At 42.6% G+C, this 144,179-nt stretch overlaps 5 protein-coding genes across 6 annotated transcripts; 2 read left to right on the top strand and 3 right to left on the bottom strand.

The window, feature by feature from the left end:
* Window positions 1–8,629: 8,629 nt before the first annotated feature.
* On the bottom strand, window positions 8,630–14,233 carry sub1b (SUB1 regulator of transcription b). Of its 2 annotated transcripts, none has more exons than XM_085367748.1 (5): window positions 14,137–14,233; window positions 12,028–12,100; window positions 10,373–10,492; window positions 10,010–10,118; window positions 8,630–9,862 (listed from the first exon to the last, which is right to left on the bottom strand). In XM_085367748.1, exons 2-5 carry the CDS (start codon window positions 12,094–12,096, stop codon window positions 9,783–9,785), a joined length of 378 nt encoding a protein of 125 aa, XP_085223874.1. In that variant the 5' UTR covers window positions 12,097–12,100; window positions 14,137–14,233; the 3' UTR covers window positions 8,630–9,782. The 2 variants fall into 2 exon arrangements, with proteins under 2 accessions (XP_085223874.1, XP_085223875.1); XM_085367749.1 differs by having other exon boundaries at window positions 12,028–12,097.
* A 771-nt stretch (window positions 14,234–15,004) lies between these two features.
* uqcc3 (ubiquinol-cytochrome c reductase complex assembly factor 3) lies at window positions 15,005–16,680 on the bottom strand. Its single transcript, XM_085367747.1, has 2 exons — window positions 16,464–16,680; window positions 15,005–15,320 (listed from the first exon to the last, which is right to left on the bottom strand). The coding sequence occupies exons 1-2, from the start codon at window positions 16,578–16,580 to the stop codon at window positions 15,192–15,194; spliced, it is 246 nt and encodes an 81-aa protein (XP_085223873.1). The 5' UTR covers window positions 16,581–16,680; the 3' UTR covers window positions 15,005–15,191.
* Window positions 16,681–35,011: 18,331 nt separating this feature from the next.
* zfr (zinc finger RNA binding protein) lies at window positions 35,012–78,235 on the top strand. Its single transcript, XM_085367009.1, has 20 exons — window positions 35,012–35,098; window positions 35,247–35,328; window positions 38,592–38,874; window positions 41,352–41,490; window positions 48,678–48,896; window positions 49,296–49,531; window positions 52,943–53,146; window positions 53,443–53,755; window positions 59,730–59,920; window positions 60,003–60,122; window positions 60,704–60,849; window positions 61,411–61,576; window positions 62,163–62,365; window positions 63,068–63,218; window positions 63,783–63,924; window positions 65,858–65,955; window positions 66,785–66,880; window positions 70,908–71,019; window positions 72,420–72,517; window positions 77,152–78,235. The coding sequence occupies exons 1-20, from the start codon at window positions 35,062–35,064 to the stop codon at window positions 77,332–77,334; spliced, it is 3,219 nt and encodes a 1,072-aa protein (XP_085223135.1). The 5' UTR covers window positions 35,012–35,061; the 3' UTR covers window positions 77,335–78,235.
* Window positions 78,236–81,397: 3,162 nt separating this feature from the next.
* Window positions 81,398–113,942, top strand: fam151b (family with sequence similarity 151 member B). Its single transcript, XM_085367008.1, has 6 exons — window positions 81,398–81,502; window positions 81,604–81,729; window positions 90,737–90,896; window positions 90,973–91,190; window positions 112,870–113,005; window positions 113,564–113,942. Exons 1-6 carry the CDS (start codon window positions 81,406–81,408, stop codon window positions 113,703–113,705), a joined length of 879 nt encoding a protein of 292 aa, XP_085223134.1. The 5' UTR covers window positions 81,398–81,405; the 3' UTR covers window positions 113,706–113,942.
* A 24,060-nt stretch (window positions 113,943–138,002) lies between these two features.
* Window positions 138,003–139,785, bottom strand: ankrd34bb (ankyrin repeat domain 34Bb). The gene is made up of 2 exons (XM_085367746.1): window positions 139,583–139,785; window positions 138,003–139,485 (listed from the first exon to the last, which is right to left on the bottom strand). The coding sequence occupies exons 1-2, from the start codon at window positions 139,783–139,785 to the stop codon at window positions 138,003–138,005; spliced, it is 1,686 nt and encodes a 561-aa protein (XP_085223872.1).
* Between the last annotated feature and the right edge of the window lie 4,394 nt (window positions 139,786–144,179).

Below are 144,179 nucleotides of genomic sequence, written 5' to 3'. Positions count from 1 at the left end.
ACGAGAGCAGATGAGCAGCAGGTGTGACCTAAAGGAGAGGGCAGGGGCAGAGAGAGACAAGGGGAGGGGCCAGAACGAAGGAGGAGGAGAGAGAGAAGACAACACCACGCCCACACACTCCCACAGCCTCCCAGGATGTAACAGTCTCTCACAGGGATCGTCTGGTTATTGATTTTCTCACACCAGTACTGTAGGACCTTCATCTTACAATGCTGGTGTGGAGGAAGATAATGTGCCTCGTGAGTATTGCTAAATAAAACTGAAGAATCAGTGACATTGATTACAAAACAACAGACTCTAATCTCTAACCATACCACGATCTTAAATATTCATGGTAAAGACCGTTCTTGTCTGATTAGCTTACTAACCCTACTCTTGATAACCCTAACTGGGTTAACTGTGGCAGGGGAGAGATTCTCTACAGAATCATGCAGGTATCACCAAAGTGGAGCTCTGTGAGAGACGTTGCCACTTTCAGGGATTGAAATAAAGCTGTCAGGGCAGAATATTTTTCAGTTTTCAGTTGTTGATTTTCCAGATGGTGGAGGAGTCTCCATAAGTCCTTGCAGGTGGTTTAGAGGACCGGTGGAAGATTCTTGATTCTGGCCACCAGGGAGAGTCAGTATCAGTAAGGCTGTAAAGGATGGAGTTACTCCAGATGCAAACTGGCCACAGTACAGAGTTCACATCTTGGGGAAAGCATGTTAAGAAGCCTTATTGCTGCTACCAAATATTCTACCATTAAAGGCAGAACAAGAAGTTTTGCTGTAATTCCCCTAACAACAATTTGTTCAGGTGTGTATGTCAAACATTTGGAGAAAACTATGAAAGAACCAGCGTGAAACTCCCGAGGTCTGAAGAACCTCTGATCTGCAGACTGAGTCTGTAAGCAGTTTGGGAAAAAGGAAACGGAAAAGGAGGTAATTATGTTTCTTGAAAACACCTTAAAAGCAACAGTTTATTATGGAGATTATAATTAAGAAAAACAAACTATCTCAGACAAACCATTGTTGCTCACCAAGGTCAGATACAATCTTAAAATAGCAACTTTTACTTTTTGAGTTAAAACACCGGTGTCGGCACATAAGGCGCTGTCAGAGCCTGTCAACCACGTTGATTAGCTGCGTATATATGAATGTGAATTGCGTGATTGGCTGGACAAGGATAAGGTGGCATCGTTCTAATCCCATACGGGAGCAGCCAGTCACTCACTGACTAACACTGCAGAACAGAATTGTTAAAGTTTTAATGTTAATTTCAATTCAGGTTAGATATTTTTGGTGCGCAACACAGATTTTTTGTGCACAGAGACCGGGCCAGCAGTGCGCAGCTTAGAGGGAGCATTGGTCCTCTGTCCTCTTCCTTTGTGTAGAGCTCTGGTCAAACAAGTCAAAAAGAAAACAAAAAAACGTTTCAAACTGTCTTTATGAAGCATGTAGACAGCTCCAAATTCACAGCTTTTTGCTACATAATTCCATCAATATATGATTATCATTGGAAATAACTGGGTCAGTTACACCTGGCTTTTAATGTTTTGATATCTTTTAATTTGAGTCAGGCTGATCAGCACATTCAAGTGGAATATGATATCCAACCTACCACCAATATACACAGATTCTGTCAAAGTTAACACACTAAATGTCCAGTTGTGAAATATGATGACAGACTTTACTTATCAGCTTTCTTTGAACGAGTTCATCAGTTGAACTGGATAACCTAAACTTAAACAAAGGAGAACAATTAGCAGTTGAACACTTTTATGAGCCTAGTCAGCCCTTCTATGCCGCTCTTGATTTTGTACAGCTCCATGAACCTCTCCATAATGGTCAAGCACAGGAAAGAGGGACCCTTTCAGGTCAACAGATGTAAGACGGGAAAATTCAGCTTCAACCTGAGCAATAGAAGAAGAGGGGTGGGGAGTACAGGCCGAATTTTTTTTAAATGCTTTGAGACATAAATTTAAGCAAACTGTAATCTGAGGCCCATTAGAGAAAACACACACACACAAAAGCAAACCAACAAAAAGACACACTTTACCTGCCGTTCAGTGAACAAGGAAGTTCAGAGAGCAATAAGCTCTGTCTTGAAAGCTTTTAAAGTAGAATGAGTGTGAAAACGACTCTTATGTGATGTAAAACTGGAGTAAATGTGGGATGTAAAAGAACACTGACTAAAAGGACAAGTAACAACTGCCTTATTCCTCAGATGTTTACCTTGATGAGCAACACATTGCTTTAGTCCAACTGCCTCATTAAAGTTACACAACAGGCTTTTTACATTAAAGCCAGCAAGTCCATTACATATTCCTTCTGTGACCACATGATCTCTTAAATTAACCTGTGAGGCTTTTTTAGATCTGAAATACTGTGCACATTCTGTGTATGTGCAGGGTAGTGGACAGCAATTTCCACAAAGAAAGTGCAAAGTTTGCAAGTCTACCTCATTTAAATGACAAAAACAGATGTGATCATCTAGACCTGTGAAAACAAATTAATGACAAACCTTCAGTTATGGATGTTATTACAACCACAAGACTTAAACAGTCGGCTCCACTGCTTTTGTTAATGAATCATTCGTTGGTAGCACGTCTGAATATTTAGTTTATGCCACCTGCATGCGATCATCAATAGTGCAATATTACTTCTTAAGAAATACCCTGACACTACAATCTTTATATCATTTCTTCTACAGAACTATTAAGTTAGAATATAATCTGTGGTGTTTCCAGTATGAAAAAATACACAAAAGGTAACTTACCATTTGACTCCACTGACAAAAATAAATGCCCAACATCAAGTTTGGCTTCACAGACCTAAAATAAAATAAAATAGAAATATGTGTTATAATTATATTGTTGTTACCATATACACATATAAACAATGTTATTTTTGTTACAACACAGGGAATGCAGTTAAATTAAAAGCTAAATCATGCAACAAAATAAAAATAAAAATAAATCAGAAACAACCCAAGGGACTTCTGCAGTATATCATGCCAAAAATCAGTGTCTCTGATGCCAATTATTTTATCACTACAGTGTCCATACTACAGTAGTATGGACACAATCTGGTCATACTGATCACAAGAGTTCAAAAATAAGTCCAAATGGAGCTGTTGTTAAGCATAAAGCATTTCAGGGAAAGAAATAACTGCAAAATATCATTACTGCAAGAAATAAACACACTGGAGGATATCTGACAAAAACTAATATAATGCTGGTTTGTGGACCATATTTTGTCTCAATCCTCAGTGCACTCTCACAGCTTAGTATGCAGCAGTTAATAACAACTTCAGTGATTACATAGGGGTAAACAGATGACAACAAGCATAGGAGTCCTGCCAAAAAGATCTTTTTGAACCCAGTCAGTTATTGGAAATATTGCCAAAATGAACTTCCACCAAAATACAACAGCCTGTGAACTTCAAAGGAATGCTGAGTTAGCTTGCTAATACCGCAACAGTGGTTGAATGTGCAAATTAGAAAATGTCCAACTAAAGCGAGCATGTCGTTAACCGCCAATTCCCCATGATGCACCTCGACAGCAGTCACGTGAATCAGTTTTGAACCCTGCTGAGCTCAACTTCCCCACATTGTCAAGTTGCTGATTTAGCTGGACATGAGTTTGCAAGTTAGCTTTTTTTTGGTGTAATTGGGACGTTTTAAACTTGTATGTGCTATAACAACAACTTCAGTAATCTATTGTCAAACTGATATAAAATAATATGTTACAATAACAAAAATCTAGAATTACATTTTACTAACATGACCTGTTAAGAGGTGTGCCGTGCCATTCCCAAATCATAAGAACTTACCTGTGCTGGATTAATCTTTTAGCTCTTTGCATTTGTATCAGACAGTGTTTGACTGTGACACTTTCTCTGTCAAATAGCATCAATATTATTGAGCCTAATTACTGTGGAGCTGTATTCTTTTCGCTGTGACTGACGGTCCTACGGTCGGTAAATATACGTCCTTGTGTGTCGTAGGTTGCTGATGTGGCAGAGACCAGAGGCAGCGCTGTTGATGAAGCCACCTGAAGAATGATGGTCTTCATGGAGTCAATGGATTGGTCAATGAGCTGTGGTTTGATGCATTACTTTTTCTTTTAAATTGTATCACATTGACTTGTTAATTTTCACTATTTGTTGTGTACTGTGGACATTTTTGTTAACATGGAAACAAAAAAATGTGTCATATTACAAAGAAGCACAGCGTTTCAAAATTGTGTATGAATCAGTCTCAATACAAAGATAAACTGACTTTGTTGTACAGGTGAGTTCAATTCTAGCTTACTTGTATCACTTTAGGCTGTTTTAAATCTTGGAGAATGGGTACCTCTGATAAAACTGAAATGCAAGATTTGGTGTTTGTAGTCTAAACCAAGTTGAACTCATGAGGAAGCTCATGAAATTCTATACTGATGGTGTGAAAAACTTGGGGTTTTTCTTGGGGGGGGGGGGGGGGTTCTTTTGGGGTCCTCAGTCTCCATGGGTCCCCATGGAGACTGAGGACAAAAATGGCTGCGTCCCAGGTGGGTAACCCAAGTAGACCATAAATATGAGCTCTGCTACTCCCCATTCGGGCCCCACATGTGCGTGTTGGCTGGGCTAGCTTTGCATGTGACAATGTTATTTATTAAATAAATGTGTGCGCCAGTTTTTAGCAAGCAAGCATTTTATTTATGTAGCACTTTCAGAACAACTCCCAGCTGAACAGAGTGCTGTACACTTGGCATGCCAGAAATGACACATTGAATAAGTTAAAAAATAAAAATAAAATAAAGATAAAAAAGTAAATAAAATAAGATGATAATTAAAATGACATTTAAAATAATCTAATTAGCACAAATAGCAAAAAGATAAAATAGTATAAAATGATAAGTAGAATTACATTTAAAACAATAAATTTTTACCAAAAGAAGGTAAAAACAAGGAAAACTGTGACTCTTATCGCCCAATCTCTATCTTAAATGTGGATTATAAATTATTTACATCCATAATCACAAGACGCTTAGAGCTGTTTCTCCCAGATGGTGGATGAAGACCAGACAGGGTTCATTAAGGGGTGACAGACACAAGATAATATACGACGCACATTGCATATAATTAACGAAGTTAATAAAGAGAAAATCCCAACAGCCTTAGTGAGCTTAGATGCTGAAAAGGCCTTTGATAGAGTCTCTTGGATATTTCTTTTTGCTGTTTTGAAAAGAATGGGCTTTAACAGTATCTTCATCGAGTGTATACAATCCTTGTACCACAGGCCATTGGCTAGAGTGAAAATAAATGGGGACCTGACAGACAGTTTTGAGCTCTTCAGAGGAACCAGGCAGGGTTGCTGCCTGAGTCCAGCCCTTTTTGCTCTGTATATCGAGCCTTTGGCTCAGTATATATGGAAAAGTGCAGACTTAAAAGGGGTTTTAGTTTCTAAAATTGAACAATGAATAGGTCTCTTTGCTGATGGTATAATTATATACCTACAGGATCCTGACATGACCTTTCCTCGGTTGATTAAAGCATTAAAATATTTTGGCAAAAATTCAGGGTATAAACTAAATATCGTAAAGACTCAAGTACTTTGTCTGAATTATTTCCCCAAAGATTCAATTCAAAACGAAAATAAATTAAAATGGGACTCAAATAAGATCAAATATTTAGGTGTCTATCTATCTAACTAGTGAAATAAGTTCACTATACGAGGCAAATTATGTAAAGATTAGTAATACAATCCAAAAAGATTTGATTAAATTGGCTCCACTTGTCATGGACCTCAGCTCAAGAATAGAGGTAATAAAAATGAATGTGCTTCCTCGACTACTGTATCTGTTCACTTCATTGCCAGTCCATATACCAGATGCACAATTTGGTAGATGGGATAAATTAGTTAGTAGATTTATTTGGAAAGGGACAAAGCTAAGAATAAGATTTAAAATACTCCAATTAAGAAAAGAAAAAGGAGGACTTGCCCTCCCGAGTTTCAAGGAATATTTCTATGCAGCCCAGCTGAGATATATTGTTTACTGGTGTTCACCGGATTACACCTCAAAATGGAAGCATATCGAGATAAATTATTGCTCGGAATATACGAACGCAAATCTCATTACTGAATTCACTATTAAACTCTGGTGGATTATAGTGAAGACATATAGAATTATAGAAGACTGTAAATTGCTGATTTGGCCTGCATATTCTCGAAAATTCCAAAGTGGACAATGGGATAGTTCATGTTTAAAATGGGTCAATAAAGGAATTACAGCAATGTGCACATTAATAGACGGGACAACATTCAAATCCTTTGAGAATCTACAGAGACAGTTCAGACTGGATAAATCTGATTTATTTAGGTATTTTCAATTAAGACATTTTTACAATACAGAAATTAGGAAGAAGTTCTTGAGAGAAGGAAGCCATATAATAGAAATAATAACAGGTGCGTATAAAAATCCTCCATCAAGAATTTTATCGAAATTATATAACGGCCTGCAAAATTTGAATAGGAATGAAACATTATATATCAAACAAAAGTGGGAATCGGAATTACATCTTGAGTTGTCAGAGGGTGACTGGCGATGTCTCCCACAGCATAATCCCACCAGCTCTAGACGATGGAGAGAATATGGCTGGAAAAATGTGATTAGGTTCTTTATTACTCCTTATATCAAAAGCAACCAGCTGAAAACACCCCAGCGATGCTGGAGATTATGTGGAGACTGGGACGCCAATCATTCTCGTGCTTTGGAAGTGTAAAAATATCAAACCTTACTGGGAAAGCATTGCAGTAACAATGAAGAAAGTGCTGGGGTATGACGTGCCGTGTGAGGCACAAATAATGTATTTTGGAATATGGGAAAATGTAACAAAGCAGGACCATTACTTGTTTAAAATTATGTTGTTGTCAAGCAAAAAGGTAATAACAAAAAACTGGCTGAAAAGTGACCCCTTAAAATTGGAAGAATGGACTGATGTAATCGAGGACATGTATTTAATGGAGAAAATGACCCACACTTTGAGACTGAAATCTGACAAACACCGAAAACAGTGGACAAAATGGATAGCCTGTAAGACTCACCCAGCCCCATAAGGCAGGGACCTCTCCTCGTTGTTGTTTTTCTCTTCCACAGATTAGGTGTCCTTTATTCCTTTTAGTTTGTTTCTTTTGTGTTCCTTTTTCATATTTTTGTTTGCATGTACTATAAAATTGGAAAAAGTACAAAATAAAAAGGAAAAAAAAAAAAAAACCCAATAAAATCAGGGTCAGACTGTGTCTTACGCCAAGGAGTAAAAGTGGGTTTTAAGACGCGTTTTAAAAGTGGACAGTGACGGGGCCTCTCTAATGTGCTGAGGCAGGTTGATACATTTACATTTTATTGATAGGCCACTAAAACCAGAGTTATGATGAAAAATATATTCGATGCTTTTTTCTGAATACTATCGTCACGTTTAGTGTGGGAAGACGTAAAATCATCATATTCAAAGGACAGCGCAAAACAGGAAAAAACAAAACAAAAAAACACCATTCTATCCTATTGGTGGAAAAATGTACCACGTCGACCAATCAAAAGATGATATGGCAACATGTGGGGTTGGGTTGTTTAGGTAGAGTGGAAGGTTTTGGGAGTGATGGCAGCGAGCGAGAGAGAGAGCCGACAGTGCGTTTTAAGACGTGAGAGATTTGTGACGTTTAGTGTGTTAGTGGGACGTGTTGTGTAGTCTACGTGAACATGTTTGTGATTTTTACAGTAAGAAAATGTCACTTTGTCCTACTCTGAAGCTCCTTAGACTAAGTTGACCTGGATGACTGAGAACCCTCACAGACATATTTGTCCTACTCCGTTTTTTGTGTGATTTCAGATCAATTGTGTTAATGCAGAATGTCAATGAAAAACATCACTGTAAGGTGAGACATGTGAGATTGTGCTGAAAAGACTGAAAGAAAAAGGCGAGGCAAATAGTTTTCATAGGTGAAAATCTTACCTGGACCCCACAGGCTCAACCCAATAAATCACGAAAAATGAAGTTTACAATTTTGTGTTCACAGTGCAGCATTCTGGGATTTTGTTTTAATGTAAGCATGTGACACTTTATTATTATATAATTATTGCTTCTTTTTTTTAAAGTGTGAAATATACACTTGTGTTTGTAAGTGAACCATCCTGTGTAGCTTCCTTGAACTTATACTTACTGGGCTACATACTTATTATACCAGCTATACAGAACATAAATCAAAGTTCACATATTTTATGTAACATAAATGTTTAATTATTTGGACTAAAGTAAATAATTAAGTTATAGACTACATTTATATGAAACATGTGCTTACTTATCTCCCTGGTGGGCTGCTCCGTTATGTTCTCTGTCGACATAATCACTGCTTCAGTGATGTGGACATCAGGCTGTGGAGCGGACCAATCAGTGACACTGCTCTTCCTTAGCTTAGTTTCACTGTGTTGGCATGTGTTTGACATCACTGCTGAAAAATGAAGCCGTTGCCAATCAAGCATCATTGCATTGGCAGTTAATCTGATGATACTTCTACATTCATTATTTCATTAATGATCACATCTCCAACAGCAGACTGAAATGCAGCCTGTTTTTGTTTTACAGATGGTTGTAGACAGTTGAACCTCCTTCCTCACCTCTTCTGTACAAACCAACATGTCAAACCTGGATTCATAACTCCAGACAACCCATACCTCACCCTTTCCATCGGTGTCCCTTCCTCAGCAGCCAGCCTTGCACCCTTGATGAGGCTTCAGTTTAATGTCAGGAGCCTTCTGCCTGTGAAGCTTCTCAGTCAACCAGGAGCTTGGAAAGAAAAGTGTCTGGACTTCTTTTGAAGAGTTTCCCCTCTCATCTGAGAAGTTTCTTCAGTTCCCTGCTGGACATCTTTCAGTTTCTTAAAGACGTGACTTTCAAATACTGATTTATCTGCTGACAGTTTTTAAACCTACCACTTCGTCTTTTATAATATGGCAAGTTTTCCGATCATCGCCTTGTTGGTGCAAAAACACTATTTCATACCACTCAAACCAGTATGGCATTTTTCACTGATTCAGCTAAAGTAATGGTACAGATGTGTTTTTGTGAATGCCTGTTAGTAACCTAAAGATACCATCTCAAACTGGTTCTTTGCTGAGTTGTTACGTGTAGACACAACAGTGGTCGATCTCAAGGTTGGTGGTTTTTATAGGTCGGTGTTACGCTGCTTAACATAAACAAGATCTTCTGAAAATGGACAGATACAAGGACTGAAGTGAAAATGCAGTAAGTGTCCAAAGAAAAAGATGGCACCCTCAGAAAGCCTGCAGAACTCAAGACCAATTTAAACAATTACAACAAAGTGTGAAACAGGACTGAGACTTGGCTCAAGACTTTTGCACAGCACTGTGAAACACAACAAGCCAGGCTGGGTTTCAGAGATGAGACCTACCAGCTGCACATGAAAAAGAAACACATGAAGAGTTCGATCCACGTGATCAGTTCTGAACACGATCTTACACATTGACTGAAACATTAAGCTAGTCTTTGTTTTTATTCTACAATACAAAAACATGACTGTATTGGTGTACCCTACCCATAACCACATACTCTCCGCCCACACCGTTACTACCATAGCTGAAAAACAGGTTTCACACACACAAACCCAGAATATGCAGACAACTACATATATATAAACTACAAATTAAACAAACCCGTTAGAAAACAATCCCAGGCTTTTTTCTTCTTTTTACAAAAGCCAACATATTCAGTTAGTTCAACAGATTCAACACTGGAAGGAATGCTTATATTCTCTTAATGGCATCATCAATTTCCGAGATTTGGTCCTTCAGTTGGTTCCACTGTTCGGGATTCAAGGAGATACCTAAAGAAAATGAAAACCGCGTTTAAAGCAAAAGACAGTAAAAACATCAATAAGCCAGTCGTAGCGTACTTCTTCAGATAAGCGTGTCCTTCATCTTTACCACTGACCCTAATCATGAAAACACCGCTGCTTCACTCTGGTAACTACCTTTTTTCCCCGGTTTCATCTCTCCATCTTGGTTCATCCAGTACTCTCTGATGTCGATGAGGACTTTACCCTTGAAGTCTCTGACACTGACATACCTCATCTTTCCAATCTGCAAGAAGTAAAGTGACTGTCATGTTTTCATCTTCCTGGGTTTGTTTATCCAAAATATCCTAAAATTATTTTTACTATTCAAAGTTAATTTTCCCAAGGTTTAGAAACATATACATAAGATGCTCATATTTGGGGCTTACATCTAAAAGAAGTCAATAATAAAAGGGGGAATAAAAATAATAAAGACAATAATAATAATAAAATATATTTTTTCAACCTCAAAAATACAAAGCTAGTACACGTGGCACCCACCTGGAACATGTTGTCATCACCGTTACTGCTGCCCTTGGACGAGCCCCCGGGCTTGGAGCTCTCTCCACTCTTTGCTTTCTTGGCTGGTTTCTCCGGGGCACTTGGCTTCTTTCTCTTTGCCTTCAAAACAAATACTTTGAGCAACTTATCACAACTTAGCAGCTCTATTACTGAAAGGCACATTTGATTTATGGTCCAGAAAAGGACAGGAAAACCAGTCAGCCAATGTGATGATTTCACTGGGAAGGTTTCAAACGAGGTGATGCCGCACAGACTAAAGTGTGAGCACTCATGAACAGGTCCACCCAGGGCTGTGTGTTTGTTAGCTTATAGCACTGATGCTACAAAGGTTGTTAGTTTTATAGCACAGACCAAAACGCTGTAGCACGGGCATGAAATGTGGTGTTTGTTTTTTTTACCTGTTAAACCCTGAGAGTCATTTCTGGGGCTCCTGCTCCAAAATGAATCGAGTGTTTCTGTACAATTACAAACTCTGTGTAAACGATCTTGGTATTAAACAAAGTAAACAGTTGTGAGAGTTCATCAGACATGAACATTACAGCAGGTGCTGCAGTGTAAAAGTCACTGAGGATGGAACAGAAAGATAAGATTTTTTTATTTGCCTAAAAATGCCTAACAAAGACAATACACTGCAGAAAATCATGAACCAACATATGGACGTTATCTATGCTGCAGAGGTGAAACAGGTCAAAGTTACAGAGGTTTTAGGTTTTTAAGTGATGACCAGACGTTCTACAATTTGGCACATCTTAGACTCTGTGAGAGTTGGAATTTCTTAGGTATTGAACACAGAAATGATTTAACTTTATTTACATGCCTAAAACAGTTTGTGCTTTCATTGTTTTTGAAGAGTTACCTGCACACATACATAATGTTTTTGCACAGTGAAATCAGTCTCTGCCACCTTAAATTCTCTGGAGCAGTAACTTTGCTTCCCATTTGTTTACATGCTCTTTTATTTGTTTGTTTTAGCCGTTTGGTGGTTGCAGAAATGTTTGTATGAGCTTTTAGCAGAGATCCCAGCGTTTCTGTGGAAACCACACGTGCACGTTTACGTAACAGACCTGGCGTTGCGGTCCATGAAACCGCTGGTAACGGGGGCGTTGGAGTTCAAGACGTTTTCATTATCTGTCTTAAATATCTTGCTTCCCATGACATAACGATGGTCTGATTCACTCAGATTTGCTGCTTCTCCGTAGTACTGACTTGCTCCAATCCGCCTGCACATACATGCTGCCAGGGGACTGGCAGCAAACGCAAAGGAACTGCGGGAGTTGCCGTAGAATTGAAGGCTAATTACAAGCTACCATGTCTTAGCAGAAAAACAAAGCGGCTTGCAAAGGTGTTGCATGAGTGCTATGTACGTAAAACACTTTATTGCACAGACAGCTGCTTTTCATCGCAGGTGTGACAGCCCTGGGTTTACCCATTCCTAGCTGAGGTTGTCACTTAAGCATCAAGATTTTTACCTTTTTGTCATAAAGGTCGAGAAGTTTACCAATCTAATCTTTTGTATTCATTTAACCACATGTGCTTTGTGCCTTTGACGACAGTAAAAGTCACATACATTTACTAATGTATGTGACTGCTAATTTCAAGACATAAGACACAACAATCAGAGTTACAGTACAAACCTTTGTCTCCACTTCACTGTCGGAGTCACTTCCAGATGTGGAGGACAGCACTTCCTTTGATTTGGGCATTCTTCTGAAACAGGGATTTAAAATATCCAGTATTAATATTTAACTTAACACCCTGAGGCAACATGGAACGTGTTTTAAAGTGATCTTAAACTATAACAATAACTCACACAGTGAGCACTAGTGCTGTTCGATATAACGATATATATCAGATGACGATATAAAAACATCTATCGTTTCATTTTACGCTATCATTTGTTTCGTGGTGTCGCAAAATAAACTGTTTACAGTAATATTTTTTTCATGGTTCTGATGGTCACTGTAGTTATTATTAATTTCTTAAAGTTCTCTCTTTGTCTTATATTTAATATAACCACACTACGGACGGACAAGCACCTGTTTTTATGCGTTGTCGTTAGCAACAACGACAGTAACACCATGGCCTGTCCGCATGTTTATGTTCCACATAAACCTTTCACAATAAAGCTCGAGATCCTGTTGAGACTTTTCAAAATAAACTGAATCACGTGAAAGAGCAGATTATTTACGGATGAGAAGCAAAAAAAGACGCCAGGTGCTAAAAAATAAACCTTAGACTCAAACGTTAGAACAGGCTTTTCCCCGCAGCACGCCGTGTAATAAATACGCACAAAGAAACGGCGCCGTTACAACTTATGTCTAAAAATGTGTAGTTTCATGCATCGGTTAAAACACTCGACTCCAGCTACACGACGCCCAGCTGGAAACACTTCACACAAGTCGAGCTGCCTGAGATTCACAGAATTTACAGAAAATGTTAAATTTTTGTGATTTATATCGTTATCGGGACAATAGATGTCTTGTATCAGGATATGAGATTTTGGTCATATCGCACAGCCCTAGTGAGCACACTGAAAACGTTAAAACAAGCTCTGCCTCGCCTTTACAGCCAGTATGGAAATGAAGGACACATGTGACCCAGAATCAATGAAAACGTGCCAGGCTTCAATATACCTGGGCACGCACCACAGTAGTTTAGCCATAAGAGGAGGCTCTTTAGCACACTACAATGTTCTTTGGAAACAAAGTCTAACATCCTGTGGGAAAGGAAAACCAATCTAAAAATCCAATCTTCAATTTAAATTGTTCTTTGTAAAAAACAAAGAACAGGATCTATGTTTTACATATTTTAAATACGTTTTTTCCCCTGCAGTTGCAATAAGTTGTTGTTTATACTGTGGGTGTGGAAGCTGCCACAGATGAACAGTCATTCCTAATATACTTCATGCGTAAAGTGCAGCGTAGCATGTGTGCGGTCACAAAAATACAAATCATGCAGATTTCAGCTGAGAATGTTGTTTTCACCCTTTGATCACAACACAACGTGGAGAGCAGAAGACTTGCACTGCACAACTACATGTGAAACCTTTAAGCTGCCAGTGCCTGCTCCTTACTGTAGGGCTGAAGCTTACAAGGCTAACACAAGGCTGCCATCTCCGAGTCTGAACAAAAGCCTCTGCTGGTGTGTTCTCAAAAAGCATGAAGCCAAACGCCGATGTGTTACAGGGACACACGCATGTGTACTGCTGTTGTCCAAATTTCAACCCGAGGCTAGTGTAAATGCTTTCTGTGGCCCTTGAATGCAACCGAAGCATGCACTGAAAACAGCAGCCAGGATATATTTTAAAGACCGTAATAAGAACCAGAGGACGGTGCCCTCTCACTGTGACGAATATCTGGGTCCAGTTCTTATACTGCGGCTTCATTTGGCCTTCGCACGTAACCTGCAGAGTAACATGAAAGGTTACAGCGGCGCTTGTAGAGCCACAAACGGCATCGACGCACATTTTTGCGTTTGCCTTCAGACACTCCGGAAAATCTAGATCAGAATCCAGCCTGCTTATGAAACTGGCCTACGGCCGAGCAGCCGGACCCGCTAGCTAACAAGCTAAACGTTATCTGAAGCGCGTGGCTGCAGTTAGCCGAGCAGGCTCACGCGCTGTGTCGCATGCTTCAGCTGCGTCGTGCAGCAGTGTCTATATCGCACCAAACGGCTCCTCTGTACAAACAACAGTCGACAAACACGCGTTTTCAACATTTTCTATTCTAACGGCTCATGCTTACATTATCTGACGGAGCGCCTGGATCTCTTGACAGGAAGCGGAAAGCTAACCGATTTTTCCAACGCGAGAATGTTTTCGAGGGCGCGCATCGTCCTCTTCTTCACTCGGGGTCCTCACTGCAAACTCCTGTAGGGTGAGCGCACAGCGCCGCCTGCTGTACAAAAGGCGCCCGTCGTGTATTTTAACCCACGAAAAGCACAAAAGCAGCACCTTCACAGGGACTTCAGTGCACATGCGACCTATTTCCAGTTTCAGCTTCTTGGTTTTGGTAAAGAAACCGGACTTTAAACATGACCTTAAAACAAACTGTTCATCAGGATGTTTGGCTGACACAGATAACAGTTTGTTTTAAGATATATTGCTCCACTGATGATCCATTTCTTTTATTTGGCTGTTAGTTTAAATTGAACAAAGACTGTTTGGACCAGCACCCTTTCTGCCCCCCCTAAAGGTGATCATGAATGGAATTTTTAAAAAGGATACACAAAGTTTCACATTAATCTTGTCATTAAAAAACAAAACAACACAAATTTAATAAATAATCTGGAGAATTTAGGGGCTGAGTCCTGAGGTCACGCTGTCCCGTGTCACCCTCTGCAGTAAGGTTCACTGCTGTCTTTCATTAATGCAGCTCTGTGGCACAGAGGAATCACATACTGCAGGTTTCTTTCTGTGGGTGTGTATCTGAGCTGTCATGGGCAACCATCCACATTCAGCTGACCCGTGGAAGGGAAGACATGCAAACCCCACACAGAAAGGCCCAGGGCTGGACTGATCACTGTGAGGTGGCAGTGCTAACCACACATGTCAACGTGTACCTGCTTATCACAGCAATCATAAAGCTTGAATAAGACAGATGAGTTGGACGTTGTTTGGAGAGTTTAATAAACAATTTTAACATTTACCTCAATTGTTTTCATGTGCAATGACAACAGAGTATCACACAACGGCTCCTCTGTACCACAAAGGATTGTCTGTCTTTATCTGCACAGGTTGCAGCCTGCATGTATGCAGGGTAAAGGCTTTGCAAGCAGGTCTCAGAACCACACAGTCCGTCTACTTTGAAGGTCCCAGTCCTCTCGCAAGATTCTCGCTGGTTTCAGCAGCATCCTTTAGAGCTTGCATCACCAGAGCGTTCCTCTGCCTCGTCTCTTCCATTCTCAACGGGTTTGACTCGGGCAGATTCTGATGGGCAGGAGGAAACACCTGTCACAAATTACTCCATTTAAATACATTCATGTCTCAGGTAAATTCGATTTGTATAACAAACCTCACCTTGTAAACAGAGCAGGAGGATTTGATATTCCAAGATTTTTCTCTGACTCCTTGTATTGATGCTTTGATTATTACTCCTTATATTATCATTTTTCTCTCATAGATACATTTGAAAACTCTGCTGAGAAAGTAGCCAGAAATGCACAGGAGCACAGTTATGCCTGATTCAACATCATAACCAGAAACCCCTTTAAAGCATACAGTGTAACCTGATGTGCACCTCCTGAAATGTAACTGCACCTTGCGAGTACTGGGATTGGCTAGTTCAGTATACTGTCCTGTGCATGTCAGGCTACTTTCTCACTGTTTTTTTGTTGTTGTTGTTGTTTTTGTTTGGGGGGGGGGGGGGGGGGGGGTTGAATTTATCAGTGAGAGACTAACAATCATCACCTCAGTATAAAGAATTATAATTACAGTGCAAATCTAAGATCTCACAAATGGATTTAAATTCCTGGCAGGAGAGCGCTGAAATAAATGTGAGGGAATCTACACAGGTGAGGAAACAGCAGGGGAAAGGTCCAGCGTTTTTTCCCCAGGCGTATAAAACCGAGGTAAAGTGAGCTGTCAGTATGAGGAAATTCAGATCCTGGACCCTTGACACACAACATTTCCCGTGGATTGCTCTTCTGGGACACCTGCACTACATCTGCACTGAGTACCAATGACTGCAGGTGTGTAATCAGCAGAAGGAGAAGAGGAAATACGACCGTAAAACTCAGTGTAGGAGCGCAAGAACATGTAAGCGGCTGATACGGGGCGGCGGTGGTTCACAGATGACGGCGGTCACATACAGTTCGCTTACCTACTACACAACAAGGAAGTTAAAGATCTGGTCCCGCTACGTCAGTATTACAATCTTCCAGAAATACACGTGACTGCAATCGTTCACTTTAATGATGCTGACGGTAAATAAAATGTTTTTATTTTAACCAGACACATCATTGTTATTTATGACCTACAGTTTCTCTGTCTTTGATAAAGTTTGGAAAGACTACATGTTAACATCGACATGTGTGAAAAAGCGACCTAAGCGCAATGAAACTTGTGAATCACCTTGATCATCTCTCTCCGCCTCTCCTCTCCGGGAGATATCACAGACCACATCCCATAGCCGACCCCCAGCGCCCCGACCATGATCGCAGAGGTCAGCATGGTCCGCATGCCACTCATGCTGAAGGGCGCCTGTCACCGTATCTGTCTGATATCGCGATCAGATTGTCCGCTGAAGCTCACCTTCTACATTCGGCTTGGTGTGTTGGATAACGTCGAGGAGCAGCAGTGCAGGATGGGAAAGCTTCTTCTTCTTCTTCTTTCGTTTTAACGGCAGCCTGCATCCAGCAAAGTTGCACTACTGCCATCTCCCGGGCTTTACTGCGACATCGTCTCCTAAATCCTCTTGATGAATCCGGTATTTCTGAAAAACGAAACATCTTTCCCTTCATCATGACTTAACTGATCAGCCACACTTTCAAACATGTACGGCGCATTTCTGCCCTCACCATCTGCTTTGTTTGACATACTTCGTGCAGCTGGTAACACATGTTCAGTCGTTTCCATGGCATTACACCAATTACATAAACCAGTGAGATGTTTCTCCATCCCAAAGGGTCCCATTCAGAAAACAACCACCTGTTCTTGTTCTCTTTATCATCATCGCCTCCCTCCTACTCATTCCTCTGTTTCTGCTTTAACTGTACTTTGTTGTCTCTACCAATGTCTCCCTTTTACTTCATTATCCCACGCCATTTTCTGTAGATTTACACATCTGCATATCAATATCTACTTTTTTAATAGTTTCCTTAGCCAACCTATCTGTTCTTTCATTACTCAAAATAACTACATGAGCAGGAGTCCACATTGTTACTATACTTCTGTTTTGTACACATAATCTATGACAAGCAGAAAGAACTTCATACAGAATCTTCTGGTGATTACTTGTACTTTATTTTCAGTGCGTACCATTGGTGACAATGAATCAATACATATTATTCATTTTGAAATTCTACTATTTTCCACCCATTCTGAAGCCAGTAATATGGCACATAACAGAAAATAACGCTGGGCTTACTACACGTCCTTGAGGAGTTCCATTTTCTATTTTACGTGGCTCTGAAACACGTGATCCTATTTTAACTATTTCTTGACTCTAAATATCTTACTAACCTCTCATTCATCATCCATCAGTTTACACATATTGGAAGTCAAAGCAATGGGTCTATAATTTCCAGGATCACTATGGTCTTTCCAAGGTTTCTTTATTGGGATAATTATTGCTTCTTTTCATCTATGTGGGAGACACCCTACTTTCCATATCATAACATTAACAATTTATTTAACTCTACATCACATAAATGTTTTAACATAACATAACGTCTTTCCCTGGAGCACTATCCCAGAGTGCTTTTCATTTCTCCAGAAGGGACAGTTCATTATATAGTCAGTACTCCCTTTCCTTCTCAAAGCTTCAAGATTTCTTCCTTTAGTTCTCTCTCGTTTATCCTCATCTGATATTTCTCCCACTATCTATTTTAACAAAGGTACTTGCTAATAAAACCAGCTTTTTACTTATCAGTTACAGCTACTTGATTATTTTTATTAAGTATTGGATAACTCCATTCTCTTCTGTCTCCCCCATTTTCCTGATCATCCCCCAAACTTTTGTATTCCAGAAATCTCTCCAATATGTTCTCTCTGTTCTTCTTATTGTACTCAACACTCAAATGATTTTGAACCTGTAAAAGCTTTGTTTCACACAAACTATTACACTTCCTGTCTTCATGCGTGCTCAATCATCCAGGTAAGTAAATCTCCAAAAGTTGATACTGTTCATTATGCATATTCTCATGACCATTGATCAACAACCACTGATCAATGGTCATGAGAATTTGCATAATTATGATGAAGGACCTGCCCTCCCAGCCCATTGTTCCTTCACTGGCCTGGTTTCAGTCATTATGCAAATGTCCTGTTTATAAGATTGAAACCTGCAGTCAGCTGAGACTGAAGACGTCACCTGATGATGACGAAACGTTTCTCCCACAAAACACTACGTCCAGATGAACAGAATCAACCTTTGGAGTACTACATTTCCCCCAATTCACCTTCCCAAACACCCACTTTCCTTCTAATGTTTCAGGAATTTGACCCATCCTTACTTTACTGACTACAGTACAATGATCTCTATCAAATCACTTATTTCTTACTTGCCACTCACATAATGGAGCCAAAAAGCGAGATACAAATGTTAGATCTAATACCGAGTCCTTACCTGAACTAATATCAATTCTTGTTTTTTTCCCATCATTCAGACATACACGATTTTTATCATCCAGAAATTCCTCTAACACTTAACCATTATAGTCTGTTTGCTCACTCCCTCATAACAAATGATGTGCAGTCAAATCTCCACACCATATAATATTGCCTTTCATTTCCTCCAGCTCACTTAACTCGAGCTTTTTACAAGGATTGTTAAATTAATAACCATAATTACCATCCCTCCTATCCAAACCTCAGTTCCTACATACTCCAAATCCCCTTCCTTTTCAGTCAGTCTATATGGAATACCTTCCTTAATCAATTCAACCACATTTCCTGTATATAAATTATGTCAGCTTTTTCTGTCTGATCGTATATAAACTGTTTAAAATCCTGACCGTTTGACAAGAGACTCCTTGGTCCTACTGTAGGATTAACATGGTTATAAAAATAAAACCACCCCATTATCCTACACCTGACTGGCTTAGTTCACCTCTTATATCCTCCCACCTAATATTCTTCATATCCAAACTATGACATGTTGCCTTCACAATAATCTGAATCCTCTCTGTCTTGGACTTCACATCTGATGGTGATTTATTACATTTATTACTCCTACAATAAATGTCACCATCTTCTTCTTCTCTTCCTCTATTTTTCTTCCAACCATGTCCATAACCTTTTTGATTACTTGTTTCTCTCCTATCATGGCTTTTCCGATCTGTCTCTGTTGCTCAACCATTTGACACGCCTCTGCACGGGTCACTTTCTGCAGTACCCTCGTTTGCTGCCTCATCATTTCACATCCCCAAAAAGTAACACTTTGTTCTCCTCCACAGCTACGACGTTTTGGTTTTACTCCCACTCCACACTCTCCATACTCATGCTCTCAAGCTCTCTTTGTGATTTATCTTGCTGACCTCACTTTCTTGTCCTAAAGTTCCTGGACTCATCTTGTCTCAGACCTCCGGCCTTACGCTCCTCTCTCAGATTCAGGAAACCAAACCACCATCTCCTGCCACCATACTCCATCAGGAACCTGTGGATTTCAGGCCAGCCTTTCCACACCGCTCAGTTACATAATATACTCACCAACTTCAGAGCTCCACTACTTCCCGTACTCCTGAGTGTGTCTGTTAACCACCCTGTTCAGTCTGCATCTCAGGCCCCATTTCCCCTCTCTAAACCTACACGTTACAAAGGCCACGTCAAGTTCTACATTTCATTGTTTTTTGTTCTTGAAAAGCTTTCAAGTCTAACCAATAAATATATTGTAAAACCACCTGCTGTCTCTGCTCTGGGTTTCTGCAGCTGAGTCCAGTTTTGGTACTGATCTCTCGGTCCCGTGACACAACTAACAAAACCTGAACTGGGAAGGAAACTAAAGAACATGAGCAAACCAGGAAAATGTTACAAAAATGTTACAACCGGGAACGAGGAGCTAGAGTGACGAAACATCCAGGAGCAGACACAGAAGAACACAGAGGTAACTGTCACGGGCCCTGGGTCACCCAGATCCAGTGCTACTGTCTCCTGTTTCTATGTTTGTGTAACTAGGTGGGTGTGTGTGGGTGTGTCTGCCTGGAGCCTGGCCACACCTGCAGAGGAGAATTACACACACCTGCAGCTGATCAGGCTCATCGGGGGAGCTAAATAGGAGTGTAACTGAGAGCTCCTCAATGCTGGAACTGCCTCACAGGCAGGTTGGAGTTGGGAGAAGCGGGTTGGATCAGCTGGGAGAGACGAGTGGGAGAGTTTCGGTTTAAGTCAATTGCTTTTGACTTTGAACTACGAATTTGGATCACGGACTTTGGCGGTTGGCATAAACTGGTATGTGACTGGCTGGAATGGCGTCTCAGGTGGGTGAGGATGATGATATGGACTTTGGTGAATGGACCCCGGTTTCTAGTGGGGGCAGATCAGGAAGAGGGAGAAGCAGGAAAGAGGAAGCTTGGTTGTTGGGGGCACAGTCCAGTAAACGGAGTCCTGAAGAGTGCAGTTCGGATGAAGGGTCTAGGGTGGTGCGAAGAAAGACGGTGACAGAGGAATTTAAAGTAATCTTGAAAGATCGGAAGATGAGGATGTGCGATTGAGCCCACTGGCAGTGTCCAGAGAGTTGAAAAAGAAGTTTGGAGAAGTCCAGATGGCCAAAATTCTCCGGGATGGCAACTTATTGATAGTGGTTAAGACAGAAGAACAGAAAAATAAGGTGTTGGGCGCTGAAAGCATTTGAAAGAAGTCTGTAGCAGAGAGAAGGATATTGGGAGGAAATAAAGTGACACGAGGGGTGATTACAGGTATTCCGGGGGATGAGGACCTGGACAAACTTAAGCAGTGTATTAATGGTGGTGAGGTCAGTAACGTAAAAAGACTGTTGAAAACAATTAATGGGGAGAGGGTTAGTAGCTTGTCAGTTTTATTGGAATTTCAGGAAGCTGTTCTGTCGGATAGGGTTAAAATAGAGTGCATGAGTTTTCCTGTTAGAGCATACGTGCCGTCACCCCTCCGGTGCTATAAATGCCAAAGATACGGTCACATTGCTGCAGTTTGTAAGGGGAGACAGAGGTGCCCCAAGTGTGGGGGTGAGCACAGATTTGAGGAATGTGGGGACAACGTACAGGAGAAATGCAGTAACTGTGGGGGGTAGCACAGTGTAAGTTATGGGGGGTGTGAGGTAAGGAAGAAGGCCATGGAGGTCGAGCAAGTTAAAGTAGCTCATACCATAAGTTATGCAGAGGCTGTCAGAAGAGTTCAGAAAGTGAAGGACGTAACAGGAAGAGTCCAGTCATCGGAACAGGTGCCACCGCATGGAGCTCACCCTGGACTGACAGTTGAGAAGATGATTTTGTTCATTGCCTATGTTATAAATTGCACCGATCAAGTCAAACACAAAACAGAGAAAATTAAGATAATAGTTAAAGGAGCGGAGAGGTTTTTTGGTATTAAAGGTATTTCTTGGGAACATATCAATAAAAGACTTGGAGGGGAGGGGAAAGCGGAAAGTTCAGGGGAAAGGATGACATGATTATTTTGCAGTGGTGCGCCAGAAGTTTGATAGCTAATGGTCAAGAGTTTAAGGGATTCATCAGAAACTGTATAAAGAAACCAGAAATAATCTGTGTACAGGAGTCATGGCTTAAACTGACTTTGGATTTTGTGATTAATGGTTATGATAGTGTCCGGAGGGATAGGAAGGAGGGTAATGGAGGAGGATGTGTAACGTTTGTGAAACAAGGGATCCAATATAGGGTTGTAGCTACAGGAAGGCAGTTGGAATTTGTCATTATTGAAATATGGGGAGGAACTGGCAGCATTAGAGTGGTTAATTTTTATAATCCAGCTAACAAACTATTAGCAATGGAGGAACTTGATGCATATTTAAGGGGGAGAGTAATCTGGTGTGGGGACTTTAATGCACACAGCACATTGTGGGGTAAGAGTAATGATCGGAATGGGGCGGTGATTGAGGAATTGATGGAGGTAAAGAATTATGTATGTTTGAATGATGGAGGTGGGACTAGGGTCAGTCTTAGGACGGGGGTCGAATCAACAATTGATCTTACACTAGTGTCGGACACATTGGCAGGCATTTGTTCATGGGAGATATTAAAAGGGACTACTGTAATGAGTGACCATTATCCTATTATGATTAAGGTAGAGCTGAGTGTTGAGAAACAGGAGATGAGAGGTGTCAAGAAGTGGTGTTTCAGTGGTGCTGATTGGGATACATTTAGATTACTTAGTGATCAGGAAGTGCAAAGGATCGATGTGAATGTAGAGGTGGATGATTTAAATGATTCTATTTGTAAGGCAGTATTGGAGGCGGCAGGTAGGGCAACAAAGAAGAAGGAAGGTATAAGGGAAAAGAGGATTGTACCTTGGTGGACAAAGGAGTGTGAGGACGTGATTAGACGTCGAAATAAGGCTTATAAAATTCACAATCACAATTTTCAGAATCTTGTTGGATACAGAAAGTTACAAGCTAAAGTAAGGCAAACCGTTAAAAAAAGCAAAGAGGGATTTCTGGAGAGGTTTTTGTAACTCAGTTGGGAGGGAGACCAAAATACACAGTGTGTGGTCGATGATTAGAAGGATGAATGGCATAAAAAGAGAGTATGGGTATCCAATTCTGAGGGATGGAGAAGTAACAGCGGTTAAAGATGAGGACAAAGTTAACATGTTGGCAAAGGCGTTTGTCAAAACCCATAGTTCAGGCAAAGTTGGTGAAGAAGGGCGAAGAGGCAGAGAATTGACAGTCACAGAAAATAGAGATTTATTGGGTATGGTAGAAGATACAGATGATCTATTGAATATTCCTTTTACGAAGTCAGAACTGCATCGAGTACTCCAGAAATCAAAATTATCAGGACCAGGAGAGGATCAGGTTATATCATGTTAAACCATCTTAGTGAGTCAGGTAAAGAGCTTTTGTTAGAGTTGTATAATAGGGTTTGGGAGGGTGGGAAGCTGCCGAAAAGCTGGAAGGAAGCTGTGGTGGTACCCATACGGAAACCAGGAAAGGATGACACCAATCCAGAAAATTTTAGACCCATAGCTTTGACCTCGCATCTTTGTAAAGTAATGGAGCGTATGATAACTGAAAGATTGACATACTCTTTAGAAACTAGAGGCTTTATCTCTAAACATCAAAGTGGGTTTAGGAGAGGGAGGACTACCATGGATCCAGTGTTGTGTTTGGAACATGAAGTTAGAAAAGCCCAAATAAACAAAGAAAGTGTAGTTGCTGTGTTTTTTGATATTGAAAAGGCCTATGATATGATGTGGAGGTATTAGGGGGAGGATGTACAGGTGGATAATGGATTTTTTAAAGGGAAGACATATTCAAGTGAGGATTGGGAAGGTTTATTCTGAAAGGTTTTTGGTAGAAAACGGTACACCTCAAGGGAGCATAGTGAGCCCTTTGTTATTTTCTTTAATGATGAATGATGTGTTTGATGCCATAGATGGTGGAATGGGGTGTTTGCTTTTTGCTGATGATGGGGCAATGTGGAAGAGAGGGAAAAATGTTGACTTTATTGTGAAGAAACTGCAGGGAGCAATTGGGAAAGTTGAAGAGTGGTCGTATAAGTGGGGTTTTAAATTATCAGTGGATAAGACCAAGACAATGTTCTTTACAAGGAAAAGGGTTAGTGAGGAAGTTAAGCTAAAGTTGTATGGTTTACAGTTAGAAAGAGTTAGGCAATTTAAGTTTCTGGGAATGTGGTTGGATGAAAGGCTGACATGGGGGGTTCATATTCAGAAAATGGTGGATAAATGCAAAAAAGTATTGAATGTATTGAGGTGTTTGGTTGTGAGGGAGTGGGGAGCAGACAGGAAGTCCTTGAGAGCCATATATGTGGGGTTGGTCAGATCTGTGTTAGACTATGGGTGTGTAGCATACTGTTCAGCTGCAGACACGACTCTGGTTAAGTTAGACATTATTCAACATCAGGCGCTAAGACTCTGTACTGGTGCTTTTAAAACAACTCCTACTGCAGCTTTGCAGATAGGGGAGATGCTTCTAGGACTGAGAAGAACACAACTTGTACTTAATTATTGGCCAAATCTTCAAGACCATGGACAGGATCACCCAACACAAGCAGTTCTCAACCCTTGCTGGGAGAAAGAAAGGCGGAAATCAAAGAGCTTTGGGTGGATTGTGGGTGGAAGAGCAAGTGAATTTAAACTGGATCAGTTGGACGTTTGTCAAAGAGTATCGTTGCCAACAATATCTCCCTGGATACTTCCTGAAGCCATAGTTGATTTCACTCTACTGGATAAGAAGACTAAGGATGGGGCATTTATTTTAAACTCCTATACTGTGCAGGCTTACATTGACCAGTTTTATGGTTATGTTCAATTATATCTAAGGATTCAGCCAGTCAAATTGGTGTAGCAGTTGTGGTCCCAGAGTTCATGGTTAAAATAGCAAAAAGGATCACTGATAGATTCAAGGTTCAAGGTTCTTTATTATTTGTCACATGCATAGTTATACAAGTATAACACACAGTGAAATGTAGCCTGACACGCTCCTCGACATGTGCAAAAATTGGGGGGGGGGGGGGTGTAGAGGAAGAACTATATATATATATATATATATATACACATATAGTATATACACATATAGTATATACACTGGGTGAATGTGCAGTAGTAGCAGCAAGCAGGTGAATTCTGTACATTAATATGAATAGATATCTGACTATTTTACAGGATAGACAATATAAACATATTTAAAATTAAAGGAATTGAAATGTACATTGTGCCTTGGTTTAGTGTCTGGAAGAGTCCTGTCTCAGTCAATTATAGATGATGTGAGAGGGCGGGTGTGTGTGTTTAGGGCACGGATGGCTTGGGGATAGAAGCTCCTCTTGAGTCTCTCTGTCCTTGCCCGGAAGATGCGGAACCTTCAACCAGATTGCAGAAGTTGGATAAGTTTGTTGCCAGGATGGGACGGGTCCTTCAGTATCTGCGCTGCTCTAGTCCGGCATCTCCTGGTGTAGGTGTCCTGAAGCGGGGGGAGAGCAATCCTGCAGCAGCGTTCTGCTGTACGGATCACTCTCTGGAGAGCTTTTTGGTCCTTCACACGGCTGTTCCCAAACCACGATGTCATGTTCTGTGTGAGGATGCTCTCCACAGCGCCTGTATAGAAAATCCTGAGGATCTTTGGAGAGACCCTGAACTTCTTCAGTTGTCGTAGGTGATACAGGCGCTGCCTAGCCTTTTTGGTCTGGACCTGAATGTGGGCAGCCCATGTCAGGTCTGAGGAGATGTGGACACCAAGATACTTGAAGGACTGCACCCTCTCCACTGGAGCTCCATTGATGATAATGGGCTTGTAGTCTCTGTGCTGACCCCTTCTGAAGTCCACCACCAGCTCCTTGGTCTTGCTGACGTTCAGCTGGAGGTGGTTGTCCTGGCACCACGATGCCAGATTCTTCACTTCATCCATGTAGGCCGCCTCATCGTTGTTGGAGATGGCACCCAACACCACTGTGTCGTCAGCAAACTTCACAATCGTCTGGCCCCGCCGCTTTCCTTGTGTTCACTCTCCTCAGTGCCGCTCGGACGTCATGCTCCGCGATGCTGGTCACCGGTCTCTCGCTGATGACGTCACTGTCCTCGGTAGTCAGGCGGTAGATAGCATTAGCCGCCTGGCTAACCTCGAAATGGGCGTAGAACCGATTCAGCTCGTTGGTGAATGCAGAGTCGGCGTTGATCGGCGCAGTGTCCCTGGCTTTGTAGTCCGTAATGGTGCGTAGTCCGTGCCACATACTCCGTGTGTCGCCCTGGTGGAAGCGGGACTCCACACGTTCCCGGTACCTGCGTTTGGCATCTCTCACCGCGGAGCCGCACGCCGTATGAGGCCGCTTTGTAGGCGCTCATATCGCCAGTGGCGAGACCCGCGTTGTAGGAGGCGGTCCTGGCGTTTACTGCAGTGCGGGTCGATCTGTCCATCCACGGTTTCTGGTTTGGGAATGTGGTGACTCTCGCAGTGGGGATAATCTCCTCCGCTAGCATATTGACGAAGCATACTGCTACTTCCGTAAACTCATTGATGTCGACTGCGCATGCTCTGAACATGTCCCAGTCTACGTCGTTGAGTGCGTCCTGTAGCGTAGCTTCTGATTGGGCAGTCCACCATTTTACTTCCTTCGTGGTCACGTCTTCCCTCCGTATGCTTTGTTTATACTGGGGAATGAGGAAGATGGCGTTGTGGTCAGACTTCCCAAAAGCCGGGTGTGAGACAGCTTTGTAGCCCTGCTTGTATGGCGTGTAGCAGTGATCCAAAATCCGATCCCCTCTCGTTGGACACGAGACATGCTGGTAAAAGTTTGGCATGACTTGTCTGAGGTTCGCTTTGTTAAAGTCTCCTGCTACAATGAGGGCTGCGCCCGGGTCCTTGTTTTGAAGCGAGCTCAGCACATCATGTAATTCGGACAAAGCCATACCTGTGTCCGCTTGGGGTGGGATGTAGACCGCCGTGGCGATGACTGAGGTGAACTCACGGGGCAGATAGAAAGGGCGGCACTTAATGCTCAGGAACTCCAGATGTGGCGAGCAGCCGCTGGAGAGAGTAGAAATGCTCCTGGCATCACACCACTTTCTGTTTACCATGAAACACACTCCTCCACCTTTGGTTTTGTTCGACTCTGCCGTTCTGTCCGCGCGGAGCACAAAGAATGAATCCGACGGAGTTACGGCCTGGTCCGGCACGGTGGGGGACAGCCATGTCTCCGTGAAGCACAGAATGTTGCAGTCCCTCATGTCACGTTGGAAGGTGACCCTTGCTCTTAGGTCATCGAGCTTGTTCTCCATGGATTGTACATTGGCCAGTAGGATACTGGGCAGTGGTGCGCAATGCGCCTGCTGTCTCAGTCTGTTCCTAATACCAGCGCGTTTTCCCCGGCGCTTCTTTGTTCTGCACCTCGGATGAGCGGCCCGTCCTTTGTTGTTCTCCGCGCCGCGTAGAATCTCTGGCGGCCAGGAAGGGTCAGGTTTAAAAGTGTCCAAGATTAGATGTGCAACCTTGGCACCGATGTTTACAAGTGATCCGCTGTCGTATACTATAAGACTAGAGGATTTTGGGATGTAAACCAGAGCAAAAAATAAGTAAAAAACAAGAAAAGTGGATAGTCGGAGCGGAGCGGTCAGGAAGGCGTCTGGACGTGGCCGCGCCATCATTTTCAGGTTTAGACTGTCAGTATTCACTGGAGAACTGCTTGCAATTCTGTTGGCGGTTCAGTGGATCGAAGATATGAGGCCATTAAAAGCTATTGTTTGTTCAGACTCAAGAGCATCATTGCTTAGTTTACAGGGTAGTCACTCAGATGCGAGAGCAGATATTCTAGCAGAAATTCAGCAAACACTGTTCAGGATAAACATGATGGGTCTTACAGTTGTGTTTCTATGGATTCCAGCCCATTATGGAATAATGGGGAATGAAATGGCAGAGCGGCGAAGCAAGCCACAACACATGGGACAGTTGACCTGGCTGTTAATTTTGGTCAAGCTGAAGTGAAGAGTATCATATGGCAAGAAATGAGGGGTAGATGGCAAAAACAGTGGGAGGAGGAAAGGAGAGGACGGTGGTTGTATACAATACAAAGGGGGGTAGGAGAAATGAGGACCACTGGAAGGAGCAGGAGAGAGGAGATGGTCATATCGAGATTGAGATTTGGACATACTGGGTTAAATGCTTCATTATTCTTGATTGGGAAACATAATACGGGGAAATGTGCCTTCTGTGGAGACACAGAAACTATAGAGCATGTGATATTGCACTGTCCGAAATATCAGGTGGAGAGGAGACAATTATCCCAAAATCTTATTAATATGAAAATGAAATTGGATCTGGTTGACCTATTGCAAACGGATTCTGGAAGTAAGAGTTACCAGGCTTTATTTCAGTTTTTTAAAGCGGGAAGAGTGTTTGAAAGGCTTTGAGGGTTTTTTGTTGTTGTTGTTATTGTTGTTGTTGTTTTTCTTTTTTCTTTTGGGGGGGGCGTCATTCCAGTCCACACTCCATACTAGTGGTGGCGGTAATGCACCAATCAGTTGTTTGCCAACCGCCAATAACATTTAAGAAGAAAAAGAAGAAGAAGAAGAAGCTCCTCAATGCTGGATCGTATGCGTGACTATCCATCTGTTTCCCAGCTATAGCTCCTCACCCTATCGAGGAGGGTGAGCGGGCTCATGTCTGCCACTTGTATTCATGATCTAATTTTTTTGCTTTTAAAAGAACTATCAATAATAGTATTAAGAAAAAGAGCAGGTCGAGATTACCGGATTTATGGCGTTTCTCCCCAACGACGTGCCATCTGTTGGCAGATGGCTCCATAACATTAGGATGCAACAATTTTTTCAGCATTGGGTTTCAATTAAAATGTTAAAAAAAATTAGTTTAAATGACGAGTAGGTCTGGTACTAAGTAGTGACAACAGCAGTCATTAGTTGAGTAGTCGACTAGTCACACACATCCCCAGTTTGGAGGAAGGGATGACTGAAGGTAACCCAGAAGGATCAACTGGAGGGAAAGACTCTAAATAAATAAGTACTTGTACACATGACAGATCTGTGAGATGGTTAGGACTTTCTTCTAACTGTTAACATTTTCTTTGGGAAGAAATTCATGAAGTCATTAAAGGGATACTCGGTTCAGCAGAGCCCCGAGTCTCTGTCAGCCTAGCTACAATGCTAAAGACAAACCAGTATTGTAAAATTAAATGTTAGTAAGAAACGATCAGACAAAAGTTTTCAGGAACAATATTAAAGTTTCTATCAAAGAGTTCCTGTGCCATAACAAGATCCAGTCTGATTAAAGTGTTGAGTGGACTCTTGACATTTTGAGAGAAGCTAGCTTAGTCTAATAATAAAATAGGTACAATGTTGAGGCTGTCATTTTCAGCATCTATTCTGATGTTACCCACAATAGTTACTTTACTTGGACTGAGTAGCAAATCAGATAGAGGTAGGAGACATGAGAGAGAAATGGCCAAGTGGACAATAGAGCAAAAAACCCCAGAATATTTGTTTCAATTTTCCACTTAGTTTGGACAAAGCTAAGAGTTTATTACAGTTTAACATTTGATAGATTTTCTTTGAGATTGGGTTGGCTCAGAATTATTCCAGCCTGCTTGCCAAATATCACTGGGCAGGAGACTAATCCCATGGTGCATATTGCTCCTTTTCACACATATGTGCACCGACTGAGCGCTGTGTCTTTTGCGCCATGTTTTCTATGCCACATTCACCTTTCTTTGAGGCCTCAGGCAGCACTGCATTAAAAGCAGAATATAACATAGGATGTAGACGAGGTAGAGAGGCAGAGTTTCACCACTCTACAAAATACTGCAACTACAAATTGTGGACTACTTGAATGGACTGATAACATCCGAAGTGGGTGGCAGAATAACGGTTGTCAAAATGGTACATCTTATCATCAGAAGATTCAGCAGAGAGGTCTGTGAGAAGCCATATGTAAACATGATCCTGAAACACTGCTGTCTATGTTAAAGCTTGTTTAAAAAGAACTGAGGCAGCATGGAAAAATTTGAAATTATTTTAGGAAAATATGGACGTCCCATCCTCCAAACTAAAGAGAAGTAGGAATATGCCTGTAAAATGTAGTTCTAGATGTTTGTTATTTTCACCCGTTATTCCATGTCAGTATGACAGTAGATTACTGAAGTTGTTGTTATAGCATGAAATGATATTTGTTTAAAATGTCTCAACTACAGAAAAGATGCTAACTTGAAAGTTAATTTCCAGCTAAATCAGCAACTTAAATCAACTTGACAATAAAGGTTGTTTGCACACAGCAGTGCTCTAAACTACCTGCATCATCATGTTCCCATGACTGATTTCGAGGTGCATCATAGAGAACTGCGGTAAAGACATGCTTGAGTTTCACAAACATTTTACAATTGTCTTCATTCGAGTTTGCTCAAGGTAAGTAAAATCAGTTATAAGTGTAAGGACAGAGAGCTACGAGAGCTGGAATTGTGACTGATGGCCAGTGTTGGGAAGGTACTTTGAAAAAGTAATTAATTATAGTTACTAGTTACTTCTTCAAAAAAGTAATTGAGTTAGTAACTGAGTTACAAGATTCTAAAAGTAATTAATTACTTGAAAAGTAACTATTGTGTTACTTTAAAAAAATGTTTAACCCTCTGGGGTCCAGGGTATAATTGGCCATTTTTAACCACTTTTGATTTTTCCTCCATATTTCACCCTTAAAAAATATTTACTTTGCCTTGTTTGGTATCATTCTTTTCAGCACAGCCTCACGTGTCTGAATTTACAGTTATGTTTTCATTTTGACATACTGTATTAACACAATTGATCTAAAATCAGACAAAAAACATAAAATCTGAGTAGAAAGTTTTATTTTTTTACTGTAACAACCACAAACATGATGATGAGATGATGAGATGAGATAGCCTTTATTTGTCAGTTGCAGGTCTTTTGCCCACAACCGAGATGACAGACCTTGCCGACCGTACATACAATACACAAACATCACATTGGGGAGACAGGTCAGGCTAGGTAGCGAGGAAAAAAGCATCGAAATGTGTAACACAGAAGGATAATACAGGAATGCACAGATATCAACACATCACAGCACAATAAACACAGACAGCAACATGGGAAAGAGTTCCAGTGTGTACATCTGATCTGGGACCGCTGCAATCTTCGACTGCGCCTCCAGCTGACCCGATGTCCACATCAGAGGGGAGGTAAGCGTTGGAGGTGGCGTTGGATCCGGGGTAGGGAGGGTGATGTGTCAGTGAGTGCTTATCAGTATCAGTATATGTATGTGTGTGCGTGTCCATAGTTCAGCTGAGACAGTGTCCTTTGCCCTGCCAGGCTAAGTAAACAGTCTTCCAGCCAACCCAGGTGGCCTTGTAGGGAATGGGAAGAACAGACTAAACACAGTCGTTATCAGGGTGTTGTTGTTCAGCTCCGGCCTTGCAGCTGGCGCCAAAGGGGTAGCCGCATAAGTGATGGTGATTTTTCTTTTGCGACAACTCATGAGAATTTCAAAGCTGTTCTTTAACACTCCGACACTGGTCTCTCAATCTCCCGTTGGAGAACCGCAAGCTTCCCGATGATGGTATCAAACTTGCTGGTGTTTTCATTCTTTTGCCCAAACAGCCGATTCTGAGAACTCACAACTGCAGTGAGCTGTTCTGCGCTGCAATCCAACTTTCGCTCAAGGGTGTTATTTTGAGGAGGCCTCTTCTTGATGTATCCCAATATATGTTCAGAGGTGTTATTCTGAGTATTTACGGCAGCCGTATGCATCTCCAAGGTCTTAACCATGCTGCACTCAGTGAGCCCGTTCTGGGAAGTAGCGCCTCGTCCCATCGTTCCAATCCCAGCGGGCAGCCTTGGGGGGGGGTTTGAACAGCCAGTTCCGCTGTCTTAATTCTCCGATAAGCCAGGGCCAAGCCAGCTCCGATCAGCAAGAACCCTGTTATCATGGTTCCGAATAGGTAGATATCTTCAGCGTCCTCGATCGACAGTCCCGCCAGGCACACGATCCTCCATTTCTGCCACCCGTCCATCGTGTATCTGGCAGGGAAAGTCCTTCCAGGGCACCCGGGTTCTCCCGAGCCCAGACTTCTCGTTAAAGGGTGTCAATAGCATTCAGAGACCAGTTGATCAAATCCATAATTCTCTTTAGGTTTTGGAAACAGACTGTGAGAGAGTGTTCCAGCGAAAGTAATACAAAAAAACCACGAGACTAGACAAGGACATAAGCAGGTGTTATGACCCAGGTCATTGTTGCCGTGTGGTGCTGTTACTCGCCACACCATGCGGGGGCATTGTTTGTACTCTGTGATGTCTGTTATGTAAGTTTCCAGGTGGAGGCTGACCATTGGTGGAAGAGGGAATGAGGCCAGATACAAATTGGGACCTGACTGGGCTGGCAGCCTCTCCTACTACTTCCTGTTTCCAGTGAGCTGCGCGTTTGGGGTTGGGGCACGCTTAGAGAATTCTAACATCCTGGAGGATCTTGAGGCTCATTTGTTTTACTTGGATGAGCCCCTCAAGCAAGACATATACAGTGGGGCAAAAAAGTATTTAGTCAGCCACCGATTGTGCAAGTTCCCCCACTTAAAATGATGACAGAGGTCAGTAATTTGCACCAGAGGTACACTTCAACTGTGAGAGACAGAATGTGAAAAAAAAATCCATGAATCCACATGGTAGGATTTGTAAAGAATTTATCCGTAAATTAGGGTGGAAAATAAGTATTTGGTCACCTCAAACAAGGAAAATCTCTGGCTCTCACAGACCTGTAACGTCTTCTGTAAGAAGCTTTTCTGTCCCCCACTCGTTACCTGTATGAATGGCACCTGTTTGAACTCATCATCTGTATAAAAGACACCTGTCCACAGCCTCAAACAGTCAGACTCCAAACTCCGCCATGGCCAAGACCAAAGAGCTTTCGAAGGACACCAGGAAAAGTATTGTAGACCTGCACCAGACTGGGAAGAGTGAATCTACAATAGGCAAGCAGCTTGGTGTGAAAAAATCAACTGTGGGAGCAATCATCAGAAAATGGAAGACATACAAGACCACTGATAATCTCCCTCGATCTGGGGCTCCACGCAAGATCTCATCCCGTGGGGTCAAAATGATCATGAGAACGGTGAGCAAAGATCCCAGAACCACACGGGGGGACCTGGTGAATGACCTGCAGAGAGCTGGGACCAAAGTAACAAAGGTCACCATCAGTAATGTTGCAGACGTGTGCCACCCAGGAAACACAAGAGCCTTAAGGCCATTTTCAGAACTTTTTTTTTATTTTTATTTTCAAAACTTACATTTAACTACTGATTTTATCTACTGTTCTGATTTTATCTGTTTTGATTTTATATACTGTTTTGTTTGTTTGTTTGTTAATTAGTTAGTTAGTTTATTTGCTTGTTTTAATCAATTTTAAATCATGGTTTTTATTTGTTCTTGTTTCTAATGTCTCTGTAAAGCACTTTGAATCACCTTGTTGTTGAATTGTGCTATACAAATAAACTTGCCTTGCCTTGCCTTGCCTTTATTGTAATTCTAAGAATCATTTGGCACATGGTATTTTGGAAATGTAATTAATGATCAAATGGTAACTACAACCACGTTTGTTGTCACGTCACAGTCTTATAACTGTATTTTCCTGCTCCTTCACTGCTGTAACCCTGCAAATGCAGCTCGTCTGTGAAGCACTTTGATGTACCTGAGTCTTTTAAATGTGCTATAGAAAGAAAATTGAAACTGAAACAACAACAGCAATAATAATAATAATGGTACTAAGACTGATTATAGTTACTATTGATGATTACTATTAGTATTAAGAGTTTCACTTTCTTCACTTCACCTTGAGGTAAACTTGTTTATTTGCAAAGAGAAGTAGAGGCATGGCAGTATCTGGATGATTCAGATTCACTAACAAACACACAGTGGTAAGAACTACATTTGTACAGGTTTTCTGTATTTTTGTGTGTGCACTTGTTTTTTTTTTTTTTGCACTAGATAAGAATGTTTCTATACACATACTGAGTGCGGCCCAATGTTTTTCATAGGAAAATTGTATCTACTTAGTCCTTCCTGTATGTTCCTTACATTGCTACACTGATATCAATGCACAATTTTAAAGGTTTAACCAGCCAAAAGGAAACGGTCAGGGCTGCAGGGAAATCAGATGTCAAGAGGGAATGTTAACTTCACCTTGGAAGATGAGGGACAATTCAAACTTTTTATATTTTGTGTTTACTGGTTCTTGGAACATTCAGAGAATACTCTGACCATGACAAATACCAGAGTTTGAGGTCTTTTATACTTTATATTCACACACTGATGTCCATGCTGTGAATTTTAATGCAGCAGTTTTAGCTCATCCTGTTGAAAGACTAAGCTCCTGCCATGGTAAAGGTTCTGTTGTCCAGATGTCCACAGTTCACAAAAAATCACTACTTCACCTAGAGTATCAGTCACATTTTAATCAAACTTGCACAAACTGATCACCTAATGACTCTTCACCCAAACCACGCTCAAAGCCAAGTTCACGTTTATTTATTTACAAGCAGTATTATGTGAACTGTGATGGATTGTGATGTTTCTCACATGAGTAAGATGGACCATGTTCATGTCTAACTGTCATGTCCATGTAACAAACTTTATGCATGAAATGAATACTTAAATCTGTTTTATTTTAATTTTTTAAAATAAAACCTGAAGCATAAATGACTGAAAATAAATTTAAATTAATGTACAAATTTAAATGTAAGATCTGAGATCAATCTTACAGGAGTGCTGACATAGATGTTGGAAGGCTTAAAGAATTACTTAAGATAAACAAAATGTCCCCAGAACCCATTTGTTGACTTTACGTAAAATTCTAAGTCAGTCCTCTACATCAGGTTTGTATGTTGAAACGAGTAATATTTGACAGTGCGTGCTTTATGGATGTGTGGTGTGAATATGAGTGATCAGTAAGATTAGAAAAGTACGATTATAAATGCCAGTCCAGACGTTCATCGACTGAAAACATCTGCCGCTCAGTGAAATGTAAAAAAGCGCGAGTGGGGTCTGCTGAGCAGCTACAGTCTCATATGAGACCAGAATGGGAGCAGCTGCTGTCCTCAGTATGCACACATTTACGGACTGTTGTTAAAAGACACCGCACAGCGGGACTCACGGCCCTGTCCCAACGCTATTCAGACATGTTACTGCAGACTGAATGTATGTGTGTGTTTCTGCTCACTGTAGGACCGCACCCAACGCTAACGTTTTACCGTTCTGCGCATGCGTCATGACGCCATTTCCGGGTGCGACATGTAATATATATAGGTTGGTGTAGCGCTGCAGAGAGTGGGTAGAATATACAAAACCAATGATTCCCATATGTCCAGTAGTATCCTTCACCTATGGTAAGTATCGACCAAATGTGAATTTATATTAAGGACAACTTTAAAAATGTTGATGTGTCTGCAGGCGTAAGAAAGGCAATAAAACCGTGAATAAATAGTTGTTGGACCGCTGCTAACGGTTAGCTTATCCTGTGTGTGTCCTCCGCAGTGCCTGGCCGGCTTGGTGAAGATGCCAAAATGGCTACCGGCAATTACTTTGGATTTACCCACGGCGCTGCCGCTCAGTACAGGTAGGGGGATGCGGGATACGTGGCTGGTTGGGTTCCTGTGTGCTGCATAATGCTTCTGTGGTCGAACGATGGCTTGTTTATATGCTGTACGTACATATTAATATTAAGGCTTGCTACTGCCCACTGATCCCGTTGTTCGCATTGGGGGAGGGGGCTGTTGTTCCCGGTGCTACGGTTGGACCTTCTCCACAGTTCCGACGGAAAACTACGGAAATAAACGTGAAGCACTGCCGATCCACTCCAGACCGAGGCCGAACACATGGGAGCCTCCATGGGGGTCGGGCATCCAAATACGGGACAGCCCCCTTATGTGTGACATTATTAGACTTTATTATAAGGACCAACTGAAATAGTTATTTGGTAGGAAAATATAACCTGCCTTTCACTGCACGGCTGAACACTCGTTATCCCAAAACATGCATCTCATGGGAGAGTGCAGGATTATTATAATAATTATTACTATGATGATGTTGTTGCTGAGCAGCACCTGCTCTCACAGGTGAGTGTGTGTGCTGGGATGCGGTCGGTGTCAGAGCAAAGGGAACAGGGCTCGGTCCAAATTCAGCTGCAGTCAAAAACCTTTTTAAAAAAGCTTTACGGCCTAAATGTGCCGTTTCAGTGCTCACCCCGAGCATAATGGTATGCATTCAATCACTAAGTCAGGCCTCTGAAGCACGAGCAAGCCACCTGCTAGTTTTGTATGAATTTAATCTGTTATTTTAACAAAAGGGGGGGGGGGGGGGGGTTGCATACCAACAGCCTCGGCCCTGTTCTAGCCAAGTGTTCATGCACTTTTCTTTTACTTTTCTTCAAACATAAACCAAAGGAGCACCGCTTACTCTCCAAATGTCCCCGTGAAATTTCAGCACTTTGGAAAAGTTGAAAGTTTCCAAACTGCTAAAATGTCCCTGTGACTGTAAATGGTTTCTTTGATTTTACATTGTATTGTAGGCTTCGGGCATAATTATTCTACCTTTGACATTTTAATTTTGTACACAAGATTTATGGTGAAATGGTGGTAGAGCAGCTGCTGTGGTGGAAGCCATGGTCAGCAACATGACGTCAGCTGTTTGTCTAATTTATTTTTTTATTTCTGAACAAAAAAAGGTGGGAGCTTTGGATCCAAACTAACCCGTTAAAGTGTGCGAAGTAGTGAGACTGTTGTAATATGGGGTAAACAGATATTCAGGCCCCGAAATGAACTATATCACTGATGTTTTACATTGTCCTCAGATTGGATTGTGTTGCTCTCCTTGAGTATGACAAAGATTGTGTTGGTGTCACCGTATAAACACTTAAATCACTTAGGCATTTGAAGCACCAGTGGAAAGAAGGTTAGAGACCACCTTTCACCTTGAACCAACACCTGGTTGTCATAAGGTGACAGGTGTAGTACTCTAACACAGACAGGGAAACACTCAGTAACACCAACCATGGTTAGTTAACCTAAGAAGCATGTGTTATGTGGCTGGAAGCTGGAGCGAGCACACAGGCAGAACAAACTCCAAATGATGATGCATGCCAACGCAGACCCAGCTGACTCGGGCAGCAGCGCTAACCACTGTGCTTAAAAATGTCTTGTTTCAAATCAAACTGGACTCTGAATCCTGTCAGTATCCTGGTTTGTGTGCTGAATCCACATCAACAATGTTTTTACATGACAAAGGATTCTTGGAAACTTATACAGTAACCCTATTTGTTGGCCCTGTCTCCATTTCCTTTCACTCTCATCACGTCTTATTGATCTGCGTTGGCGCCTTTAGTCCTTGTGATGGCTTTCTCTCTCAGCACGCTCTGCTCTTTACCCGTCCTGGATGATCATGACCATCAAGTCACTATATTTCAGGATTTAGTTTTAGGATTGTTTTGTTAACTCCACATTAATAAAATGGAGTAACACAGTACACTCATCTTTAGGCACAGCTTGCATGTTGCAGGTTGGACCAATTTTGCCTTCTGAACTCCCTCAGGTCTGCGCAGCCTAGTTTCAGCAAGGTGCTGAGAACATTCCTGAGGTTTTGGGAAAAATCTGAGGAATGTTCAGATTCCTGAGAACATCTGAACTTAAATGAAGAGGATCAACCTACAGAGGGGTGGATTTAAAGACGATCTTAAAGTCAAAGTGAAATAATGATGTGACGGCCTAGTTCATTTCCCCGGAGATTCATTGCAGCAACTTAGGATGATACTCAGTAGTTGTAATGCTGTGTTTTGCTTACAAGGGGACATGTGAGTGTTGGCTGTTCTTCTTTATATTATGGCAGGGTCTTTACCTTACAGCAGGGGTGTCCAACTCCCGGCCTGGAGGGCCGGTGTCCTGCAGGTTTTAGATCTCACCCTGGGTCAACACACCTGACTCACATGATTAGTTCATTACCAGGCCTCTGGAGAACTTCAGGACATGTTGGGGAGGTCATTTAGCCGTTTAAATCAGCTGTGTTGGATTAAGGACGCATCTAAAACCTGCACGACACCGGCCCTCGAGGCCTGGAGCTGGACACCCCTGCTTTACAGCACAAAGCACCTTGAGACAACTGCTGTTGTGATTTGATGTTATATAAATACAATTGAATTTATCAGGAGGAGAAGTGCTTTATTACAAATTAGTCCACAAAGTAAACCTGATATGTGTTACAGCTGACCTGTACAGAAGAGCATGCAGTTGCACCATAATTGTCATGCACATTTAAATAAATCAACAAAAAGTCTTTATATGCCAAATAATTCAAGGTATGTATTAACAGTAGTCTATACTGCACGATTCAGATGATAATTTAAGGGACCCCTGAGTCCCATTAGTGGGAGGATTTTAAAAAAAGACAATTTTTAAATGTAATCATGGTGGCATAATCTCAGCAGGGTCAAAAGAATCTCCATACATGCTTTGGTAGTTAGTACAGCTGTAAAGTCTTGATGCATCCTCAGTCATCCAGGTAAGAAATCCCCAGAATCTGTTCATCTGGACGTTTCAGTGGGAGAAACCTTCCATCATCATCAGCTGACTTCTACAGTCTCAGCTGACTGCAGGTGTCCAGCCTTATAAACAGGACATTCGCACAATGACTGAAACTGGCACCACTGGGGAAACAGTGGGCTGTGAGACCAGTTTGTTGATCATTAATATGCAATTTGTCATGGCAGTTTGGGGAAAGCTGTACAGTTTTGGAGACACTGGAGTCTGAAAAAGATCTTTTAACATGTGCCAAGGCATTTCTCAGTTAGACTGTCGAGATAACCTTCATGTTTCCCTTTGTGTCTCCCAGCCAGCAGCCAGCAGCCGGGGTAGCATACACCCATCCAACCACAGTGGCCAGTTACACAGTTCATCAAGCACCAGTGGCAGCACACACTGTGGCAGCAGCTTACGCCCCTGCTGCAGCCACAGTTGCAGTAGCTAGGCCTGCGCCTGTTGCCGTGGCAGCTGCTGCCACTGCTGCCGCTTACGGAGGATACCAGCCGACCCACGCGGCCACAGATTATGGCTACCCTCAACGGCAGCCTGAAGTCCCTCCGCCACCCCCACCAGTCACCTCACAGAACTACCAGGTACCACAACATTTTTCTGTAGACTCACAGATTCCAGAACATTCTTTGGAGTCTCTTTGAATGAGGAATATGGGGAGAGATGTGCTGCCTTCATTATATTTGTGGGAGCTCACGTGCCATAAATGCATTTGCAGAATTCCATTAACTAGTTTCTAATTGGACACTATCAGCAGGAATTAAATGAATTACACACAAGTTAATACATTCTCTCCATAAATGCTTTAAATCAGTCAAATTAAATGCAATGACTCTCAAAAGCTTAATGATGGCGTTTCAAAATGAGGACGGGAGAAACTCGATTGAGTTACCGGACATGATTGGTTAGTTGGCAAGCAAGTGGGTCTGCTGCCAGAAAGCTGCTGTGGATCCTTAGCTTGGGGATCTTCCTACATATCCTCACCACAGTACTTGACTCTGCCTGTGAGGGAACTGTGTCGAACGTGGCAATCCTCTGCCTGTGCACCAGCAGTGTGGAGACCTGGAAGCAACCAGCAGGTACCTGAACCTTTTCTGATGACAACTACTTAGCATCTGAAATGGAATAGATAGATTTAATGAAACTGTACAATTTAAACAGTCCAGTCGCTTTGCTTGACTAGTAAGTGTTCAAACCTAGTATGGGCACCAGTTGGTCAGCAATAGTTGGCAGATCGGACTGGGCCAAGAAATGGTTTTAGATTTGGTGTAGCAGGCATGTGTGACATGTTTAAGTTACTTCACAGCACATGGCAGCACATTTATTTTTAGTTTAACAGCCTACAGACAGCTGTCATGTTACACTGCTGTCTGTAGGCGGCATGTATTCAAACCTAGCACCACTGAGGAAATCGATTCAGCAGTTAATGAATGGATATCACATTATTCATGCTAAAATCAATTTGAATAAGGAAATGGTTGTTTTTGTTTTAAACCTACCCTTATTGAGGCGCTGTTTAAGTGTACTATCAGGAGGATGTGTAAAATATAGAAGCTGTCTAAGAAATAATAAATGCTATATATTGGTGGGGGAAGAAGGTAAATTGACTGATTTCCACCTTTGACATGTTTGTATTAATATTTCTTCTTCTTTCAGCAGTAGGGCTCCAGAAACCGGACTTGAGCTGCATTCGTTCTTTCTGGACCTTAAACCTCTGCGGTTCTGTACAAAATCTAATAGTAATGACAATAAAGTTTAACAAAATGAAGTGTTGTGGTTATTGTCACAGTTTTTGCTCTTACTGTGAATGTAGTCTATAAGAATAATGCAAAGTTAAAATGTAATTTTCTGTTTATTAATAATTAATTACTGCTTATAGCGATCAAAGATGTGTGGGTATCGTATACAGAAATATTTTAAAAGTATGTGGAAGGAGATTAAAAACCAAATACAATGTTGACATCAAAAAGCTCAAACTCAAGCTTTTAACTGTGTAACGTCTTCAAACATTACAGCTAAAATCACGGGCCGTTGTTATCAATTATCTAGTGAACATTTAGAGATCTTGTTAATTTGCCATTGAGGCAAGAGTATATATCTTACTTTATTCAAATGTATCAACATTGCCTTGTTCAGTTTTAAAATGTTATAAAGTTTTAGGTATCTTCATAATGAAATTATGTTGGGACGTCGCTGTGGAATTGAGTGAATTCTGAGAGGACCATTTTATTCTAAAACATAATACAGCCACCGGTTCCTAGGAACCGGTGGCTGTATTGTGTCCAGTATGGTATCCCCAGGGATTAGCCTGTGTGATAGGGGCTACAAGACTAATTTTCCCAGGCACTGCCATGAACCTCAAGCAACCATTTGAAAGCTGTCATGAGTACTTATTTTGCCCCCATGACTGGTGGCTGCAGCCCTGTCTCCAGGCCTGTGTGACTGGGCCTTAATCACTTGAGTCTATCACAGTCATTGTCATGCATAACTGCCGTGTTTAGGACAAATGGATGTCATGTGGTTCTTGGTCACATATCTGGAAAATATTTGGGAAAAATAAAAGAAGTCTTCATTGGATGTAGTCCAGTAAACCACTCGTGCACCTGAATGAAACACCTCCACACAGCTCTGTGTTACGGCGAACTGCTGGAACCTCCCACTTCAGAGCAGCTGCCAATGACGAAGAACCAAAGACAGAGTGAAGGTGGCCAATCTGCCCCTTGTTGCTTTTAAACATAAAACTCTGCTGCAACTAGGGGCTAATAGGAAAACCAACACTTGTAGACTGCTTTTTACCCCTCAGCTGTGAAAGGCTGATGACCTGTCCATGGTGTAAATGACACTTAGTTGATGTTTCATGTCCTGTTTAAGAGCAGACAGTTTTATCATTGATGTGAGACTTAAAGTTGTGGTTCAGTATTTGTTAGTAAAGTATTATGATAAGAAACACAGTAGACCTCCAGTAGAAGTTTGGAGTTGATTCTTTTCTCAGACGTGCATTGAAATATAGACTGAAACAGTGGCATGAACAACGATGTCTGAGACTCTGATCATTTTGCAGGATTCCTACTCCTACGTCCGGTCGACGGCTCCAGCTGTAGCTTACGACAGTAAGCAGTATTACCAACAACCCACTGCAACAGCGGCTGTTGCTGCTGCACAGCCACAACCCAGTGTGGCAGATACCTACTACCAGACAGGTACACTCAAATACACATTTTTCTACCCCATTACTACCAAATGCATTGATTTGTAATCATTTTGATTACTTGCTTATTTTACTACCAAGAAACTTTGTCCCTACTTGATCTTCTGTTTCCCCTCACCCCCACCTGGGAGATGGCCTGACCTCCCCCAGTCTGGATCTGCAGGAGATTTCTTCCTGTTTTCCTTTCCACTGTCACCAAGTGTTTGCTCATAGGGGATGAGCTGCTTATTGGGCTTTTTCTTTATTATTGCAGGACGTTATAAAGGGCATTGAAGTGACCGTTAAGAATTGGTGCTATACAAGTAAAAAGAATTTGAACTTCTAAAACTTTGAAACTCTTTACACACTATGTTGTTAGAAGTATTCACTCATCCATCCAAATAATTGAATTCAGGTATGCAAAGTAATTCAATGGCCACATGTGTACAGAATAAAGCAACTAGGCTTCCAGACTGCTTCTACAAACATTTGTGAAAGACTGGGTCGCTCTCAGTGAGTTCCTGCATGGTATAGTGATGGGATGCACCTGTGCAGAAAGTCTAGTTGGGAATTTTCCTCTTTCCCTCTGGAAATGAATGGGAACCACACAAACTGACACAAAGTGATGGGCCACGTAAAATCAGAGGGTTGAGAGGATGCCAGCATCACTGTGAACCAGTGCCCGAGGCAAAGTCCATAAAACATGGACGAGCTTGACTGGTCTGAGTCCTGACCTCAACCCAACAGAACAACTTTGGGATAAATTGGAGTGTGAGCCAGGCCTTGGCATCTAACAGTGTGTGTGATCTCACAAATGCACTTCTGGAAGAATGGTTAAAAATTCCCCCAAATACACTCCTAACATAATTTTAAATTATAATGAATTTCCTAATGAGCCAAATGTTTACAGTGAGTGATGGGACTAGACTACACACCTTAGAGTGCTGACTCTTTACAATGAAGCCATGCAGAATGTGGTTTGTCTATGCAAGGCCTGCCATGAAGGTCACACTGTCACCAGAGAATGAATTGTAAGTTGACTGGTTACCACACAGTACACTGCAAATTCAGTGTCTGTCAGCCTTGTGCGTTGACTGCACCCACCCACCGATGTGTCCAGGAAAGAGGCTACAACTGTTGTATTCCTTCTATTAACCCACTCCTTAACCAGAAACGACATCACAGTGTCAAGTGTCCTACCCAGGGAGGGAAGTCAACGTCAGATTTATTGTTATTACTGCCTTACATATGGGACTGTGCTGATATATTGTCACTGTGTGGGAAGCAAAGATGTGAGCTGTGAATAACAGGCCTGTTGGAGAACTAAAAAATTGGTATTAATTGGTCAAATATTAATTATACAAGAATGGTTACAGTGTAAATGTAATTTATTGGAGTGTGTCCTTTACAGTGCTAATAAAGAAAAGGTGTAAGACTGGATATATAGAAATCACAGGAGCAATGCAGTGTGGAGTGGTTGCTTTGTGTTTGTGTGGGAGTGAGTTAGCCTGGAACTGTTGCTGGTTCTTAGTCGGGTGGAGGAGGCACAGGGTGGTGTTTCATCTTGTCCCTGAGGGAAGCTGTGTGAGGGATGGGTGGAGGACACTGTAATGCTGACTGCTTCGTGTGTTGGTGGGAGAGCTATCTTTACTAAACACAGCGTGGTTCCTGATCTGGAGGCGGGGGAGTTTCCACCAGTTTGTTAAGATGCTTTGAATGGCACCACAGTAGAAGGAACACACGGTGATGACACCCTTTGCTGCTCTCACACTGGTTGTGTTACCAGTGCTGAAGGCAGCATTCTGGGGCTTAAGCAGCCTGTAGATGTTCCCCTGACAGCCATGATCTCTGACTCGTCCGACCAGTAGGCTGGACTAATGATACACTACAGGTAAAGACACAGCAGGTTGTATCTGCAATGGAGCCTCGGCTCCTATGGAGTGCAGTGGGAGCTCCTATGACTGTGTTTGTGTTGGTCAGCCGTATCTCTGCTGGGAGAGGAATAAACTGAACACACTGATCAAGAAGGCCAGCGCTGTTCTTGGACGACCTGTTGACCCAGTGAGGTAGTCGGTGACAGGAGAACGGTGGCCACCCCATGCATCTCAGCCTGACGGCCTTAAGCAGCTCCTTCAGTGACGGGCTGCTGCAGCCACAATGCGTGAAAGACATGCTTTCAGCTGCTGTCACTCTACGATGTACAACAGCAGGGAATGTGAAATAACTGCTGCTATTAATGCCTAACCCCACCACGAAACACTCTGTTCTGCTACTTGTGAACTTTTTTTTTTCCTTCATTTAATAATAATGTATAGCTAATTGATCCCCGTGGGGAAATTACGCTCTCTGCATTTAACCCATTAACTCAGTGAAGCAGTGGGCAGCCACTAATCAAGCGCATGGGGAGCAGTGTGTAGGGACGGTGTCTTGCTCAGGGGAACCTCTGGGTAGCCGTTCAGTGGATTCGAAACCCAGACCTTCCAATCATGGGGCAACCACTCTACCTACTGAGCTATCCCTGCCCCATATATTGAAACATATTATAAATTGGAGGCTAACTATGTGGCTCAGAAGCAGGGTTAGTCGACTAGTCACGATTACGTCGCGGCGACTATTTTAATAGTCAGCACGTCGTTTGAAGCTTTGTAAGATCCCAAAAGACGCAGGAATAAGTAGTAGGATTTAAGAGTGTAATAACGGACTGAAACAGAAGATGGCAGCACTGCATGTACAAGGATGCCAGCTGCCGTTAAACCCCGAAGAAGAAGAAGAAGAAGCAGCAGTGTCCGTTATCGTAGCTGTGTCCAAATTCAGGAACCGCATCCTCCTGTGCCCGCATTTGTAGGCCGATTACGTTACAGCGACACGAGGAAGACTGTCCAAATTCCAAGACTCCAAATAATGCGGCCCACAAATGCGTCCTTTATTTCCCCAGGTTTGAAGGATGGGTCGGGTGCATACTTCGTGGCCCAACCTATCCCAGAATTCATAGCGCGGCCCTGCTCAGTTTCCAACAATGGCGGCAGCTAATTAGTTTTAATATTACTCTTATTATTCTTTCTGGGTCACAAAATAAACGTTTAACATATTTTCAGGCGAGAATGTAGCTGTGTAAACCTCAAATATCTGCTCAGTTTATCAAGACACCACATACTTTCAAAAGCGCTCCGACGTGAAGGGAAAGACAAAATGGAGTGTGGCTCATATAGACCCATTTCTGTCCTTAACATAGATTATAGACTGTTTACTTCGATAATGGCCAGGAGAATGGAAGAATTTTTACCCGACCTGATTAGTAATGACCAAACGGGGTTCATAAGACGACGACAGACCCAGGATAATATATGTAGAACTCTTCATGTAATACATCAGATATAGACATCTAAGAGTACAGCCATGCTTATGAGTATTGATGCAGAAAAAGCCTTCGACTCCGTAAATTGGGACTTTCTATACAAAGTCTTGGATAAATTCGGCTTACATAAGGGAATTGTTGATACGGTGAGGGCATTATATACTAACCCCACCGCAAGAATTAAAGTTAATGGGTCTCTCAAATAGCTTTGTTCTGCAGAGAGGAAATAAACAAGGCTGTGCTTGGTCCCCGCTTCTGTTTGCTTTGTATTTAGAACCTTTGGCACAATCAATTAGACAAAATAAAGATATTAAGGGGATTACCATTGCGGGACAGGAACACAAGCTTGCTTGCTATGCGGATGACATATTGATATACCTAGATCAGCCCACTAACTCCCTGCCTCCATCCATCCATTCGCTTCCGCTTATCCTTTTCAGGGTCGCGGGGGGCGCTGGAGCCTATCCCAGCTGTCATAGGGCGAAAGGCGGGGTACACCCTGGACAGGTCGCCAGTCTGTCGCAGGGCTAACACACAGGGACAGACAACCATTCACACTCACATTCACACCTAGTGACAATTTGGATTAATCAATTAACCTATCCCCACAAGCTGCATGTCTTTGGACGGTGGGAGGAAGCCGGAGTACCCGGAGAGAACCCACGCAAACACGGGGAGAACATGCAAACTCCACACAGAAAGACCCCGGCCTGATGTTGGAATTGAACTCAGGACCTTCTTGCTGTGCGGCAACAGTGCTAACCACCGTGCCACCGTGCTGCCCCTCCCTCCCTGCCTTTGTTGATGAATTTATGCCAAAAATTTGGGAAACTCTCTGGCTATAAAATTAATATGTCTAATACTCAAATTCTCAGTTATAACTATAGCCCTCCTGCTCACTTGGTTGTTCAATATCCAATGAGTTGGCAAGCACAATCATTGAAATATTTAGGAGTTGTTATTCCCAAGGATTTAACTAAACTATTTGAGGAGAATTTTGGTTCCCTACAAAGGAGAATAGTGGGTGATATTAGACGATGGAACATGATCCCCTCTCTTTCTCTACACTCACGAATTGAATCTATTAAAATGAATATTTTGCCAAGAATATTATATTTATGCCGTTTCAATGAATGGGATAAAATAATATCGCGGTTTATATGGGGGGGAAGCGGCTGAGGGTTTGTTTTAAAACTTTACAACTACATAAGAAGGCGGGAGGATGGGGGTTGCCGTCACTAAAAAATTATTTTCGGGCTGCTCATGTGAACAGCCCAATACTTTTGCATTATTTATTACATAAAACTCAGAACTAGGCATCAGTTATGTTACATGTTTGTGCAGTTACATATGTTCTTGGTTTGTGACTGTGGTCAATTGGTGTGATACAAGCTACCAAGCACACTGGAAGACTATTGAGGAGAACATGTTTTCCTCTCCAATACAAGCTGTCTTGATGGATTCGAACATTCGAAAATGTATTGACAAGGTTTGCAACCCCTGGGTGTCGTGCACACTTAATATATGGAGAAAAGTCGTGAAAGAATTTAAACTGGAACAGGATTTGGCTTTATTTAAATGGTATGCATATGACTCTGACTTTGTCCCGAATAAACTGGACTCACGTTTTAAAAGTTGGTCTGCTAAAGGGTTATCTACATTCGATAGTCTGATTAAGGATGGGAACTTTATTAGTTTTGACACACTGAAACAGAAATACAATCTAGAAAAACAGGATTTTTATCGATACCTGCAAATAAGACATTATATAAAGACAACAATCGGTGTGATGTCAAACACTAATGTGGAACTGGTAACTTTGTTTAGACAGGCGTACAGTGGGGATGTCGATACAAGGCTCATTTCCTTTTGGTATAATTTTCTTATAAATAAGCTTCCCCACTCAACTGATTATGTGAAGATGTTATGGGAAAAGGAGGGAGGGATGTGTATTTCAAGGGATGAATGGACTCAGATATGGGAACGGCAATGGAGGAGTACTTCCTCCAACAGCTGGAGGGAATTCGGATGGAAGTCTTTGATAAGGTTCTTTATTTCTCCGTGTCAAAAGGCTCATTATGATGGGAATCCTCCTGTGTGTTGGAGAAACTGTGGACACCAACGAGCACATCACACCCATATTATGTGGGACTGTCCTGTGCTACGGACTTACTGGAAAGACATTCATGGTACATTACAAGGCATTTTTGACTGTACATTCTCTTTGGACATGAAGACAATCTTTTTTTGGTTGTATACCGCGGAACTGGTCTAAAAATGATACATGTCTGTTAAGAGCTTTACTTGTTGCAAGTAAGAAAAGTATAACTAAGAAATGGTCCTCGCAAGATATACCGACCTTGTCATTATGGTGGGAAATTACGCTAGAGATTTATAGGATGGAGGAAGTAACAGCTCATGTCAATGACGGGGTGGGTTGGTTCCATTTGTGTTGGGATAAGTGGGTCCTATATGCCAATACCCATAAACCGAATCTTCTTTTCAAAGCTTGAAACCACCAACCTAGCTAACTGGTCACTCCCGACTGTTTTTTCTTTTTTTACTCTTTTTTTTTTTTTTTTTTTTTTTTTTTTTTCCCTCTTTCGTTTTGCTTTGTTTTTCCCTTGTAAATTTTGTTGATTAATGCCTCCACAACAAAGACTTTAACTGAACAAACACACACATCCACACATGTGCAATAACACTAAGTGCAATAATCTTTTCTGGCATTGTTGTATTTTTACTCAGTTGTATATAGCATTCGTATTCTATTTTTATCTTATTGTATATTTTTATTCTATTTTATTCTACTGTATATAGTATATTATTTTATTCTATTCTGTACAGCTGTGTACTGTATTTATTCTTATTGTATTCTAATTTTTGCGTCATAACTTTTGCACTGTCCACTTCCTGCTGTGACAAAACAAATTTCCCACGTGTGGGACTAATAAAGGTTATCTTATCTTATCTTATCTTAATCACCATCGTGAAGTAATATTTTAGAAATAAAGAATAAAAAAAATAAAAAAAAGCGCTCCGACGTTTTCGGAGACGTCTGTTACCCACCAGCTCGATAGCTAGCCGGGGGCAAGGCTCACTAGACTCCCGGCAAATCGTTTTCAAACCCACTGTGGTGTATTCATAATTGTCTCTGGTACATTTGTTGTATGGGCAGTATGTGTTCATTGTTTGATTGTGTAATTATGCCGGGAGATGGTAATACAGTGAGTAAAGAGTTGGTCTTACCGCACACAGTGGTCCCGCGTACTTATTCAGATTCGGAGTAAGAATAACACACCCACCGCCGTCTTTCGCTACTCAGGTTAAACATGATATATAAGTCACTCAGATAACTTGAAATGTTATTGTTTGGCTTTTTTCAGTGTTTTATTTGTTCCTGAGTAAATCGGTTTGGCTGAGATTAAAGTTATAGTTTTTACACAGCTGAATAAACTTCAAGCAGACAGCTGATTATCAGAAGTGTGAGATGCTCGAGAATTTACTCCGATGTCCTGTTATATTTTAGATAGCAAGGAGTTTATTAAACTTCACTGAAACAATCTGCAAATGTCATTAAAATTTAATAAACTATCATCTTGTCTTTATTTTTAGTTAGCACAGACCTGAAACACTTAAAGCTGTAAGCTAATGATAGTTATATAAGAGCAGATGCTGGTGCGATAAGCTGAACGTTTTACGTCCAATGGATGATGATCTGATTACTCGACTAATCGCAAAAATAATCTGTGACTAGTCGACTATCAAAATATCGTTTGTGGCAGTACAGCACAACGTGACCAAGCAGAACTTTGAAATTTTGTATCCTTTTCTGTGTTTTCTAGCCCCCAAACCGGTCTACAGCCAGGGGGTGACATCATACACCCAGAGCCAGCAGACTCGACAGGTGACTGTGATAAAGCCAGCTGCTCCTAGTCCAGCCTCTTCAACGTTCTCCATCTACCCAGTGACATCTACTGTCCAGCCCGTGGCTGCTGCAGCCTCTGTTGTCCCGTCTTACTCCCAAAGCCCAACATACAGCACTAATGCTGTTACATACTCTGGTAAGCTGTGAGACGTTATCACAAAAGCACTGCTCCAGGAACAACTTTTTTACTGTAGTTCGTGAGTAACATGAAGGTGAATCGTAATGCAGCCGATCAGTTGTGTTCTGGATAACAAATGACTATGTGTTTGTTTTTAGCTGTATGAGAGCGGCAATAACAATGGTAAACAATATGTCTAACATTTTTTTGATGCTAGTCATGCTGTGTTTACCTCAGAGGACAGCTACAGCGCCTTAGCTCTGTTAGCATAGCTTTGAGACCTTTCGTCTGATTCTGTGACATGTTGAATAGAAATGTTGAATATGGTCTCATTGTGTAAATAAATGTTTTTTTTCTGAGAACCTTTTGAGAAGTTGACAAACAGAGCAGCAGTAAGTAGGTTTGGATGTTTTTCAGGAACCTCATACTCTGGCTATGAAGCTGCAGTTTACTCAGCAGCCTCCAGTTACTACCAGCAGCAACAGCAGCAGAAGCAGGCAGTGGCAGCTGTAGCTGCAACTGCAGCATGGACAGGCAACACCTTTACTAAGAAGCCCCCCTTTCAGAGTAAACAGCTGAGGCCCAAACAGCCCCCCAAACCTCCTCAGATACACTATTGTGATGTGTGTAAGATCAGCTGTGCTGGCCCACAGGTGAGTTCACCGCTGAGTGCATGGATATCTAACAGTCATGTTTAAATGTAAAATGTCTTGTGATATCTCCACTTGTTTTCTATGGAGTGCCTAATGTTGGCCAGCAAGTCTTTCAACCATGCAAAGATAATACATATATGCCATGCAGCTCATCAGCTTGTCTGTGTGCCCTGTACGAGGTCTGTGGGATTCAAATGTAAATGATGCGTCATGCAGTTTGTTCCTTTTCAGCTACCAGACACTCTTTGATCAACTCATCAGTGAGTGGTAACTTTGTTGCTTTTTAAAATAATTTTTTAAAATAATTAAAGATTAATATCAGTTTGTACATGCTCCAGAGAGCTTTTCTTCAAATTCTTTAATTCTCACTGGCTTATACAACTTTGTACTTTTGTGTTACTCTCAGCAACAACTCCACCTCATTGTGAGTCCATTTAAAAAACTTGGTGCATTTCCTCGACATTTTGCCGCAACGTTTCAAAGAGCCGGAAAGTAAATAAACGGCAGACAGAAATGAAGCAGGAATCTTGTTTCACGCATGCGCAGTACTGGAACATAAGTGTTTTCGGTCTTTTCAATGTGGACGCACACCTCTGTGAACAGGACTGAAACGCTAGTGTGGACGCGGAGCTTTTTCAGACGAAAACGCAGTTTTCAAATCTATCCGGGCCAGTGTGGACGTAGCCACAGACACTGTGGAAGAGCTGCAGATGCATATGATGTGCTCAACAAGCATAAACTAAGACTCACAAATGTGTGCAGTGTTTTGTGTGTAACTTTTGAGGAGTCGTACTTCAATCCACACACACAAATATAAAGCAGGTTGACCAAATGTAAAACTGTTTTACAAATCAATGCAAATCTGAAGAAGTACTGATTGTTTCTGCACAATTTATTAGGTTCACCTCACGAATCTGATCATGTTACCTTGCAGAGACCTTTCTGTGCACACAGATGTCAAACCTCCTTAAATACGTGTGGACACAGATCACATCGCATGCTGTCGGGTTCATTTTTGAACTGAAAGTGCATAAATGTGCTAAGCAGTTAAAGCTGTGAGTTAAAAACGGCTGCTGTGTCTGTTTGCTCACTCAGGACAGCCAAACGATCACAGAGCACCACACGCACACAGGGAACACTCTTATTGTGACTCACAGAAACTGAGTCTGATACCAGCTCACGTTTCTTCTTCTGCACCTCTGTGGAGATGACCCTTCTGCAGGCAGCACTCCTGTTACCATGGCAACCCGCCCTCCGGTCAGGCTTGCGTGAAGAGAGATTTACAGCCTTGTTTCCTTTAGCAGAGTCAGGCTTAAGATTTTATACCTTGTGGTGCTTTCACCAGTGAAGCAACCCCCCCTCATATTCCTGAGAGAAGGAGCCTTTCCCTGGGATGTCTGAGACTAATTTAATGCTGCAGCTTCTCACAGATCCACACGGGTAGGCTGCTTTCAGGTCCCAGTGTAAAGCTTTGTTTGTTTTATTTTTTTCAAAACTAGAAGAGGTGATTTATCCATCACAGAGCCGATACACCAGCCTCTAAAGGTTCATGCATGGGTTAAATAATGTGCTCTTACATGCTGGGGAAATTCAGCCAGTGCTCAGCTGCAGACAGAGGGGACAGCATGGTCGTACTGTGGATCATCCACTGGAGTGAGTGTATGTTAAGTTATATATTTCAAATAAACAGATATTTGATTCAGGTACGGTGGAATAACACTTTAATGTTAATCTTAGCACTCTCTAATAACAGCGACCGTGGCTCAGGGGGTTGGGAAGCGCATCTAACCGGAAGATCGCCGGTTCGATCCCGGGCTCTCTGTCCTGATTCCTTGGGCAAGACACTTTACCCTACCGCCTACTGGTGTTGGCCAGAGGGGCCGATGGCGCGATATGGCAGCCTCGCTTCTGTCAGTCTGCCCCAGGGCAGCTGTGGCTACAACTGTAGCTGCCTCCACCAGTGTGTGAATGTGAGAGTGAATGAATAGTGGCATTGTAAAGCGCTTTGGGTGCCTTGAAAAGCGCTATATAAATCCAATCCATTATTATTATTAATGTCGGCATAATAAATGATCCCAAACATGTCAGTGGTCATCCAGGTCTTGGTGGTCTACCATTACTGTTCAAACAAATAATCCCGAACATTCGCGCCACTGTCTGTGTGTGGTAAACCGATGGTTTCTAGTAAAGCGGTTATTAGCTGTGATGATCATTTAGAAAAACAAACGCAGGCATACAGTGGAAGCCCTGATGTCCTACGTTTACACTGGGACTTGAAAGCAGCCTACATTAGTGGACCTGTGCGAAGCTTTAAACCTGCCACAAACCCGTATGGCGTGACCTATCGGGTGATTCGTCCACACGTATGGAAGGCTTTGTGAGCGAGCGAGAGAGAAGTTGCGTGTAGTTTGAGACATCTGTGTGCAAAGAAAGGGTTTTGGAGGGTAATATTATCAGATTCAGGAGCTGAACTTAATACACTGTGCGTAAACGATCAGTATTTATTCAGGTTTGGATGTACGCGTTTGTAAAATAGTTTTACGTGTGGTCAGATTGCTTCGTATTTGTGTGGATTAGTCTAGAGGCCGCACACGTGTGGGACATCAACAGTTACACACAAATCATTGCACACATTTGTAAATTTTATTTTACGCTTGTGGAGCACATCGTACACGTTTGCAACCCTTTGAAGATTAGGCTCAAAGCTATGGAGAGAAATTTGTCTCCAAAGTAGAGATGGTGTCTGTGTCCTGAATCCAGACAGCAGAGGGGCCTGTAAGCTGAAGGCTCCGCCTCCCATTCGACTTAGTAAAGACTGACGACAATGAATGTTAGGCTAAATATGGTGTGTATGGATATGATGCTTGGGTTAATTTACTGATAACTAATGAACACACAGGGTTAAGTTCAATGCTTTTCACAGTCAATCATAAGATATTTAATTGTTTTATGGTTATTAGTGGACATGGAAGTATTATGTACTGAAGTCAGAGTTAAAGCCATGTGCTCAGTTTGCAGTGAGCAGACTGCTGTGTTGAGGAATCACCGGCCTAAACACAAGAAGCTGCCTGTTGCAGAGCAGGTTCAGACATCAGACGTTTGCTAGCAAAGCTTCAGGGATGGAGCAGTTAAGACCAGCTTTGAGATTTTCTACAAATCCCTCAAAAAACAGAAAGCCATTCTTTGATGGGGAGTTTATCAGAGTTGGGTGGACTGACATGGTAATGTGTCCTGAGGAGGGAAAAAACCGTGAACCATAACAAGAATGATCAAGGACGTTTCTGTAAATCTACAACTTCAGTTGACGAAGAGCAACATTTATAAAACATTTATGCAGTCGCTTGTGGGAATGTTGATTAGTGTTTTGTCTCATGAATAATCTGTGTGTCCCTCCAATTCTGACTGCATAAGACTTACAAGGAGCACCTTGAAGGCCAGAAGCACAAAAAGAAGGAAGCGGCATTGAAGGTTTCTCAGAGCAGCAGTAGCAGTGGTAGCGGTGGAGGAGCACTGGCCCGCAATGCTCAGAACCAGCTCCGATGTGAACTTTGTGATGTTTCATGTACTGGTGCTGACGCCTATGCTGCCCATATTCGTGGAGCCAAGCACCAAAAGGTATGATTCACATTCCCACTGTGTCTTTCACAGCCCACACACTCTGCTGCTAAACCCACAGATGAACAAACGTAGCACCACTCAGGGGAAGGAAGCAGGCTTTGCAGTGGTGTAAGATTTAGCATTGTTACAACAAAGAATGAAACACAGCAGTCATTTGAAGAGGCAGCCTATACTTTCTGTCCACGATGATTGTCAGTGCTCAAGCAAACCTGGCTCTACACAGGAATCTGTTCTAGTGTCTGCTGTATGTAGAATAATCAGAAAGCGTCTGTGCACTCGTTTCTCTTTTCTAGGTTGTAAAACTCCACACCAAACTCGGTAAGCCCATTCCATCCACTGAGCCCAGTATGGTTACTCAGACATCATCCACCACGACAGCTGCTCCAAGCAAGACCACACTGGCTACTTTCAGCAGTTCCAGTACCACCAGCTCTCCATGTGTGGCTACCTCCTCCTCTCCTGCCTCCAGCTCCTCCTACCTGAGGCCCATTAACCTGGTTAGCAGCGGTGTGGCAGGTGTTAAGAGCCCCCAAGCCAACAGCCTTTCTGCTGCCAGTGCTGCTTCAGTGGGGAAAAAAGTCAACACCCCCAAGATCAACTTTGTAGGTTAGTAAGTTGTTTAACAGCAATGCTCTTTGGTCTCATTTGCACCTGTTCATGAAAAATGTGAATAGTTCTGCTTAAAACAATCCTGCTTTATTTGTGACGAGCTTTCCTGATGATTGGAGGGAAACGGGAAGTGTGGCTTTTGATTAAAAGCAGAGAAACTGAAGTTGGGTCTGAAAATGTTGGTAGTAACAGTCTGAATACCAGAGCAGGAGATTTGAAGCTTTTACCTTTTGTTACTTGATGATTTAAAATAAATGCCACCCTGCTGTATTTCACTCGCACTGACTTACTGGCAGGAAGTGTGGATCATGTCCTCTGGTGCAGCTTTTGTTGTTGTTTGTTTTGAAGCGGGTGGAACAAGCAGTTCAACTTGATCATATTCATAATCCAAACATGAATTAATGGCAGGACTTTAGGCAGTGTTGTAGGATTGGGTTGTGATTGATAGGGGAGGGATTACTGAAGTTAAGCTGCAGGCAGTCATTTTTTAGGTTATTTAACAGAAAAACAATGACAGTAACCGTGTCTCATAAAGATAGAATTAATCCTTTCTCTTTTTTTTCTTTTTTTAAACTTTTATTTAACTATTTTTTCCAACAAATACAAGACTGGTTCACATCCAAGATAGTAACACTGCACAGCACTAGAATATTACACATTCTCCAGAGTCCACAGAGAACTTGTGATAAATTATGTCCATAATTGTTGTCCATTAGAATCCAGTTTACAGGTTGCTCCCAGTGTTTCCAGTGGTTTCTTCCATTTGTCCACAAAAATTCGGGAGCTCCCATCAATATGATGTCCCGGCCTGATCAGAGTCATAACATCAATGATGAGCGACTTCCATAGAGGAATGGAGGGAGGCTCAGCCCCCTCCCATCTCAACATAATGCTTTTCCTGGCCAACATTAACAGTGACTGAATTACATGCTCATGTTGTACCAGTGAGACAGGAATATATCCCAATAAACACATTAATGGGTTTTCTGTCACCTGATGACCAATGGCTGTACTAATATTGGCGCAGACCTCTTTCCAAAGTGACTGAATAATAGCACATTCCCACAAGCAATGAAATCTAGTGCCCACTCCGGCCTTACGCTGGAGACAATTTGAAGATGTTCCCATATTATACTTACTATAAATATACAGAGAAATATACACATTGTGCAAAATTTTGTGCTGCAGTTCTTTAAATCGGTTACAAACAGAGATTTTAGATGGAAGGAGCAGGATTTTGTCCCATGCCTGTATATCTATTTCACATTTAAGCAACGTCCCCCAAGATTTTCTCAACCATGCCAATTTATCCACAATTAGGGCATAAATCTCTGAATCAAACTTTGATACAAAATGTTTATGCTCCCTTTTATCCAGAAGAAACTTCTCCAACCGAGAAGAGGCTGTTGAGATTTGTAATGATTTAGCATTTTTTAACACATATTGTCTCAATTGCGAATACTTATAAAACTCAGTCTTTGACACAGAATACTGGGACTTCAGGGATTCAAATGATTTAAACTCACCATGTTTAAAGAGGTCATAAAACCTCTTTACACCTACTTTATGCCATCCCACAAAGCTCAACACTATGTCAGAAGGTCTGGATTATTTATAAGCATTGACAAAATATTAAACGGATGACTACTGTTAAAAAGTTTTCTCAGTTTTCCCCACGTCCACATAGCATTATAGTGGGTTATGCTTTATTACGTGAGGTAAGTCATTTAGGCGTTTCCCTAGAAAGCTAACAGGTGAGGATGGTTTACATAATACTTCCTCAATATTTAGCCGTGGCAGCCCAGAATGTTCATGTATCCAGGAAGAAAGAAACCTCGCTTGTATTGAGTAGGGCTGTTCGATATAATGATATGTATCGGATGACGATATAAAAACATCTGTCGTTTCATTTTACGCTATCGTTTGTTTCGTGGTGTCGCAAAATAAACTGTTTACAGCAATATTTGTTCATCGTTCTGATGTCACTGTAGTGGCTATATTAATTTCAAGTTCTCTCTTTCTCTTATATTTAATATAACCACACTACAGACGGACAAGCGCCTGTTTTTATGCGTTGTCGTTAGCAACAACGACGGTAACACCATCGCGCGTCTGCTTGTTTATGTTCCACATAAACCTTTCACAATAAAGCTCAAGATCCTGTTGAGACTTTTCAAAATAAACTGAATCACGTGAAAGATGCAGATTATTTACGGATGAGAAGTAAAAAAGAGCCGCCAGGTGCTAAAAAATAAACCTTAGACTCAAACGTTAGAACAGGCTTTCCCCGGCAGCACGCCGTGTAATAAATACTCACAAAGAAAACGGCGCCGTTACAACTTATGTCTAAAAATGTGTAGTTTCATGCATCGGTTAAAACACTCGACTCCAGCTACATGACGCCCAGCTGGAAACACTTCACGCAAGTCGAGATTCACAGAATTTACAGAAAATGTTACATTTTTGTGATTTATATCGTTATCGGGACGATAGATGTCTTATATCGGGATATGAGATTTTGATCATATCACACAGCCCTAGTATTGAAAGAACATAATTTAATTTAATGTTTGGCACTCCCCACCCGCCCAGATCTTTCGGTAACTGTAGTGTCTCCAATTTAATTTTGGGTTTTCTTCCTGCCCAAATGAAATCCACCAGCCTTATTATTACTTTAATGTCTTCTGATTTCAAAATTGCAAACAACATGCCTGTGGGATATAATATTTTGGGTAGGATTACCATCTTAATGAGATTTATTCTTCCCAGAAATGATATCGGAAGTGACCTCCATCTTGTCAGCTCCCAAATATACAAAACCTGATGGTGCCCAGTGAAAAGGTCCCCTCCACTACACAGTCATTACAACAGATTTATCAAAATTTACTTTACATCCAGATATAAGACCAAAGTCCTTGATACACCTGGTAAGAACAGGTAGAGAGTTGGCAGGGTCAGTCAATGTCAGAAGAATATCGTCTGCATAGAGCAGAATTTCAGGTTGTTTATCCCCAATTTTAACTCCATGAACACTTGGATTTTGTCTAATGGTCAGAGGCTCAATGGCCAAAGCAAATAATAGTGGTGACAATGGGCTACCTTGGGCTGTACCTCTGCTCAATGTAACTGGGGAGGATAGCAAGCCGTTAGTTAACACAGATGCTGTTGGTATTTGTATATAATTTTGATCCACCCCAGAAAGTTTTTTCCAAACTCAAATCCCATTCAATTCTACCAAATGCGTTTTCGGCATCCATAGAAACAACAACCCCAGGCATTTGATAAAAATTTATAAAATGAATAATATTAAATAGGCGTCGAGTATTGTTATAAGAATTCCTCCCCTTAATGAAACCTGTCTGGTCAGCATGCACAATAGAGCACATTACCTTTTCTAGCCTAAGAGCCAGTATCAACACCAAGAAGGCTCATAGGCCTGTAAGATGAGCATGACTCCGGGTTTTTATCTTTTTTAGCTATCAATGTTATATTAGCCTGGTACATAGATTCTGGGAGTTTCGATTCTTCAAGTGCTTTATTAAAAACCCTTAATAATAAACTATTTAACTTCACTTTCATTACCTTAAATTCTACTGGGAAGTCATCTGCCCCAGGACGTTTCCCTGACTGCAGTGCAGATATAGCTTTATCCACCTCCATCAGTGTTATGGGTGACTCCAGCAGGCTGACGTGATCTTCAGAGAGCTGAGGGAATACTAAGTCGAGTTAAGCCTTGTTATGTCCATCTCAGACTGGTATAAATTTGTGTAGAATTCTCTAAAGCACTCATTAATCTGACGGTTTCCTACTTGCCTTTCACCATTCACATCACACATTAGGCTTATTAGCTGATTCAAAAAGCCGTCGTCTGGCAAAAAGGACGTCTCTTTCAGCCTTTCGCATTATCAAATTACGCAAAGATGTCCTAGCAATTTTAAGCTCACTTAATGTTTCAGCTGATTTTGTTACATAATATTGTTTCTCCAGCTTTTTTATATTATTCTCGATCTCTAACTGCCTTGTTAATCGTTGTTTTCTTTTATGACTTTTGTATGAAATAATCATCCCTCTCATGTAAGCCTCATAACTATCCCATGAGGTTCTCGGGTCTATCTCCTCTATAGCAGCGGTCCCCAATCTTTTTTGCGCCACGGACCGGTTTATGCCCGACAATATTTTCACGGACCGGCCTTTAAATACAAGAGGATAAATACAACAAAATAAAACTAGTACCGGTACCGAAAAAAATATTTATTCATAACACACGTGAAAAGACCCAGGAAAACAGAGTTAACGATAAAAACGATAACAAAAAACCCTGAAAACTATACATTTCACACCTGAGCCTCTACTCTCACGGCCCGGTACCAAACGACTCACGGCCCGGTACCGGTCCAAGGCCCGGGGGTTGGGGACCGCTGCTCTATAGCATTATTTCTAAAAAATAATGTTGTTTGCTCTGTTATGAAATGTATACATTTCTCATCCAAAAGGGACAGTGTGCTCATCTTCCAAGACATGGGGCGCTCAATATGCCTCATGGGTTGAATGGTTAGGAGTGTGGTCAGAGAGACCTATATGACCAATCTTTACCTGCTGAACCAACTGACTGATACTTGGACATAAAAATATAATCTATACGAGATGCTGACAAGTGAGGGTTAGAGTGGAAAGTGTACTCTTTAGATAATGGATTATAGTGTCGCCAGATGCCCATAAGGTCAAGCTCATTTACAATTTGCCAAAGGGCTTTGGAATTTTTTGTCAAAGTAGATTGTGGGGGAAGTTGATCCATTTTTGGGCATAAAACACAGTTAAAGTCACCCGCTAATATTATATTAGCACAGTCCATGACCTCTAATTGACTAAATAATACCGTGTAAAACTCATCATCCTGTGCATTCGGCGCATATATATTATCTAGAAGAACAGTTTCCCCATGCAACATCCCTTTAACCAAAATATATCTTCCTTCATTGTCCTTGTGAGTGGCTGTAGCAGTGAAGGGAAGGTTTTTGTGTATAAGGGTAATAAACCCCCTTTTATTTGTGGAGTAGGATGAAAAAAAATTTGACCAACCCATTCTCTACAGTATTTGTGTTCATCATCTGTCAGATGGGTTTCTTGCAAAAAAGCAACGTGAATCAAATCTTTCTTCAGACAATTTAGACTTGACTTTTTTTCACCACATTGTTGGACCCTTTAACATTCCAAGTACTTATCTGACATATAAGAAGAGTAATATATATTTTGTGTTGTTACATATTTAACCAAATCTGCATTTGACCAGTCTGAACCTATCGACCAAAATAATTGAGCATAAAACAAGAACACTGGTTCCCAGCAAAACCTGAACACAAAGCCTGGAAACCTCAACCCTCCCCAACACAAATAACAAATCCTCAGCGTCGCACATGGTCTCATTTTCGGGGCTATTGCTGGCTGCTATGTCACTGCTAGTTTTCGCTTTGACTCCTCGTTTGCATATTTCTCTCTCTCTGCTTGAATCGAAGGTGTGCAAAAAACTCGTCTAAAGACATTATATAAACATTCGAGGCAATTTGTTGGCAAAATGAGCTAAAATACTAATATTTTACAGCTGGCCAGTGCAGAGCTCATAAACTCACATCTGCTCAGTGCAACGCATCACATGACACATCACGTGGTTAATAGGTTCAGACTGGTCAATTAATCCATTCTAAATACATAGGAGCAGGTTTTCAGGCTTGTCCCTCCACCACATTCAATAATCTAAAGATTGGCATCTTAATAAAATGCCTGGCTAATGTTGGGCTTGAGTAAGAAATCACACGTTTCCTGTGATAAACAGTTTAAAGGTACAGAGGTGAGCATCAAAAGCATACCTTTCCTTTGTAATCCACTAAACACACGAGCTGTGTAGTTGTTCTGTGACTGTACTTCACTTTCTAGGTTTTATGATGATTAAATACGCGTCATTGGTGACATGCAGGTGGGAACAAATTACAGACCACAGTGAAGATGGAAGATTCCAGGGCAGAGGCCAAAGTCGAGGCCTCTAAGCCTGTCGCAGCCTCTTCAGGGTCCCAGGAACCCAAGAGTGACATTCCAGATCTTTCCACATCATCCCTTGCTGTACTGCAGAGTGATGTTCAGCCTGTTGGCCATGACTATGTTGAAGAAGTGAGTTTGAACAAACTGGGACATACTTGGGAACAATGCAGGAATTCAAACTTGGAGTGTAATGTGTTGCTTTCTTTTCCAGGTCCGCAACGATGAAGGCAAAGTCATTCGCTTCCATTGCAAGTTGTGTGAATGTAGTTTCAATGATCCAAATGCAAAGGAGATGCATCTAAAAGGTCGCCGGCATCGCCTGCAGTACAAGGTTAGTCTTCAAGCACTTCCCCAAATTAACAGCTGACAGCAGGAAATGCTCTTTTGATAACACGTGTTCCTATCATACACATGAGGGAAAGCCGTCCCCTGATCCAGTCTGTGTGTTTGAGCACTGCACAGGTGAACTGAGCTAAACTCACCTATCTTCACATACAGTGTTGTGCAAGAAGTCACTTTGTTATTTTTTACTTTCATTCAGCCAGACTGTAGCAGCTTCTCCTCTGTGACGACAGGGCACATTTTCCTGCCACACACTGTACTTTATTTACTTCACTCCCCTTAGACAGACGCTCAGACTGCATGCCCTGCTTTGTCACGTCGCACACGCTCCTCTGGTCGTGCCCCGTTGTACTCGATGCTTTTCAGAGCCTCTCTCAAGGATGGAACCATTGTTGTCCACACAAAAGACAACTTGGCAGACAACTAATTTTAAACTGTATCTCACAGCACTTTGTTACAGTATCATCATCATGATGTCGTCCCTCGTGGCATATGGTCAGCGGGGGGCACAGCTGCTTAGCCTTACGTTTATAACCAGTCGAGTTCTTGATTGCAGTTTTTGTTTTGTAGAAAAAGGTAAACCCAGACCTCCAAGTAGAAGTCAAACCCAGCATTCGAGCCAGAAAGATCCAGGAGGAGAAGATGAGAAAGCAGATGCAGAAAGAAGAGTATTGGAGAAGAAGAGAAGAGGAGGAGCGCTGGAGAATGGAGATGAGGTATGGCTATCTTGTTATTAGTGGGTGGAGATGGTGGAGTCATGTATGCACCAGTGCCTTATCAAAAGGTCACCTATGGGCTGTAATATTATGTCTGTTTGCGTAATTGGTTGTTACATTTTAATAATAATAATAATGGATTGCATTTATATAGCGCTTTTTGGGACCCCTCAAAGCGCTTTACAATGCCACTGTTCATTCACTCTCACATTCACACACTGGTGGAGGCAGCTACAGGTGTATCCACAGCTGCCCTGGGGCAGACTGACAGAGGCGAGGCTGCCATATCGCGCCATCGGCCCCTCTGACCACCGGCAGTAGGTGAAGTGTCTTGCCCAAGGACACAATGACCGAGACTGTCCGAGCCGGGGCTCGAACCGGCAACCTTCCGATTACAAGACGAACACCCAACTTTTGAGCCACGATCGCCCCATTTTCCTTCTATAAAGTACAACAGATGATACATGCTTTTTTCCCAGGAGCAGTGAAACGTTTCTACATGGTGCAAGAAGCAGACAGATAAAATATTTGAGTGAGACCAGTTCTGGTTTACATTTTCAGGCGTTATGAAGAAGACATGTACTGGAGACGCATGGAGGAGGAACAGCACCATTGGGATGAGCGGCGTCGTATGCCAGATGGAGGATATCCACAAGGGCCTCCGGGCCCTCCTGGTCTACTCGGAGTCCGCCCTGGCATGCCCGGCCTGCAGCCTCAGGGGCCTGTGGTAGGAGATGTCTTTGGGGTTTTTGTAATAAGACACTAATAGAGTAGTTGTAAAATAAATAAGCTCTCAACAGAGCTTATGGTTGACGGTGCCACAGACTGAAAGCTCTGTCCCCCAGTCTTTAGTCATGTACAGGGAACAACTAACAAAGTCTGAGCCCATCACTGAAAACAATGAGCATGCTGGACTTAGCAGTGAACAAAAGGAAACAAGAGCCTGGCTGATCTTTAGGATATAGTTCTAGGAACTGTGGATCCCTCTGCTGCCTGCGGTTCTGTTGCACTAACGAACATTTGAGGAAGATTTATGGCTTTTGCAGTGAAGGCTCCAAGAACTTAGCTTTTCTCTTATCTGGTTATGTATTCTGAGTTTGACTACAATGACCATCTCTTGTTTGAAGTAACAAAAAATGCAATTGACAGTTATTGTTAAAAAATAACGCGTTTTTTTTCTTGGTTTGGCTTTTAAGAGGTGAAATGTATCATTTGAAAGTCTGTTTTTTTTATACCTGTTTAAGCTTTTTGATCTTAGCGCTGGCATGTCATTTAATAAAACCTAAACCTGTTTGAACTGTTCCATCTTACAGCCTCCACGCCGGCCCGACTCCTCAGATGACCGCTACGTTATGACCAAGCATGCAGCCATCTACCCCTCAGAAGATGAGCTTCAGTCCATCCAGAAAATTGTGTCAATTACAGAACGTGCTCTCAAACTGGTGTCTGACATAATTACAGACCAGGACAAGACCAAAGAAGAAGACAAAGAGAAGAAAGAACCAGCAAAAGACAGGTCTGTGGGTGGATGACAATCTTTAGTTTTAGTAGTAGAACAGTCTTTGATGAAGCCCCTAACCCACCGAGACAGTTTCAAGGTCGGTCAGGAGCCAGTGCCGAAGTTCAGATCATTTCTGTTTGGCAGATCCAATAGCCCTTTACCACTGGTACGTACTCAGCCTGGCTCTTTTAGGGTGTGCGGTTAGGTTGTAGTAACCTTGAGGTTAGAGGTCAAGTTGAAATGTGTGATAAGCTGAGCACACAGTGATGCAGGGTTTTGATATTCATACTGTGGGTGCATCTACTAGGTGGCCATTGCCACTATTTTTAGTACCTTCTCCTACTTAGTACCTACTTCCAGCTGCGTTGCTATAACAACCCAAGGCACATTGAGGTGGTGCTGTTCACATGTATGTAGTGCTGCAGAGCTGTGCCCCCGTCTTGTCCCACATGTGTGCGCTGGGTCGGAGATGCTCTGAATCTCACTGTACGTGTGTGTAGTGACAATAAAAAGGCAAAACAACTGACACAGTGCAGTCGGTGCTCCTGGGGAAGGAGGGGGTGTAAGATTATGCTGAGAACCACTTACTCCAAGGTTTGACTCTCGTGTCCAAAGAAAAACTGATGTAGTGACATGGCTCTCCTGAGGCAGGAAAACTCGCTGACTTAGGGGGATTTCAAGTCTAATAGTTGCTGTTGTGCTTTGCTCATTTCCCAGAGCCCTGAAGGGAGTGATGAGGGTTGGTGTCCTGGCCAAAGGCTTGCTGCTCCGTGGGGACAAGAATGTCAATCTCGTCCTGCTCTGCTCTGAGAAGCCCACCAAGAGCCTCCTCACCTCCATCGTGGAGCACCTCCCCAAACAGCTAACAGTAATATCTTCACCATGTCACCCCACACTTGTTCTTTAGTGGCAGCTTTGACAGACACCCCACTTAGATCACCCGCCTCAGTTCGGACACAAGGCATACAAACTGCTGTTTTTATGAAGACCAACTTCTTTCTTCAGATTGCCTAAATATTTACTTGTGAATATGCCTCAGAGTAATCTGTTAGATGAGAGTATTGATACGGCAGCCTGTCATGTGACCTGTTGTGTACTTGCACCAGTTCCAGTATTTTTGTGCCCCACAGGAGACTTCCTGAGGGGTCCTCATGAACTGAATGAGGGTATAAACTGGAGGGGTTCAGCAGCTTTCAGGGATGAAGAAGCTCTGATTTGCTTGCTGTATATTACAGAGTTACCGTACGCACACACAGACTGGGGCTGCGATGCAGAGTAACCTCACCGCTATGAAGCTGGTTTACCTTCTTAACCATCACAGGGTTTAACTGTACATATGAAAGTGTCCACTGAGCTGACTACGTACGCCCCTCAAGTTATTTCTTTTGGAAATGAATTGATTTTCACTTTTTTAAAAAATGTTCTCCTCCAGATGGTAACATCAGAGAAATATGAAGTCAAAGGGTCTGTCCCGGAAGCAGCCATCATTCTGACGTCCTGTACCGAGCCAAAGATGCAAGTGACAATCACGCTGACTTCACCCGTCATCAGAGAGGAAAATGGCCGGGATGGAGGTTGGAAACCCAAGACAGCCTTTCGCTTTCTTTTTTTGATATTTATCTCTCTGTAAAATCAGTTTCAGTATGTTGGTTGACGCTCTGAAGAGCACTGTCCTGCTGGCACACGGTGGTTTTGCCGTTGTAGTGGTCTAGTCAATGTTCCTTATTTGATTCAGCTGAAAGAGCTCATTAACATGAGAGATCATTTCTTACCTTTACTGTGTTGTGCACAGTGTGAACTGCCTTTATGTAAACAGCAAATTATAGTTTTTAAAACCTAAATGAAACCTCAGATTTCTATAATCTGCTTTATGAGACGTCCAACCTAAAGATTGTCTGAGTCTTGTAATTGCGTGGTTCTCATTACTACTTTGTTTTGTTGTAAAGAAAATGAAAAGGGTATGTGCCAGCAGTATTGCTCTCGTGCTTTTGCTCTGTAATTCTTACCTCTCAGATGCTATCGTTATCCTTTAAACAAAGCATGATCAGTGTTTGCATTGTGTTAAGTCTAGTTATTCCCAGGTGAGATTCTGTTTTGTTTCCTGTGTTTCAGGGGATTGTTTCCATTTTGTTGTTGGGAGACATACATTACTTTTTTTCCAAATTTCCATCAAGCTATGCGACAAAAGACAATTCCTGTACGCGTCTAAGTGATAAATGAACAGACGTAGGAGACACGACATGTCTTAAAGTTTAATCTGAACTAGTTGTGCACAGGTGGGAATTTTGCGTTGCTTTTGTAATCAAGATTTGGCCGAGTTGGAGAAATTTGGTTGTGATTTTGTCACAGGAAACAAATGTTCCTTTTGTGTACTGAACACTTCACCATGCTGACGTCCCCTGTTCTAAAGTGCTCCCCTGAGTTGATTCGTGTCGTCTTTTTACATAAACTGCACTCAAAATTGGGCTCAAAGCAGCTCATGTTTAGCTAAAAGCAAACACCTTTAACCTCAGACATTATGAAAAAGGAGTACAAACGATTTGAAGATGGTCAGCTATTCTACTGAATCAGTAACTGTGATGATTGTTCTGAGGATTATTCTTAGGGGAGTATTAATAAAAGTTCAGGAAAGGAGACTATGGCAGAGGAATCTGTGGTTGCACCTGAATATGGCTTCTGGTATATAATGATTGTTGGGGTCTTATTCCAAACTACTGATGTTAGGTTTTTGCATGCATGATATCCTAACCCTTTTGTTTTCTTGTACTTCTCCTCTTCAGCAACCATTGCTTCCTCTTTTTATATATATATTTTTTTTATCTATATCTATATATATCTATATATAGATATATATATCTGATGTAATATACAACTTGAGCACAGAGTTAAATTTTTCCTCCCCCTCACTTTCTTTCGACACTAGTACATCGTCTCCTATGAAAGGGTTGGTAGGGCCTGAGAGCTTCGGAAGGATTTTTGACCAAGGTTTTCTCACATCCCAAAAACTTTGCCACACCTACTGTTGCTGTGCCACTTTTTTTATCAGGTCACTTGCTATTTGCCCGTTCTTCCTAATTGTAACACAGTTCATCATTAGCTGTCGAATCCCTTGATTCTCAGTGCTTGAACAAGAAACATCTATAAAACGTCCATATTAATTTACCAGTTGCCAACAAACACAATTACCTGATAAAACAGTTTTGGCTTCAAACATTTGTGACCAAACACTCAGTGTAGCTATGGTATTGGTCTGTTCGTCTTAGGTGAGTCTGTAAACATAATGACCTAACATGCTGTACACTGTCTGCAAACAAAACTTTGACATTAGTGTTTTGCTGTGTTTTTCAAATGTCAGTGATCTCTTTGAAATTCTGAAAAAGCAAGTGTAGGTTGTTACGGAAAGAGAAGCTGGTATGTGTGGCAATGTGTTTGTTCTCTGCCAGCCTCGCTGACCTGGTCAAACACCCATTCCTCATCACCATTTTGACACTTGGAATTCATTTTTAGATGTAACCTCGGGTATGGTGAAAGACCCAGTGGACGTCTTGGACAGGCAAAAATGCCTTGACGCTCTGGCTGTTCTGCGCCACGCTAAGTGGTTCCAGGTTCGGAACATCATTTTACTTTCTTCTTGTAGCCTTATGAGATGCATTATTTCAGTATATTCATTTGTTTGGTTTTTTTGGGTTATAATTAAACTATTTATAGCAAAAAAACACACACACACACACACATATTCAAGGATGTCATCTGTGCCAACAAAAATCTGGTCAAAGTATGTTGTATGTAGAGATGATAACCCAAGTTCATTTGAATCTCTCACAAAAAAAACCTCCTAGCAAAGAATTGGCATCCTTGTATCCCCAATCCAATTTAGACTGACATATAGTGACATGTGATTCCATAAGGCTGCACAGTAACCAGCACAAGGTTGTACCATCCAGAAGTGCTTTCATGTTCAATGTTTGTATTGTTTTATTCTATATATTTTGTACAATGAGGATTGAGAGAAAAAGGAACATCTGTATATTTTGCTTTGATTTTGCTACCAGGCAAAACACAGGCAAAGTAAAACAGATTTCCTTGCCTCTTTCAGTCCTTATATTCTCCTCTCAGGTGGACTCTTGTACTTTAAGTCCCTGTTTGTGAGATACCTGGACAAATCTGGGGTCAGGGTTTAGAAGATGGCAAGAAAAGTCCTCATTTCTTGTGCATCTTGCAAACTGTGACTTCCCTTACTAACTGCGAGGTCCAAGACTACTGGGAATGGCAGCTGATTGCAAACAGTTATGGCTTATATGCAAATCGAACCATACTCAAGCTTCCATTATGCACAGTAGTATTTGGAGCCTCTACAATGAAACTGATTAACGTGTTTGGTCCATCTCTTATCACGCTGGGTCACTCCATAAACCTAACTTTATTGCATCAAAGGCTAGAGCCAATGGTCTTCAGTCCTGCGTGATCATCATCCGAATCCTGCGAGACCTCTGCCAGCGAGTTCCCACGTGGTCAGCATTCCCCGGATGGGTAAGTGCCATTAACATTAGACCTCAACCGCAGTGCGTTTTGACACTTTGCGGTTTTTATAATGGAATTGTAAAATTCAGAGAAATTTCTATGGTGGTCTTGACTATCCTTCAGATGCCCCCCCAGGCACCTCATTGTGTGGGTTAATATGCTGAATGAAGTCTGTTTAGTGCTGGAGGAAATGGTTCATTTGTTGCTTTGCCTTCATGTGCATTGAATTGATATTACAGTCACAGAAAGTGTTGTGGTTGTTTTGATAAATCAGATTCTCAAAGACTAAAATGAAATAAAAATAGAAATGAAATTTCCTTAATTTTCCATTTCTGATTATAGAAGAATGTTCTCATGAAAAATAAAAATGCAGGGACGAAGTTACCCTGCCCAGGATGGGTATACAGAGGCCCCACTACAGAGTCCCGTTCACAGCTGGTGGGCAAAGAGAAGACAACAGTCCACCCTCCTGTGGCCTTACCACCTCCAGTAGATGCCATAAGGGTGAAGTGACAATCAAGGGTAGAGGCTGTGGCATTCCAGTTCCCGGCTGCTGGGACTGGCTATAGAGATCGAAAATGTGACGTCATTTCCGGAGTAAAACCGCAAAGGATTGTAGGTACAAGTGGCTACTGCGCACAAGACAACAGTCACACAGAGATAAACAGAGACGCAAAGAATGGCAAGAAGCTGCTGTATTATTAACTGCCATAGCCGGTCGCATGACAGCCGCTGGAAGCTGACGGGTAAAGCGATCGGTTTTTATCGGATTCCTTCGTGGAAGAAAAATTGTTCAAGTCATGTTTCCGAAGTCACGAAGAGGCGACGGAGGGCCTGGATTGTGGGGCAAGTCCCGAAACACACGGTGGTACAAGAAATCCCTTTCACTGGAAAGAACAGTGACTGTCGCTGCCCCCTCTCTCTTCTAGTACTGCGGAGCAAAGAGACAGACAGGACGGCCGGGGACGTCGCTGGGTTTTCTTTGCCCCGTTCTGATTTTAGTGGGGCGACCATGGTTCAGGAGGTTGGGAAGCTCATCTTGTAACCGGAAGGTTGCCGGTTTGATCCCCAGCTCTGTCTGTCTTGGTCATCGTGTCCTTGTGTCCTTGTGCAAGACACTTCACCTACTGCCTACTGGTGTTGACCAGGGCAGCTGTGGCTACAACTATAGCTTGCCTCCACCAGTGTGTGAATGTGAGAGTGAATGAATAGTGGAATTGTAAAGCGCTTTGAGGGTCTTGAAAAGCGCTATATAAATGCAATCCATTATTATTATTATTATTATTATCATTATTATTATTATTATTATTATTGCTGTGGCTGATGCCACTGGACTTTTAGTGTTGTTTTTATGTTTTTACTGTGTGTTCTCCCTGGCCAGAGGTGTTTTTAACTGTTTTAAATCTTTTATGTGAAATAAATTATATTTTGGTAATCAAGTTTTATATTGTTCTATTGCCTTGGCTACTCCACTGCTCTGTCTGTTTTTTGAAGGGTTGCCCTTTACTTAGAATAAAACCTGGTGTCCACCTACATATCGGGCTACTCGGCACATGTCAGTGTCCTGTACCCATCTGCCGGTAAACTGGAGCTGGGCTTGTTGCAGGAATCTGAAGTTACCAAACCCTTCATGAGTGTATGCACTCACACTTAGGACCATATAATTATAAATATGAGCACGATGAAAGCTGGGCAGCACGCTAACGTCTTTAGTCCGCTCTGTGTGCTTATATGGGTCTAACCCTTTCAACCCTTTGATTTTTTTTTTCCCTCGTACCTTTTTTATTTATTTTTTTAATTTTTTGGCCTTTTGTCTGTCTTGTCTGCCGTGCTCTCCTTCGTTTTGTACATAACTGTTTTTGGAGCAAATAAAATGCAAGTAGGGATTAAAACAGCAGAATTAATGATTACCCCTTGCTGGAAGTGCTAGCGCTTGATGCAGTGTTTTAATTTTGCTGCCACTCGTACCTGCAAGGCAACGCGTGAAAGTCACGTGGTCTGTCGATCTCTGAATGTCACCTCTTTGGTTGGGAAGGAGCCTGAACTGATGTGTGAGGCTAAAGAGACACTCTGGGATCTGATCCAGTCTCGAGTTGTCCTTGGTTAGAGGCTGTGGGCAGGGGTGGGTATTCTTGTACCCCTCTGGCTGGCTACCTGTATGTTGGGATTTTTCCAGTGAATATTTGGTATATTGGGACTCTATTGTTTCCATTGACCTTTGTGTCAGGGAACAAGTCCTGACTTATCGTTTGTAGTTATGCACTGAAAAACAGTTCCCAGTACTCATTCTGCTTCAGCCGTTTCTGCTGGTACTGACTTGGTTTTTAGGGTTTCCCATTAGGTCGTAGTACCTGGTACCAGGTAATTTTTTTTTATTTTTAGTCTCTATTCGGCTGGTGTACTAAGCGATCGAAGTTCATTCAATGTACAACATTGTTGTGTTGTGTGAGTCACATACTAATGATGTCATGGGGCTTTCCACTGTTTTGCTGTAATGACCTCACACACATTAGTTGGTACTCGATTGTAATGGAAAACGATCAAAGCCGAGTAGAGTCTAGCCGTGTTGAGCCGAGTGCATGCTAGTGGAGAGCGGCGTTTAGAGCCACTGGGTGCAGTGCTGGCGGGTAACCATTTCTCAGCGCTAATGTCCTGCTGAGAGACTTCGACCCTCATGTGGCCAACGACGGTGAGACCTAAGGGGGCATGACTGGAAGAAATGGCCTGCCTGATCTGCGCCTGAATGGTGTTTGGTATGGACATGTCATTAGCACACAAGTCCAATAACAGAATACCATGTTTGAACATAAGGGTGTTCATAAGTGCACGCAGCACTGGGACACCCTAGGTCACGGGTTGATTTTGTAATTTGTGCACTAAATGTGGATGGAGTGCTACTGAGCTCAGGACGTAATCCGGCAGTGGAAGGGCTACTTCAAGGATCTCGTCAGGCCCACTAACAAGCCTTTTGTAGATGAAACTGAGTCCAGGGATGAGGGGGAATGATCCGTCCAGTACCGGTGGCCCTGGGGTATATCGGATCGTATTGGTGAGGAGCATCAGCTTTTCATTTTTGTTGTGGAATGCTGGACCAGCTCATTGTCCCCCTGAGGACATTTGAAATGACTTGGGAGTTTGTCCTTAATTCTTAAGGACATGACTTTAAGGTCAGGTTTATCGGCTGTTGGTACTTGTCCAGTATCTTCAGATTTTTTATTTTTTTTTGTCAGGCCACACTGTGCACCCTGGAGAATTCTGCCGAAAACTTACAGATGTTAAAGCTGTGAGAATTCCTGCTCTAAACGTCTTGGTGCATGCTCAGTCCATAAACACAGAAGAGCCATCAGGCCAGGACTCTGCAGTCTATTCACACCTACAGGCCAGTGGACACTCTTTCAATGATGAGGATGTAACATCCTGGACAGGTAGGAACGCTGGTTTGAGCGCCGAGTCAAGGAGGCCATTTACGTGAAAAGGGAAAGACCATCTCTGAATCGAGGAGGGGGCCTAAGGGTCCATCTGTCACCATCTTACAATGCTGTGATTGTAGCCATTCCCCAACTCTATGTGAATGGCCATTGATCAGTGGTTGTTGATCAATGGTCATCACGGTTTGCATATTGATGATCAATAAACTGAGATCCCAGCCCATTGTTCCTTCAGTGGGCTGTGAGGTCAGTGTCCTGTTTATAAGGTGAGACTGAAGAAGTCACCTGATGATGATGATGATGAAACGTTTCTCCCACTGAAAACATCTGGATGAGCAGAATCAGCTGTTTGGGATACTGCTCAAAGCCATTTCAAACCTTCCACTGAAAGTCTGGCTCCTGACTGTTGAACTGTGTAAATGCTGAACTCAGCAGCTACAGCACTAACAAAGTCAGAAACCTTTCTAAAGCTTTGCTGGTATATTTGAAATATTTAAAGGTAGTGTAAAATATTAGGTATCTTAATTAATAAAAGTGGTGTGAGAAAAGCCACGATGCTGTTCCCAACCATCTCTAACATCTTCTGTTCCTCTGTGTGCTCTGTTCAGGCCATGGAGCTACTGGTCGAGAAGGCCATCAGTAGCGCGTCTGCCCCTCTGAGCCCCGGTGATGCACTGAGACGTGTCTTTGAATGCATCTCCTCTGGGATTTTACTCCCAGGTAAGGTGGTTTGGCTTTCTTTTGCATTGTTAGTTTTGTACTTGAAGAAAATTGATTCCATTTCTGTTCTTAAATCAAAACTAAATGGCAGAACGGTGGGCCAGTTCTGCTTCTGTTCTTGGCTTTTGAGTTATTAAAGTTTTGTATTCTCCAGATTTTATTTCTTTTCAATTTTCTTTTTGTTTTGGGGTTATCTTCATTTCCCCTCATTTAAATTATATTTTTCATTAGTTGCAGTCATGTTAAATGTTCTAATATAGGTGGTATTTGTCAGGGAAACATGTAAGAAATGTCTAATAGTAGCAAAATGTCTTTCAGCTAACTTCACAGTGAGTTTTCTGGGTTTAAGCTCTTTCACAGGAGGAACTGAAACCATTGTTCTGATCAAAGCTACAATTTCCCAATTTAAATAAGGCTATTTCACCACTCCCACTGACGGTCATTGTGTGACTGTGGTGAATGCATTCATTATGAATCAAACTTCCTTCCCTTTGTTCTGATCTGGGATCTGATTGCTTCAGTCAGGGAAGCTGAAGGGCTTCAGTAAAATATCACCAACAAAAATCAACCCCTGTAGCTCTTCGGTGTCCACAGGTCAGAGGTGCTGAGAACGTGAAATACTGAGGGAGCACTGAATTGTGAACATTTTCAGGACTGATTTTATAACCATGCAGAAGTATTGGGTGTGTTTCTGTACCCACGTCCTTTATTGCTCCTAATTCAGCTAGGTTTCTTTTAGCCGTTAACATTTGTTTACCTCGTGTGCTCTCCCGACACTTGGATCGCGTTTCAGTGCAGGCAAATTCAAATGCTCCAAAGGAACACTTTTAAGAGCACACCAGATGCAGATGTCTGGGCATGAAGCTGTGTGCACCCATGGCTGTAGATCAGGAGGCCGATCCAAATAGCCTTGGGGGAGATGGCAAGCCCCAGTTTTTCTGTGATGCATCCTTTGGAGCCGGGGTGTGAATGTTAGAAAACAATTAGCATAGGAAAATGCCCGGATGAATGGAGCAAGTTATTTGTGGTGAGTTTTTGCAGCAAGTGAAATCGTTCACTGGCAATCAGGATAAGATGGTCAGAGTTTGTAGAGTAGATTTGCTTCTGTTTGCTAATGTTTATAGGACCACCTTGTGTCTTCCTTTTATATTTTATTTTCCCTTGCTGTAAGAGCTCTAAGAGCAGTAAAGGCTGCACTTGGTGTAAACGCATCTAATGCTTTATGCAAGAAGATATAAAGAACCAGATCTGTGACAATCAAAGGGTTTGATGGGTGGTTTTATATTCACATTAGAAATCGTAACGTATACTCAAACCTCCAACATCTGGCCTATTGGCTGGTTGGTGTGTTGATCAGTAGGATTTGAATACCTCCTAATGAAGTGTGTTTTTCCCACTAGGTGGACCAGGACTGGTAGATCCCTGTGAAAAGAAGCCCGTGGATACCCTGGCGACTTTGGGAGAGCAGCAGAGAGAGGACATTACCTCAAGTGCCCAAGTAAAAATAATCTATATCTCTGTAAACATGCAGCCACGTTTAGCATTTGAAAATTTTTAAGATGAGTTGCTGCTGCTTTTGTTTGATTTTTAAGATTGTGGTTACATGATCGTAAAGCATTTCTCCTTCAAAGATCTGTTAGATTCAGCACCTGGCAATCTGATTGTTGTGTTTGACATCATTAGCATTAGAGATAAGATCAGATGACCTTTATTAGTCCCACAGGTGGGAAATTTCTTTCGTTACAGCGAAAGTGCAAAGTTATGTAGCAGAAATTAGAAAACACTGGAATGGAATAAAATAAAAATAAATTACTATATACAGTAGAATAAAATAGAATACAAATGCTATATACAACTGAGTAAAAAAATACAAAAGTACAACTTTGTCAGAAAAAGAGTATTGCACTTAGTGTTATTGCACATGTGTGGATGTGTGTGTTTGATCAGTTGAAGTCTTTGTTGTGGAGTCTGACAGCAGTGGGGAGGAAAGACCTGTGAAATCTCTCCGTCCCACACCGTGGGTGCCGCAGTCTCCCACTGAAGGAGCTGCTCAGTGCTGTCAGAGGCTCCTGCATGGGCTGGGAGATGTTGTCCAACAGGGATGACAGCTTAGCCGCCGTTCTCCTGTCACTCCCCACCTCCACTGGGTCCAGAGGGCAGAACAGAGCTGGCCCTGCGGATCAGCCTGTTCAGTCTCTTCCTGTCCCCAGCAGACCACACCGTAAAAGATGGCTGAGGCCACCACAGATTCATAGAAGGTCTTTAGGAGTGGGCCCTCCACTCCAAAAGACCTGAGTCTCTGCAGCAGGTACAGCCTGCTCTGCCCTTTCCTGTAGAGGGCGTCTGAGTTATGAGTCCAGTCCAGTTTGTTGTTCAGATGAATACCAATGTACCTGTAGCTGTCCACAGCCTCGATGTCCATACCCTGGATGTTCAGTGGTTGCAGTGGAGGATGTTTGTGCCGGTGGAAGTCTACCACCAGCTCCTTGGTTTCACTGGTGTTGATCTGGAGGTAATTCAGCTGGCACCAGTCCACAAAGTCTTGGGTCAGTTCTCTGTACTCCCTGTCGTCCCCATCAGTGATGAGGCCGACTATTGCAGAGTCATCAGAGAACTTCTGCAGGAAGCACTGGGTGGAATTGTGGGAGAAGTCTGCAGTGTAGATGGTGAAGAGGAACGGAGCCAGAACCGTTCCCTGTGGGGCCCCCGTACTGCAGACGACCCTGTCCGACACACAGCCCTGAGTCCTCACATACTGTGGTCGGTCAGTGAGGTAGTCCAGTATCCATGTAGTGAGGTGATGGTCCAGGACCGTGGGAAGAATAGTGTTGAAGGCACTGGAGAAATCAAAGAACATGATTCTCACAGTGCTTCCAGCGGTCTCCAGGTGAGAGAGGGAACGATGTAGGAGGTGAATGACGGCATCATCCGCTCCAATGCCAGGCTGGTAAACAATCTGAAGTGGGTCCAGTGATGAGCTCACCAGGTGCCGAAGCTGAGCCAGGACCAGCCGCTCCAGGGTCTTCATCAGGTGGGATGTCAGAGCCACCGGCCTGTAGCTGTTGAGGTCCTTGGGGCGTGAAGTCTTTGGCACTGGTGTAACACAGGAGGTTTTCCAGAGCTGTGGGACTCTTCCCAACCTCAGGCTCAGGTTGAAGAGGTGCTCCATCACCCCACACAGTTGGTCCGCGCAGGACCTGACGACCCTCAACCTGATGCCATCTGGGCCCGCTGCCTTCTTGGCTCCTCAGTTCCCTCCTAACCTGGGTGGTTGAGAGAGACAGGCTGGAGCCTTGTGTTGAGTGTGTATTGGATGCTGTTGTTGGGGGTGGGGAGGAGTGAGCAGGGTGAGTAGAGGACGTGTGAAGTGTCAGAAGTGGAGCAGCAGCAGTGGGGGTGGGTGAGTCTGCAGCCGATGTTGTAGACTGTCTCATGGTTGAATCAAATCTGTTGAAGAAATGATTCAGTTCATTTGCCCACCTCACATCCCCCCCAGGCAGAGAGTTCTGCTCTTTGTGGCCCGAGATGGTTCTGAGGCCTCTCCAGACTTCACCAATGTTGTTTTGCTGAAGCTGGTTCTCCGTCTTCTGTCTGTAGCTGTCCTTCCCATTCCTTATCAGTCCTCCATTAGATGAATACAAACCCAGTATGTGCTCTATCCCTCATCTGCACGCTGTCCTGTCCATCCTGCTCACTCCCAGGGAACATCTCTGACTCTCGTTGCTCCCACCACTCTCTCCCAATAACTCTGTCTTCTGACCTCCATCCTGCTGACAGCAGTCAAATCAAATCACTTTTATTGTCACATCACATGTGCAGGTACATTGGTACAGCACATGTGAGTGAAATTCTTGTGTGCGAGCTTCACAAGCAGCAGAGTTGTGCAAAATACAAGAATGGCTACATCTGAAACTAATAAATATATGTACAATATATAATAGTATATGCATTTCTGGATGTGTATACTAAATATTTTTCTGTGTGTGTGTGTGTGTGTGTGTGTGTACACATATTTTACAAATTAAATAGAGTAAACAATAAATAAAATATATAAAATAAAATATACAGAGTTGAATATGTGCAAAACAGTGGCATTACTGTACAGTATGGAGTGCATAATGTTAAAGTTCCAGTAGTGAAGCTGAGGTGTCTATGACGTGTTCAGCAGTCTGATGGCCTGATGGAAGAAGCTGTCTCTCAGTCTGCTGGTACGGGACCGGATGCTGCAGAACCTCCTTCCTGATGAAAGTAGTCTGAACAGTTTATGGCTGGGGTGACTGGAGTCCTTGATGATCCTACCCGCTTTCCTCAGGCAGCGCTTCCTGTAGATGTCTTGGAGGGAGGGAAGCTCACCTCCAATTATCCGTTCAGAGCACCGCACTACTCTCTGGAGAGCTTTGCAGTTGTAGGCGGTGCTGTTGCCATACCAGGTGGTGATGCATCCAGTGAGGATGCTCTCAATGGCACAGTGATAGAAGGTCCTGAGGATGCGGGGGCTCATGCCGAATCTTTTCAGTCTCCTGAGAAAGAAGAGGCGCTGCTGCGCCTTCTTCACTGTTTTGTTTGTGTGTACTGACCACGTAAGATCCTCAGCCAGATGTACACCAAGGAACCGGAAGCTGCTCACTCTCTCCACAGCAGCGCCGTTGATGGTGATGGGGGTGTGTACTTCTCTGCACCTCCGGAAGTCCACTATCAACTCCTTTGTCTTTGCGACGTTGAGGGTGAGATGGTTGTCTTGACACCAGTGGGTCAGGGCGCTGACCTCCTCCCTGTAAGCCGTCTCATCACCGTTGGTGATAAGACCCACCACTGTAGTGTCGTCCGCAAACTTCACAATGATGTTGGAGCTGTTAGTGGCCGTGCAGTCGTAGGTGTAGAGTGAGTACAGGAGAGGGCTCAGTACACACCCCTGTGGAGCACCAGTGTTCAGTGTGATGGGGGATGAGGTGATGCTGCCCAGTCTGACCACTTGGCGTCTGTCAGACAGGAAGCTAAGGATCCAGCTGCAGAGGGAGCTGCTCAGTCCTAGATCCTGCAGTTTCCTGTCCAGCTTCGAGGGAACGATGGTATTGAATGCTGAGCTGTAATCTACAAACAGCATTCTCACATACGTGTCTCTCTTCTCCAGGTGTGACAGGGCAGTGTGTAGTGTCAGGGCTATGGCATCATCAGTGGACCTGTTGTGGCGCTATGCAAACTGTAGAGGGTCCAGTGAGTCGGGTAGTGCAGAGCAGATGAAGTCCCTGACCAGCTTCTCGAAGCATTTGCTTACGATGGGGGTCAGGGCTACAGGTCGCCAGTCGTTCAATGAGGAGATGGTGGAGGATTTGGGTACAGGGACGATGGTGGCCATTTTGAAGCAGGCTGGGACTACAGACAGAGAGAGGGAAAGGTTGAAGATGTGCGTGAACACTCCAGCCAGCTGAGCCGCGCATGACTTGAGGACGCGGCCGGGAATCCCGTCCGGACCAGTAGCTTTGCGTGCGTTCACCTTCCTGAAGCACCTCCGCACATCCTCCTCAGACACAGTGTGCGCACTGACATCATCCGCGGTGCGCACACTGTCCGGTCTCATGGTGTTCGCTGTGTCGAATCTAGCGTAGAATACGTTTAGATCCTCACACAGAGAGGCCGTGGTCTGCGGTGTGCTGGTTTTCCCTCTAAAGTCTGCGATCGTGTTTAGTCCCTGCCACATACTCCGAGGGTTGTCAAACTGTTGCTCCACCCTGTCCCTGTACTCACGTTTGGCTGCTTTGATCGTCTTCCGGAGTTGGTAATGTGCGTGTTTGTAGTCCGATGTGTTCGCGGAGGCAAAGGCGGTGCTCCGTGCCGCCAGTGCCGCGCGAACATCTCCGTTAAGTGAACCCCATGATGATCCTGCTAGCGTACTCTGTACCGTACTCCAGCGTGGATGTCACTTTAAATCCACCTGCAGCATTCCCGGCCTTGCTTCCCTTCCTCCTGGTGCCCCAGTGGAATCACTGGCTTTGCCCTTCTGTCAGGTTTTTGCCAAGTAGTTGATCAGGTCACAGAAAGAGTAAATAACCCCCCCAAACATGCACATCCAAGACTGTTGAAAGGTTTGCTTCTGCTCTTTGACTCACATGTTCTCCAACTTTGTGTGTTTAGTTTGCTCTTAGGCTGCTGGCGTTCCGTCAGATTCATAAAGTTTTGGGAATGGACCCTCTACCGCAGATGAACCCTCGCTTCAGCATCCGCAACAGCCGGAAGCGTCGCCGTGACAACAGCGATGGCACAGACAGCTTCGAGGGCGAAGGCAAAAAAGACAAGAAAGATTACGACAGTTTCTAAGCTTGCGTTATGAATTGAATCTACATACCAGCTGTACTAAAATGTCGTATGCTCGTCTCCTGTGTACTGGCTTCTTTGTTTTTAAGCTCCAGGTGTACCAGCCTAACTACAGCCTGACTTTGTATGACACACACGTGTATTGTTATTAGTTGTAGATTTCTTACCGTGAGGGCTGAGGACTCTGTGCTAGATGGACGTTTTTACCTGACGTGCTTCTTACAAGAATGAATACAGCAGAGCTTGTGTCACTGCTCCCCACCTGTGTGTTTAAAGTGGAGCCGGACTGAACTGTAATGTGGGTCAGAAGGAAGCGTGAGGAGAAATATCAATGCCTTCATTCATCTGTACAGTTGCATTCAGAGCTGGTCTGTGTTTTTGTTGTTATTGTGAACCTTTTATTTGGCCAACAGATATGTCAAAGTTCCTGTATCCCTGTGCTTAATGCAAGTGCTGTTTGATGCTGTGGTCTTGTTATGTTTCAATGCTAATCTACACTTCAGATGAAGACCTATGGGATGCAGCAGACTATGAAGAATATTTCAGTGTTGAGATACCTTTGTTAGTAGTGACATTGTAAGCCCAGGTATGTAGTTTTGTCTATTCATTTGCATATATAATAAGTATTTGTGTAATCTATAGATGTAAAAAGACAAGTTTTGATTTGTGGAAAAAGTGGCTACGTTGACACTGCCGACTGTTCTGGCTTTTAAATTAGTTTTCTTGTGTAATGGGGATTGTATTGGCTTGCTTGCCTCATACCTTGGTTAGGTGCTAAATCAGTTCTGTCCTGAGGAAAAGGAATAAAGATTATTACTGACTGAGAGATGTCTGTCCTGCCCTGAATGCTCTCTGTGCTCTGCTCGCACGTCCAGCACAGTAAATGCATTTCCACCTGTTTCTCCGGAGCACATTTTTCCTCATGATGGCAAGTAAGTACCCTGCTGTCCCTACATTTACTCACTGACTGACCCGTTCAGCTGCTTGGTAAGGAAAGTATGTGGGCCAATCCCATGGCAGTAACTCGGCATCGATCAGAATCTGAGGAACTTTATTGATCCCAGAGGGAAGTTTGCTGCTATAACAACTCAACAAGCACTTTCATAAAATGAGTGCAGAAACAGTATTTCTCTATCATCATCTCTAACATAAATATAGAGTTACAAATCTAAAGGACGTGTGCAAATATGTTGTGTACAAAAGTGACTGCATGGAGGTGTGAGTAATTTATAGTCAGGATGATCTGAAGCTCAAACTGAGCATGAGAATAGAGCGAGGGGAACTGTAGTGTGCTGGTTAGTGCTGTTGTGTATGAGTGTAATTACAAACCACCTGTATGCAGGGTTAAGTGTTTTTCTATCTTTGACTTTTCTGGGTCACAAAGGGAAGGAGAATGAACACGCGTGTAACGAATGTTCTTAAAACGTGGTTATTTCATCGGGCCTTCAGCAAAGATGCAGAGGAAACGAGGTCAAACACCAAGTGGGGAGAAGCTGAGCGACAGATGAGACAAAGCTGTCATCTCCTACGTAGCTGGTTTGTCACAGAAATTCAGAACAGTTTTCTACAAGCAGGACATTGCAGTGCATCTCAGACCCAGCCACACACTCGAGCTGTAGGTTGGCTCGACCGTGGCACATCCAAACGTGCACCAGGACCCTCATCGCTGCCTGCAGCCTCAATTTTTATTTTAGGACCTCTTTGTCTCTCCTGTTCCACACCTGTTTTTGGTTTCCACATGCAGCAGACTGCTTAACAGCCTGTTTCCCTCCTTTTTACTGAACACTTTAATAGCAGCTGTATCTCTGACCAAAGCTAAACGGGGAATGCTGACACATGCAGGATGTTACACAACCCTGTAACTTGTTCGTAGAACAAGGCTGCAGCTGGTAGGACCAGGCTGCATGAATGTGTTATATGCCATATTGTGTTTCTTTTTACCGAGCAGACTAGTCTATTTCCGCAGCCACAACTTTAACAAACTGGAGATTCATTTAAACATTTCCTGTGATTCTGTTTGTGTTGCCTCGAAATCAAAAATGTCGCTCTGCTGTTACTGCAGCATACTGCAACTTCTGCATGTGTGTACGTTGCACATTTTGGAGAAGCAAAGCATGAAATGGACACAGTGAACCAGTGTGTCTTTTAGCTGTTTTGCAACCACTCTTTCAAGGTTTTTTTTTTTAAATAAAGGAAGGTTGAAGATTGGCCTATAATTAGCTAAGACAGCTGGGTCAAGCAACAGGTTAACTACTGCCAGCTTGAAGGCCTGTGGTACACGGCTGTTTAATAGAGATTGGTGGAGTATGTTTACAGTTGAAGCATTATTTAACCTCACTTTGATGGGACATTTTTACTCTTATTTGTATATTTACATTCTTTTCTAAATAAATCAAGTCACCTTTGACCACGACTGCTTTAAACTTTGACTAATAATCTATCACACTGTCAGTAGGAGAATATTTAAATGAGTCATGAGACAGTTTACTGCAAATTACGCAAACAAAACTAATGCATAAAAAAAATCTGCCTGGTGCTACTAAGAATTTATTTTCAATGGGGGAAGATGTTATCAGAACCAGCAAATATAAATCCACAATGTATCACCAACTGCTGCATCTGTAAGAGACAAAAACACAACAAAAAAAACCCAAACATAGAAAATACAGATACATAAATCGAAATCTTCTTGTCGTGTCAGTGAGAGTTCAAGGTTCTTTATTTGTCACATGCATAGTTATACAAGTATAACACACAGTGAAATGTAGCCTGACACGCTCCTCGACATGTGCAAAAATTGGGGGGGGGGGGGGTGTAGAGGAAGAACATTATATATATATATACATACATATAGTATATACACTGGGTGAATGTGCAGTAGTAGCAGCAAGCAGGTGAATTCTGTACATTAATATGAATAGACATCTGACTATTTTACAGGATAGACAATATAAACATTTAAAATTAAAGGAATTGAAATGTACATTGTGCCTTGGTTTAGAGTGTCTGGAAGAGTCCTTGTCACAAATGTGCTTGATAACGAGGGTGGGAAGCTGCAGCGATGCCCTCCAGAAGCCTGGAACCAGAATATGAGAGAGCTCCTTGCCTCGTGGTAAATGGACTGGTTCTTATATCGCACTTTTCTACTTTATTTGAGCACTCAAAGTACTTTACACCACAGGGCTGAAGGTGATTATAGGAAAGGTGCTGGATCAGCCCAAAACCACATGGGAGGAACTTGTTAAAGATCTGTATGCAGCTGGGACCACAGTCACCAAAAACACCATCAATAACACACTACACTCGAGTGGATAGAAATCTGGCAGGGCCCACAAGGTCCCCCTGCTCAAGAAGACACATTAGCAATACTGCTGAGGGAGTTTCTATCAAAGGAAAGTTTGAAGCCTAATCTTAAAAGTAGAGATAGTGTCTGTCTCCTGAATCAAAACTGGAAGCTGGTTCCACAGAAGAGGGGCCTGAAAACTGAAGGCTCTGCCTCCCATTCTACTTTTAAATACTCTAGGAACAACAAGTAGGCCTGCAGAGCGAGAGCGAAGTGCTCTAATAGGGTGATATGGTACTACAAGGTCATTAAGATAAGATGGGGCCTGATTATTTAAGACCTTGTATGTGAGCAGCAGGATTTTGAATTCTGGATTTAACAGGAAGCCAAAACAGGAGAAATCTGCTCTCTCTTTCTAGTCCCTGTCAGGACTCTTGCTGCAGCATTTTGGATTAGCTGAAGGCTTTTCAGGGAGTTTTTAGGACTTCCTGATAATAATGAATTACAGTCGTCCAGCCTGGAAGTAATAAATGCATGAACTAGTTTTTCAGCGTCACTCTGAGACAGGATATTTCTAACTTTAGAGATGTTTTCTTTTAGAGCTGATATTTTATTGTCTCACGTCGAATAGAATAAAGATTGGGGCACTTTGGTCACTTAGATTTTAAACTTAGAAATCTTGATAAATATTGTATTGAATCAGTAAAAGACTACCGGTTCTTTTATTTCGACAATCTCGGACCGGAAATGTGTTGTTATTTATCTTCCGTTTTGGATCGTGGAAGTCGGCAATGAAAACGAGTCTTTTGCTGAGTTTTCACAGAATTACTTTAATTTTAATCGTTTGTTTTATATTTTATGTCTTGTGGAATTTAAAGGGTAAAACAGGTAATGTCGAGCTTTGCAGCTACGCTCACTTGTTTTAGCGAGCTGCACTTTACTGTGACAGAGAGGAGCTAATGGCTGCGACCCTCGTGTTCTGTTCGCAGGTGGGATGCGTGACCAAACGCTGGACTATTTCTTCAGTCGGAGTTTTATAACGAGGATGGACGCTGCCGAGGTTAGCTGGTCGCATGCAGCGAACAGCAGGAGCAGGCTGGCGGAGGCGCTCACAGGTGAGTCCGTGACGTGGCTGTCAGTCCCGCTGACGTCAACATGGAAATTCAAACACCTGACATTTTATTGTTGTTTATGTTAAAGGTCATTTTGTCTAAATCAGCCCTTGTTTAGTCCTGAAGGTTGAAACTATTTTGCGTGATCGTGTTAAGTAGTGATGGCCCGCTTGAAGCTGACGCTCCGGAGCGTGTGTCGAAAAAAACAACACACTGGTTCAGAAGCACTGTGTCGAGGCTTGCTTCGTTTGGCAAAAGTCACGTGACCAGTGACGTCCGAAGCTTCATTACGCACGTAACTGCTTCGGTACCTGATTCAAACAGATATAAGGAAGTGAATCATCCACGGGATTCGTGGAGTGTGTTGATGGTGACAGATAGCGACGAGGTGATCATTCCACTGACAGATATGGAGCCAGCGAGGAAGAGAGGACGTTCTGGCGTGTGGGAATATTTTGAGTTGATTATGCTCAATTCATTTTATCTGCCGAAGTGAAAAACTTGAAATGTCCAAAATCATGTTTTCATAATGTAAATATCATTACAGCATATGACTTTAGGAACACTTCCATGTGAATTAAAGCTAATGAAGACTACAAAAATGTATTTGACACTATACGTACATTACATTGCTACAGTTTAGAAAATCATTTTGTTTATTGTTTTTAGGTGATAGTCTGCAGGACCCAGGAATACCTGCATATCTACCAACTTGCAGTGTAGTTCCTGCACTCCACAGCCTCTTCTGTTCCATGCAAGTGGATTTTCTCCAGGGCAGGAGAAACTATTTCTAAGAAAAGAAACAGACTCAGCCAGCGCACAGTAACACTAATCCTCTTTTTAAATGTAAATAACAAAAGGGCTACCTGACATAGAGCATGTTTTTACTTTGCAAGTTCTTGATTAGGGGTGGGTTTTGATTATCGCTTTTCTGATTACAATCCATGCTAAATTGAATAAAGTGATATTGATTCATTAAAATCCCGTGTCGATTTGTAAATTAACGTTATTATGCCTGAAACGCCAGCATCTCAGGTTAAACCTCACAACATGTCGTCAAACACCATACAGCTAAAACAGTAACTGGGAGCAGGTTTACGGATTCTGCATACAAACGTGAACACAGAGCGCGGACCCGACGCGTCAGAGTCAGATTTTGATGTGTCGTCAGGTCCGCGCTGTGTTTGCCTCTTTTTTCTTCGCTGGCTTCTGCAGCTGCAGGTTTCATAACTCTCTGTTTACATCTCTAATTAAGTCTCACATGTGTCAGCTTTCTTTTAATAGATACGAAATTATGGATATATACTGTTAAATGATCAGACTTGTAATATTTCTGACTGAGGCAAAACTTTCCAGATTCCAATCAAATTGAATCGGATCCTGTATCGAATCAAAATGATTCTACAAATCAGTGACGATGCAGCCGTACTCAGCTTCCTAAGCATTTTCCCTTTCCAGTTCACAATCAATCCCACCCCTAGGTCAAAAATATGTATAGGACAATTGGCCTAATCTAATATTTTGTATGAACCTGTCAAGCTGTCCAGTGATTAAACGACAAGTAGATGGAGGCAGGACTCCACAGCAGGGGCATACTCCATAATGTGCTGTGCATTATCATATGTATATTATATATATTGCTCACTTATTGTATTTACCAACATCAAGGAGTTATGAGCAAAGAAAGGCCACCATAGTGCATGTTTAAATAGGGAAAGTTTATTGATCAAAATGTATTACGCAAATACGCATTACATTTTTTTCAGCCCCCCAATCGAGAAAACAAAACCAATTACATGTTCAAAGCAACGGAACGGTGGCCCAATATCAGAGAGAACTCCACTCTTGAGTGAGCAGTGATAATTGAGCAGTCCGTTTTATTTTGCAGATTCAAGCTGCTCTTCAAAATTTTCACCACCAGATGTCACCGGAGAGGACTGTGTTGAAAAGCTTCGAGTAATGAACCGTTTTTCAATACAAGCTTCAGTGCTTCGGAAAGCTTCATTTGGCCATCACTAGTGTTAAGTTTCTGCTTCCTTCACATTAGCAACCGCATTAACGTAACCATGGCAGCGTCACTCTGCTAAAGGCTGAAATCATAGTTTCTCCCCGCTGACTCATGTTAATTGTTGGATTGTGTGTCCACAGGTGTTTGTACTTTGCGTCGTAATAAAATGACGGTAAAAGGCTCCGCCCACTTCCTATCCATGTCTTACCATGCAACGACTCTGTGAATGGACTGGAGAAGTGTAGTGGTAGAGTCCTCCGTCAGGAATGAGATATGTGTGTCGACTTTTTATTCTCCCTTAAAATTATTATGCCATAACGCTGCACAGAGCAGCTCTGCTAACAGGTTATGGGCCCAGAGCAGCAGTAAAGAGATCCTGTAACTGCCAAAGGAAGGGCAGCGTTTCCTGAAACCGCAAGTTACCGGCAGGTGTTAAAAGTTTGGCACGATTGAGTGAGTAAGCGTTTTTGTGCATCATGAGCAGACGCACGGCAGAGTCGGGCAGTCGATATTCCCGTTTGCAGTTTGATGGAGATGAAAGGAAATATGAGATATGGGAAACGAAGTTCCTTGGTCATCTCAGACTACAAGGTTTGAAAGATGTCATCTTAAAGGCTGAGGGTGATGAAGAAGCCGATGGTGAAGATGATGACAAAAATGCAGAAGCATATGCAGAGTTGATACAATTTCTGGATGACAAAAGTTTATCGTTAGTTATGAGAGATGCAGTTGATGACGGACGGAAAGCCCTAAAAATTTTGAGAGGTCATTATGCAGGAGTGGGCAAGCCAAGGATCATAAGTCTGTACACCAAACTTACTTCTCTCACAAATGAAAAGAATGAAAGTGTGACGGACTATATTATCCGAGCAGAAGCAATTATCACAGCGTTAAAAAATGCGGGTGAGTCATTAACTGATGGACTTCTGATCGCAATGATAATGAAAGGTCTACCAGAGAGGTTTAAACCCCTGATTGTGCACGTTACACAGAGCGAAGCAAAAATCACATTTTCAGAGTTTAAAGTAAAACTCAGAAGTTATGAAGAAACCGAGAGAATGCGTGCGGCTGTAACTGATGACAACGTAATGAGGACAAAAGTGCAATTAGACCAGGATTCTACTTCATGGCGAGCAGATGACCGAAGATCAAAGAATAATGAGATTGTGTGTTTTAAATGTGGACTAAAGGGACACACTGCAAGAACGTGCCGATCCAGAGTATGGTGCAGTTTTTGCCGGAGTAGTACACACAAAGATGCGACCTGTAGAAGGAAGCTAAGACGGGATGAAGCGAGAGGGGTTGTGGAGAAGGACTACGCGTTCAAGACGGGCTCCGAACCCCAGAGGGTCCCGGACGGCGGCCAAGAGATGCTGAATAACCAGCTACTGGTGGATACGGGAGCGACGTCACATATCTTTACGAAGATCGAGAGTTTTAAGACTTTTGATGACACATTTCGACCCGAGGCTCATTGTGTAGAGTTGGCTGACGGAAGGCGGAGCAGAGGAGCTGCAAAGCGGCGAGGAGATGCTGAGATAAGTATGATTGACAGTAGGGCTGGGCCATATTATACCGTTCACGGTAATACCGGTATAATGTTAGGCAACGATACGAAAATGAAATATCGCGATAGAATATGAGTAAAACGCGCATGCCTTTGTTTTCATACGCACATGGCCGATTGTTGAGTGAAACAGATGAACCAGAATTGGTTTGTAAAAATGGTGCAACTTCAGTGATGTGGAACTGGTTTGGTGTTTGTCCGTCAGATACACGACAAAGCACATTTTTTTGCAGAACATGCAAGCGGCCGTCGTTATTGTCGTATTTGTCGGACTAAGATGCTCTTAAATCTGGGAGTAATCTGGGTCCTAAACTCCGTATGCTTCAGGTCAAACGAACACTGCAGCATCACTAAGAGTTAAAAACTGTCTAAATTCTTTCATCTTTAATAAAACGATCAGCATTGCTGCTTTACCAGGTGTAACTATGAAGTTTAACTTCCAGGCATCCATGAAAACAAAATGTATTACATTTAACGGAGTTAGAAGCTAGCAGGAAGCTAGCGGAAGTTAGCTCGCTAGTTTCGCTAGTTACCTAAACATGATATTGCATGTTCTGACTGAGAGATTTCTGAAAAAAATCAAACGTACAGCTCTGCTATCACTTCCAACATAAATGAAGACAGGAAACTAAACAGCAGTGACGTTTGTAGGGTTACTGAAGTTGGGCTAGCTGGTATATAATTATGTGCTACGTGATCGCTAGCAACACAGCTATGTTAGCATAACATAAACAGTGAAGCTGGAGGACAAACACTAACACTTTTCCACTTATAAAAGTTAACGTTAAGGTTCCTCATGGTTAGAGACAAATGCAATCGCATGGCAGGATGCTGTAAAAGGACCAAACTTCAGTCAGGAGAACAACTGAGATAATTCATCCACAATACGAGGTTAGTCATTAATATACTGCAACAACATGGGAATAGAGCAGCTGCCAGAGAATTCAACATTAATGAATTAATGGTACAGAAGTGGAGGAAGCAAGAAGAATGAGTTTAATAAAGTTTGATTTATCTGACTGCTTTGTTTCGCTTAATGTGCCTTATAATCCCGTGCACCTTATGGTCCGAAAAATACGTACTGCACACTGCAGTTTAATGTTGCAAAGCACCTCTTTTTAACTTCAGTGGATATTATACATGGTTATGCTCAGGATATGTCAGCCCATTTCTACTGGAAATGCCTTTTGGTTAAACTTTCAGCAAGGAATTTGCATTTGCACTGTTACATTTTTATAAAGCTTTAATGTACATAAAAACCAGCTTCTTGTTTAATTTTTAAGTGAAAATAAATGATAGGTTGTCTTTTTGCGCTAGTAATGTTGTGGAGTTGTATTTTGTCTCGCATCAATTATATCGTCAGTTATATCGTTATCGCAAATTTTCAAATATATATCGTGATAAATATTTTTGGCCATATCGCCCTGCTCTAATTGACAGTAAAGGACGCAGTCACAAGGTAACATTGAAACAAGCACTCTACATTCCATCGTTTCCACAGGACATTTTGTCAGTAAAAGCAGCTACTAGTAACGGAGCCACTGTGGTTTTCAAACACGGGGACAGTTTTCTTAAACATGTTGATGGAACAAAATTCCCTATATATGAACACGAGAGACTGTTCTTTATAAACACTGTGCAAGAGTTTGAAGAGAAATGTAATGGATGTTTTGATATGCAAACGTGGCATGAAATTCTAGGACACTGTAATTATGAGGATGTTCAAAATCTGCAAAATGTCGTTGATGGAATGGAAATTAAGGGTAAAATCAACAAAAATATGCAATGTGAAGCCTGTATACAAGGGAAGTTTACTCAAACTAGGAACCGAGAACCAGATGAAAAGGCCAGGGCAGCATTAGAGTTGGTACATACGGATTTAGCTGGTCCGATTACGCCAAACTCTAAAGAAGGGTTTAAGTATGTTTTGTCGTTTGTTGATGATTATTCAGGTGCAAAATTTGTATATAATCTGAAACACAAAAGTGATACAACTCAAGCAACTGAAAGATTTATTGCAGAGGTGGCGTCATATGGGAAAATCAAGTGCTTTCGTTCTGATAATGGAACTGAATTTACAAGCAGACAGTTCAGAGATTTATTAAGTAGACACGGCATTAGGCAGGAAACTTCGGCGCCATATTCGCCTCATCAAAACGGAACAGCAGAGAGGAACTGGCGTACACTTTTTGACATGGCGAGATGCATGTTAGTTGAGAGCGAATTGCCAAAGTCTTTATGGCCATATGCAGTACAAACCGCGGGAGTGATTCGGAACCGATGTTTTAACAAACGCACAGGTCAGACAGCGTATAAGATGTTAACTGGAAAAAGACCTGATCTTTCTAGAATGAAAAAATTCGGATCATTGTGCTATGCTTATAAACAAAATAGGGGAAAGCTGGATCCAAGATGCGACAAAGGTGTTTTCTTGGGATATGACAAAAATAGTCCAGCATATTTGATCTATTTCCCAAAAACCGGGAAAGTTGAAAAGCACAGATTGATAAAAATACTAAATCCCGCGACAATGGATCAACAAACACAGAGTGATCAGATGTATGAAGATGAGGTTTATGAATCCAGAAAAGATGGTGAACCCAAACAGACGAAGGATGAGGATATTCCAGATGGTAGTGAAAGCAGTCAAACTGAGTCCGAGGTTAAAACTGATGATAAAGTAGATGCTGGAGCTACACGTTATCCATCCAGAATCAGAAAGAGACCTGATTATTTGAGTGATTATATCACGGATGTGAAAGAGTGTGAAAATGAACAGATGCAAACCAGTGTTGATTATTGCTACAGATTGTTGTGTGAAATACCCACATCATTTAGCGAAGCTATTGTGTCAAGTGAGTCAAAAGAATGGGAAAAAGCGATGAATGAAGAAATCCAATCCCTTAAGGAGAATGACACATTTACTTTAACCACTTTACCAGAGGGTAAGAAAGCAGTGGGGGGTAAATGGGTTTATGCCGTTAAAAAGAACTCAGACGGATCAGACAGATATAAAGCTCGATTTGTGGCTAAAGGTTTTAGTCAAACAAAAGGAGTTGATTATGAGGAGACTTTTTCACCGACTGCTAACTTATCGAGTGTGAGAGTTTTGATGCAGAAAGTGGTTCAGGATGATATGTTGGTTCACCAGATGGATGTAAAAACCGCCTATCTACACGCATCAATAAATGAAGAAATATATATACAACAACCAGAAGGTTTTGAGACAGAATCAAGTGAGACTAATAAACTGGTGTACAGATTAAAGAAATCACTTTATGGGCTGAAGCAATCGGGTCGTAACTGGAACCAAACCTTACATGACTATTTAAGCAGTTGTGGATTTAGACAAAATACTGCTGATCATTGTGTGTATTCAAAAGAAACTGAAAGTGAAAAAGTAATCATCATAGTGTGGGTGGATGATTTACTCATTGCAGCTAACAATGAAAATGTGCTTTCAGGCGTGAAAGAAATGCTCTCTTCTAAATTCCAAATGAAAGATCTGGGGAAACTTAACCATTTTCTAGGAATAGATTTTCTTCAAGAAAAAGAATGTGTCAAAATGTCACAGAAAATATATATTGAGAACATTTTAAAGAGATTTAACATGCAAAACTGTAAGCCAAGGTTAACACCCTGTGAACAGAAATGGACTCATTCTGATAAATTCGAGACATTACCAGATGTGAGGAGATATCGTGAAGCGGTAGGATGTCTTATTTATCTGAGCTATTGTACGCGACCTGATTTAAGCTATGTTGTCAGCAAACTGTCACAACATTTCAATGCGCCAACTGTTGATGATTGGACAGCAGTGAAACATGTTCTGAGGTACCTAAAAGGTAGTCGAGGAAAAGAACTGTGTTTTAGGAAATGTTCAAGTGGAAAACTAGGTCTACAAGCATACAGTGATGCAGATTGGGCATCCGATGTTTCTGATAGACGCAGTATGACAGGTTATTGTGTAAGCCTAAATGAAAATGGTCCTTTGATATCATGGAAAACCAAAAAGCAGACAACTACAGCACTATCAACTTGTGAAGCCGAATACATGGCATTAGCAGCAACAATTCAGGAATGTATGTATTTGACTTATTTGATTCAAGATCTTGATGAGTTTGAGTATGAAATACCTATGATATTGGAGGACAATCAGGGAACAATCGCTTTGTCAAAAAATCCAGTGAACAGACAAAGATGTAAACAAATTGATGTGAAATATCATTTTATAAGGTCAGCTGTACATGAAAGGAAAGTGCTCATTGATTACTGTCCAACTGAGTCAATGGTAGCAGATATGATGACGAAACCAGTTTCAAAGTCTAAGTTAGAAAAATTCTCTGTATTTGTGTTTGGAATGTAAGATGTTTTTTCGGAGGATTGTTTTTCCCCAACCTGTGTACAAGTGGGGGTGTTGGATTGTGTGTCCACAGGTGTTTGTACTTTGCGTCGTAATAAAATGACGGTAAAAGGCTCCGCCCACTTCCTATCCATGTTTTACCATGCAACGACTCTGTGAATGGACTGGAGAAGTGTAGTGGTAGAGTCCTCCGTCAGGAATGAGATATGTGTGTCGACTTTTTATTCTCCCTTAAAATTATTATGCCATAACGCTGCACAGAGCAGCTCTGCTAACATTAATTATCATACTTTTCAACAGAAACACTAATTTTAGAGTAAAAATATTAGAATGCATTATAATCTCTGTCTGTTCTACAGAAATATGGGAACACATTGCTTCCTCAAACGGCGGCTCTGAGCTGCTGGGAGCTTCCCATGATGCACTCAGTGTTTTTACTCACCACTTGTGGATACATTTAATCAGTAGTTATTATTAATCTCCGGCTCTCTTCCACAGCGTGTCCTTATTGTATTTTGTGTTGAATAAATAAAATGTCATTTTATTGTGAAGGAAGGAGGCTTCATGATATGTAACATGGATTAGAGGGCTGGTGTGTGAGCTGTGATTCATCTCAGGTCTGCCTAATAATCTGGACACTGTAATGTAATGCATTCTTTTTTTATAAAGCACTTTTCTAGTCTTACTGACTAACCAAAGAACTTTAGATTGCAAGTCACATTTTAACTACATTGTGTGCACTTTGAGGACTTTATCCGTCTCACATCCGTAGCCAGATTTTCCAGTTAACCTAGCATTTAATCCACGTTTGGACTGTGGGAAGAGGCCAGAGTCCCTGGAGAAACCCACACAGGCACAGGGAGAGCATACAAACTCCCCGCAGAGGCCACAGCTGGAGATAAAATCAGGACCCTTTGTGGCCGTGCTGCACACAGAGCGACTGTGTGCTCGTCATACTGCGCTAACCTCCTCTGGGCTGAAAATAAAAAGATATATTCAGTGATGTTTGTCGTTGGGATGATACTTAAGAAAGATACGAGTCGGTTTCTAATGGGCAACAACTGTTTTTCAGGTCCTTCTCTTATGATTGAAGCTGACATTGTCCTGAGAGGTCGTGATCCCAAAGAGCCAATCATGGCACATCCCCCTGATACAGACAGTGACATCACCCTGAGGGAATGGCTGGAGGGAGTGAAAGAGTACGGCAAGGGGATAAAGCTGGACTTTAAGAGGTGAGAAGCAGGTTCTGTTCCACCAATGCTGTGTGGGTCTGTGTGACGCTAACGCTGAGCTATACTCTCCACATAGCATGGAGGCTGTGTCAACATCTTTAGTCCTGCTGCAGGAAGTGCTGACTGAGCCATACCGTCCTGTGTGGATCAACGCAGACATCTTCTCGGGTCCTGGGGGGCAGATCGGACCTCTGGAGCATCACACCTTCCTCTCTGTTGTGACTCATCTTCCCTCACACACTGTGCTGTCTCTGGGCTGGACTACAGGATGGACTGCTGGGACAGATAATCCAGGTAAACATACCTCATCACCATTGCCTTTTTGTACTCTGAGAACTAAATTTTCTTGATAATACAAGAATAATATCATGTAAACAAATGTATTCAGATTATGGCTGGGTATCGTCACTGATTTCTGGAATCAATTCAATTCGATTAGATTTGAATCGGGGAAATTTTGCCTCAGACAGTCAGAAATATTATAATTCTGATTACTTATCAGTACATATCTATATTTTTATATCTATAAAAACAACGCTGACACGTTTGAGACTTGATCAGAGGTGTGAGCATCACAGCAGACGTCTTTGTGTCAAAGTAGCTGAGGATGAAACAGAAAAACAAAGTTACAGAGGTTTGATTACAGACACAGCTAAGAGTTTTGCAATTTGTGATCATTTTAAAAAGTTTACATTTCTTCAGTATTGAACAGCAGAAATGTGGCTTTCTTGTCAGAAGTCATCTAAGTAAAAAGAAAAACCACAGCGCTGTAAACAACGGTAGACTGGTAATGAGCAAGCATATGGGAAACTGTTCTTCAAGTACACAGAGAAAGAGAGCTGTGCAGGAAGTGTGATTTTATCGTGGTGGAAGCAAAGCAGCAAAAGTCAGACTGAAGTCATGACGATGTTTATCTGTAGTTTGGATCTTCTTTTGCTGCTGGTTCAGTCAATGTTGTTTGGAGAGCAATAAAACCTGCAGCTCCAGAATCTAGCACGTGAACACAAAGCTCGACCCGCCGAAACATCAGAATCAGTGAGCTGATTCAGCCCCGACCGTGTCTGTGCCGTCGGGTGAGAAAGTCGACATCTCACTGATCCTGATCCGTCGGCGCTTTATGTTTACGTCTTTGTGCAGAATCCGTGTTCCTGCTCTCGTTTACTGTTTTAGCTGTTTGGTGGTTGTTGGAAATTTGAGAGGTTTAACCTGAGATTCTGGTGTCTCAGGTAAAATACGTTTATATGTAAAAATCGATTCAGGATTTAATGAATCGATATTGCGTTATTCAAACTGGAATCGATTGTAATCAGAAAATCGATAATCAGAACCCACCCCTAATTCAGATTAGTGGGAGGTGATGCCACCAGCACATTTAGGACCTTTTAGTATTGTCACCCATATTTGAGGGTTTTAGGATGATGTCACTAAAAAGCCTAACTGCTGTTCAATAGTGAAGAAATGTAAATGTTGGGTCTGGGCTTGCAGGCCCCGCTGGTTCAGAGAGTTATCACCTGTGAAGAAAGCAAGACATCAGCTTAAACAGTATTTAACTTAAAAGGGAAGCCTGGTCGGATCTCAGAGCTGCAACTCTGCACTTGACTCAGACGACTCCGCCCCCAGCCTTTGCTTGCCACCTTTTATTTAGATGCATACCGTTTACACAAGCACCACCCATTGTAAAACCCCTGTGGTGTGTCAGGCACTGTGTGTGTGTGCATGTGCAAGCACGTGTGTGTGTTTGTGTGACTTCCTGCTGATGGAGGAACAGAAAAATATCTCAACATGCAGTTTACGAATTTAAGTACAACAATGACAGCTATTATCAAAATCACCCTAACAGTCCTGTTTGTCCTTTTTGTCCTTTAAATTATTCAACCATACATCATTTACACAAATCCTCTGTCCTATCATTCACCTCATATTACTGTAAAAGCAAACAGTTGATAAATGTGTTAGCAGTTATCCTATTTCTCATTGATCTCACACATGGTAAACTGCATCCTACAAGTAAGAAAATGAAAGTTAACAGTCCAAAAAGAGGAATTAACACTTCCAAAATCATTCCAGCCTTGTGGTGCATTTCCTGCCGGTGTAGATTCCTCTGCAGAGTCATTGAGTTCTGCAGCGCTTTCTCCATTCGTATCATTGTCCATACGGCCAGAGTCCAAGTGTATGTACACATGGGCATGCAAACACAGCAGTTGGTGTTGTTGTCTATTCAGGTGGCTTTCTGAGCTATCTTCAAAGCTGTAGGCCTGGTCAGCAGCCCCCTCACTGTGGGTTGGACCAGCACTTCCTTTTTATGGCCTCTATCAACCCCCATCTCCTGACTTCAGGCGTTCTTCCTGTGGGGTGATACAGTCATCAAAATTTCAGCCAGCTTTGTAGAAGTGCTCATGATGCAAATGACAACAACAATGACACACAGGAAACCTCTTCAGAGTGTCAAAGTCTGCATGGCACAGTGAAACAGCATTAGGTGATCCTCCTGGGGAAATTGCTGTCAGTCATTTCCCGTCACAGTCACGGCTTCTGGTGTCTGTGCTGTTTACAGAGTCATAATTTCATCGCTGATCTCCTTCTGCGCTGTCGCTTGGCACGCTCCCTTCATCCCTCGGTTTCTTGCTCTACCCTGAAGGTTTAGGGTAGAGCAAATCTTACACTCTAGTTGTCTTGGTTTAGGTCTTATCTTTGTGACAGAACTTTTAGTGTTAACTTTTTAGGGTATGAGTCTTCCTCTGCCACTTTTCAGTCTGGGGTCCCGCAGGGCTCAATTTTAGGGCCTCTTCTTTTTTCATTATATTTACAGCCCCTGGGAACCATCCTCAGAAGGCATGGAATATCCTTCCACTGCTATGCTGACGACTGTCAGATCTATCTGCCTCTGAAGCAGAAAGAGGCCTTCTCTATTAAGCCACTTTTAGCATGTCTAGAAGACATTAAATCTTGGATGTCCCTAAACTTTCTAAGATGCAATTCCAGCAAAACTGAGGTCATTCTGTTTGGTCCTAGTGGACCTTGTGAACCCTCCGCTATTGATTTGGGACCCCTGGCAGAGTATTTTAAATCTGTTGCTACAAACCTGGGTTTTAAGATGGACAGTGATTTTAAATTAGACAGTCAAATTAGGGGTTGTGTCAAGTCCAGTTTTTATCATCTAAGGCGCTTGGCAAAGATAAGACCTATTTTATCCGCGACCGTGGCTCAGGGGGTTGGGAATCGCATCTGTAACCGGAAGGTCGCCGGTTCGATCCCTGGGCTCTCTGTCCTGGTCGTTGTGTCCCTGGGCAAGACACTTTACCCTACTGCCTACTGGTGTTGGCCAGAGGGGCCGATGGCGCGATATGGCAGCCTCGCTTCTGTCAGTCTGCCCCAGGGCAGCTGTGGCTACAACTGTAGCTTGCCTCCACCAGTGTATGAATGTGAGAGTGATTGAATAGTGGTATTGTAAAGCGCTTTGGGTGCCTTGAAAAGCGCTATATAAATCCAACCCATTATTATTATCCAGGCCTCATCTTGAAACGGTAATCCATGCTTTTATTTCATGTCGTTTAGATTACTGTAATGCACTATATTGTGGAGTTAGTCAGCATCTTCTCTCTCGTCTGCAGCTGGTCCAAAATTCTGCTGCACGACTTTTAACCAGAACTCGTAAAAGAGAGCAAATAACTCCCATCCTGGCTTCACTCCATTGGCTGCCTGTATATCTTAGAGTTCATTTTAAAATTCTCATGTTTGTGTTTAAATGTTTAAATGGTCTTGCCCCAACTTACCTCTCTGAGCTTCTGCATCCTTACTCACCCCCCAGGTCTCTCAGGTCAGCTGACAAGCTGCTCCTGGAGGTACCCAGGTCCAAGAGAAAGCTCAGAGGGGATCGGGCCTTCTCTATTGCTGCTCCTAATCTGTGGAACAATCTTTCCCAGCACATTAGAGAGGCCCCTTCACTGTCCACTTTTAAAACACGTCTTAAAACCCATTTTTACTCTTTGGCTTATGACACAGTCTGACCCTGATTTTATTGTTTTAAATGTGTTTTTTATATGTGTGTGTATATGTGTGTGTGTGTATATGTGTGTGTGTGTGTATATATATATATATATATATATATATATATATTTTTTTTTTTTTTTTTTATTTTATTTTTTTTCTCATTTTTTTTTTTTTTTTTTTTTATTTTTTCTCATTTTTTTTTTTTTTTTTTAACATGCTCAATGTATCATGTTTGGCATGTCAAGTGTACAGCACTTTGTGTTCAGCTGGTGGCTGATCTGAAAGCGCTATATAAATAAATTGCTTGCTTGCTTGCTTGCTTCCTCACCGTCAACGTCGAACCTCTTTCACTTTATTTTGGATTTTGCTGCTGTCCACAATCTCCTTTCGATGATCTCTAGGGAGCCCAGCGGCACAGCCCTCTGTGGGTTGTCACCTGTGCTGGAAGTGGTCTCTGCTCCTCACTGATCCTCTTGAAGCCTCTCTCCTGGTCTCAGCTTCCATCTGCATCTCAGCCTCTTCTTCCATCACTTCACCTCATGCCACCTGCAATTTAAAAAATGAAAACTCCCCAAAAACCCTCTTTTGCCTCATGGTCCTTGCCATGCATCAACTCCACACAATTAGAGATGCACAAAACAGTTTCACATTCTCACTTAAAAATTCTTAGGGCTTCTCCCTTGGAGTAGCTCCACTACAAACCTGTAACCCTGTATTAGAGATGGCACGATACCACTTTTTTATGTCCGATACCGATACCGATATCATAAATTTGGATATCTGCTGATACCGATATGAATCCGATATAGTGTTTTTTAATCAACAAAACTGTTTTTTTTTAAATATCTTGCTGCATTTTGTATAAGTTCATACTCAAGTTTAAAACAACAACTACACTAAAGCTATTCTGTTATACCTGTATGCAAAAAAAAATATTTCATAGTTCAGCAATACTGATCAATCTAATAAACTTAAACCTACACCATCCTCCCTATTCTGGTATTTTAAAGAGTACTTAGCGTAAATATTAAGCACCCTAACTAATAGGGTTCCAACTCCCAGCAACAACAAAAATAAATAAATAAAAAATAGGGAACCACCCCTCACGCTCCACCTCATGATGCTTAATCGACGTAATCAACCTTAATTTGATGCAGTGTGAAAAAAAATGCACAGAAATAAATTATTTTTCAAGAAATATTAAATAGATTCAACATCTTTCTTCAACAAAATTGCAGACTGCACAGATGGTACCTTTCCAAAGGAAAAAGTACTATAGCTTACTAGGGTATATATATTAGACTTAATAGTCACTATACACAGTAATTGACTTCTATTCATTTTACATCAAATTAAAACTTTGGGTGTAAGAGTCAGATAATTGGGGGCGACCGTGGCTCAGGGGGTTGGGAAGCGTATCTGTAACCGGAAGGTCGCCGGTTCGATCCCGGGGCTCTCTGTCCTGGTCGTTGTGTCCTTGGGCAAGACACTTTACCCTACTTGCCTACTGGTGTTGGCCAGAGGGGCCGATGGCGCGATATGGCAGCCTCGCTTCTGTCAGTCTGCCCCAGGGCAGCTGTGGCTACAACCGTAGCTTGCCTCCACCAGTGTGTGAATGTGAGAGTGAATGAATAGTGGCATTGTAAAGCGCTTTGGGTGCCTTGAAAAGCGCTATATAAATCCAATCCATTATTATTATTATTATTAATAATTATTTATTAAAAGCTCGACATTTTAAATGAGAATAAGAAAGAAAAGTATGTCTTTGTGCCCCCTTTTCCCTGTTAATGCCCTATCGGCCCCCCTGGCTAAACTTTGCTAGATCCGCCCCTGCACAGTTACCAGCGTCAGCTACATAGAAAAAGATCCTGGTGTAGAAAGTAATATTAAATAAATTCTAACAACAGCTGATCAAGCTTAAACGTGCTGCTGTTGTTCAGCCGCTGGTTTCCTCTTTCTGGTGCAAAGTGGGCCAAAAACAAACTAGAGACACGGACTCGCGACAGAAAAGCCGATCAGCTGATCATTAAGCAGTTTCATGATTGAAGTAGCAGCAAGAAGAGGCAGTCGCTTGTTAAGCTTAACGCAGGAATGCTTTACAAACATTCAGAGATGGACTTACACACTTGCTTTACTTCTCTCGGGGATAACTTTGTCGGAGATGAAATGCCAGGTTGCTAGCGAAGCTCCAAATGCTATCCAGACCACCGACAGGTCCCACATGCCACAGCCGCTCTATTACGTGATGCATACTGCTCCGACGTGCTAACGTTCTGAGGTGAGTTACGGCGTGTTGCAAGTTTTGTGAGGTGCTTTCGTGATATTTAATGGATCGATTACATTTTTTATTTTTCTCCGATATCCGATCCAGTAATTTAGGTCGTATCGGACCGATATGTAATATCGGATCGGTCCATCTCTACTGTTACGTTTTTAGTCTAGGCAAGTAATTAAACGCAACAAGAAGTTTGCCCATCCACACCCCACCCAAGCAAGAACACCAACAATGATACCTTTTAAAGTGCTAAGCAGCCATTTATTTACTTCGGCAGTGAGCGATGCCAAAAATAACAAACAAAACTCCCTCGTGGTCCCTGCGCTTCCCTACACAATGTGAAAAAAACCAAACAAAAGACAATTCACTTACCTAGCTTTCTAATGAGAAAACAGGAGAAAACTTATTCAACAAAAATGGCTTCTCACGCCTACTACGCTGCTGCAGTGAAGGATATATACGAAGTGAACAAAACGTACGATCGCTACTTGACAAATCTATTTACAGCTATTTACAAAATGGACATAATAACGCCAGACATACACACGAAAACTCTACACTGCAGTAAATCAACACACAGGTTCTTGGTTAAGTGGTGGAGGTTCGGGGAGAGGGGCCAGGTGGCTGTCATCCGGTAGTTAAATACTGGAGGTGATCCATCAATTATCCAATCCGAGGATAGGCAGAGATTCCACCCAGATCCCTAACAGCCACGCCCAGGTGTCCACCTCCTAGGAAAAAAAAAAAAAAAAGGGGAAAGATACCCACAGCCATCCTCTGGTGGGAGGAGTAACACAAAACAAACACATCACTGGATCATAACATTTCCCCCCACCCAAAAAAAAAATCAAACATTTAACCCCACACAAAAATGTTTGATTCAAGACCTAGAGAGGGCATCAGCCATGACATTCTCTAAGCCCTTTTTGTATCGGACTTCAATGTTGAAGTCCTGGAGGAGTAAGGACCAGCGCATAAGGCGCTGGTTGCTGTTCTGCATCCGAGTTAGGAACTGGAGAGGGTTGTGGTCAGAGAACACGACGGTTGGAACAGGACTGGATCCAAGGTACACTTCAAAGTGCTGCAAGGCCAGCAATAAGGCTAAGGCTTCCTTTTCGATCGTGCTGTAATGCAATTGGTGTTTTAGGAATTTTTTTTGGAAAAGAAACAGACTGGATGGTCAATGCCATTTTCATCCTCCTGCAAAAGCACTGCCCCAGCCCCCAAGGCACTGGCATCCACCTCAAGCTTGAATGGACATGCGAAATCAGGGGCGGCCAGCACAGGAGCACTACAAAGGAGAGCTTTGACAGCTTCGAAAGCAAACTGACATGTCTCAGACCATATAAATGGTGATTTTGGACTGGCAAGACTGGTTAACGGGGCTACTACCTCAGAGAAGTTCTTGCAGAATCCACGATAATAACCTGCCATGCCTAGAAAACGCCGCAGCTCCCGACGGGTCTGCGGAGCTGGGAAATCTAATATTGCCTGCACTTTCACAGCAACAGGGAGGACCTGACCCTGTCCGACTTGTTTCCCCAGGTAGGTTACAACAGCCTTTCCAAACTCACATTTAGCCAGGTTTAGTGTCAGAGAGGCATCACGCAGACGGTCAAATATTTCGCTAAGGGTTTTGAGGTGTTCAGTCCAAGTGGATGAATAGGCAACTATATCATCCAGATACACTTCACAATTTCTGACTCCATGTAGCACAGTGTTCATCAGCCGCTGGAAGGTGGCTGGGGCATTCCGTAGCCCGAACGGCATGACGGTATACTGCAAAAAATGGTCAGGCGTAACAAAGGCACTGATTTCGGATGCACGGTCCGTTAACGGAACCTGCCAGTATCCCTTTAGGAGGTCAAGCTTGGTCACGAAGGTTGCTGATCCAACACGGTCGACCAAGTCATCCATGCGTGGGAGTGGGAAAGAGTCTGGTTTTGTAACAGCATTTACCTTTCGGAAGTCATTACAGAAATGGGAGGTTTGATCGGGTTTTGGGACGAGAAGTGATGGTGAGCTCCAAGAGCTATTACTGGGAAGAGCAAAACCATGGTCGAGAAGATACTGGACTTCCTGCTGCATTATGGCACGCTTAGTGGGATTTACTCTGTAGGCATGTTGCTTGATGGGCTTGTGATCACCCACATCAATATCGTGACTTAGCACATGCGTTTGAGTGGGGATATCACCGAAAAGAGTTGAGTAATTTTTAATGAGCTCACGGACATCGGATTTTTCGGGATCAGACAGATGTGCTAAATAGGCATCCAAGTCAGCCAAGATTTCAGAGTTCCTAAGACGCACCCCAGAGACAGAGCTGTTCCTATCCTCCAACCCATCATCGCAGGGACTATATAAGGGTTGAGAGACGGACACCGACACAATAGGTAACACAGCAGGTGACAGACTAGAGCGTTCGCGATCAATGTATTCCTTCAACATGTTGATGTGACAGACGCGACTTTTCTTCTTACGATCAGGGGTTAACACAACATAGTCAGTTTCACTTAGTTTGCGCTCAATGACATACGGACCGGAAAACTTTGCCTGCAGGGGTGAACCAACCACAGGCAAGAAAACCAACACGCGATCACCTGACCGAAACATCCGTGCTACAGACTTTCTATCAAAGTGGGTTTTCATTCTGACCTGAGCCTTTGCTAGCGCGCCACGAGCAAAGTCACAGGCATTATGCAGCCTCTCTTTAAACAAACTAACATAGTCCAGAATGTTTTCTTTCGGACGATGTCTATCAGAGAGAAATCTCTCTTTCAAAAGACGTAGCGGACCGCGCACCGTGTGGCCAAAAACTAAATCAGCTGGGCTGAACCCCAAAGACTCCTGGCATGTCTCCCTGACGGCGAACAATAGCAGTGGCAACCCCTCATCCCACTCACGGCCAGACTCAGTGCAAAACTTGCGAAGCATGTTTTTCAGAGTTTGGTGGAACCTTTCCAATGCACCCTGACTCTCCGGGTGATACGCGCTGGAAGTGCGATGGGTGACACCGAGCTCTGTCATGACCTGGGCAAAGATTTTAGACAAAGTTTGTGCCCTGATCCGTTTGGATACGTTTAGGCAGTCCAAAGGTAGAGAAGAACTTAACTAGTGCTTTCACAATCCCACGGGTTTTTAACGAGCGCAACGGGATGGCCTCAGGATAACGGGTGGCAGTACACATCATGGTGAGTAGGTATTGGTTTCCGGACTTTGTTTTTGGAAGAGGACCAACGCAATCAACGATAACATGTTCGAAAGGTTCCCCAATGACTGGGATGGGTTTTAACGGCGCAGCTGGAATCACCTGATTTGGTTTACCGGCAAGCTGACATGTGTGGCACGAGCGGCAGAATCTTACAACATCAGATTTGAGACCAGGCCAGAAGAAGTAACGGAGGACACGGTTGTATGTTTTTGTGATTCCCAAGTGACCGGACATGATGTGGTCATGTGCTAAGCTTAGGACCTGGGGACGGAATGACTGCGGAACAACGATCTGCTGCACTTCCTCATGTGTGCAGCCAGAACTGGGAGTCCAGTAGCTATTATGTTACGTTTTTAGTCTAGGCAAGTAATTAAACGCAACAAGAAGTTTGCCCATCCACACCCCACCCAAGCAAGAACACCAACAATGATACCTTTTAAAGTGCTAAGCAGCCATTTATTTACTTCGGCAGTGAGCGATGCCAAAAATAACAAACAAAACTCCCTCGTGGTCCCTGCGCTTCCCTACACAATGTGAAAAAAACCAAACAAAAGACAATTCACTTACCTAGCTTTCTAATGAGAAAACAGGAGAAAACTTATTCAACAAAAATGGCTTCTCACGCCTACTACGCTGCTGCAGTGAAGGATATATACGAAGTGAACAAAACGTACGATCGCTACTTGACAAATCTATTTACAGCTATTTACAAAATGGACATAATAACGCCAGACATACACACGAAAACTCTACACTGCAGTAAATCAACACACAGGTTCTTGGTTAAGTGGTGGAGGTTCGGGGAGAGGGGCCAGGTGGCTGTCATCCGGTAGTTAAATACTGGAGGTGATCCATCAATTATCCAATCCGAGGATAGGCAGAGATTCCACCCAGATCCCTAACAGCCACGCCCAGGTGTCCACCTCCTAGGAAAAAAAAAAGGGGAAAGATACCCACAGCCATCCTCTGGTGGGAGGAGTAACACAAAACAAACACATCACTGGATCATAACACTACCCTGTATTAAGGAAAAACATTAGCCAATGGTTAAATGTTAAGTCTGTTCAACTTAACAGACTGTCATTATTGCCTGTAAGACAAACTCTGTAAGTTAAAACAAACTTCACAATTGCAAGCAACTGTAGCTCATAATAATAAAGCACTCAGCGCCACAGAGACAAGTGTCAACACAGTTTATTCCAAATCATTAAACCACAACTATCACCATAATTTCTCCAAATCATGGATCATCCCATGTGTTTGATTGATTGGTAATTTATTTCAACATGTGAACAATATACAGGTACATTTAGAAAAGAAAATAAGAGAGAAAAAAATACATACAAAAAAAACCATTCTGATTAATTTACATGTTGAAAGGGAGGAAGTAAACACTTTATTTAATCCCACCCCTTTACCATAAATTATCAGTTAATATTTAGTCAGCTTCCTTACTGATATAATTTGTAATAAAAATAGTGAACAAATTTCTGATATACTATATACTATAATATCACATCATGAGTTTGTTTTTTTTTTTGTTTTTTTTTAAATAGAGACATTCAATTAATTTCAATATTTTCCTTTTCTTTATAGTTCAAAAAGATCATATTTTTATAACTCTTTTTGAACAGTTTTATGTTTGGACGTTGCTTTAATTCCATTTTCAGACTGTTCCATAGTTTCACTCCATGAACAGAAACACAAAAGCCTTTTCTTGTAGTACGTACCTTCATTGTTTTGAAGTTACAAAACCCCCTTAAATTATAACTTCCTTCTTTCAAAAAAACCATACTCTGAATATTTCTTGGCAGGTCTTTATTTTTTGCTTTGAATAGAATTTGTGCTGTGCTTATTCCACACTACTCTAATCATTGACTTTCTGTCACGGCTGCCGAGGTGAGCCGTGTGGTGTTGGAGGGAGAAAGGACCCAAAATGCAGGCAGTAGATGATAATGCTAGTGACGTTTATTTACCAGTAACGGAAAGACAAAACAGGCAGTGAGGAATGACAAATGACTGGAGAAACCTGAACTGGGTAAACTAAATGACAAACCTGAGATCATAAGAAACGGGGTGCGGGGCAGAGAGACGCAGACGGAGGAACAGAACACCGTGGAACACAGAAGTGGGACCAGGGCAGGCACAGAACACAAACCTAACAAATGCAAATCATAACGGAGTACATACTCAGGATAAACAAAAGCATAAAGAAACACAAAACACTGAGTCAGGAGACTCAGGACCATGACGCTTTCCTTAAGCAATGTCACTCACTTATTTTACCTCTATGAGCTCAATGATGGTCAGATAATGAGCCGAACACTAAAATGTTCTATAATCACTGCACATCTGCTCTGTTGTCACTTGTCTGTCTGTGCTGAATCCTCCACAAGCGCTCTTAGAGAGAAACAAACATCAGCAGCAGCATCCTGGAGGTCAGGCATGGGTCACCAGATTCCAGAGGTGCTGTAAAAGGCCAGAAAGTTAACAATCTGCCGTGAAAAGAGTGACATTGGTTTCAACACAGTATGTGTCTCACATTGAATGCTCATTCCCCTGCTGTAACATTCAACATTTTCTCAACAACACAGTGTAATAGCATAACCAACACACAGGCTGTAAACACAGTTTCCTCACACAACATCAGTTACCCAGAAAAGTAGCAGTTAAAGGTTAAAGTCTGCAGGGCCCACACTCTCATGTGACCCTAAAATCTCCCCCTCTGGTCTCTGTCATCCTCCTGCTCCTGCAATAAAGAAACACACATCCATACATCCACCCTTCACATCTGGGTGGAGGTGCAATCCTGCATGTTGGTGCTAAGTCAGTCAACTTCTGTCAAACTTTTGTCAGTCCAGTCAGTTCCCCATTTTTTTTATTATTCATTGCTGATAGTAGCATTTGCATCTTGTCGCATTTCGTTCCCACTTTCAGCAATATGACGCCACTTTAGAAAGTAAAAAGAATCCTTTTAAACCGGGACTTGCTCTCTGATTGTCCCAAATAAGTGGCTTTCCCCCGAGCCCATTTTAATATGGAAAAGCTCACTTTGCGACCGTTTTCCCGACAACATGTTGTATAGCGCTTTCTGTTCTAATCGTGCAGATCTCTCAAACGACAGAGATTATCTCAAAGCATCCATCAGCCACACACCTCACAAAATAACCCTAATGTCTTATTAGATCACGAGTTTCTTCTGATGTAATCAGGTGTGTGCCATGTTAAAACTTTCCTCCACACATCAGAAACAAGAAACTCAACAACCTATTAGCCTCACTCATTCAGACCCCTCTTCAGCATTCTGTTTGCCCCTGCTATAATTTAATCATCTGTCCTACTATAATATCAGTCCAGTGGTCTATGTATCACTTCTCATCTTACTAAGTGAACTGGACAAGATGACAAACAGTAACATGCTGAAGATGCTGTCTGGTCTTCATGAGTTTCATTGTATGTGTTAGTATGGTTAATGCATTTTCTGTTTGTGTGTGATTTTGTGTACCTTTCTCTCTGCAGTGTCTTAGACTCCTTCTCAATTTTCCCACTTAAAGCAGTCATTTTCCTCCCAGGTTCGCCAACCCAAATTTAATTTCCCACTCTAAACAACAGCATTCCTCTGGGTCCTCACCTGCTCTGTCCACTTTGATCTCCTCTCCCCCTTGCAGCATTCCAGCTTCAGCTTTGTCCTGTGCAGTCCCCACTGTCTCGTTCATTGCCATTTCACTCCAAACATGGAAAATGTCAAACTCAGACAGTCTTCTCAAAGACCAGTCACACACAGTGAAGTTGCAGCTTGCTGGAAACGCATGTCCATCCATCCAATCAGAAGATGGGTTCCCTTTCTCTCAGATGCCGTTTTGCACATACAGGGAGTGCAGAATTATTAGGCAAGTTGTATTTTTGAGGAATCATTTTATTCTTGAACAACAACCATGTTCTCAATGAACCCAAAAAACTCATTAATATCAAAGCTGAATGTTTTTGGAAGTAGTTTTTAGTTTGTTTTTAATTTTAGCTATTTTAGGGGGATATCTGTGTGTGCAGGTGACTATTACTGTGCATAATTATTAGGCAACTTAACAAAAAACAAATATATACCCATTTCAATTATTTATTTTTACCAGTGAAACCAATATAACATCTCCACATTCACAAATATACATTTCTGACATTCAAAAACAAAAACAAATCAGCGACCAATATAGCCACCTTTCTTTGCAAGGACACTCAAAAGCCTGCCATCCATGGATTCTGTCAGTGTTTTGATCTGTTCTCCATCAACATTGCGTGCAGCAGCAACCACAGCCTCCCAGACACTGTTCAGAGAGGTGTACTGTTTTCCCTCCTGTTACGCCCTTAGTCTAGGCGTGTAGGGACGCACATAAGGTTGGAGGAGAGAGAGAGACAAATCCCCGCCCTGGTTCCCAAGCCAAACATCCCAAACCAGTTGTGAGTAAAAAGGTGATTTTATTTAAGGAAAAGAAGCATAGCTCCAGGGTGAGCCCAGGCCAAAATAATAAACAAAACCAACTAAGTCCCACCAAAGAAAACTAACTAAACCCTAGGAAAGAAACAGAACAAACAAATGACAGCGCTATCCCTCGCTCCCTAACCCGGAAAACAGGAGAAAACGATTCCAAAAGAAAAGGCGGCTCACCCCTTCCGCTTCAGCCCAAGAGTGCCTAAGCTCTCAGCTAATGCACCAGGAGCGGCTCCAGCAGTTCACGCTCACACAAATACACAATAAAAGTACAGGCTGGGAAAACCAGGGTCAGGGCCGCGCCGGCTGCCAAGCTACTCGCTCGCTCCACTCTCTCTCCCTCTCTCTGTGGAGCTGTCAGAGCGGCTTTTTGAAGGTAGTCACCCGCTCCATGGTCCAATCAGCCGCTCACTACTCTTCATTAGGGGAGGGACCTGGAAAGAGTCTTAAGCACAGTACAGAAACACAGAAAGAAAACAGCCCACACAGGGTCCTCATGGCCACAGCCGTAACACCCCCCTTCCCAAAATCAAAGACATCTCCTTTCTAGATGTTTTGGACAGTCATGTTCACACTTGCGGACGCCGCCCAGCACGATATTCATGAGCCGTTGGAATGTGGCGGGAGCGTTGCGCAACCCGAAAGGCATGACAGTGTACTGGAGAAAATGGTCAGGAGTAACAAAAGCAGAGATCTCGGCCGCACGTGATGTTAGAGGAACTTGCCAATAGCCCTTTAACAAGTCCAGCTTAGGGTCGGTTCTGTGACGTTCGTTACTATTGACACAATCCTCCATTCTGGGAAGAGGATAGGAGTCAGGTTTGGTCACACTGTTCACCTTCCGAAAATCTGTACAAAACCGTGGGGTCTTATCCGCTTTAGGCACTAGGAGACACGGGGAACTCCACGCACTAGAGCTAGGGACAGCAAGACAATTTTCCAACAGATAAGAGACTTCTGTCTGGGAAAGAGCACGTTTAGTGGGATTCACCTGGTAGGCATGTTGTTTGATTGGAGGATGGTCCCCCACATCGATATCATGCTCCAACACGGTGGTACAGGATGGAGTGTCCGAGAAAAGATTAGGATGATTCTCAATCAACCGACACACGTCATTTCGGACATCATCATCTACCTCAGTTAAATATGACCTTAAATCACATAGAATTTCAGAATTCCTAAGTCGTGCGCAGCCCACAGCACAACCGAAAACCAAATCATCACCTACTGGGTCATACCGGGCTTCGGAACCTGGCACCCCCACAGTCGCAACTGTTGACACACCACCAGCAAAGTAGGGCTTCATCATATTAATATGACACACACGACACTTTTTCCTTCGCTCTGGGGTGTCAATGACATAATCCGTGTCACTCAATTTCGCCTGCACCGTATACGGACCACTGAACTTTGCCTGGAGGGAAGATCCAGGGACCGGTAGAAGTGTTAAAACTTTATCACCAACCTCAAATTTCCTCTGCACAGCTTTCACATCAAACTTCCTCTTCATCTTACCCTGCGCTGCAACGAGAGCATTGTGTGCGATTGCACATGCCTTATGCAAACGCTCTCTAAAAGAACTCACATAATCTAACAAATTTCCTTAGGAGCATCTGTGTCAGACAGGAAGTTCTCCTTGAGCAGTCGCAACGGGCCACGCACTGTGTGACCGAACACCAGCTCAACAGGGCTAAATCCTAGCGACTCCTGCACGCTTTCCCTCACAGCTAAAAGGAGCAGCGGCAACCCCTCATCCCACTCCTTTTCAGACTCAAGGCAAAATTTCCGCATCATAAATTTCAACGTCTGATGAAACCGCTCAAGCGCACCTTGTGACTCCGGATGATAGGCACTAGATTTCTGATGTTTAATGCCAAGTGATTGCAAAACTTGAGCAAAAATCTTAGACATGAAATTAAAAGCTGATGTGTGTTGCTACCAGTTTTCCCGAGGCACCTCCTTGTAAATCTCACATTTGATGATGGACCACAGGTTCTCAATGGGGTTCAGATCAGGTGAACAAGGAGGCCATGTCATTAGTTTTTCTTCTTTTATACCCTTTCTTGCCAGACACGCTGTGGAGTACTTGGACGCGTGTGATGGAGCATTGTCCTGCATGAAAATCATGTTTTTCTTGAAGGATGCAGACTTCTTCCTGTACCACTGCTTGAAGAAGGTGTCTTCCAGAAACTGGCAGTAGGACTGGGAGTTGAGCTTGACTCCATCCTCAACCCGAAAAGGCCCCACAAGCTCATCTTTGATGATACCAGCCCAAACCAGTACTCCACCTCCACCTTGCTGGCGTCTGAGTGGGACTGGAGCTATCTGCCCTTTACCAATCCAGCCACGGGCCCATCCATCTGGCCCATCAAGACTCTCTCATTTCATCAGTCCATAAAACCTTAGAAAAACCAGTCTTGAGATATTTCTTGGCCCAGTCTTGACGTTTCAGCTTGTGTGTCTTGTTCAGTGGTGGTCGTCTTTCAGCCTTTCTTACCTTGGCCATGTCTCTGAGTATTGCACACCTTGTGCTTTTGGGCACTCCAGTGATGTTGCAGCTCTGAAATATGGCCAAACTGGTGGCAAGTGGCATCTTGGCAGCTGCACGCTTGACTTTTCTCAGTTCATGGGCAGTTATTTTGCGCCTTGGTTTTTCCACACGCTTCTTGCGACCCTGTTGACTATTTTGAATGAAACGCTTGATTGTTCGATGATCACGCTTCAGAAGCTTTGCAATTTTGAGACTGCTGCATCCCTCTGCAAGATATCTCACTATTTGAGTCTGTCAAGTCCTTCTTTTGACCCATTTTGCCAAAGGAAAGGACGTTGCCTAATAATTATGCACACCTGATATAGGGTGTTGATGTCACGGTCGTAAAGGGCGACCGTGGCTCAGGGGGTTGGGAATCGCATCTGTAACCGGAAGGTCGCCGATCCCTGGGCTCTCTGTCCTGGTCGTTGTGTCCCTGGGCAAGACACTTTACCCTACTTGCCTACTGGTGTTGGCCAGAGGGGCCGATGGCGCGATATGGCAGCCTCGCTTCTGTCAGTCTGCCCCAGGGCAGCTGTGGCTACAACTGTAGCTTGCCTCCACCAGTGTATGAATGTGAGAGTGAATGAATAGTGGTATTGTAAAGCGCTTTGGGTGCCTTGAAAAGCGCTATATAAATCCAATCCATTATTATTATTAGACCACACCCCTTCTCATTACAGAGATGCACATCACCTAATATGCTTAATTGGTAGTAGGCTTTCGAGCCTATACAGCTTGGAGTAAGACAACATGCATGAAGAGGATGATGTGGACAAAATACTCATTTGCCTAATAATTCTGCACTCCCTGTACTGCTGCTGCTGGGTCTCTCTGCTCAAGACTGCTGTTGTCTCTTGGACTGCCATGTTGTTGCTTTCTGGAACTGCATTTCTTGTCTTCAAGGAGAAGTTAGCGTCCTTGGAGCTCGCTTTTCAGGATGAGGAATCAGAAACCAGAAAGACTTTATCCCCAAGGGGCAATTAACACATAGAAGTGAAGCTGTAAACAATTCAGTCAAAACTCGGCCTGAGTGTTTCTAAAGATGTTAACCTATAATTTTCTTCCGACCGCTGCATGTGGGAAATTGATCCAGGTCTATTTCCCCATCTGCAAGTGACACACTGAGAGACATGTTCATCATTCTTATCACTGCTTGTCAAGTGTTCTGTCTGTGAGGTGCCCACACTTGAAAAAGACCAGACTTTGGGTTTCACTCACTTTATTTTGAACAGCTAGTTAGATAGTGGATAGGTAGGTAGGTGAAAAACCTTTCAACACAAAAAATAAAGAGCATTTCATTAATACACTTAGACCCCCGGAGAGCAGTCATTTTGGTTTTCTACCTTAAACCCCCGCGGAGTCATCATTTTGCATTTCTACCTTTAAAAAGCCGGAGAGCAGTCAGTCAAATGCTGGAGTCATTCATATGTATATTAGGTCGTTACCTAGGAATTCTGGAGGGAGGGGAGTGGGGGTGAGTGATTGAGGGGGTTTGGGAGTGGAGTGTTTCAGTTTGCCATCTTAGGGAGAAATCAACACATGTCCTTTGTTGCTGACATTTATTGATGAAAACAGTACAAAAAAAACCAACCATTTGTACACATATTTACAAATAATGATAAAAAGTGAGTGAGTACATTTCAACATTTTCAGCAATCACTCACAATCCTGGCACTGCCACGGTATCTGTCGTCTGCATTTACCACATGTGTACCTGTAGCAGTGAACACATCGCACAGTGGCCTGATTTTTCTTGCATTTGTGTTTGACCTGACACGTGGCTCTTTTTCCAGGGCTCGGTGTGGAGGGTTCTGCCCGAAGCAACTGATCTTTTCTTGCCTTCTTCGCAGCTACATGAGAGTGAGCCAACTCTGTTGCAAGCGCCACCAGGAAGTCCACCCGTCTTTCCTTCGTCCCGGTGCATGCTTGATACAGCACATGTGCATTCAGTGCTGCCATGTCAATCATGTTATAAAACACGGCGACTGGCCAGCGCCGTGTTCCTTTGCGGACAGTGTACTCCCAAACCATCTGGTCCATCACATCCACGCCACACTTTGTTTTGTTGTAAAGGGTGACCGTGTTTGGCTTCCTTTTGGTGGTGTTATCAGTCTGAACCACGCTGTGCATGCTGCTAAGAATATAGACTGTCTTCTTCCGTTTGGCCGCATACGCCGTCAGCGTGGCAGCAGAGGTTGAAAACACCTAAGAAATAAGATAAATTGTTATTTTCATAGCCCTTTTACACACAATGAAACACATAAACATAGAACCACAAAAGACCTGCAACATACCTGAGTGGTGAATACATTGCGATCTGTCTGTCTAGTGGATTGAGGAATTTCCCTGCGAATCCTGTTGACTGTGCCGAGGATGGTGGTTTTCCGTCTAAGAAGTTTTTGTGCCAGTGAAAGCGATGTGAAAAAATTGTCCGTGGTAACATTTCTGCCCTTGTCTAGGAATGGTTCCATCAGCCTCATTACTACATTTTCAGAAAGTCTCTCCCCAGTGGGACGACTGGGGTCCTTGCCAAGATATGGGAAGACATTGCAAATGTACTTGGATTTTAGGTCGCAAGCCACCCAAAACTTGATCCCAAACTTGTCCGGTTTACTTGCAATATACTGCAGGAAACAGCACCGAGTCTTTGATGGGAAAAGCTGTTCATCAACGGTGATATGTAGACCAGGGTTGTAGCACGTGATGCAGTTGGTGACAAATGATCCCCACACACTGGAAATTGCAGCGAACTTATCAGTCTTTGCTCGATCACTGCGGGTGGACTTGTCATCAAAGCGTAGGTGTTGCATGATGTTTTGGAAGCGGTTTCGTGCCATAGTTCCAATTATCTGTGGGTTTCCCAGGTTTGCTGACCAGCAGTCATTTAGAGATGGAACCCTGTTAACCCCCCGCAAGATGACAATTGCAATAAATGCCATTAGTTCAGGGAGGTCCATGAACCAATGAACATGCTCCATGCACCACTCAGCAGGCCATTTGTAAATATGTGTACAAATGGTTGGTTTTTTGTACTGTTTTTATCAATAAATCTCAGCAACAAAGGACATACACCCATGTGTGTTGATTTCTCCCTAAGATGGCAAACTGAAACACTCCAAGTTGGTGACTTTTGGAGATTTATTTCCCTGGATGATTGAGAATGCATCAAGATGAAACACAAAAGGAAGTTCACAGCTTTTAGCAGCTCCCCCACCTCCTCAATCACTCACCCCCACTCCCCTCCCTCCAGAATTCCTAGGTAACAACCTAATATACATATGAATGACTAGCCAATTTAGCTTCCACTTCCACCATTTGACTGCTCTCGGGTTTTATAGGTAGAAAGGTAGAAGCCTGGGGATGCTAGTGTTCATTCAGATAAATTAAATGCATTATACAGAATACAAATGAAATAACAAAAATATATACACTTTAGTAAAGCCATTTAACATAGCTAAAGCTAAATACTTTTGTCTAAATCATCATTTAACCCAGTTTAAGTTAGTTTTACATTCATTGGTTTTTAATCACAGAGCTGAGTAATTTCACACAACGAAGATGAAATAAACTGTGGTTCTTAAATACACAAAGTGTCTACCTTGCATTTTACACTTTTTATAAACAATTACATTTTTAAAGTATACATTTTAGAGTTTGCCAATATTTTAATAAAGACTTTAACCAAGGATTTTCTTTTACAAAGAATTATTTTCCTTAAATTAAACCAAACATATTTACACTAGTTTTAAGATTTAACCAAGGATTTGGGATAACTATTTTTAGTATTAATAAAATAAATGTGGGGAACACTATCTACATAAACAATTTATTCAAACTTAAACATTCATTTTAATATCAATATAGTTTTTTAAACTTAAATGCAGTAACTATTTCCCAAAGCATAAATACATTTCCACAATTGAGCTTCCATAGTTCCCCAACATATAAGCAGCAAATATGAGTCCAAGAGCTTACCGATAGCCCGTCTAGCTCAAAGTCTTCCTCACAGTGGAAAGTGGATTGTGCTTTGTTTGCTGTCCTCTCAGTATGTCGCACCCGGGTCAAATGGCTGCTGCATGCATTTTAAGGTCTACTAGGCACGCCAGCCCTTGATTGCTCTAATTCAGCTCACCTGGCGGAGCGGCGCGCACCAGGCCGCGCTTAGTTGTAGATTGCACACAAGGTCTAATCAGCAGCCATGTGCAAGCAGCAGCACAGAGCAGGTAGTGGGCAGGAGGAGGAAGAGAGGAGTAACAGCCACACCTACTAGGTCAGCGCGACACTGCTTAAATAAGACACCTCCTCTCTCTGGTTTTGAACTCTCCTCTCTTAAACCCAGAAAATGAGATTGTAGTTGTTCTAGGCTGAGAAACACAAAACCCTCTTCATGTTATTATTGATTTAAATAACAGAGTTGTTTAAATCAACAACTCTGTTATATATAGCTTTGTGTCCACCCTAGGGGAGTTCTAGGTTCGCATGGGTCCGCGTATCCAGAGCTGAGGATCTTGCGTCCTCAACAGACCTGAGGGGTGATGGAGATGTAGTCTCTACACGTATAATATAACCTGTAATATGGACAGTATGACAGTTCTCAAATATGCAGACAACATGGTGGTGCACCCGACTCTAATAGCCTGGCAGCATGTTGTCAGCAAATACAACTCACACGCTGTTTCAGCACCTGGAGGTCAAAGGGCAGGTGGTGCAGCAGCTCAGTGCCTTTAGGTACCCGAACAGTGAGGAGACTCAGAATACTTTATCAATGCAAGAGGAAACTTTGCAGTCACAGTTGCTCCAAGACAGTAAGGACAGTAACTAACAAGTTACAGTACCAATAAAAAATTACAGTATATTACACAATAGTTCTAATAAATAAATAAATATCCCATTATCTCACATGGAAGAGAGTGTAGATAAAGCTGAAATTGAGATGCCCTCTTACACTCTCCTTTGTAGAGGATGTGCAGCTGTTGCTGCACATTAGATGGACGTAGCCACAGGCAGGAACTATTTTCTGTCTCATTTGGATAAATCTGTCTCTGATTGAGCATGCTCAGCACATCACGGAGTGGGTGGGAGGTGTTGTCCAGCATCCTCCATGTCTTGGACAACATCCGTCTCTTTGACACCATCTTGGCAGAGTAAAAATAAAATTCTCACCAGGAAAATACATGCATGCAACATAAGAGTTCATCCTGACACTAGAAGAACCCATGTTCATGGACTACCTTGACAGCCGAGTCAGCCAGCAGTCAGGTGGCTAATGTTGGTCCAGAACCACTAAGGAGCTCATGGTGAGTTTTCATGGGGAAGAAGGCAAGAATGCCTGGCTGTTATACTGGGAACTGTGGGACCATGTGCCTGTCTCACCTGAGAGCACTTCCTGAGTGAGGTTAGAACGAGAGTCAGTGAGTCCTCAGCAGACCATAGTGACACATCTCACATAACACGTTTATGTTTTGTTTCTCTTTTGTTCAGGCTACAGCTGGGATATGGTTCATATGATGGAGAAGATCTGTAGAGACCTTAAACATCCCGTAACATTCCCAGTACGTGCAGCTCTGCTGGCCAAGTCCTTCTCCCAGCTGACATGGCTGCTGAAGCAGTCAGACAGGTGAATGTCGGCCACATCGGACCTTTTTCTCAGAACAACACCACAAACATGCAGTGGCTTCTTTGCTGTCTCCTGGTTGTCTGAAGAAGCCATATATATGCTCGATATCAGTAAAGGAGAGCAAATCAAAACCAGCAAACACTGTATTCGTCTAATTAGCCTCATTGTGGATCAGAGGTAGTCAGTAGGCTGCAAGCAGTCACAGTAGTTTCTCCTTTTTACTTCTCACACATTGGTGTGGGACACAGCTGAAGCGTTATGTTACCATATAATCATAAACTGTCCTTTTAGCTTCTTCGATAAGATCTCTGTCTGCCAAGCAGTGAGAGAGAAAGTGTCATCACTGGACAGAAGCATGTGTGCATCACAGTTTAACTCGATCCACACTCGTCTCATAGTTGTGATTTCATTGGACCATTTTAATGTTTCAATGCCACAAAGTTAGATTTTCATCTGTTGTTACAATAAAGTTGAAAAAATCAGAATAAAGTCAAATGGGCGGAGTTTCCAAAACCATTCTGACATATGTTAATACCTTTTTTTCCTTGACATTGACAGGTACACTCTAACTGTGTGGACGGGCCACAGTGATGAGTTCTCACTGCAGGACTTGCTGCCCTACAGAGAAGAGTTTGCCACGAGCAGGATTTACTTTGACCTGCCAGACTCTCTAAGAGCACGGATCAGTTCAGCACAATAAGCACATATGAATCCAGTGAGAAGTTGTCTGGCTGTGACATTAACTGGTGCACCTGCAAGTGGAAACTAACTTCATCCTGAATTTATCTGAAGCTCGCTTCCTGTTAAAACAGAGTTCATCCTCCCCACGGTCACCGACTGCTTGCTCATAGGAATCGTCTATTCATGAGGATCCTCTGCAGTACTGTAAGGTGTCTGCCTCACAGTATTAAGACCATGACATTAATGTTACTGGGCCTGGTGCATTTCAAATCAAAAGATGCTCTAAGCCCACTTGCATGTAATATTTTCTGTTTTCTCTACTGATTCTTTTTTTTGGGTGGGATAAAAAAATCTGCAAATCAGCCGAGTCCAGTCACGTTGTGTTTTTGTTTGTTTGTTTTTTAATTAAAGAGTGTTAGTCTATTTTCAAGTGGGACGAATCAGACAGTTTCGAGCAGAAGGGGGCTCTTTCCCACACAGGTTGGACTTTCCTTCACTTACACGGCCTTTTAGCTGAGCCTTTGTGTCTTTCAGAAGCTGAGTTTAACAGATTCTCTTAAAAATATATTTAGTTCAAGTTACACTAGCTAAAGTGCATATGAGGAGGGATGTTATACCCCTTCAAATGAGTGATTTATGACCCACGATAAAATGATTTATGAGTAATAAAGGACGTAATAAAACAAATGGCAGTCATAAAAATATGTTATTAATAAAATTATTAATAACATTTTTAATAACATGAAATTATCATATTAATAAAACTATTATTAAAATGATCATATTTCATAACTCATTCAATAATTCAAAAATTATTTGATTATTAAAAATATTTTTTAAAAAATGCAATTTTTAAGCCAAAAGAAGTTTATTTTTTTATGGCCAAAAATGTCGTGTGTGTGTGTGTGTGTTAAACCATAGTTCTTAGTGCTTAGTTAATCTTGTGCTTTTGTAATATTTAGAATGGAGATACAGGCTGCATGCCCCGATGGAAAGCTTTATTACTATTTATTTCCATTTGTTTAATACGAACTAGGAAATTTACAATCAAAGTCCGAGTCACAAACTCTCACGATCCCGAAAACCCCCCAGCATCTCCCGTCTATCCCCCAAACCTCAGGCAAGTTAACAGTGTTCTCCTGAAAAAACCCTGTGTCTTCCTCCAAACTCACAGCACTCCTAACTTCTCACATCCAGCGCACAGCCTAAATTGTCCGTCTTACTCGCCTCGTCTCAGCTCCCGAGTGATGCTTACCTCTTTTTTGAAACTTTGTGCCCGAGACCAACTCCGCCTCATAGGCGTGCCTAACTTCGCCCGCTACCAATCACATATCACACATATGCTCCTGGTGAGCATAAGATGTCTGATATCAGCTTGGCATCTCGGTTATAAATGAAATTCAAAATGTTTTTGGTATCACTAATGTATAATTTGACTTGTGAGATACACACAACAAGGCCTAGAAGAAAAGGGGATAGTTTACTACGTGCTATAAAAACACAATCCTTAATCTTTGATTGTGAGAAAATGGTAAGCTGGGAGAGAATACAGCATTATACAAGCAATATGTTTTGGCTGTGTCCGTAGATCTAAGACATACAGTGGGGCAAAAAAGTATTTAGTCAGCCACCGATTGTGCAAGTTCCCCCACCTAAAATGATGACAGAGGTCAGTAATTTGCACCAGAGGTACACTTCAACTGTGAGAGACAGAATGTGAAAAAAAAATCCATGAATTCACATGCTAGGATTTGTAAAGAATTTATTCGTAAATCAGGGTGGAAAATAAGTATTTGGTCAATAACAAAAATACAACTCAATACTTTGTAACATAACCTTTGTTGGCAATAACAGAGGTCAAACGTTTACTATAGGTCTTTACCAGGTTTGCACACACAGTAGCTGGTATTTTGGCCCATTCCTCCATGCAGATCTTCTCGAGAGCAGTGATGTTTTGGGGCTGTCGCCGAGCAACACGGACTTTCAACTCCCGCCACAGATTTTCTATGGGGTTGAGGTCTGGAGACTGGCTAGGCCACTCCAGGACTTTCAAATGCTTCTTACGGAGCCACTCCTTTGTTGCCCGGGCGGTGTGTTTTGGATCATTGTCATGTTGGAAGACCCAGCCTCGTTTCATCTTCAAAGTTCTCACTGATGGAAGGAGGTTTTGGCTCAAAATCTCACGATACATGGCCCCATTCATTCTGTCCTTAACACGGATCAGTCGTCCTGTCCCCTTGGCAGAAAAACAGCCCCATAGCATGATGTTTCCACCCCCATGCTTCACAGTAGGTATGGTGTTCTTGGGATGCAACTCAGTATTCTTCTTCCTCCAAAGACGACGAGTTGAGTTTATACCAAAAAGTTCTACTTTGGTTTCATCTGACCACATGACATTCTCCCAATCCTCTGCTGTATCATCCATGTGCTCTCTGGCAAACTTCAGACGGGCCTGGACATGCACTGGCTTCAGCAGCGGAACACGTCTGGCACTGCGGGATTTGATTCCCTGCCGTTGTAGTGTGTTACTGATGGTGACCTTTGTTACTTTGGTCCCAGCTCTCTGCAGGTCATTCACCAGGTCCCCCCGTGTGGTTCTGGGATCTTTGCTCACCGTTCTCATGATCATTTTGACCCCACGGGATGAGATCTTGCGTGGAGCCCCAGATCAAGGGAGATTATCAGTGGTCTTGTATGTCTTCCATTTTCTGATGATTGCTCCCACAGTTGATTTTTTCACACCAAGCTGCTTGCCTATTGTAGATTCACTCTTCCCAGTCTGGTGCAGGTCTACAATACTTTTCCTGGTGTCCTTCGAAAGCTCCTTGGTCTTGGCCATGGCGGAGTTTGGAGTCTGACTGTTTGAGGCTGTGGACAGGTGTCTTTTATACAGATGATGAGTTCAAACAGGTGCCATTCATACAGGTAACGAGTGGGGGACAGAAAAGCTTCTTACAGAAGACGTTACAGGTCTGTGAGAGCCAGAGATTTTCCATGTTTGAGGTGACCAAATACTTATTTTCCACCCTGATTTACGAATAAATTCTTTACAAATCCTAGCATGTGAATTCATGGATTTTTTTTCACATTCTGTCTCTCACAGTTGAAGTGTACCTCTGGTCCAAATTACTGACCTCTGTCATTATTTTAAGTGGGGGAACTTGCACAATCGGTGGCTGACTAAATACTTTTTTGCCCCACTGTAAACCTGTTATTAGTTATTAAAGTTAACTGGAGTGCAGCTTTAATTTAAAATTATTTCATGAACTGTCCAGGAATTACAGACAGCTTTATACTGATATGCTGATATAAAATTCCCTGAGTTTATTGGCTGCAAATTTGTGCACTATTTTTTTGTATTTTTCTAATATAGCTCTGATCCACGTTTTCTTACTGACCGTTGTGCTCCTGTAACGTGAATTTCCTGAGTGTGGCATTAATAAAGTCTGTGTCTATGCCAAACCTAAAGTTTAAACTCATTTTTTTAATTTACTAAGATTTCTGATTTGCAGCTAAGACTGTGACATTATTTCACCATTTGCAAGCCAGAAGAGTGATCGCTCTTGAAGCCTCGTTGTTGCACAATACTAGGACTACTAGTACTACTTCTAGTACTACTGCAGCAAGACACTTGTTTCCTTTTTTCCATCAAACATTTCTTTCAGCCATGGATGTGTGACTAATTTTTTATTCAATAACCAGAAAGTACACAAATACAAGATTAAATAATTTATTTATCAAAGATACACATTGATACAATGAACAAAGTGTCTATAAAAATTACACACAGTGTAAGAAAATTATAACATTATAACGTACAAATAAGTGTTTTATGTCATAAGCCACCCAGTGTCATAAGCATACAGTGTCATTAAGCCACCCCCTCTATTCAAAGAGTGTTGGCCTCGACCCTCAGCCATCATTAAATAGTTATAATACAAATCACTGCAGTGCAGTACCTGTAATCTGGTCTTTAAGTCTGATCTCATTAGCTGTTTCCGGGTTCAAACTCAGCTTCAGGTCCCAAAGTCAAATGATCACTGCAGCATTACCGAGACTTAAATACTGTTTAAATTCTTTCATCTTTAATAAAATGATCAGCGTTGCTGCTTTACCAGGTGTAACAATGAAGTTTAACATCCAGGCATCCATGAAAACAGAATTTATGAATTTTTACGGAGTTAGAAGTTAGCAGGAAGTTAGCTCGCTAGTTTCACTTCCAACATAAATGAAGAGAGAAAACTAAACAGCAGTGATGTTTGCAGGGTTACTGAAGTTGGGCTAGCTGGTATATAATGATGTGCTACATGATCGCTAGCTACACAGCTATGTTAGCATAACATAAACACAGTGAAGCTGGAGGATGAACGCTAACTCTTTCCAGTCTATAAAAGTTAATGTGAGGGTTCCTGATGATGAACCACTTCGTATCCAGCGGCGGCGGTGACGAGAGTGATTCCCGGGGCTGCCTGCAGCGGCAGACCCAGAGCTGGTCCAGGGGCCACCCATGTGGCAAGCAGTGGCAACGCAGCAGGCGTGGAAGTGAGCCAGGGCTCACAGGCAGCTGGGCAGGCAGCCAGCTCGCAGGACCACGCCGCCCTCGGGTGTGGCAGGACCCCCACCTTGACCTACGTCTCCAGCTTGGCAAGTCCCGCTGGCCCGCCAGCCTCCAGTCCTTCCCACGCACTGTCCACATTTACAATAATCACACGGTTGCTGTAACAGTACATTCAACGGCTGCAGCTCTCTCGCTGCCAGATGTACACATCACCACCAGAAACAACAACACAAGCAGAGCACAGGTTTTAAGCTGGCCAGGTGTGATTGTAGATGCCGTACAGGTGAGTCCATCTCACCTCCAAAATATGCAGTATCGCACACCGCTAGTTTTATCTATAGATCACTAAATTACAACAACAGTGACCTGGCAGTGAGACTGTCAGTCACAAGAATGGTGGACATAAAGCAATTTTCAAATTTAGAATAAATCAAATGACTCTATTAACATTTTTGGTTGTATTTATTATTACACCTTTTTTTTCCAGTCCTCTTACATCTATGACAAAGTGTGTTCAGTCTGTATGGAGGACCGTACCTTACCTGTTTTTAACATGTGATGTCTGTGTGAAATACTGACATCACCATATCAAGGAGTTTATAACTTATTTATTTTTCTTTTCTGAAAGAAATGACAGAAACATTTACAATATGTGAAGTTACAGCACAGTTTCTCCAAATGTGTACTTCTCTTTCAGTGAGGGTGCTTTTACAGCATCAACAGTAGCTCAGGTAATAAAAAATACAATCCCCCCACAGACAGGAAGTGAACTTTAACAATTTAGGTTCTGTTCGAGTCTTGTTTAGATGATGTGAACCATCTCATGGATCTCTTTTGTGTGTTTTGTATCAACTTTATTGCAAATCACTTGTGTAGCAATGGGAATTGCATTTATCTGTGTGTTCCACCCGGGGTCTGGAGAGTGTAACACCGGAAGGTGAGAACCGGAGACTCATGACTGTTTATTAAGAGTTTAATAAAAGTTTACCTCGGAGGAGGGAAAGTTCAACCGAGCATCTTGTGAAGTTTATAGAGAGAACAAGATGAAACATGGTGGCAGCGGTGGGATGGTGACAGTGCAGAAGCCAAATGGCAAACCCAGGATATGTATTGACCCAAGACCGCTCAACAAAGCTTTGAAGCGTAGTCACTTCCCGTTACCAACAATAGATGACATCTTGCCAGATGTGTCAAAAGCGAAAGTTTTCACAGTTTGTGATGTGAAACATGGCTTTTGGCATGTGAAGCTTACAGAAGAGTCAAGCCATCTCACGACATTCGCAACACCATTTGGTCGCTTTCGTTGGCTGAGAATGCCGATGGGGATCAGCCCAGCGCCAGAGGTCTTTCAGCGCAAACTGATGCAAGCGTTAGAGAACCTGCCAGGCACATACATCATTGCTGATGACATCCTGATCACTGGAAAAGGAGAGACGACTGAGTTGGCAGAAATGGATCATGACAGAAACCTGAGACTTTTCCTGGAACGCTGCAGAGAGAGAAACATCAAATTAAATGTGGAAAAACTCAAGCTTAGAAGACAGGAAGTACCATACATCGGACATCTACTCACAGCAGAGGGGCTGAGAGCAGACCCAGAGAAGGTACGGGCCATCACAGAGATGCCAGCACCAACTGACATAAAAGGGGTGCAGAGACTAGTTGGAATGGTCAACTATTTATCAAAGTTTTACAAGCATCTGTCAGACGACTGTGAGCCTCTCAGACAACTGACGCACAGAGACAGCCTATGGGAGTGGACAGACGTGCAGGAAGATGCATTTAAAAGACTGAAAGAAAAACTAACACAAGTCCCAGTTTTGAAATATTACAGCCCTGAAGAAGAGCTGACGCTGCAGTGTGATGCCAGCGAGACAGGACTGGGAGCAGCTCTGACTCAACATGGAAAACCAGTGGCATTTGCAAGTCGGGCACTGACGCTCACTGAAAGAGGTTATGCACAAATTGAAAAGGAATGTTTAGCTATTGTGTTTGGGATGGAGAAATTCCACCAATATACATATGGTCGTCTTGTGAGAGTGCAATCAGACCACAAGCCACTCGAGAACATTATTAAAAAGCCACTGTTACATGCACCTAAGAGACTGCAAAGGATGTTATTAAGGCTGCAAAAATATGATATAACCATAACATATGTTCCAGGCCGCGACATGCTACTTGCTGATACGCTGAGTAGGGCCTACCTGCAGGATAGCATCAAAAGCCAGACGGAGTTGGAGACAGAATGTGTCAACATGGTGGACTATGTACCTGTTTCAACAGAAAGCATGGACAGAATACGAGCAGGGACAAGAACCGACCACACACTACAAATGCTGATGAAAACAATACAAAAGGGGTGGCCAGCCTGTAAGAAAGATGTACCTGTTGAAATAACCCAGTTCCAATCTTTGCAGGATGAACTGAGCACACAGGATGGATTGGTCTTCAAGGGAGAGAGAGTAGTGATTCCAGAAGCACTGCAGGCAGATATAACCCAGCGAATTCACTCAACACACATCGGCACAGAAGGGTGCCTCAGGAGAGCTAGAGACTGCGTCTACTGGCACGGTATGAACGACCACATCAAAAAGTACATCGCTACATGTGACATATGTCGGTCTGTGGATGCAAAACAACAGAAAGAGACACTAAAACCACACGAGCCGACCACTAGACCATGGACCAAAGTTGGGACAGATTTATTCAACTTTGAGGGTAGGGACTACCTAATAACTGTTGATTATTACTCCAACTTTTGGGAGATAGATTATCTACCTGATACCAAGTCGAGTACTGTGATTAGGAAACTAAAGGCTCATTTCGCACGTCAGGGAATCCCAAATATTGTTTTTTCTGACAACGGGCCCCAGTACAGCTCAACAGAGTTTGCCAACTTCAGCCGGAAATGGGAATTTCGACACCATACCTCATCACCTGGCTATCCGCAGAGCAACGGCAAAGCTGAGTCTGCCGTTAAAACTGCCAAACGACTCATGAAAAAGGCGAAATTGGCTCGACAGGATCCATATTTGGCCTTATTGGACCACAGAAACACCCCAACACAAGGTTTAACTACCAGCCCTGCACAGAGACTGTTAAGCAGGAGGACGAGGACACTTCTCCCAATAGGAGACAGATTGTTGCAACCCACAGTGACTGACAACAAGTTAGCACTGATGAAAAACAGAGAGAGACAAACAAAGTACTACAACAAGACAGCGAAGGACATGGACACATTAAACCCAGGGGACTTGGTGCGAGTCCAACCTTTTGAACCACACAACTTATGGACCAAGGCTAGAGTGTGTAACACTCTGGGAAACAGATCCTATGATGTGGAGTTGGACAACGGCAGAGTCCTCAGAAGGAATCGTCGCCATCTGAGGCGAGCTACGGAGGTCAAAAAAGACATGTCAGCACATCTCCAGCTTGAGGGACAGAACATTACTGTGCCGACACAGAGCACAGAGAACACACAAAACAGCACTACCAGGTCAGGACGGGTAGTACAACAACCTGGATATCTGAAGGACTATGTATGCAATTAAGGGGTAATCTGTGAGTTATACGCTGTGATTTGTTTACTTGTCAGAGGAAAGACAAAAGAAAAACAAAAACATCTGTGACGACATTTTGAGTTATATGTTGTGATTTGTTTACTGGTTAGAGAACAGAGCAAAACATCTGTGATACTATTTTGAGTTATGGCTTTGTGATCTGTTTACTTGTTTGGAAGAAAAAAAAAAAATAAAAGAAAAAAAATAAGGAAATGAGAAACAAAACAGAAAAAATGAATAAAAGTAATACTAAAGGAAAATAGAAAGAAAGCTAAAAAAGCAAGTGGAAGAAAGAATTTTTATTTTTGAAGAAAATTGTGTCCAACAAAGAAATGTCATGTCTAAGTTTTGTTCCAGTTGTAAACTGAGTTCTCAATTTATGAATAGTTCATTGTCTTTGTAAAAGAAAAGGGATGTAGCAATGGGAATTGCATTTATCTGTGTGTTCCACCCGGGGTCTGGAGAGTGTAACACCGGAAGGTGAGAACCGGAGACTCATGACTGTTTATTAAGAGTTTAATAAAAGTTTACCTCGGAGGAGGGAAAGTTCAACCGAGCATCTTGTGAAGTTTATAGAGAGAACAAGATGAAACAACTTGTACTTTATTTGGACAAATGTAGAGGAGAAGCAGCTCCTTTTTAGTTTCTGTGATGCATTTACTTCTCACACCTTTAAACTACATGTTAGTGTTGATCTCAAATACTAATTATTCTGTGATTTTCCAAATGACAAGGAAGCTCCTGACCATGCATGGAGGGTTTCACCCCAAGTCCAGCAACCTGAGGCTGTACGCTAAGCAGAAGGATGGAGGCTGGGGACTGATGAGTGTCAGCACCACGGTCCAGGATGAGACGACAAACATCCATGAATACATCAGGAAGATGGCCCCAACTGACCACATGCTCAGTGAATACCTCAGACACACACACGCACGCACGCACACACACACATACACACCCCCCTACATAGGTCCCTAAAACAGTTGTCTAAAAAGGTGGCATTTTTTTGTCTAAAAAGTAAACTTTTTGGCTTAAAATGACAACAGCACGCCATTTTTAATTCAAACATCTTATTCATCATCATATTTTCATAATCATATTTTATGGTCCTCCACAGTATGATAATTGATTATTACTGATTTATTACATATTGTACTTTTACAATATTCCTAAAAATTATGGCTGCCATTAACTTTGAATACTTCCTTAGTTATAAATCATTTGAGAGGGAGCCATAAATCACTGGTTTGACATAAAGTCCTTATTCTCCATTCTCGTGTGTTCATTGTGACACATTTCCTTCTTTAAACTTACAGGCTGAGTGTGATTGTACCTGTAATGAGTTAAAAGTATCAGTAACTGACAAGGGCAAGCTGCTTGATATTCAATTGTTATGCCATTGCAGCTGCTGCTGCACATACTGTCAGTAGTCTTTCTGTTGTACACTGCCACAATGCGAGAGACCATGTGTTGTGACCAGTGTTGGTCAAGTTACTTGAAAAAAAGTAATCAGTAACTAATTACCGATTACCGAGTAATCCCGTTACTTTACTGATTACTTATTTTCAAAAGTAATTAATTACTTAGTTACTTAGTTACTTTTTAAAAACACGATTTACAACCTGAATAGGTGATAAAGCGATAGATCTTTCAGCCCAATTCTACTTTTTCTGCATAATCCATCATACAAAATGTAATCAAATGGAAAAGTCTCTTTTTAAAACTTGTTTTATTAGTTTTAATCTTTTAACTTTATGCATCAAGCAAAAATTTAATTATATGCAACATTCTCTGACTGGAAGAAATTAGTTTAACATTTAAACCTATTTTCTGCACATTCCAGCACATAAAATAAAATATTTTTTGTGTTTACACTCAGTCTTTCAAATAGATGCAAGTAAAACAGCAGAAAATAAATAAAGTCAAAGACTAGCAGTCCCGTTGCTCTATTTTCACCTGTAAAGCAGGAGTTGGGGAGGCGGAGGTTTACCCTGGTGCAGGTGTGCAGCGGTCAGTGGAAGGATACGCGAGTTTCTCTGTGAGTTTCCCATTATGTCGTAGTGCACTCGGTGCTTGTTTAGGGGGTTTTTTTTCGCTGTAAAAAGACGTTTTCTTCCCACGCCCAACGGACGCTAATGTTTTTGTCACTTTTTATGGAATCAAACTCAAAGTAAGGTCAGTACTTCCACGCTTTAAATGCTGCACACTCATACTCTCTCCCGCACTCGATATATTATCCATTGTTGATCTGCACACAGCTGTTGTCACGAACGTCGCACTCGCTTACATCACTGTCATGAGACATTCTCGCAAAAAAATCACGGTTTTAGTAACGCAGCGTTCCTATGGGAAAGTAACAGTAATCTAATTACCTGAAAAAAGTAATCAGATTACAGTAACGCGTTACTGCCCATGGCTGGCTGTAGCTCAGGTGGTAGAGCAGGTCATCTACTAATCGGAAGGTTGGTGGTTCGATTCCCGGCTTCCCCTAGTCTGCATGCCAAATATCCTTGGGCAAGATACTAACCCGAAATTGCTCTCCGATGCATTCATCGGAGTATGAATGTGTGTGAATGTCAGTTGTGCTGGTGTGAATGGGTGAATGCACAAGTTGTGTAAAGCGCTTTGAGTGCTCAGAAGAGTGGAAAAGCGCTATATAAGAACTAGTCCATTTACCATTTACCATCTCTGGTTGTGACAGCACTGGATGAAGATCTGTTAATCATTTGGGGCAGATTGTCTTGTTCTCCGCAAACAAAAATGCTGAGGAAAATTCAAGACATGCTTTCAGTACACCTACCTGCAAGAGAGACATTATGTTCTCCATAGTTTAGCACAAAAAGGATTGAAGCAGAAGTGCAATATAATGCAGTATAATGGTTAACACCTTTGGGTCCCTGAAGTGTTGCTACTGGCAACTCAGTGGGATGGAGATAAAAGCTATAAATGTTTTAGATTTTCAAGGATGCAGCGTTATGAAATGGCAATTTATAAAAAAGGTTTTCAAAAAGAGAAAGTTCTTGCAAAAAAGTAAAAATGTTGTGTTTTTCTGGTTGTGTAGTTGATGTTGAATAGTACTTTTTTAAAAATTCAATTCAGTGTAATTTATTTTACCACAAATCACAACAACAGCTGCCTCAAGGTACTTTATATTGTAATTTAAAGACCCTACAATAATAGAGAGACAACCCCCTATGAGCAAGCACTTGGTGACAGTGGAGTGGAAAAACTCTCATTTAACTGGAAGAAACCTCCAGAAGAACCAGGCTCAGGGAGGGGTGGCCATCTGCCCCCACAGGCTGTGAGTGATGGGACGAAGACAAGACACACTGGGGAAAAAAACAGAGATAATAACAGAGAAAATACTATTATAATAACTAATTAAATATTGAGTGGTGTATAAACACATAGTCACTGCTAATTTGCTCCATTTATAAATGACTATGGATCTAATCAAATAAGAAACTGCTCCTCTTAAAAAGTAAAATCCATACCAGTTTGTGTTTTTGTTTATGGAGATTCAGCTTTCCACCTTGTGCGGTTGTAGCAGCCCAAATCAATGGGTGTGAATGTGCTACAGTACTGTATGCCTGTACAAGGAGAAGTCTCTTTTATTGTTTAAACTGGACTGAGAGCCAATGCTATCACTTTTTTGAAATGACAAAAGTGTGGGAAAAAAAGCATGCTTTGTTTCAGTTCCAGCATATCAGAACAGGAAAAAAAGGTCTTAAAATTAATTATATATACTGTGGAGGTATGTAACAACGACAGGAGAGGTCTCAGTGTCTCACTCCAACAACTTTATTAACTCACAGAACTTCACATATAGTCAGCGCCAAAATCTCCACCCCCACACTTCCCTTCAACTTGTGTGTGAGTGGAGCCACCTGGTGGTCCGCCACACATACCCCCCCTTGAACACACAGTCAGGTCTCCATTCAGTCCAGGACCCTGGGTCTAAGCAAACGACCCGCACGACTGAACCTGGGAGGGAGAGAACAGGCTGAGGAAGGTCCATCCTGTGAACGAGGCTGGTGAAGGCGAGCAGGAAAGGCAGGAGGAGGCTCAAACGTTGGTGGTCCGGGGGTAGTCCTGGGGGGAAAACCAGATACTGTCAACCCCAGTGCAGGAGGTCGGCCACGGCGAGGGGCCTGGGCCGGCACTACATCACTGTCCGGAAGAACATGTGCTGGTTTAAGTCTGTCAACACACACAGTCTCCCTTCGACCCCCAAAATCCAAAACAAAATGTTTCTGGCCCGGTTCAATAACCCTGAACGGGCCGTCATACAGCGGCCGCAGCGGTGTCCTGTGGGCATCGTGCCTGACAAAAACAAACTTAGCAGTCTCTAAAGTCTTTGGAACAAAGGTGTCAGGCACGCAATGGTGCACCGGACCAGGAACCCGAAGCGAGTGCAAAAGCGGGGTGAGAGAGAGCACCGATGGATCGAAGCAGGGAGGAGGATTTTCAGGCAAGAATTCTCCAGGCACGCGGAGGGGCTGACCAAACACTAGCTCAGCTGGGGAAGCGCCGAGATCCTCCTTAACCGCAGAGCGCAGCCCAAGCAAAACCCACGGGAGGCGGTCAACCCAATTGCCATCCTTTAAGGAGGCGCGAAAGGCAGCCTTCAGCGACCGGTGGAACCGTTCACACATCCCATTAGCCTGCGGGTTGTATGCGGTTGTGCGGTGGACTTTAGCCCCCAGTCCATCAGCCATGGCCGACCAAAGCTCGGAAATGAACTGGGGGCCTCTGTCTGACGTAATGTCCGCGGGTGGGCCGAAACGCGAGACCCAGGTCGACAAAAACGCCTTGGCCACCACTGCTGCGGTAGTGGACGCCAGGGGGACCGCCTCCGGCCACCTGGTGGTCCGGTCAACAGCAGTCAAAAGGTGCGTAAAACCTTGTGACTGCGGCAAGGGACCCACCAGATCGACATGCACATGATCGAAACGTTTGCCGGGTATGAAGAACGGCTCCAGGGGCGCCTTGGTGTGTTTATGAACCTTCGCGCGCTGGCAGGGAATGCACGCCGACGCCCATTCCTTAACAGATTTGCGAAGGCCTGGCCAAACAAATTTAGAGCTGACCAGTTTAACAGAGGCCCGGACCCCTGGATGAGAGAGAGCATGTACCGAGTCAAAAACTTGACGACGCCAGGAAGCGGGAACCACAGGGCGAGGGCGGCCGGTGGAAACGTCACAGACGAGGAGGGGACCACCGTCCTGCACGGGTCTGTCCTCCAGTATGAGGCCCGTCTGGGTGGATTTAAGCGCGAGGATGTCAGGGTCACCGCTCTGATCGGCAGCCATGGCGGAGTAGTCTATGCCGAGAAAGACGGGAGAAACCAGCGCACGGGACAAACAGTCAGCCACATGATTGGATTTACCAGCCACGTGCCGAATGTCCGTGGTAAACTCAGAAATGGCTGCCAACTGGCGCTGCTGGCGTGCACTCCATGGATCGGAAACCTTGGACATGGCAAACGTCAAGGGTTTGTGGTCCACGTATGCGGTAAAGTGACGACCCTCGAGAAAAAACCGGAAATGACGAGACGCCAGGTGGAGCGCCAGTAGCTCCCTGTCAAAAACGCTGTAATTGCGTTCGCTGTCACGTAGTGTACGGCTGAAAAAGGCGAGCGGTTGCCAGACACCCGAGATTCGCTGTTCCAGCACCGCACCCACCGCTATGTCCGACGCATCAGTGGTCAACGCAATCGGCGCTGAGGGGGATGGGTGGGCCAGAAGGGCAGCATTAGCTAACGCTGACTTAGCATCAGAAAACGCTTGGATGCTGTCCGGAAACCAGTCAACGGGGTCATTAGCTTTTTTACCCTTTAACGCCCCATAAAGGGGCTTCAGCAGATGTGCCGCTCTGGGGAGAAAACGGTTGTAAAAATTCACCATCCCCAAAAATTCCTGCAGTGCCTTAACAGTCGTGGGACGCGGAAATTCCGAAACAGCTCGGACTTTGTCAGGCAACGGAACCGCGCCCTCGGCGGAAACACGGTGCCCAAGGAAATCGAGAACGGGCAACCCAAACTGGCATTTAGACGGATTAATAATCAGTCCATGCTCCGCCAAACGCTGAAAAACCTGACGCAGATGGAACATGTGCTGCTCCTTCGAGCTGCTGGCCACCAGTATATCATCAAGATATACAAAAACAAAGGGCAGCCCGCGCAAGACCGAGTCCATCAACCGCTGGAAGGTTTGGGCGGCACCTTTCAGGCCAAACGGCATGCGCAGAAACTCGAAAAGACCGAAAGGTGTAATTACGGCGGTTTTGGGGACATCCTCCGCGCGCACGGGAACCTGGTGATATCCCCGTACCAAATCGATCTTAGAAAAAACCGAGGTCCCCGCAAGATGGGCGGAAAAATCTTGGATGTGGGGAATGGGATAACGATCGTTCTCCGTGACATTATTAAGACGGCGGAAATCCCCACAAGGTCGCCACCGACCATCAGATTTAGGCACCATGTGTAACGGAGAAGCCCAGGCACTGTTCGAACGCTGCACGATGCCCAGACGCTCCATGGTGGCAAATTCTTCCCTAGCGACAGCCAGTTTGGCGGGGTCGAGGCGGCGCGCGCGCGCGAACACCGGGGGCCCTACTGTAGTTATGTAATGCTCTACCCCATGCTTCGTCACCGTGCTCGAAAAAGTGGGGACAGTGAGTGAGGGAAACTCAGAAAGCAAACACTGAAAAACGTCACCCGAATCTACTGAGTTAGCATGCACCACGGGCTGAGCACCCCGAGTCAAACAGGGTAATGAGGAAAAGGACACAGCATCAATTAAACGTCTGTTAGCCACATCAACCAGTAGTCCGTGAGCACAAAGAAAATCAGCGCCTATTATAGGCACAGAGCTAGCAGCAACAACAAAGTTCCACTGAAAGTCACGGTCGTGAAAGCAAACAGTCACCAACCTTTCACCGAAGGTTTTGATGGGAGAGCCATTAGCCGCTGTTAGCAATGGCCCGCAACCCTCAGCTAGCCTGTCCGAGCCAGCCGGGGGAAGAAGGCTCTTCTGTGAGCCGGAGTCCACCAGGAAACGCCTCCCCGAGCGTGAGTCCTCTAAGAAAAGCAGCCTTTCCTTGTTGCCAGCGGTCGCGGCTGCTACAGAGCGCTGACATGCCCGTTTCCCTGGGTCTGGAAACTGCAAGGCGGGAGGCAGCGCCGTGCCTTCGCTCCAAAACGCTGGTGATAAAAACAAAGCCCCTTTCCGCGGTGCCGCCGTGCAGCGATTCCGGCCACAGTGGACGAGTCGGAGGGCCCGTGGAGCATCGGTGAGGGGGAGGGGGAAAACGCTGGTGGGTCCTGAATAACCGTCTGGACGCCGAAAGTCCTGGTAGCCAGGAGGATGCGATCCGCCTCTTCCGCAAGGGAGCGGTAATCCTTCGTGGCCAATAGCGGGGAGTTGGCAAGGCCAGCGCGCACTGGAGCCGGCAGCTGTCGGAGAAAAAGGTGGGTGAAGAGAAATCCTCCGTCCTCCGCGCCCAGCAAGGACAGCATGCTCTCCATGAGCTCGAGGGCGGTGCCGTCGCCCAGGCCCGCGATGGAAAGGAGTTTCTCGGCCCGCTCAGCATCAGAGAGGGAGTAACGCCGCAGCAGCAGCCCCTTGAGGGCGGCGTACTTGCCCTGGGCTGGGGGATCCCGGAGGAGAGTCATCACACGGCGGGTTGACAGCGGGTCAAGTGAGGCAACCACATGGTGGTATTTAGTGTCGTCGGCTGAAACTCCACGAAGAGCAAACTGAGCTTCTACGTGCATGAACCATGAAGGAGGATCGTGAAGCCAAAAATCCGGCAATTTAAGCGCCACAGCAAACGCAGCCATCGGCGGAGGTGAAGGTCCGGCGGCCGCCGATGCTTCCAGGCCAGAGCTGGCTTCGTCGTCGAGCCTTAGCATGTTCACTACAGGGGTCACCAATGTGGAGGTATGTAACAACGACAGGAGAGGTCTCAGTGTCTCACTCCAACAACTTTATTAACTCACAGAACTTCACATATAGTCAGCGCCAAAATCTCCACCCCCACACTTCCCTTCAACTTGTGTGTGAGTGGAGCCACCTGGTGGTCCGCCACAATACCATATTATCATTATGTACAAAACTTACGCCAAAATGCATAAATGTGAAAAACTAACTACACCCTTACTGCTTCCACTGGAACTAAGAGAGTTAGTAGGAGCCAGGAGCTGCTAAATAAATGCTAAATGGCCTGTATTTGTATGGTGCTTTACTTTGTCCCTATGGACCCCAAAGCGCTTTACACTACATTCAGTCATTGTTAAGGGAAAATTGTACTTAGTAGTCAGTATAAACTTTTAATGATATAAGTTTACATGTGATAGAATACTGCATGATGACCTTTTCCCTGCGTAGAACTGATTATGCAATGAAAATTAGCTTGTTAAGTCTCATCAGTGTTAAAATAGGGTAAATTTAGCAGACACCTGTTATCAAATGCTGAATTTATCCAATGCAAAAAATTGACTCTCTAGGTTGCAGGACAACAGTTTAACTTTTGTGGAAAAAAAAAGATTCTGGTTTGACCAACCAGTGATCTGACAATAAATTTAGTTGTTAATATAGTAAATTGGGAGATGCTTTCTGCTTGACTGATGCAGCACAAGTAATTTACTGTATGAGGGAAATTCTATTTTTGTGATAACATTTTCAACATGCATTTCTGTTGTCCTGTCATCTTAGTGGGTTAATAGCTGATATACAAATTAGTTGATCGTTCTTAGATTAAGGAAAGGTGACTGAATTCTAGCACGAGTGAATGGGATGTTTGGAGTTTGTTAGAGTGGAGACTCTAAAACACTGAGTTTCCTGTTTTGATATGTGAGTGAATCCTGCACCCAGATACACAACTCTGAATACATAAGAACAAACTTCTTTTGTGAAGTGCATGACAACATGTCACATGTTTTATGATGACGGGAAAAAAGGAAAGCTGAATAAAATGTGTCTGTGGCCTAAATGAGTGAAGAGCACAGACCTGGGGATTAAACTCATAGCTAATGAGACATATTAGGATTATGTTGTGTGTTGTGCAGCTGATGGTTGGTTTGGAGTGAATCTAGCTGATGGTTTTTCTTTTGTTGTGAAGTTGAGCCTGCCAATTAGTATGATGGTATGATAAACCATGCTAATGGTATGATTTACCCTCCTGAGATAAGGAGCTTGTGTCATGACGTAACAAGGCCTTTTATTTTGATACTTTCATAGTGCACTGAAAGTTTTGTTTGATAATCTCTGTTATTTTTCATTTTATTTTTATTTTTTGAACAGTGCACTAATTTCTCTTTGTGAATTTCTTTTCTTTAAGCAGATCTGCACAACGGGAATTAAAAGTGCTACACGTCGTCGAGAAAATTGTTACAAGTGAGTTTCTCCACATTAAAATGGGCTCAGGAGAAAGCCACTTATTTGGGACAATTAGAAAATGAGAGTCCCTGCCCAAAAAGGATTCAGTGAGGTAATCCGATCTAAAGTTCTTCTTTTTCTTTTGAAATGACGTCATTTTGCTGAGGGTGGAAATCAAATGCGGCGATGGTTTCCACTATCAGCAAAGAAAGAAAGAAAGAATGGATGAATGAATAAGTGAGAGAAAATAAAACTGACTGACTGGTAAAAGCTGACAAAAGCTAACAAGACTTTACTGATGTAACATGACTGTGTGAAGTTAACCCCCACCTGACAAAGGTGCAGATGAATCTATGTGTGTTTCCTTTTACAGGAGCAGAAAGATAACAGCAACATCCGAGGTTGCATGACGATTTAACCTTTTAAATGCCACTTTCTGTGTCTGTGCATCTACCAGGGGTGTTGTTCACTACCTTGTGTTGCTTACAGAGGTAACTGTGACAAAGTATGCATACGCCTGCGCAGCGCTAACATTTGCATTTTCTTTTCTACAGCATTACAGTTCTTCATGTGTTTGATCATGTGATTTATAAGAGGACTAGTTAATGTTTTTCTACTACAGGATTTCTGGGTTTATGTGTGAAGAAAACTGTGTTTACAGGTTATGAGTTGGTGATGCTGTTACACTGTGTTTTTGGGAAAATGTGAAGGTTACTTTGACAATGTGAATAACATGTGATAAATTTCCTGTGTTGAAACTAGTGATTAATGAGTTGAGTGACTTTGCTTAAGGAAAGTCACCGATTACATTAATGTTGACTGAGTACATGGGATGATCCATGTCTGAGGCAAATTATGGAAATAATTGTAGTTTACTGATTTGAGAAAACCTGCACATGATACTTGTCTTGCTGGTGCTGAATACTTTATTACTTTAAGTGTGAAGTTTGATTTCACTTCCAGATCTTGTTTTTCAGGCCATGATGGTGTGTATGCAGGCTCCTGGCTGAGCCAGTTTTTAAGCAAACTTAATATGCAAAACACGCTAACATCTTTTATTGCAGGATTATAGGTCCGGGGTGGTGCTGCTCCAGAGGAGGAGACGCCCTGATGTTGCCTGGGACATGATCTAGCTAACCTTTTTCTTTAAGACAGGAATCTGGCTTTGATGAGTTGACTCATGGGAGTGTCCATGCGTCAAGAGGAGGGGTCCAGGATTAACATGAAACAATGAATTAACATTAAATTATGTTTTATATGATTTTTGCAGCGATTTGTGTGATTAACAGTTCATTCAACGGGTATTAAACCTATGCAAGTGGTGCATCCATGTTCAGATGAGGCTTTGATGGCCTATAAGTGAAGTTCACTGAACTAAAAAATGTGGTTTGATGATTGTTGACATGCTCTCCAAATAGAAGTTTTTCCTCCTAGCAAGGAAATACAGGTGCAGCAGTAATCTCCTGAGGAATCTTCAGATGCCCAGTGAGAAGCGAGAACCATTCCAGGCATAGCTGACAGCCCAGGCAGTGGTTGAGGTCAAAGGTCGAGCTGGTTGGGGCCCATCATGAGATCAAACTTTGAAGCCACAGCAAGGACCATGAAACTGCGTTGGAATGAGAGCTGTGCCAAGGGGGATTTCCAGAGGCCAACAGAGGAGATTGTGGACAACAGACGGGCACCTGAAGGATGAGGGGAGCGTGCCAAGCTCCATCGACAGCGCAGAGGGAGTCTAAGGATGGCATCATGATTCTGTGAAAGCACAGGAACCAGAAGCTATGGTGGTGATGACAGCAGTTTCCTATGAACATCACCTAATGCTGTGTCACTATACTGTGCATACGATGGAACACTGAAGACTGCTGGGATCATAACAGCAGTAAGATAACTGGACCCAGCACCCTTTCCACAGAGGGGTTTTTCTGCAGAGGATGGACAGTAGAAGAGCCATAAGTATATCCACGACAGAACAAAGGCAGAATCGGCAAATACAGACTATTATGTCTGTTCTCATATGCCAGTACGTCAACACACCCCACACTATATGTGTTCCTGGACCAACTCCCAGGGAAGAACTACTCCATGATATTAGCAGAGAGAGGGGACTTTGCGTCCTCTTCAACAACACCTGCTGCACTTACATACTGGACGATGTACGCTCATTAAACATGACTGACGCCCTGAATGCTTTGAGACAAATCCAGCAGGCCCAAAATCAGGACTATGTAAGTGATACAAGTGACTGGTTTTCTTGGCTATACACTGGCTCCTGGTTACAGGTGCTAAAAGGACTACTCATCGGAGTTGGGATATTTTTACTTTTATTTTGTGTTTTTGTAACGTGTATACTGCCATGTCTAAAACTCATGATTAACCGCATAATATTTTCCACTGTTGCTGCATATACAGCCGTGACAAATGAACATGAAGACTTTGTGTGATTAATGACGATGTGACAGAAAATGTACAACAAGATTTTACATACTGATATCTCACCTAAAGATATACTGACAACAGGAGGGAATGTCAATGGAAAATTGTATTTAGTAGTCAGTATAGTCTTTTAGTGATATAAGTTTGAATATGGTAGAATACTGCATGTAATCATTTGTGTTTAGAAGTATATAGTTGGTGGCATATTGAAAGAATGTCTCATCCTAGGAGGTCTGTAACATTCCAGGGTGTTCTGGCGTTCACCCCCACATCCTAGGAGCATGGGAGAGGTCGTACCTTGTCTTATTGTTTTACGGTAGGATTAACGTAGCTATATCTGTCTAAGTGCTTTTTGTTTAGATGAACTGCTGGACTTTATGGGGTCACACACACACACACACACACACACACACACACACTGAAGTATAAATAAAACCCGGGGCAGTTTCTCAGTGCGAGTCTCAGTTCTGGAGGCTGCCCTTGCTAGCAAGAAATTCTGCGTGTTTCTCTTCTCTGATTCTCTACTGAAGAAGTGTTTTAGAATACATCTCTTAACAAAGAGGCACCTTAGTCAGTTATGATGTGAGGTAGATAATTGTTAGAAGTAGTCTGCATCAAGCTTAAGGTTGCTCAAATTCAGTATAATGAGATATGGGATGAAGAAAATAAAGAAAATATGTAAACTAATTAAGTGCATAAGAGGCACTTGACCTGCTTGAAAACCTGTCATCCTAGACGAGACATTGCAGAAATATAGAGCACACCTATACTAACAACTAATAAGCTAAACCCTGTAGACAACAGCTAAAGCTACATAATTGAGAAGCTGAATTAAATATGTGGTCACTGTAAGCTGATGAGCAAGTAATATGTTTGTTTTTTTTACAGCAGGAGCTTCATGAGAATTCAAACATGCAGCTGTCTGTGAGCTCAGTTTTTTTCCCCTCACACTTCTGATTTGCCTTTGGCAGCAGCTTTTTTGCATCCTGACACATGTGTGTAAAGTGTTCATGCTATCAGCAACTTGTTTTGTTTTGTTTTGAAAAATAAATAAATTTGTGACCATACTTGTAGATCACAGTGACACATAATGATTAGGCATATGATTTACTAATGCAGATGAAGTTTATTCTAAAATTTAAGGAGAACAAAGAAGAACAGCATCTTCAGTTGTGTCTTGGCTGTTGTTCTCTGTGTAGTGTGCTGAGTTTTGTTTTTTGTTTTTTTGTTTTTTGACGTGTTGCTTGAGAGAGGAGTACTGTGATTTCTGAAGTAGCTCTCACCATGCGACCTTGATGATGATAAGTTCAGAGCCAGCTGAGAGCTGGGTTGTCTGCTTTGCTTTAGGTGATAAGTCAGAAAAGTTAAAACTTAGTTTCTTGTCTTGAAGGGAAAAAAAGAAAGAAGGAGGTTTTGTGTTTCTCAGCCAAGAACAACTACGATTTCATTTTCTGTTTTTGAGAAAGGAGAATTTCTAATAATAATAATAATAATAATAATAATAAAACAAAGAGTGATGTTTTGTTTAAGTGGTGAAGAAAGCTAATACTGCAAAATACCAACTAGTGCATGATCAGCGAGCAATAAATGAAATCCCTGAAATGATGCTACCAGTAGTAGCAAATCCCCACTCTCTATGCTGAAGCTTTAAAGAAATCAATGATGTCCTGCCTCCTGCCAGCAGCAGAGACAGTTTCTACTCTACGTAATGACATTTTAGTGACTGGCCACACAGAGGAAGGGTGTAAGCAAAATACCATGGCTGTGTTACGTCACTTGGCTGAGTTAAGGCCACAAGGTATCTTTAAATAAACTCTAATTATGAAGTCACATACTTAGAGCACACCCTCTCAGGTGAAGGCAGAAAGCTACTAAACAAAGGAACAGAAGCTATACAAAATGCGCCACAGCCACAAAACTAGGCATTCATAAGATTTCCAGATGGAGAAGTTGATTCGTCATTGTGGCTGAACTGTGACTCTGCAGAAAGCTGGCAACCTCTGTGCACCTGTGGCCATGGACATGATTGGGACATGTGAATTCAATGAGTTGGAGATGGGTAAATGAATACTTTTGACAATATAGAGTATGTATGTGAATAAAGAATGCATGTACATGAGACTGAGATAATTAATTTTGGCCCTTATCCGTCCCTTATTTATTCCAACATTTTTGCACCACTGAGATATAAATTTTACTGTAGGGTCTTTAACTTTCAATATCAGGGCATAAGGACCAGGTGGTTGGTACATAAGAGATAACACAATTTTTTTTCAGTTTTCTAATTAGTATGTGCAAGGCTAAAGGCCTTTAAACACCCAACAGATTGCAGAACTATATCTGAATTTGCCATGTAATGGAATGCATTGTATTTTTGCTGAAAATTCATCATCAAAAAATGCACTGTGAAAAAAAGTTTACGTCAACTGACGATAAGCTGGTCGTGAGCTTTCTAAACAAGAAAAGGAAGAAACAGATTCTGGGTCTATCCAATCCTCTCAAGGCAGCAGCAACAGGGAAAATGTCATGGCTTGATCCACGATCTGAAGCTTTCATATATATTCAGGATGCCAATGGGGCAATTTCAGCTCTTATTGGGACCATATTGACTGAGGTAAAGTATTATTTTACTATTTCCATATCAGTACTAGCGCATGACTTGAGTTAGGAGTGCACTTGTTGCCAGATGGAGGGATCTAATTGGTCGCATCTGTTTATTTGGATCCGAAAAAAATATATCTATACATGTATATATATGTATATGTATACCACGTCAACTGGAAGAGACTTGGTGGACCATCTGCATCTACAGGTCAAAGGTCAGTCCTTCGAGGACACCAATATTCACATTTTGGACAAAGAAGACAGATGGTTTGAAAGAGGAGTGAAAGAAGCCCTTTGTGTCCACTGTCTGCCATCTATAATCCAGTTCTGAGATCCTTTCCCAGACGCCTTAATGCCCACTCACATCCCGGGACTTCTGACCTCAGGAAATCACATGATAGGGTGGGGCTAGGTTTCACAATGAGCTCACCGAAAACCTTAGCTGATTGTGAACTACACCCATTTTCACACCTTGGCTCATGTAATTAGGTAGGGGTTCATTAGGGGGTCCATTGTCCCTCTCTGGGGGGCACTCCCACATGGCTTAAATCTGGGACTCTCCAACATTTGACTCTAGAACTGAAGAAGCTTCTCAGATAAGAGGTAAAATGTCTTCAAGCAACTCAAAGAAGTCCAGACACTTTTTTTTCTTTCCAAGCTCCTTAGACTACGATGACCTGGATGACTGAGAACCTTCACAGACAAAACCAACACTAGCTCCTTAGGATGTTTTACCAGTCGGTGGTTGCCGGGGTACTGTTCTATGCTGTGGTGTGCTGGGGGTGCAGCACAGCAAAGAAGGACTCATCCAGGCTGGAAAAACTAAACAAAGGCTAGCTCTGTAGTCGGCATGAAGTTGGACACTCTGGTGACAGTAGCAGAGAAAAGGACATTAAAGAAACTGCTGGACATTATGGACAATGCTGGGCATCCTCTGCACACGGTCGTAAATAATCATAGTAGCCTATTCAGCAACAGGTTGCTTCTCCCAAAGTCAAGAAGCAACAGACTTAAAAACTCCTTTGTCTCACACGCCATCAGACTGCTTAACTCCTCACTGGAGGAGAGAGAGAGAGGAAACGGGGACAAAGGAGGGTTGGGAACAACTGACCTGTAGTGCTTTTTTCCTTGTGCTATATTTGCAATATATTTCTTACATCCGACTGTGCAATAATCATTGTGCAATAGACTCACTCAAATGTGGAATCCACTAGTATTCCTATTTATCTCTATTATATAGTCTGTATTTATATATGTGTATATATGGTATAATTATGCTTATATCCTTACTCTCATTCCCCTTTATTGTGTCTGTAACATGCAACTTCTGTCGGTGCTGTGCTACTGGAAACTCAATTTCCCGGAGGAACCCACCCGTGAGATTAATAAAGTTTCATCTAATCTAATATAATAACACTAGTCACTTTTCTCAGAACAGACTCACCAATAAACATACAGCATTAATTGATATGATTGGATGGCCGAAGTATTAATGAAGAGGGCTGTTCTGTTCACAACTGTTTACAAAATTACTACAATATTTAAATACATTTGTTTTCAAGGTATTTGGAATGCAATGTTTCATACTAAAGTATTTATAATTATCATTTCCAAACTGCCCTGGTGATAATTAAAATGTTACTCTAAAACAACACACTGACACAGGTGAGCACATCTAATCTATAATCACTTTTAAAGCACATATGAATTGGCATTAGAGATGGGGTTATAGCTATAATACAGCTATTGCACACATATTTTCTCCTGAGAGATTTTTTTTTCTAGTGCCCAAAAGTTTCCGCAAAGTTGGCAAGTTGTTTTATTTGGTCACTCTGCATTGAGTGACGCCTCCACAACATTTTCTTGGCTTTCAGATCCTTGGGGAAAACAGGTACACAGGGTAGAACAGGTTTTGGGCCTATAAGAACACCGTTCAGTGTCTTGGTACTTCCACTCAAAGGGCAGGAAGAGTTAGAGCTAACCCCAATATCTGGTATGGGAATATGAGGATTCAAACGAGGCAGGTATCCGGGGCGTGTGTGGGCAATGTGATCCAGAAGAAGAGCTCCTGAGCCTCTTCGCTCCAGCCCTGTAGTGGCTCGCCTCTGGGCCGAGCTCTCCAAGGACTCCCTGGATCCCGACAGATTGGAGGCTCTGCTGGTGACCAGCTTGTGTCTTTCCGCTGCCAATCCAGCACCACCACTGCTCTTTGAGGTTCTGTCTCTGCTACTGAATTGCTGCAACTGAGAGTCAGAACTGTAGTGGGCAATACCAATGTTCCGCCGACGCACCACATTTTGCAGACTGGAAACATTCATCTGTGTAAGACAGTCAGATGAATCTTCATCTGCAGGTCTGGATTCATGGGAAAAGGCAAGACTATCTTGAAGCAAGTTTGGGTGTGAAACAGAATATAATGAACTTGCAGCACTGTCATATGACATCTTTCTGCCAAAGCCTTTTTTCCCACCACCTCCCCTGTTGTCATTTCCTGATAAGATCTCTAATGCTTTCACAAGTCCTTTTGCATCTTTGAAATCAATGCTCTGGTGCCGTGAAATAGCAGGAGGATGTTCTTCGACTCTGAAAGACAGCACCTCCTCCGGAGTAATTTCCACTGGTTCCTCAGTCAGAGAGGACGCCTGACTCTGCTGGAGCAACAGGGAAGGACTTTTGGACCAGGCTTCTGAGTGTAGCTGATGGAAGTTAGGTCGCTTATCCACATCGGGAACACGTAGAGGACTTCGATGTTGCATTGGTGAACCTGGTTGAAATCTGATCAGGCCATGCCCTAAGCCTAAACACTGGGGATCCTTGAGGGCACGAAGGGGGCTGCCAGGTTGAGGAGAGGTTTTTGCTGAAGAGCCCTGAGGAGGCGTTCGTAGCTGGACCTCATATGGCGACATGCAGCAAGATGCTGGTAAGTAATGCAGACTCTCTTCAACTTCAGGAGATGGAGGAACATTAAGGTACTGCTTTGTCACCTGATGGCCAGATGGCAGTTTGTTGGTGGTGATGATGATAACTTCCTTACCCTTGGCTTTACAGGCATCTAAGAGTACACTAAGAATGTCCCTGTTACCAGAATTAACTGCATAAACTAACGCAGATAAACCTCCATGATCCTCCAGGGTTGGATCAGCTCCGCTGTTAAGAAGAAGTGACAGAATTTCAGCTCCCATTTGTTGAAGACATGCATGCATTAGAGCCGTTTTCCCAGTCTTGTCTTGGATGTTTGGATCAGCACCATTTTCAAGAAGATACCTTGTAGTAAAAGTAAAGTAAGGTAAAGTAAAGGGTACATTTATTTTATCAATTATCTAGAAGATATTAATGCTCAACAAAAATATATAAAACTTACCGAACCATCTTGTGCTGGGGTACACTCTGTGAATCTGTATAGCATGTCTTGCAGGCTACCATAAGTGGTGTCTCACCATGCTCATTACTCTCATTAATGTAGGCTCCTCCTTCCAGGAGCAGCCGAGTCAGACGTAGCCGGCATAAATATACAGCCTTCAACAGGGAATTGCCATCTGTTCGAACCTCTGTTGACTCATCCATTGTGAGGACCTTTGATGAAACACTGTCACTTCATTGTCTGAAGGTGCACCCAAAACATCCCTGCAACAATGTAAGAAGTTTTTAGGTCTCCATCAAGTGGGCAGCTGTTGGAAGCTTTACACTGTGGGTCCCAAACCATATCTGAGCATCACATTACCTATAGAAACCATTTGTTTGATATAGTGTTTTCTTGTTTGACAGTGCATTCAGATATTCGAAACCAGTCACTCTTTCACTATTTTATATTGCAGCCTTACACTAAAGTTGGCTTTAGTGTAAGGCAAAATTAAGCATTTGCTTAATTTTGGGAAAATTAATTCTCCCTCTCTTACACACACACGTTGGGTATTCATATCTTGTGGGGACATCTAATTGACATAATGCTTTCTGTAGCCACTTACCCTACCCTTAACCATGAAAAATGAATGCCTAACCCTTACCCTATACCTAACCATAACCCAATTGTAACCCTGTCACTAAAACCACATTTTGAGTCTCAAAAACGCCTTCAAACTTGTGTGGACCAGGATTTTGGGCGCCATAAGGCCTGTTGGGCCCCACAAGTATAGTAAACTTCCAATTTTTGGGCCCCAAAAAGATATGAATACAGACAGACATAGTATTTATCTTCATAAAAACTATGTTTTTTGGAAGAAACAGGTAGTGCTCAACTTTTCACTCTTACCACAGTGCAAATTGGAGTGCAACAACTTTTTCCATGTATGTTAAAACACTTGTTATGTTAAGCTGCCAGAAGTGCACCTCATCTTTAAACCATGCTGAGGTAGGCTTTAGCCCACTCATGACCCTGAACAGAGAAGGTGCATTGAAACATTGATGGGTGTCTCCATAGCAGTATTTGATTAACAAAATAAATGGCTGTAGAAGAATCACAGCACAGTACGATTGTTACCTGGGAAAGTTCATATCCCACCAAAATACTGCATTGAGTTCAAGCTGAAAGCTGTCTTGTAGATGACCTGCTCCAACAATTACTTATTCTTTCCTAAATGAACCTGTACAGCTCTACATTGTTGTACATTTCATAGAGTTAGAACACTGAATGCCTGTCAGAGATTTATTTTACTGTCTGTGTTTCTTTCTATGGTCTTTCCACCATCTCAGCTCCTGACAGCTTCCTGCCATCCCACCCGGGTTTTTTGTTTTTGCTCTCCCTTATTAACAATGTGGTTTTGCTAAGAATGAAAAACTTTCAGTTTCTGGTAAAAGTGAAAGAAAACTGGAAAAGTCACAGTTACACATGAATTAACATTGCTCTTCTTTCCAGTATTTTATAACTGTGCAGCATTTGCAGAGCAGCAGCAGTTCACACAGAAACAACCTGTTGTCTTTGCACCTCTGTAACAAGCTATTGTTGTCTTGATTTTGACACTGAGACTTAGTATTCTATCCAATAATACTCTGCACATACATCTCCTGATAGATTTCAACATTGTGACAATGAGGAGACATCCTGTCACTCAAAACACAAAGTTAATAACAAATAGAGTCACAGACTTTTTTCTAAAGAAAAATACACAACTCGCCCTCACCACCAAGTGACCGTGTAAGCTTCCAGCTCTGCTTCCATCCACAAAAGAGAGCTAAAAGTATAAAAGTATACAACATACAGTGTACAGTCAATGGAAACTACATTATATAAAAATATTTCTAGCACTTTTAAAGTATCAAGAGTTAAAATACTTGCAATTAGAATGGGCCTTATATATTTTGGTGGTTTCAATTTAATTATTGCTTTCTTTAAAATCGTAATCCTAAACGTTAAACTTTAAAGTTAATGCAGTATTTACTGAGTACTCTGTACTTCAAGTCCATTTCTTTTCCTGATATGACATAGTTTACAGTTTTAGTATCTTGTGCTTATATGTTATGATGTCAACTTTTTACAGGTTGTTTGTATTTTATGTATTGCTTTAAAGACAACTTTTTTTCACTAAACATTATGAAAATATTTGGGAGTATAGAGGTTTGGTCATGTAATAATGAAATCATCTGTATTTAGGCTGGTTCCCTGGTCTCCTGGGAAAATTAAGCTTTAATAAGGGAGAGCAAAAACAAAAAACCCGGGTGGGATGGCAGGAAGCTGTCAGGAGCTGAGATGGTGGAAAGACCATAGAAAGAAACACAGACAGTAAAATAAATCTCTGACAGGCATTCAGTGTTCTAACTCTATGAAATGTACAACAATGTAGAGCTGTACAGGTTCATTTAGGAAAGAATAAGTAATTGTTGGAGCAGGTCATCTATTAATCGGAAGGTTGGAGGTTTGGTCCTGGGCTGCTCCAGTCTACATGCCAAATATCCTTGGGCATGATACTAACGCCAAGTTGCACTCTGATGGATCAATTGGAGCGTGAATGTTAGATAGAAAGCGCTTCCCTGGAAAACGCATAGAAAACAATGCCTGTATGAATGGGTGTGAATCTGTGAATGTTGTATAGAACAGTTTGAGTGCTCAAGGAGAATAATTTTTTTTTTACCAAAATGTTTTTATAAAGAGCAGCAGGTTTTAAACTTTAGCAGCCTTTTCTGCAGGGTGACATTCAAACCCCGATCCGAGGGGGTCAGGCCTGGTCTTCCACCACCACAGACAGAATATCTAATGATAACAGCAGCAGCAGAGAAAATGTCATTCCTCAACACAACACTTCACACAGAAAGGCCAAATAGATACTGAAACATTAGTATAGAAATGGTTTTGTCCAGGACTTACATGTCTCAAAAATATTTTAATAGCTACTTGCACATGTAGCCAAAGAGGAATTCTGTTTAGTTACACACTGACGCAGAAGCGCTTTTGAAAACAGGAGTCAATAGAAATGAAAAGAAATAACAGAAAAAAATGGCTACAAGGACAAACAATCCATTTCATCTCCTGCCAGCCTGCAACATTCTTAATGTTCTGCAATGGTCTGAATTTATTGCCTCTCAGAACAAACTGACAGCTCCTGTTATGCACAGAGTAGAATTTATCACAATTTTAGTGCAGCATCAAGGGTGCTCTGGCATCCTTAAATAGGATTTAACACTAACAATAGAATTTTACTAAGTCTTATCTTACCAAATTGGGCAAATAAAGGAGACATGTAAAGTAGAAATGACTACTTGTTCCCAGCGTGTTAGTGTGTGTAAAACTTACCTGAATGAGTTTCGTTCTTTATTGTGAGAGATGTTCAAACTGCAGTTTAAAGCCAAATGTCAGACTGCAGGCTGAGAGGTAGGTACGGAGACCAGACATTCACACAGGAGTGACTGATGGAAGGAGGGAGTGAAGACTGATATGCGTCAGCTGACAGCAAAAGGCTGGCCAATGACCATGCAGCAGCAAGCATACAACCAGTGATGGCACATCCTTTTGTGAGCATCCACAGTGCAGACAGTGTTGTTTGATAAAACATTTGCGCAGGAAAGACTCGTTTCTTTTAAGCTTCAGGTATTCAGACTGTTGTGTGAAATGACAGTGTGGCCAACGTCACCAGAAAGTTCAAGGCTGCAGACATTTATTTTGGTGAAGATTGCACAGAACAGAAACTTCACAGAACTACTGCCATATTCAGTAGTCAATAACAGAAAAGCACTGAGAAGCTTCGTCACTTTTAGAAAGCAAATAGCCACAGATATCCTTCACCAGCGTGTCCTGCTATGTTAATCCATATTGATTCATCCGTTTCCTCTTTGCTGTACTTTAATAGAGAAGTACCATGGAAGCAGATGTGTGGCGAACAGAGGGAGGACCCACAATGCAGGACTGAACTCAGAAATCACAGATTTATTCCTGCACTGTAAGACCGAATAGTAATAGTTTGATAAATGAAATGAGTTGCAACTACTTAAAAACCCGTTATAAGTTCATACACCCTTATTTCTTTGAGTAGTTTGAACAAGTTTGTTTTTTCAAGTTATCAGTACTTGAATATGTTGATTAGTTTCAGACATTGCCCTTGAATAATTTGAGTCGACACTGACATCACATACGTGCCTACGTACGTACGTACGTGTGCCACCTGTTCTTCATGAGGAGCTGGGAACCATCTTGGAATCGTCGCTTCGAGTCCGAATGCCCGCTCATTACTCCGAAAGAAAGCTGTGGAACGTTAATTTCCGAACAGAAATAAAATCACTTGGGAAGGTTTTTTGCTGCATTGTCTTTGACGCTGGATAAAGGAGGACGTGCTGTGGTATGTTACAGACCTTTGAACTGGAACAGCTAACGCTCTGCACTTGGCTAGCTGCATTTACCGCCTTTGCAGCAATTTTGTCTTTGTGAGCGCTTTTGTGGTAAGTTTTATTTTTTCTGAAACCTTATTTCTCCTTTGTAATACGAATTATTATCGTCATAAATGTTGAATTGTAGCAGGCATTTAAGAATTGCT

This window comes from Diplotaxodon limnothrissa, linkage group LG12, assembly GCF_057381915.1.
Source record: "Diplotaxodon limnothrissa isolate DT_005_m linkage group LG12, D_limnothrissa_male_GT1.1, whole genome shotgun sequence".
Lineage (NCBI taxonomy): Eukaryota > Metazoa > Chordata > Actinopteri > Cichliformes > Cichlidae > Diplotaxodon > Diplotaxodon limnothrissa.
This window is presented reverse-complemented; position numbering and strand designations above follow the sequence as displayed.

Bases quoted from the DNA above. Each gene is read 5' to 3' on its own strand.
- sub1b (XM_085367748.1), bottom strand. From the start codon at position 12,096: ATGCCCAAATCAAAGGAAGTGCTGTCCTCCACATCTGGAAGTGACTCC. The intron at 10,119-10,372 runs GTGGGTGCCACG...TACTTCTTGCAG, and splicing joins GTGATGACAACATGTTCCAG to ATTGGAAAGATGAGGTATGT. The intron at 9,863-10,009 runs GTAGTTACCAGA...CATTTTCTTTAG, and splicing joins GATGAAACCGGGGAAAAAAG to GTATCTCCTTGAATCCCGAA.
- uqcc3 (XM_085367747.1), bottom strand. From the start codon at position 16,580: ATGAGTGGCATGCGGACCATGCTGACCTCTGCGATCATGGTCGGGGCG. The intron at 15,321-16,463 runs GTGATTCACAAG...CCTGCCCATCAG, and splicing joins GGCGGAGAGAGATGATCAAG to AATCTGCCCGAGTCAAACCC.
- zfr (XM_085367009.1), top strand. From the start codon at position 35,062: ATGATTCCCATATGTCCAGTAGTATCCTTCACCTATG. The intron at 53,147-53,442 runs GTATGATTCACA...TCTCTTTTCTAG, and splicing joins GTGGAGCCAAGCACCAAAAG to GTTGTAAAACTCCACACCAA. The intron at 60,850-61,410 runs GTATGGCTATCT...TTACATTTTCAG, and splicing joins CGCTGGAGAATGGAGATGAG to GCGTTATGAAGAAGACATGT.
- fam151b (XM_085367008.1), top strand. From the start codon at position 81,406: ATGAAAACGAGTCTTTTGCTGAGTTTTCACAGAATTACTTTAATTTTA. The intron at 91,191-112,869 runs GTAAACATACCT...TCTTTTGTTCAG, and splicing joins TGCTGGGACAGATAATCCAG to GCTACAGCTGGGATATGGTT. The intron at 113,006-113,563 runs GTGAATGTCGGC...TGACATTGACAG, and splicing joins CTGCTGAAGCAGTCAGACAG to GTACACTCTAACTGTGTGGA.
- ankrd34bb (XM_085367746.1), bottom strand. From the start codon at position 139,785: ATGGATGAGTCAACAGAGGTTCGAACAGATGGCAATTCCCTGTTGAAG. The intron at 139,486-139,582 runs GTAAGTTTTATA...TTTTACTACAAG, and splicing joins CCCCAGCACAAGATGGTTCG to GTATCTTCTTGAAAATGGTG.